The sequence below is a fragment of the Gopherus evgoodei genome, chromosome 7 (genome assembly GCF_007399415.2).
Source record: "Gopherus evgoodei ecotype Sinaloan lineage chromosome 7, rGopEvg1_v1.p, whole genome shotgun sequence".
NCBI lineage: Eukaryota > Metazoa > Chordata > Testudines > Testudinidae > Gopherus > Gopherus evgoodei.
Window position 1 is genome coordinate 34995034 of NC_044328.1, and position 124299 is coordinate 35119332.

The window sequence follows — 124299 nt, forward strand, 5'->3', positions numbered from 1 at the left end:
AACTGAAACCACTCAGAAAAAACCTAGGAGTCATTGTGGACATCTGAATGAAAATACTTGCTGAATGTGCAAAAGATCTGTGAAAAAGCAAACAAGATGTTAGGCTGTATTAAGAGATGGATAGAAAATGATACTGAAAACACTATTGTGTGTGTGCGCGCGCGCGCGCACGCGTTGTACCCCCTCTCCTGGTGTATGAGGTCAGATCTTTGGATGGCATTATCTGGGTAGGGTCATTTACTTCATTTACACCAGTTGATGAAGCCCACTAAATTCATTTGTAGTTATCCCATCTTGCAAAATACACAGCAGAAACAGAAAAAGTCTAGAGAATGAAGATGAAGATGTTTAGAGGTAAGGACAGATTTTATGAAGAGGAATTAGAATGATTAGGATTCTTTGATTTACAACAGAAACAAAAATAAGAGGTGACAGGAAAGATTTATATCAATTATAAAATGAAAGTGAGAGAAAGTGCTCCTATTTTCACTCTCGTAATAGAAAAGAGCTATCCAGTAAAATTAAAAGGCAAAAGATGTGAAGCTAATTAAAAGGGAAAGAAACCATCCCCAATGCAGGCAAGATTTGCAAGAGGAATGTATGGGTGAGTGCTGTAGCTAGTTGAATCTTTAGTTTGAGAGTCACAGCCCTGTGTGGCAGGACTCCAGTGTGGTGCATACATGCACACTATACCCTAAAACACTTAAGTCATACATGCTGAGAATGTGTCAAGATATCCATCAGATCTGGAAATATTGTGAAACATATTAAAAGCTCTTAAGAGGTTTGATTTATGTTTGAAAAATACCTTCTCCTGCACTATGTCCTTGCACTAGATTTTATTTCTAAATGAGAGGAAAAAAAGATAGAATTAAAGAAGTCATACAGTAAAGTAAGTGTTTCTCACCTTGCTTATTGTTTCCTGACTGTATGATGTAACAACACTAGTATGGCTAAATGATAAGTCCTCTTCAGTCAGTCAGGGAGTAGCCAATCTAGAAACAGGTTTTGCGCCGAGTTCCTCCTCCTCACAGCACACAGGGGAGACTTCACCAGTTGAGAACTTTCAGAGTTGGAAAAAGTTAGATGTACTCTACACTAGCTGGTCAATTTGGTCACTGGGCTAGGCCTGATTGTCCACTGGGTGTGTTGGAAGAGTATCCAAAATGCCTCTGTTGACAGGGAGGTAAGACAAATTAGATCTTCTGTGATGTGGCTGCCACTAGCATCTATCTAAGGTATTTATATGGCACTGTAGCATCTTGGTCTTTCATGTATTTTTATTCTCAACACCCACAAGGAAGGGCAGGGCTATTATCCCCTCTTTACAGATAGAAAACTGAGGCACAGAAAGGACTAAGTGACTTGCCCAAGCTCACAAATGAAATCTATGGCAGAGCAGAGAATTGAACACTGGTCTCTCAAGGGCTAGGCTTGTGCCCTAATCATGGGATTATCCTGCCTCTCTAATCACCCTGCTCATAATTTTCTGCCTCTCTTACAATTAGCATGAACAAATTGCTCTGACTAGCAGTTACCACATCCAAGAAGTGAAATAGTAATTATGCCAAAACTAAGATGAGTGAAGCTGAAGAACTGGAAGAGGAGAATAGCTTAGGGCAGAAGTGGTCAAATTACAGCCCGTGGGCCACATCTGGCCCATGGGACCGTCCTGCCCACCCCTGGCCCCTCTCCCGCAGCCTCAGCTCACTATGCCGCTGGCGCAATGCTCTGGATGGCAGGGCTGCGAGCTCTTGCCGAGTAGTGCAGCTGCAGAACCATGGCCTGACCTGGTGCTCTGTGCTGCATGGTGGTGCGGCTGGTGCAGCTGCCTGTCCTGGTGCTCTGGGTGGCATGGCTGTAGCGCTGTCTGCCACCGGTGCTCCAGGCAGCACCGTAAGGGGGCAGGGGAGTTTGCGGTGATGGTCAGGGGCGGGGATGTGGATGTGGTCAGGGTGGTCAGAGTGCGGGGAACAGGGGGGTTGAATGGGGACAGGGGTCTCGGGAGGGCAGTCAGGAATGAGAGGAGGGGTTGGATGGGGCGGCGGGGGACAGTCAGGGGCAACGGGTGGTCAGGGGACAGGGAGGGGTGGATGGGGCAGGGGTCCTGGGGGAGCCATCAGGTAGTGAGAAGGAGGGGGGTGGGGCCAGGCTATGCCTGGCTGTTTGGGGAGTTTCCCTGAGCTAATGCGATGGCTGCCTTTCATCCAGGACAGACAAGAACATGGAACAATGATGATGGTTTCATTTATGTTCAAACAGAGACTAATTGCTCTTCAGGAGAGCATGAAACTTAACAGGAGGTCTAAGGACAGAGATTGATTTAAAGAAAACTAGTTATGAGGCAGTGGAACTCCAGTGGCAACCCCTCCACCAGAAAGGAACTAATGGAGGCCTTTCTCAGTCTCATCCTGGAATAATTTAAGAATGAGAGAATAATGTATTTCCTGTCTGAGTTCCTGTAGGATCTGTGCCAAGACTAAAAGATAGATCACAGTGTAAAGAGAAAAACCATCTCCTTTCTTTTGAGAATGGGACAAACCTCAAGGACCTGGGCAAAGATTCCCACACAGTTCCATGAGGAGGAAAAAAGTCCTTTGTTTCTGATAGGTGGAAACTAAAATGTTGAAACAGCTGTAGGTATGTAAATTAGACCTGCTTTAACCAGTCAGGAGCTAGGAGAATCAAAACACAGATTCCCTTTTCTCTTCCTTCACAGCCTGCCATATCAGGGTAAATTGCATTTTCAGTGTATTATATTTTTCAATTAAAGATAGCAACAATAATTTAGAAAGTCACATTTTATGTTCAAGATCCCGGATTTTTAATATCTTCTCTCTAATGCTTACTGAAAGGTGTAAATCCTCTTGGACATCACATCTGATGTTTATTATGCCAATACAACAGAAGACAAAATAGTAACAAGGGAGAAAGAATTAGGGCAGTTATGTATATGAAAGTAGTAGTCACATTTGAAAGGCTGTAAGATTACAGTATGTAGCTTCAAAAATTAATCTGGCTGGTAAGTCTGAATGTTGCACTCTTCAGAGCTTAGTTACTGTTCTGATGGGCTAGCAATGATCTGAATGACAAGATGTTCCTTTCTCTGCTAGAATTTGAGAGGACACCTTCTGAAATATTGCCTACCTCTCATGTCTCAGGCTGAGAACAAGACACCAAAGCAGTTCCCTCATCAACTTATTTCTTCATCTGGTGAAGCTTTCCTCGAATTCTTCCACTGAGAAGGGAGGGGGAGGGGGATTTGATTCCCCACAATGTTGGCCAAGTATTCTACTCCTTAAGCCCAAGAAGCTTAGATGATCCACAGGCCATCCACATGAAGGCCTTTGTCTCTGCATTGCTATTGGCCTCCACAGCTACCCCCAAGGAAGGGGCTGGGAGTTTGCCAAACTGTGGAGGGATAAATAGGCAAGTCAACAGTAATTTACCAAATTACTCTCAGATTCAGGAGGATACACCACCTCTGCGGACATCCTCCAAATCCTAACCTGATCCTAACTGTGGATCAGCCAGAAGGATTTTCAAGGATTCAGGGAACAGGATATGGAGAATGCCACTTCTGTGGTATTTCCTCTTACATACATCCCCAGGTCAGCATCTGTTGAATCTCAGGCCCCTGACCTACAGATGAGCATATTAGCAATAAGACCCCACATTTGGAAGTCAAACTAGTGTCTCCTGCAGCACTGAACTTACCAGTAATTAACAAATTTTCTCTTGTTCAGCCACCGCTAATAGTTGGTTATAGATGGAGTACTACAAAGGTCTACAGAGGAGTACTACAAATACACACACATACAAACATATAGAGGGATTACATGGTTGAGTACCAGATATACTCCCTGTGTAACTTGTCTTTGCCAGAAGCTGGGAATGGGTGATTGGGAAAAGATTACTCGATGATTTTCTGTTCATTTCCTCTGAAGCATCTGGCATTGGTGACTGTTATAAGACAGGACATTGGGCTAGATGGACCATTGGTCTGACCCAGTGTGGCTGTTGTTATGTTCACTTAAGAATGGCATTCCTGGACCCTTTTTAAAAGACATCAAGTTATAAAACAAGTCATAGATGTAAAAACTTTTTTTGAACTACATTTCAGCTTTAATGGATTCACGATTTTATACAGTACTTCTGAAGGTTTAACACAAAAGAAAAACTATAGAGGCAGTGGGAGTATAATAAAGGAGCTACAATTTATTATATACAATCAACTGAAAATAATACAATAGAAATATGACATGATTAAGAATTATGTAAACATGTTTCTACATGACCGTTTATCTTGCTGTTTTTGACCGCAGTCGTCGCTTGATGATTAGATGATCACTTTCCTTTTCCTTTTCATCCATAACAATCTAAAAAGACATTTTGAAAGTTATTTTTGCTTTTCCTCAGATAAATGTTTAATATGGAATCGTATGTCAATGTCACTTGATAGATAATTCTAGATATCTATATACAGATGGCTGCATTCATGCAGTTAGCTGCATAAAACACCCACCAATTTTCTAGTGTCCCCCTGCGCTGTATTCATAATAAATTGCATAATATTGCTACTGAATTTTTTTTTTTAAAGGATCCATAGTAGTCTTAGGTCAATGTACAGAGCTCCACATACATTTAATGAAAAAACCAAAAATCCTTGCAAAGACTAGGAGGTGTCAGACTATGTTTGCATAGAAATTTATGTAAGAATACGTTATAAACCATAGAAACCATTCTGATTGGAAATAATTTCCATTCCTAAACTTCTAGTACTAACTCACCAAAATAAGAAAAAAAGTGAGATGAGGTGAGTGAAGTATTACCAACCACCCTGTCTCTCTAATATCTTGGGACTGACTTGGCTACATTACCACTGCATAAATATGTAAAACAAAACAAGAACAAAAGTTTAATCTTCCCTTGACCTTCCCTGGCTTGTCAAGCATCTTGGATCCTATGCAGTCTTGTTTCTGCGCCCCCTCGTCCCTCTAGACTGCTCTCACTAAAGTTAAATTTGCATAGGAATTTGTAGGATTGAGGCATAAGAATGAGATCCTCACTCCCTCTTCTGGCCCCTTCACAATGCGGTAAAGGACCAGAGCAGAACAGAGGGTTCTTAAAAGCCCTGCTTCCAGCTGGTGGAGCATCCCTCCAGTGCAAGAACTGCAGAGAGCCATACGGCTGTCCTCCAAAGACCCTCTTGCAAGCCTTGGCATATGGGACATGTCAGGGACTGCGCTAGGAGGGATGTATCAGTGTGGTGTCCCAGCATGCAAATCTGTGGAGCTTCTAGGTAATCAGAGGGCAGTCCAGGAGACTTCCATAGCTTAGACAGGCCTGTAGTCTTAGCAATGCAGCACAGAATCGCATCCTCAGAGTTTAAACCAAGTATTTTCCTTATTCATTAATTAGTTGTATACGTATCCATTTCCATTTATCATTTCCCTTTTACATTTAAATTGATGCAGTCAACTGAAAACAAAAATCACTTCTTGTTAACTACAATAGCTGAAAACATTTGTTGCCCCACACTAAAGCGATTATGACTAGAGAAAGGAATGGGTCAGTTTGTGCATTTGGCAGCACTTTCACTATATACCCTGTAGAGCAACTCAGCTTCTCCCATTCATACAGGTCTTACAAACAGCTGCAAAGAGAGGAGAGACAAGTGGAGAAAAAAGAAGAAGCAGCTGTAAAACCACAAAGATTGGCAAAGTGGAGTCAGGGGAACTGAAGTACATGTCACTATTTTTAACTTATTTTTGTAAACTGACTATATCTCAGGTTTACTTAACTTATCTCACTGCAGTGTGTGTGGAAAGTATGTCACTTACCACATCACCAGGAATGTCTAAAGGAAAGGAAATGTCAGTTGAGTACAGCTTTCGCTTAGTTCGTTTCGGCTTGAATTCCTTTGCTTTGTGAGTTTCCACTTCTGTCGATTTGGGGGAGCTTATTGTTGCAATCAGTTTCTTTGCTACAAGACATTTTATTTTAATATTTTATTATTTATAAAAATTAAAAGGAAACAAGGGAATATTTAAAAAGCTACAATAAATTCCTCTAAACACAGCTGAAAACGTTTTTGAAGAGGAAAGGGTTCAGATAAAACCTTGCTTTATTATACAGACACATTTGACTTTTAAAAGAGATTTAGAAAATATGGATCACAGCAAACCTGTGTCCCCCAAATAAATTAAGCCAAATTAAGAAATTAAGTAATTTTTTCACTTCCTAGGAAGGGACACATTTGGAGTTTGATTCCACTGTCAAGTGTACAGCAATCCCACTGACTTCCTTGAAATTACTCTTACCTATCCAGGTGAAATAAATTTCAGAATCATGTCCTATTATAAACTTAATTCAAAATAGTTAGCATTATTGTTTTGACAAATTAATGCACATGCATAATTCTTTTTTTCCCCAATGTAGACTATCAATTTTTAAAGTACTTAAAAAAATTCCCTCAGAAGACTCAGACAATAATGTAATGACATTAGACAGAGTACAAAAAGTTAAAAGTTTAACTGTTCAAATAGAAATTGTCAAGATCACACAAAATATAAACGAAGTAAATATCCTTAAAATCAAACTCTAAAAAGTTCTCAAGCTGCATTTTTCTTATTGTGTCTATCTGTAAATTTTGATTATCAGTAAAAGAAATATTTTGCCTGTTTGCGTGTGTACAGTGAAATCAATGTTTACTGACATTTTTCAATAAAAATCTAATCCTTCCAAGCCTAGTTATAATCTTGTCCTCCCACCCCAATGTTTACCTGTTACATTTTTACTGAATCTTAGATTGAGAGCTCCTTGGGGCAGAGACTGCCCTTTTCGTTTGCACAGTGCCTAATAAAATAGGTGCTGATCACAACCACTAAAGAATGGCAAATACTTTATTCATCTTACAATGTTTTACTGGACAGTAATTTTGTTTTTAAATTAGAAAAGCTAAGATAAAACAATAGCTGTGCTTTTCATTTACATCCAGCACAGCCAAACTTAGGATAGGCTGATAAAGTATGCTCAAGAGAACAGAAAATTTCCTACCAAAAGTTTCCTTTCTGCAAGCAGTGTCTCCCACAATTCTGGATGTCTGGGCTGCTCTTCTTTCTCTGCAGTTTACAGAGGAAGATCAGCATTCTGGCACTGCATGGTCTGGCCATGCCTTCTCTGCTCCTGTTTTGCTGCCAGATGAGTTATTCCCAAACTATAAAATTTGCATAACATTAACAAATATTCCAGAGATAAAACAACTATGTACATTAGACCAAAGAAGACGGTCATATGGTAACCCTTCCAATATCTCACCCTTGACTCATTAGCCGTCCAGGGTTGGGAGTATTGTGGGAGATGGTGCTAGCAGAATGGAAAATCATCAAGAAGAAGTTTGTTATTTTTCTCCCCAGCATCTCCCATGCTTCTGGATGTTTGGGGAGTAGCAAGCAGTGAAGAGATATAGGGAGGGTTATGAAACAAAAGTTGGTAGGAAAGAAATACTCCCCCTTTTGTCAGTTTATTCAAGAGTCTGTATTATTTCTGCGCCACCACCTGCAGTGCCTTCCTGACAAAGGAGGCCTCTGTAGAAGACAGAAGGTCTACCATGTAGTTCTTAATGCTGGAGAAGAAGTGGCAGCTTTCAAATTTCTGAAATGACACACTTGCTCATTCTGCTCTTGAGGTCGTTGAGGATCTTATGGAGTGTGCCTTGATCCTTGCTAGGACAGAAGCCTCTGGTGATTCGTAGGCTTCCACAATAGGACTTAGAATCCGAGTCCCTGGCATTTTGGATAGAAAGACACAAATAGGGAACCTGATTTTCTCATGGATTCTGTATACTTTAGATAGACTTTTGACATACTTCTGACATCTAAGGTGTGCCATGCCTTTTTCAGTTGGATATTGTGATTTTGGACACCACAACGGAAGCACAACTTCTTGAGAAGTGTGGATGGAGGAATTTACCTTTAGGAAGAAAGGATTCTGGTGTCCAAAGCACCACTTGTACTCACAGAACATGTGTATGATTCTTGTATAGATACGGCTGCTATCTTCAATACTTGCCTGGCAGACAGGACAGCTACTAAGAAACCAGCCTTAATGGATAAATTAAAGGCCTACACTGAAGTAAGAAACTTGAAGGGATGGCTTGTCAGGGCCCTCAAAGCTAGCAGAAGATCCAATTGCAGATCTGGCTACTTTGCTTGAAGGAATCTAGTTTGGAATCTGTGGACTGTTTGCCAGGGAGCCAGAGGATCCTGAAAATAACACATTACTAAGAGGAGATATTTGATGTGCAGTGGTACTGGGCTGAAGGTCTCTGTCTAGTCCTTCTTGGAGAATGTCAGAATGGTTGGAATTCCTGGATTTCTGGGATTTGCACTGTGCTCTTGGCACCAGTTGTTGAATCTGAGCCAGAGAGAAGAGTATGCTTTTCATGTGGATACTCTCCTAGACTAAAGCAATATCTTAATGACACTGAAGGACAGACTGAGACCTTCTAGCAGTTCCCTCTCAATAGCCAGGCTATTAGTTGAAATCATTTTGAGGCTGGGTAAAGAAGAGGACCTTATGAGAGGACATCTGATCTCCACAAAAGGTGGAGTTTCAGCTCCATCAGGTGTGAGAACCAAGATCTTTGACCAATGAGGAGTTATCAGTATTACCGTTGCCTGTTCTTGTTTTAATATTTGGACTTCCTTTCCCAGTAGTGGAAACAAGTGAAAATGTGTAAAGTATGCCTTGTGGTCAACTGTGTGGAAAGGCATCTGTCCCCGGATCTGGGATCTGCCTCCCTTGTGAAGTATTTTGGCCTCTTTGCATTTCACAGTTTGCGAACAGGTTGGGAAGGCCGAACATCTGAACGATTAAATTGAAAACCTCCTGATTCAGGCACCACTTGGAGTTGTAATCCTGGGCTGGCAGAGCCAGTCTGCCTTTTGGTTCAGGTTTCTTTGATGTGGATCACTTTGGAGGGAAAGGAGGAACTGTTCCACCCACCCCATTAATTTCCATTGTTGCTGCATGTAATCCTGGACTCCTTGTTCCTCCTTGGGTGTTTAAATAGGTGACCGTAGTCATACTGTCTGATTGAATCAGGTAATGGTTCTCCGCTAAGGTGGGCTGGAACCTTTGCAGAATTAGCTTAATTACTCTCAGCTCTAGGAAAAGACGGTTACTCACCTTTGTAACTGTTGTTCTTCGAGATGTGTTGCTCATATCCATTCCAGTTAGGTGTACGCGCCGCGCGTGCACATTCGTCGGAAAACTTTTACCCTAGCAACTCAGTGGGCCGGCAGGTCGCCCCCTAGAGTGGCGCCACCATGGCGCTTGATATATACTCCTGCCGGCCCACCCGCTCCTCAGTTCCTTCTTGCCGGCTACTCCGACAGTGGGGAAGGAGGGCGGGTGTGGAATGGATATGAGCAACACATCTCGAAGAACAACAGTTACAAAGGTGAGTAACCGTCTTTTCTTCTTCGAGTGATTGCTCATATCCATTCCAGTTAGGTGAATCCCAAGCCTTACAAAGGCGGTGGGGTCGGAGTGAAATGTGGCAGAATAAAACTGCTGAGCCAGAGGCTACAGCCTCTCTTGACTGCTGAACCAGGGCATACTGCGAAGCAAAGGTATGGACCGAGGACCAATGGAGCTTCGTGACAGATCTCGTGGGTAGAAACACGAGCCAGCAAGGCGGCAGATGAAGCCTGAGCCCTGGTAGAATGCACGGTGATGTGGCTTGGGGAAATATGAGCCAAATCATAACAAGTGGGGATGTCCGCCATCACCCCAGATGAGATCCTCTGAGAGGAAAACAAGCAAGCCCTCCCTTTGGCCCGCTACCGGGACAGAGCTGGGGCACCTTAGGAAATGGTTCTGTCAGCACAATATAATGCGAGCACTCCACAGATGTCCAAGGAGTGCAACGGTTGTGCCCATTGCGTTGAGCTGTGGGTAACATGAAAGGCCAAAACCACCTTAGGGAGGAAAGCCGGGTGCGGTCATAACTGCACCTTGTCTTTGTGAAACCTAATGCACGGCGGAACCCCCGTAAGAGCTCTGATCTCAGAGACCCGTCTGGCCAAGACTAGGTTGAGGTCCCAGGTCGGGGCTGGGCGGCGCACCCGAGGGTGCAAGCGCTCCAAGCCCTTGAGGGACCTCGAACCCATAGAGCGTGAGAACACTGAACGTCCATCTTAGCCTGCTGGAAGGTAGAGATGGCTGCTGAGTGTATCCTCAGCGATGATACTGCCAGGTCCTGCCGCTGAAGGCCAGAGGCAGGCCAAATAGAGGGGATCGAGACCTCAGCAGGAGCAAGATCGAGTGTATTGCAGCTGTAAAAGAAACGCTTCCACCTGGCCCAGTACGTTGACCAGGTGGAAGGCTGCCTGTCACCCCGACCCAGGTACGCAGCAGCCACCGTGAGGCGAAGAGGCTGCAGGTCCGAGTGACGAAGCCTGTCGTTGCCCTGAGTGATGAGGTCTGGGCTGACAGGCCGAGCAACGTGGTATGTCAGTGCTGCCTGGACCACTCTGGAGTGATCATGATGATGCGCGCTCTGCCCCTGCGGAGTTTGAGCAGGACCTAATGAACCAGTGGGAACAGTGGGAAGGCATAATGCAGTTGGCCTTTCCACGGCATCAGGAACGCGTCCAAGATCGATTCCGAGGAGAGACCTTGGAAGGAGCAGAACACCTGGCATTTTCTGCTCTCGCGGTGAGCGAACAGGTCTGTGTGAGGAAACATCTCCACTTCCGGAAAGCGAGACGCCTCACATGGGGCAGAGTGATCACTCGTAAGACAGGAAAGACCTGCTGAGTCAAAGAGTTAAGACGTTCCGAACGCCTGGGAGAAAGGACGTCGCCAGCTCCATCGAGTGGGCCATGCAAAAGACCCGGAAATGGATGGCCTCCTGACAAAAAAGGGGGGGGGAGGACTATGTCCCCCCTGAATACTTATGAAGCACCTGGCCGTTGCGTTGGCTGTAAACACCGAGATACAACGGCCTCGCAGCTGCCGCTGGAACCCCTTGCATGCCAGGCGGACTACTCTCATTTTTGGGGCATAGATGAGGAATGCCAGCTCCCTAGAAGACCAAAGGCCTTAAGCTCGGAGGTGACCATGAGCACTCGAGCAGAGAGATGATGCGTCCGCCGTCAGGGGCAGTGAGGGCTGGGGCGGATGAAACCGCATCCCTGTCCACACCAAGGAGGGAGTTATGTAGGTCTCCCTTCGGCCGCGGCTTCTGGCAGGCCGGGCCCATTTTAAAATCCGGTGAGCCATGCATGGGCTCCGGCACTGGGCTCATGGAAGGGGCTACTTCCTGAACCCCGCTAACTAAACTAATCATGTTAGCAAAGAAACACGTATAACTATACAAATATATATATAAAAAGGTTATAACTGCATAACTATATACGAGAAATACGAGTAGCTAGGGAAGTGGAGGTCAGCTAAGCCGCGCTCCACTGTTCCAACGACCGACACGGGCGGTAAGAAGGAACTGAGGAGCGGGTGGGCCGGCAGGAGTATATATCAAGCGCCATGGTGGCGCCACTCTAAGGGGCGACCTGCCGGCCCACTGAGTTGCTAGGGTAAAAGTTTTCCGACGAATGTGCACGCGCGGCGCGTACACCTAACTGGAATGGATATGAGCAATCACTCAAAGAAGAACTTTATGTTGTGAGCCTTTTCCTCCTCATTCTAGATGCCCCGGGCTGTTTGGGTCTCCAAACGAGCACCCCAGGCTTCCAGTTTGGCATTGGTTCCAAGGACTAAAGGGTCTGGAAGACAAATAGGCATGCTTTTGCAGTCACTGTTATAGGGCGACCAACATTATAAGGAGTCGAACATCTGTGTTAGAAACTGTACTTGATATTCTGGGGTGTGTTCCCACATCTTTAGAAGTTTTCAAGCATTCATACTACTGTGTGATTGTGCCCATGAAGTGATCCCTATGCACAACACCAGGACTCATAGCAGCTGGAGGAATAGTGCTATAGTAGGCCTCCTGCAGCCTGGGAATAAGAAAACAAATTCCTGGATGGAACCAGAGAACTTCTGTTGACATTGATGAAGCCATGCTCCTGGAAAATCCTCTGTGCTGCTGACTGATGAAGCTCAGATAGTGCAGTCATCGAGGGTACTGGTGAATTCCCTGAAACTTGAGTCTCGCTCCCCCCCCCTTTTTTTTTTTAAACCCTGGAGGAAGAACACTCCCACTTGGCCGTTACTCGGTACTGATAATATTTCCTGCTGCAGATAAACTTCAAAAATCTGTGGTTGCACAGTCTGATGGGGATATCGAGATATGCGTCAGTTAGATCTACTGAAGTCAAGAAGTGCTCCTGGGACAAAGAATGAGACCATAGCCGGGGTCTGCATCTGAAACTTTATTTTGAGGTTGAGAATGTCTCTGACACCTCCCCACCCCCTGTACTTCTGTACAATGAAGAAGATGGAGTAGAACCTGGGGAATCTTTCTTCTGAAGGAAAACTGTAACTCCCATATCCAGAAGCGGATACATTTTGTTCTGGATCAGATTGTGTTTACAGGGTCGTTGAAGCTGGGTGACTGCAAGAAAGAAAAGATGGAGTGGAGCCTGCAGCTCGATAGAGTATCCCTGGCTCACTATTTTCCTGACCCACTTGTCAGTGGTGTATGAAGACCATTTCCCTAGAAAATGGGAAATCCTGCCCCTTAGCTTCAGCTCTGCGAGGAAGCCTATGTGATTTGTCAAAGTGGATTTTGTGTGTGGCGGACATTCATCTGGACTTTCCCCTTGGACTGTGATTCCACTGTTGTCCCTTTGGGAATCTGTTGCCCCTTTGCTGGCACTTCTGTGCTGACAAGGGAAGGAGCTCCTCTGTTTGAAGGCTGGACTATAGTGCCTCCTGAGGGTGCTTCGTGGGGAGGGGGGAGATTGTCTGGATTTGCTGTATTGTTAACCACCACTGTATCCCAGCTTTTTTCCTAAAGGAGGGAGCCTGTAAACTTGGCCAAGCTTGGGACCTGCTTAGAGTGAATATCCACATTCTAAGGTTGAAGCCATAGGTGACACCTGGCTAACGAGGTGGAAGCCATGGCTCAGGCTGAGAACCTCATTGCATCCATTGAGGCTTCAGCTACAAATACTGTGGTTGCTAGAGAGACTCTCTCTAAAGCGGAGCTGATGTTAAGGACAAAGATCGCCCTAAGGCTTTGAGATCTTCTAGCCAGAAATGAGAAGCTTCTGCAAAGCAGGTTGCTGCCACGGACACTCAGGAGGATGGTGAAGGTGGCTTCAGAGCCCTTTTTGAGAGTGGGCTCCATGTTTCTATCCATGGGTTCCTTAAGATAGAACTCCCCTTCAGAGGGAATATTCACGTCCCTGGTGAGGGATGCTATAGGAGCATCAACCTGCAGTGTCTCAGCAACAGAGTTCTTTGGTTCTCAAATTTTATAGACCCTGAGATTGCTCTTGTTAATAGGTTTGCCTTTATCAGGCTTTTTCTTCGAAGGAGGAGTGAAGGGATACTGCAGCCTCAGGGGAGGATTTTGAGGGGAGAAATTTACACTGAGGCTTACAGAAGTCTGTTCAGATTTCTGAGCCAGGTAACTTGCCTTCCTCAGTAGAGGAGAGCGAGGAGTCAAAGGACTCATATCGCTGGATTATTTGGGTTTTTGCTTTCCCTTTTTAGCTGTTTGTTTGTTTTTTAATCTTATTTGTGTGCTTTGGGAATGCAGAAGGTCTCTGTGGCTTTGGTGAGGCCTTTTGTGGCTTACCTTCTTTAGGGCCTAGAGCCTTCTCAAGTGGTCTGTCTCAGAATCCTCCCCTGCTGGGAAGGGAGTGGGAATTCATTATCCAAGCCATCCTGGCTGACTTGGGAGGGAAGTTGATTAAAATACCTGTTTCTTTCCCCAGAATGCTCAGGACCCACTTTAAGATTTGAGGTGGGAGGGATTTGTGGCCCCACAAGCCTCCCCTCTTTATTCTGCAGGGGTCTACTGGGACTTACTTACTGAGATGATGCTCAGGGTCCTCTTTCACTTCTGGATCTGGAGTCTTTCCTTCCTCTGCACTAGTGTTCCTGGTCCATTTTTCCCCAGTTGGACTTGCGGCTGCCTTGGTGTGTATGGGACTCCACCTGCCTGCCTGCCTCACAGCCTGGGACCTAGCGGAGTTAGGGATGGAAGGTTGAGTGCAGGCTGGGCACATTTTGGCTTCTGCCAAGCCTGGGAAGGGTTCCTCACATACAGAGCACCACTAGGATTTAACCCAGTACTTTCTTGGCTCCTCTGCCACGCCTATGAGGGACAGAGGGGCCAGAAGGGAGACACTGCAGCAGAGGCTCAGGGAGGGTTAAACCCCTGAAGGGTTAACTGACCCAAAGAGAAGGAGGAACGTCAAGGAGGGAGAACAACTGCTCCCCACTGCCCAAAAATCTGGGCAGAAAAGTTAAATTAGAAGTAGTAAGGGCAGGAGCAAAAGAAACTGCCACTGTCCACTGCTGTGGCAGCAGAGAATCTGGCAGGAAGCAGGAGCAGAGGGTGTGTGGCCAGATCATGCCCAATCAACCTTTGTGAGCTGCACAGAGAGAGAAGAGTGGCCCAGATGTCCAGAATTGTGGAAGAACCTGGGCTGCAGAACAAACAGCCATACATTGCATTTGTGAAGCAGTTACTATGCCATATTTGCAAGCCAATATATTACTTTAGCCACCTGTCCTCTTTCTACATTTTCTAATAGGAATCACAGAAAAAGAGAGATCTTCTAGTTTGCGCTATACAAACCTTTGGAGTGAATAATTGTAGGAGAACTTTGAAAGAAATCTCCAAGCTTTTGTAGGGTTCCATCTTTTTTCTGAGTTGACTTTGTACTTGAAGTTGATACTTGTTTTCTTAAGGGGTATTCCTTTCTAAATGATTGTGTAGTGGCCATCTAAACAGAAATACTAGTTAATATTTTAAGTAGAGAACCACAATTTCACTTATCTTTTAGTCCGCAAATTAAGTTTGATAATCCGCTGGCTCATTTTTACTCTTTAACATTACATATGGACTGCCGTTATTAATTTATACCTAACTCTGTTCCCTTCCTCTGAGGACTAAGGACACTTGTGTATGTACTAATATGCATAGCAAAGTCAATCTGAATATTCAGGCTGCAACAGAGTTTAACAAAACCATGTTTTTCAGCAAAAAATCCACCAAAGTATAAATAACATTATAAAAACCAGGGGTCCTGGCCTCACTGAAATTGGTGGCAAAATTCCCATTGACTTCAAAGGGGCCAGGATTTCATTCCATGTACTGTGTGCATATTGATACTCTGTGAAAGCTTTAACACCACACAATTTTGTTGCACTTCAGAGGATTTCAAAGTACCTTCCAAACCATTTTTCGGACATACTGTACATGGATTGTTTCACTCTGATATCATGGGAAATGGTGGCAGTTTAATACCACTCAGCAACATTAAACAATCGTAAGGCAGAACTTTAAAAAAAAAAAAATCACACTTCTCTGGATATTTTTTTTTGCCTGCTCTATTATGACTGAAAGATTCAAGGAAGTTATTTTTCTGCTATTTTATTGTTATTGGGTATTAGGCAGCATTGTGTCTAGTTAGTTTCAGGGTTTCCCCTGAACAGAACATTCCTGTTTTCCCGTTTGTTGTTTTTTTACTTGATTTAGGCCCTGATTCTTCTATAGGATCCATTTAGGCACACCTGTGTGTCCATGGGGATCCCTTTTAAAATCAGTGGGGCTCTTGCTACATAGATATGAAGGTTGGTCTACACAAGTCCAGAACTAGGTGTGACTGTGTATAACGATGCCTTTGCACAGCCTCCACCTCAAATGCTCCTAGCTCAATGTGATTTGGACCTGTAGATGATATTTCATTACAAATACCATTTCTAATCTAGCCAACCAGTTTCCTCTGTTTGTGAGAGTTCTTAGCACAGTAACAGTGGAGAGAAACTTATTTTGTAAATAGAAAAAACTGATAGAAGAATCACAATTGTCAGAGGTACTCAGAGGCACGTGTCAGCTGGCTGGCCACAGGCAGTGCAAATTCACCCCTCTGTAAAGCCTGTAAGTGCTGCCTCGTGTCAAGGACACTGCTCAGATTTAAGCCAGATGTTTGCAGGACAGCTCTGCCATGCCTGAATGGAGGAGTCTGAAAAGGTGGTACTCCAGTTCTAGATCCAGGTGTTTGAAATCATTATGCTACTATTTACCCAATCCAGGGAAGGACGAGGAGGAGGAAGATTAAAGTCACAACTGCACAAAAATGAATAAAACCAAAGATTTTGAAACCAAGTGGCTGGGAAAAACTGAACCATCAACTTGTGCCATCACTGGAAGCAGAAAATCTGGAGGGGCCTGCGCTGAAGGGCAGAGCCTAGCCCTTCAGCAACAACAGTGGACCACCTTCAAGTTCCAGAGGTGAGGGGCATTAGCCCACAAGTAATGAATAAGGAGAGGAGCTGTGCAACAGAATCACCTACACCACTACCTGTAGCATTCAGGTATTCCTTAAAGGTCTCCCTGCCTAATATAGATTTACCATCTTTGACTCACTTGCAAAATCTAATGGGATGGCACCATAAGATGGTATGGGGATGCCAGACAAAAGTGGAACTACTGGTTAGTAAAACCAAGAAGCTCCTTTTCAAAGCCCCTTATTTATTTGCATAGATGTATATTTACATTAAAATGTTCAAACCAACTTGAAGAACAGAATAAAACAAACCATTTTCTTCTTGTTGATTTTAGCAGAACCGGACTTCATAGGTGAACTAACATTAGCTGTAGGTGTGGCATTTTTCTTGTTTTCACTTCTGACAAAATCCTAAGAAAATGAAGTATATGTAAGCTTCAAGTGCAGTTTGCATCTCAGCTTACAAAATTTCTTCTGGGAGAAGTAGCAGTGTTATGCGTATTAAAGAAGCAGCCAACATCTGAAGTGCTATAATCAGATATTAACGAGCTACTAGCCAGCATTTCCTGAGTGGTACATAACAGAGATATTTATTCACACCTAAATCAAAGTTTAAATCTTCTGAATTGAAGGCAACTGGAAATAATGGTAGCTATCCCATTCTGACATTTGCTATTTTTCTTTTCCATCATTTCATCTGTATGGGTGCTCTTTTGTCAAATATCTTAAAACTAAAGGTGGAAGTCACTCAATAAAATTAAAGTAAATTTAGCTTTCTGATGTAAATTCAGGTTGGTAGCATTTTACCATTGTTGAGCTGTCAGTGTAAGGCATCTTCTATTTTGGGACGTGATGTCACTTCCATGTATAAAACTTTTTTCCCCCATGATCTGTGTAAAGCCAAATTGCACACTGACAGTTCAACCAAAAGATATAATCAAATATATTAGTTGAAAATCCTGGCATGGGACTTTGATAACATTTGTGGCTGGGTTCTTTTAGGAAGACAGAACACATAGGAGTGATTTCAGGTACATGGTCTGTCAAGCAAACCTAATTGTGCAAGGAACAAAGGGCTAATAAGGTGAAGAACGAAGTTGCTGAATTAAACATGGAAGCCTGTGTAAAACTGTTAATTTGAAATCTTAAACCTGCTAAATAAGTCTCAAATAATACCAACCCTCACACATGCACTTTTTAGGTATTCTAGGAGTTTTTTCCTTCTCCTCGTCTAGGTCTTAGTGCTGAAAATATGTTACCACCGGTTATGCCTGACATTTATCCACTAATTTCAACCCTGTGTCTGTAAAATCATGATTTGGAAGTTTCAGAAAAATATAAATAAAATAATTCAGTACTTTTAACTTTGATATTCAGGGTTTTTTTTTTATGTTTTCCTATTTGGTCTGTGTCCAATTTAAAAAAAAATTGGGAGTATATTAGAATAGAAAATTGTCCAGACTAAAAAAAATTCAGTAATAATAAAATTCAAATAAGAAAACAGTCCTAGAAGGTACTAATTTTAGTTCAGTGATGTTGCAATGTTATTGTGACTTATCTAAATGCTAAATGGGATATGAAAAGGGAGTATTTCAGTATAAAAGTATCTCTAAAGTACTCATCTACAGCACAGACAACTGTATGTTAGATGAAACCTGCTCATCTATACCAGACAAAGAGGTTCAATACCTGACCATGGCCTTCAGAAGTACGCTTATTTCTACATCTGCTTTTCCAGCAGCTTGAAAGCATATTGCTCTTGAAGAAAATTGGTTGAAGAAACAAAAGTCATTTTAATAGACAATTGTGGATGTTCTCTTTCCCAAAATACTTTATAATGCAGAATTCCAGTTCAATGTTCAGTTATACAGTCTTCAACAGTTACTTTTTGCATTTAAGTTTTGAAAACAATAAAATATAGAAATTGTGATTTTTAATACCATTTCCAAGATCACTAAACTGAAGCCTCTACTTTCCTTATCTACTTCTCAGTGTGCTGAAACAAGCATTTTGAGATTCTTGGGTGAATGGTTCTAATGAAGGAAAAAGATTTCCCTTTTTTCAGGAAAAAAACCTGCTTCCACCCACAGCCATATTTTATGAGTGGTGCCCCTCCTGCCCACCAGCCAATCCCAGTACTCTTTAGAAGTGCTGAGAGAGACCTACATTAAACTCACAAGAAAGGGCTGCCACTGGCTGACAGGTACCATTATGTTGTCCCAGGGGTGTGAGGCCTGGCTTCATATTACAATCTGGCATTAGCTTTAACACACGGACTTTCCTTTGGCATTATTTCACAATTGCTTCTGACTAAAGTAGGAAAGGAAAAAGGCAGGTTGGTTTCAGGAAAGGAAAGGAAAGCCTGGTCAAGCCACAACAGTCAGGTCTTAAGTAAATGAAGACAGAGTCAAATACTTATAAAGGATATTTTTGTGTAGCTGATCTGCATAGCTGAAGAACATTTTTATATTTTGTTCCACTCTAAAAAATAAGCCACCACCAAGGATGCTCATCCAGAGCACTAGATACCCTTGACATATTTTTAAAGCCACAGTATAGGAGCTACAAAAAGTTTTCAACACTACACTTCCCCACCAGACATCCCACCCTCAACTACCTCAGCATAGCTAATATATGAGTTATACGGTACATAAAGATTTTTAACACCATGTTACATGCATGTAAAATCATGTTTTGGGCTAAATATATCAAAACATACAATTAGGAAGACTTTTAGCTGGCTCTAATATGAATCAGATACACAAGGGACAGCATGTTTCAATTTTAAGATAGGATTCCACTGCCAATACAGTAAGATACACAAACATCAATCACGGTAATAGATCTAATTATGTATTGTAAATTCTAAAAAGCTTGTGTTCAGTTTAGGACTTACCTCATCGAGCTCATTACTCTTCCTTTTCCTTCTTGTCTTGGGCATTTTAACAGTCACTGGTGAGGCACTGCCCTGGTGTTTCACTTCCATTTTATTGGGATGCAGAGGTGTGAACTGAATCTCCATCTCAGGTTTAGGAAACCTGCTACCTTTCCCATTTTCTGTAGATACTTCAGAAGAGTCCAGAACAGTGTCTGAATGGTCCTGAAGACACATGGGGTGAATTAAAGAGAACAAAAATATTGCTGAACAAGCTTTAAAATAATTTTGTGATATGAAAAATAAAAAGTTAAAATAGCACTTGAAAAAAATCCACACATTCAGTAGCTATTGGCATTTGGGAAACTTGTCATGGCACGTGAGGGAGCCTACATCTTCAACTGTTGTAAAATGTAGACTTTTTTCTTTCTTTTTATTTTTTAACAAAACCAATAAAAATTAAGTTTCTAGCCTTCATGGTTGCGAATATGGTTCCAAATGTGAACCCAATGCAGTGCTTTCTTACAGAGTCATCTCCTCAGGGATGCAGACAACTCCAGCTTTGCTCTATAGCTGCTTACTGCTTTCCAAAGCAACAGTAGAGAGGAAGCAATATGATTGGAAAGTTTGTGCCCCTGATGCTCAGAATCCTGTGGGCAGCAGCAAGCTCATTGGAATTACATCAATTTCACTCTACTGCTACTTGGAAATTAGCCAAGGACAGGAGCTATTTAGGGAGAGGACAAGCTGAAAACAGGCTAGAAAAGGGATAGAGTAGCAGACCTTTCCACACCTCTATGTTAGCAAAGATGGTAGAGGTGTAGGATACTGAGACCTTGTTTCCCCTCCAGCAGTGAGAAAGCTCAGAGGTTGAGGAAAAGGAGGAAGAAAGTTAAAACTCCTTCTTTCTAACAGCTCCCACTAGGGTTCCAAACTTACAGTGGATATAGAAAATGGAGCACACATCCAGGAACAGTATTCTAGTGAGAATCCCAGCATCTTCTCATTTCCAAAGCTAGGGGTGGATTCATAATGATATCACTCATTATGTAGGTATCATGTTAGTAAAGAGTTTGCAGTTTAAAGGGTCAAGTTAAATGAGAGTTGGGACTTTGCCCCACTTATAAACCTGCACATGGGAGCTCTGATCTGAAGAAGGCATATCAAACTTGCCTTAAGTGTAGCCCATTTAAAGTGCCTTAAAAAAAAAAAGTTTCATCTAAGACTCACTCATTTTGCAAACACAGTCAGTCCTTAATTAGATCCCATGAAGTAGATATTATACTTCTTTTATAGACATAGAAAGGGGTAACGGGATTCACCAAGTCAATGGCAGAGCGGGGAGACTGCCCACCACCACATCTCTCCCTCCCTTTAGCTCTTTTTATTGCTTTTTCCAGCACAGCAACAGACATTAGTGAAAAGCCTGGGTACCTCTGAAGCAGCTAGAAACAAAGAACAACCACCAAGTGACCTGTCAGTTCTCCACAAGCCACCAGGAAGAGGCCTGTGGACTACAGTTTGAGAACTGCTATCTTAAAACATTATACATATAATTCCTTTAGCTTTACTATGTGCATTAGACAAAAGCATTATCATCACATATCACCTAAAAGAAAGTTATATACCAACCTCTGTTTCATCTAATGAAGATACACTGCTTGGACATTTTGATAATAGATTGTCTTTAACTTCATTGCAGTTTATTGGGATACTTTGTCCAGCTATAGGATTATTCTCTCTCTGTTTTTCCTTAAACTGTAAAAGACTTAGAATGAGTCACAACAATGCTAGAGTGTAAGCTTCAAAATTATGTTTGAGCTATCTACATGTTCCAATATAAAAGCTCAATACATTTAAGTTCATGAATGTTTGTGCAGGAGGACAATATTAAACCATTTCAAAAGACCTATGCAGTTAATATCCAAAGGTACTTATTGTTTTTAACATTTCACTATTACTATATCATGAAAATATTCAGACCTGATAATTTTCTGTTAGCAGCTTCTCTCCTCATTCATAACAAATGGGTAATGAACCCGCCACCTGGGGAATTTGGAGGTAGTTATATGTTGTTGCTGGAAGGTCCAGGACTAAGTCCTGCTCTACAGCTCATGCCACCAGAAAAGTTCTTCCAAAAGGTGTAACAGCAACCAATTAATAGCAATAAGACAAAACCTGAAATTATTGAAACTAACTTTAGAGCAACTGTATGTGAGAGTCTCCATTCAGAGAAAAAAATTATTATTTTTACAAGTTTTATTACAGTCATTTACCAAACCACCAGATTGGGTTCAATGAACTAGAGAAGCTGCTAACAGAAAGAAAATAATCAGGTAAGAAATTTCTCATTCTGCTGCCCAGCTTCACTCTTCATTTACACCAAATGGACAGTAGCAAGCAGCAATGCACAGAAGTAGAGGGGGTTAGTGAGTGGAAGGATAAAGCAGAATTTAAACTCTTGTTGTTATGGTAGGCAGAAATAGGAAGGAACAGGAAGTTTCCATGATATAAAGCGAAAGCTTTGTAACTTGAAGAATTATTTGGGAACAAACCAGTTGCACCAAAGGATGCCTCTGGAGAGGTATGGAAACTACTTTGCAAATCTCCCGCAGGTAAGGCTCAGACACACAAAAACTGTACGGCACAGGGTGTGAGCTAGAGATACTTTCCATTTTCCAGATAGGGGTCCATAATCCCAAGGTTGTCAATCAACACTAATGCTCTGCAAGTTGCACACTCGTCCAGTAAATTTCTAGGTGGAATTTAAAGTACTGGCTTTAGCCTATAAATTCTGCATGCTTTGGAATCTAGTGATCTTTAGACCACGCCTCTCCCTGCGCCATACTGCTAGAGTTCAGACTGACAGAGCTTCTATTAGTTAACTATCTAGGTAGGTTCTGAAGCCCCACTTTTCTCACAGGCATTTACAGAGATAGGGTTTTCATAAGTGGTGGTGAAGTTGATATTTTATTGGCTAGAGAGTGTCTTTTACTTTATAGATTTTCCCACTAAAATCAAAGAATTTGTACGTAGAAATTTGGTTAATGAAAGTATATTTAAAAGAAAAAAAAGATTTTCTACTCGTGTTAAATGTAAGGAGGTATCAAGAGCCATTGGGATGGATGCCAGTGAAATTAGAAAATAAACTATTTGTAAGTAGTTTCTCATATTTATAGAAAGTGTCTGCTAAACACAAGGTTACCTGTTTACTATGGAGGTATTCATTCCCTTTATTTTCTCCTTCTTCAGCTAATGCAGTTACCCTTAAAGTTTTAAGATTTTCATGACAAGAAAGTTGTTTTAGCTTCTTTATAGTATCATCTTTTTCAGCCAACTGTCTCCTTAGTTCTTCTATTGCAGTTCCATAATCCTGTTTAACATGTTACAAATCTAACTATATACACTGAGAAAGGATTGACAAAATACAAAATTGACAGACATACTTACCAAAAAACAAAACAAAACAAAAAAAACAGTAAAGAAATGGGCTAGACTCACATGTTTAATAAATTAAATGATTTTTTAAAAAAGGCAACTTAATTCTCTGTATTAACTTGATAATCATAGAAAGTACCTGTGACCGACACCAGCTGACAAAGGGGCACAGAGGGCATACATAGAGATTACAGGGATCTCCCAAGCTTGGTATATACATTCTAGTTCACCAAAGAGGGTCATGTAAGGTCTCTAACAACAGCTTATGTGATACTAATTATGAATATCATAATCATATGTATGTACTGCTACTATGTAAAGAGTTATGTATATATAATGAAAATATGTTCTTATAGGTTTGCAATTAAGAGGCGAAAAACTGGTTTCCTGTCAGACCAGAAATGTTCATCCATCTGTTGAAATGTAAATTGAGTATTGTCTCATTAACAATCACCAGTCTGAGCTCAATACATATTGTGACATGGCAGACCAGGTACTAGCTCATGCCAAGGCCCATGGGCCTCATTGAACACTGACAAATGCATAGCTGGAAACCAGTCTGACTCACCTGTGAGTTAGTGTTGTCAAAATAGATATTAGAGTTATAAGAAAGTGTTTAGTGGTTACACTTATGAAATGCTTGTAGGATGCGGCACGTATTAATATTAGTTATAATATCTGTATCCCACATCATAAGGTAATATTTGTTTGATCTGTAACAAGCGAGAGGGACAGAGTCAGTCTCTCTCTCTCTCTCTCTCTCTCTCTCCCTCTGCTCCCCTCCCCCTCGCCGACAGCTTGACACAGATGAAGGATTGTAAGAAGGAAGAGAAAAACGGGACGGGGAAAAGAGTGTTATCTGGAAGTAACTTCAAATGTTTACTGGACTATAGTGGGGGGCAAGGAAAGCACCCTCTTAACCTGCACCTAGGGCCATGTGATTACATTCATGAAAACAGTATCACAATCAGCCTTGGTTGGAATGCTGCAAAAATGGTTTTTGGCAAGATACGCCTGCTTTAGACAGGAGGTTAGCTGTTAAATTAAGTTAAGCCTCCAGAAAGCAAGTGTTGATTTTGTTTCATATGTAACCCCCTGTTTCCATTTTCCTTACTCAGTATCTGTTAAATAGTATCAGAAATCAATAAATGTATGATTGTTTTAACTACAAATGTAACTCAGTGTTATAAGGAGCTGATCCTGAATTGACTCAAACAAGCTGGTGAATACCCTATTCCTTTGGGAACAGACCTGGTAGTACTGTGAGTGTTCAGAGGATAAAGGGGATTCTTCAAAGGGGCTTGGGAACCGGGGTGCATCTAATGTTAACCTGCAAGGAAAAGTAAGGGCTGGCATAGCCCAGAGGAAATTGTTTGGGTGGCTAACAGATTGGAGGTATGTCGAAGAGCAGACACCCAATTAAGCACATGCAAGTCGTCTTCTTGCTGGAGACAGGGATGGTTAACAAGGTGATTCAGTCCTGGGCACTCGAGAATTGTCACAGTACCAGAAAACACATACAGCATCGAAAAAAGCAGCCTCATCTTCCTCATGCTATTCTGCCTATGCACTCCAAACCTGATGAAGGTTTCCCCCTCTTGAGGTACAATGAGTTCAGTCCCTATACCCATTCATTCATAACCTCTCTGCCAGGACTGCCAATAAAGGTAATAGTTGTGTTGGTGGTTTTGACATGAATACCTGTCCTCAAGAAACTGGACTGAGACCTCATCTATTGATTTAATAAATCACCAAAACAGCCATCAAATGTTAACTAATTTAGTTCCCACATTTCATTTTTAAGACTCATGAATGCATTGTAAGAGGGTTTGTTCTGTTTCTGACACTGGCCAAAACAGGAAGTTGGGAAAGTGAAGGAAACAACAAAAATGTTTGGAAATTTTATTTTGAGTTTAATTTGAAAGTTGGGTTAACTCTTTCATTTGTTTTTTGCTTTTTTTCCTCCTCCCCGCCCCCTTGTCATGCCACTGTGCATCCTGGTCTTGGCCTGGAGCTGTGATGGAAATGAAAAGCCAACAAAGGCTATTTCTCATGGAATTTTCAGAGTGGCTAGTCCAAGAAAATACTAGAAGTTTCATAAGAAAGCTTGTTTGAGATTTCCAGTCCAGTTTCTTTATCACAGGGTTCAAATAAACTTCAGATGCTTTTCTGAACCACTGAACCTTTTGGAAGTTCGCCCACCACTAATGCCAGTTCATTTCCAAAGCAAGCTATGAGGCTGTTTTTATTTTTTAAATTTGCTCTTAATTGCTTTGAAATGTTGAAAATATTTGAAGCTTACACAGCTCTGAAACCAAGACTGCAACAATATGATAATGCTATGTAGAACTAATAGATAACAAATCAAAATGCACTGGAGGAGGATTAGCCTGACCTTTCCTGAACCCGTTAATGTGGTATGTTTCAGTTCCTCTATTTCTTTATCTTTTTGAATGTTGCTAGAAACCAAAGTACTGAGCTGTACTTCCAAAGCTGCTACCAGCTGATCTCTTTCTTTACGCCACTTTTGCAGGTCATTATCCTTTTCTGCCAGCTGTGCAGTAAGCTTCTCCTAAACAGAAAATGGAAAGTGATTAGAAAAGCCCTGAAACACCTTCTATTTGAACTGTCCCAACTATGTGGTTTCAAATGATTAACTATTATATTTATGCTTAAAAAGGAAGACCCTAGTAATTTAGGAAATTAAGCCAGTGTAAGTATTTTACACTTACACAAAGTGAGACAAGTAATTTAGTTTCATTTGCAACAATTTGATAGTGTATAAAAACACTAAAAAAAACAGTGTATAAAAATAATAAATCTTGTTCTCGCATTCTCTTTTCAAGGGCAGAATTCAGTAAAAAAAGCCCACTCCAACTACATAGATTCATTTCCTGTTATGCCTAAGATGTTTCTTAATAGTTATGTAAGTGTATGATCAGGGTGGATAAAAATCAATTATTTTAAATAAATAGATAATTCCTTTTTTTTTTAATTTAAATTGGATTTTTTTGATAAAATGCTTTTTGAGGAAAAAAATCTATCCAAAATATAGTTTTAATTAAGATACATTATAGCTCAAAGATATCGCATCATGGAATAGGGATTACAAATTCTAATTCTATAGTATGAGACAATATATTCATGTAATGTTTAAGAAAAGTTTTGTAAATGAATTCCAATAGTTCATGGATTAGGGATCCAATCTTATGGGGTTCCATAGGCTTCTGTATAGATTATTTAGGTTAATCTTTCTATCGACCCAATGGGACGCAGTGCTCAGTCTAGAAGATACCATCAGAGATGCTTAGTTTTGCAGTTCTCAGACTGTGGATTTGTGTGTCCAGAGGTAACACGCTTGTTAAACAGCAAAAATATTTTTAAATAAATAAATAATATATAGAGGTGAGAAATAATAGACCTCAACTCTATTGTCACTCTGCAAATTTGTGTACACAGTCAATCTCTTACCTCTCTCTAAAAGTGCAACATTTCAAAAAGTTCAATGAATAGATTGTTGGGGGCGGAATAGATCTGGACAAGGAGAAGCAGTATGGAGATAAATGTGAGAAGCAAGGGACATATGCTTGTTTTGTTAAAATATTATATGTTTGTGGTTGAAGAAAAAAATCCAGACTACTTAACACTGTTGTTTTAGTTAAATAAAACAATTTAAATGTCTATCTGGTGATGTTCTCTCCTCCGAATACAGCATGGCAAGAAAATCCTCCAAATATTAATGATTAACCTGTTGAACTGGAGATAGTTCACCTCCCAATGACTTCATAAATATCTGCTTCAATTACCTTTGGTAAGTGAAATAACCAAACAATCATTCATTTTCTGATATAGCCGTAAAACTAATCTGAAAAGTTTTCAAAATAAATCACTGTTTAAAAATGTACAGTGTGTACCTTCTAAAAATGAAACCTATATCTATCTCTGAGTTGTGAAGAATATGTATTAAGGTTATAACAACCAACAAGAATGCACTTTTATGGAGAAATCCATGATTAAATCGAGTCTTTCTGACTAGGGTGGATTTGTTTTAAAATCACTATGTATGATAAAGAACACCACAAACTGACCACCTTCCAGCCTGACTTTCCTGTAAAATGACAAAAGAAGAAAGAAGAACTCAGTCCTCTGAAGTTCCAAATACCCTTAACTTCCAAGAGGAGTTAGGATATCTCACAGGAAGCACTCTGCAGGATCAAGCCCTTTAATTTTCTTTGAATCCTGTTTAAAACATCATGAAAATTAGAACGGATGCTCTACTACTCACCACCTCTGTTTGCTGCTTTCCGTGACGTTCTCTATCTTCAGCAAATTTTCTCATCTCTCTGTTTCGGTGATTCTCAGCTTCTTTTACTTGGGTTATAAGCCCCATTTTTTCTTCCACCCATTTCTTTCTGTCAGTTCTACACTTTTCTTCAATTTCCTTTGTGATGTAATCAAAAATTTAAAAAGAGTCAGGTATAAATCTTTTCTTAGCCAGGGAGAAGGCTCCCCAAGGTTAGGCTGATGTTAAATTGACAATCTTTGCGTATTGTAGGGAGGACACCCAGTTACATTTTTTAGGACAAGACAGACAAACCTAATAGTAAAACAAAGATATATCAATCCACCAACTGGATACCAGCATATTCCTGAAATAAACTTTTTCTTTTATTTATAAAAATAGCACAAAGCTTCTAAAAAAGACTTTTGGAATGGTATTATGGGATAAACATTTGTGTTTTGATCTACAGCAGCGTACATAACTTAGTGTAATCACAGAATCATAAAAGGCTAGGATTGGAAGAGACCTTAGGAGGTCATCTAGTCCAACCCCCTGCTCAAAGCAGGACCAGCCCCAACTAAATCATCCCAGCCAGGGCTTTGTCAAGCCTGACCTTAAAAACCTCTTAAGAATAGAGATTCCACCACCTGCCTAGGTAACCCTTCCAGTGCTTCGCCACCCTCCTAATGAAATACTTTTTCCTATTCAGACCTCCCCCACTGCAACTTGAGACCATTGCTCTTTGTTCTGCATTTGTCACCACTGAGAACAGACGAGCTCCATCCTCTTTGGAACCCCTCCCTTCAGGTAGTTGAAGGCTGCTATCAAATCCCCAGTCTTCTTTTCTGCAGACTAAATAAGCCCAGTTCCCTCAGTTCATGAGGAGAGACTGAGGGAACTGGTTTTATTTAATCCCAGGTACCAATCAATTTGTGCTAAAAATTTTACCAGCAAGAACCCTTGTTCCTGTCCTCTCCTGTCCCTATCCCTTGAATTCCCTGCTCTGCTGCAGAATGAACTGCAGATGCATACTACTGCTCCCCCAGGGCAGAAGGGCAAAGAATATTACCCCATATGACTACAAAGGCAGAGGCACTGAGGGAAAGTGATGAACATGTTTCACTTGAAGAATATCACTTCAGCCAACATAAACTTTGCCTCCTTTACCCTAAGAAGCAAAATGACTGTCCACAAACCTCTTTGCAGGACATTCTCCCATATAACTCGTCAGCAACTGACAGGACTGAACCAGTAACCCAGGTACCTACAGAAACGCAGGTCCACTAATTTCTCAGAAAGTCACATAATGCTATTTCTATCTTCCCTGCCAGATATAATTTTCCTCAGAACTAAGGTATAAATTTCCTCAGAACTAAGGGTGCAAGCTGGATCCTATAGTAAGGCAACTAGTTGCATTTCTCAAGCATGCAGTATGGTTACCTGGCTGTCACAGCACAGCTAGCCTTTGAGGCACGGGAAGCCCAAGGCCCTGGCTCTTTTCTCATCACCCACCTGGTTTTGGCAATCCATTCCTCTGCTTTAATTTTTTTTTTTAAAGAAGTTTCCACTCCTGGCTCCTTGAGAAGACAGCACTGAAGATGTAAATCACATGAGCTGTAAGTCTATTACTGATTTTTTCTTCTGTCACAGATTTGTAGTCCCATGGTCTGGTCTTAAAGAACCTCTGAAATGGGAACTCCCAGTTTTGCAGACATGCCGAGATTAATTTACAGCTGTGGGAGATCATGGTGCCTGATCACCCTCAAGCTCCGTTGGCAGAACCAGCTCCTTTTCCCAAGGCGTCAAACATAGGTCACCACCATAAGGGGGTGGAGTTAAGGGTCAGAAGGCAAAGTTCATCATCGTAAGAGACAGTCTAATCTGATGAACTAAGCATGGGACAGAGCAGAGGTTCTAACTGCAGGTTTGGCATAAACACTTTCCATGGCCTTAAGCGTTTTTGCATCCCTGTCAGAATTGCACATTATTGTGAATGCTTCATATATGAAGTGTTAAATGTTACCATCTACTAAAAGGATAGATTTTGTATTTTCTAAATAGTTGTGGTTATTAGAAATGTTATGAATAGGATGTGGGCAAACTGACGGAAGAAAATGGCAGGCAGAAAAGTAAAGGAAGTGTTCAAATGATTTAGTGGTTTGGCCAGAGCCCAAAGAGAAACCAACTCTTTTGCGCAGAAAGAATAAGGATTGGTTAGACATGTCATATATGCTGCACAGTACGTAGCAGTTATGGAATGATACTTCATCTTTCAGAAGGAAGTTCCTTTACTAGTGAGACTCAGTTCGCTCACACACTTGTATAACATGCCCTACATGATATAGCTACTTGCCTGCTTTAAACTGAATTCTCTGTGTTTAAAGTTAAGTCACCAAATTTTACCTTAAGTCTTTCTTGCAGACTGATTAGTTCTCCACTAACTGCATCTATGTTTTTGTCCTCATGTTTGTTTATTTTTTGTTGCCACTCTCTATTACTTTTCTCCAGCTCTTTATATTTCTGCTTCCATTCTTCCAGTTCTAGTCAGAATACAAGAAGAAATAACGTGGTTTGCATCAATTTCAAACTTCTTACCACATTCACACCCTTCTTGTAGTACAGCTCCCATATTTATCAGTCACAACTACTGCCAGAGCGAAGATATGGCAGAAATGCCGCCATTGGGCCAAATTTAAACAAAACTCCAATGGTGTTATGGATTTGGTCCAATATAATAGCTACAAACTCAATGATGAAAATGGAGAATTGTTCCTAAGCATCTACAAAATATGTTTTTGCTCCTACTCTAGATAGATAGTTTACCAGAAACTAATCTCTCAGTCTCTTCTAATTTCGCCTCTAGCACTTGATCTTGTTCCAGCTGAGTCTGTTCCTGTTCTTCTAATGTCAGTCGCATGTCTTCAATTATTTTCTCTTTTGCACGCAGATCTGAAGATTTAAAAATAGATTTAAAAACGAGGCTCCTTTTTCTCCCTACCGTTCACCCCCAATTTAGTGTGCCCATTAAAAGCTCTGGATCCAAAGCTCTGTTACAAAGTTCAAGAACACATTTACACTCTGCTGGCCAGAATTCTCAAACTTGGGTATCCCCACCCACAAGAGTAACAAAAACTAAAATCCAATCCACTAGCAGCAAAGGGCTTATCCCAAAAAGAGATTTGGAGGAAGAGCATTTAGTCATTTGAAAGTTTCCTTGTGAGTGTCTTTTTCTAATACTATATGAGAGGGGAACCACTGTTCAACTGAGGTATAATTCATCAAGGCTGCAACACGTAACTATCATTAAGGCTAAGTTTTTGTCACGGATATTTTTAGAAAAAAGTCAGGGACAAGTCATGGGCAATAATGAAAAATTCACAGAAGCCTTGACCTGTCCATGACTTTTACTAAAAATACCCAAGACAAAATAGGTAGGCTGGGCAGCTGGGGTGTGGGGAGACTGGGAGCTCCAGGGTTCCCCGCTGTGGCTGGGGGCTGCCAGGTTCCCCCTACCATCCACAGCAGCCAGGAGCTTCGAGGGTCCCTCTTGCCTCCCACAGTGGTGGGGATCCCTCCTGCAGCTGGCAGTGGCTGGGAGTGGTGGGGCCTTCTTGCCACCTGTGGTGGCTGGGAGCTCTGTGGATCCCCCCTACTACCCACGGTGCATGGGAGCAGTGGGGATCCCACCTGCTGTGGGGTCCCCCCTGCTGCCCAGGGTGGCCGGGAGCGGCAGGAGAGCTGCGGGGCTCCCCCTGCCACCCGCAGTGGCCCAGAGCTGTGGGGATACCCCACAGCTCCCTGCCTCTGCAGGCAGCAGGGGATCCTGTGGCTTCCAGATGGCACTGGCTGAAATTGCAGCCTTAACTATCATTAACCAGTCTACATCTTAATCTTTGAGATTTTATTAAAATGGCAGCTCTCACACCTCCTCACACTTTTAAAACGTTATAAGTGTGACTACAGCAAACCCACAATCTCTCTCCAAAAATAAAATGAAAAAGGAGTTTGGGATTTATATCCTCTGCATCATCTTCTTGCTTTCTAATAGACCAACTGACATGGGCTAAACAAAACTGCAGCTCATTACCTGAAAGTTTCAAATACTAGGTTTGGAATTTGTTCTATCCAAACAATATTTTTAAAATGTGAATATATTAAAACCCTTTAAGCAAATTATTTACACAACAAGAACCCATTATGCTGCCATTTCATGACAGGATATGAACAAAAATGGCTATTGCTTACCTTTACATGCATTCTGGTATTGTTTTGAGATTTCTTCTATCTGCTCATTACCCAACAGTTCCTAAGTAGTACATCAAAAGGAAATTAGTACTAATACATTTGAAAAAGGACAGTTACAGGCAAGTCTCATCTTAGGCGGGGGTTCGGTTCCACGGTTATCACATAAAGCGAAAACTGCGTATAGCCAAAATTATATCCCCAAGCCCTTTAAACCCCGCCCACAGCTCCTGCAGCCGGGCCGAGGGGCATTTAAAGGGGTCCACCAGGCTCCCCGCTGCCCTTTAAATGCTGGCCCCAGCCCCGCCGCCAGAGCTGTGGGCGGGATTTAAAGGGCTGTGGTGGGGAGCCCGGTGGAGCCCTTTAAATGCCCACCCCCCGCCCTGCCGCCGGAGCTGCAAGTGGGATTTAAAGGGCTCCGCCGGGCTTCCTGCCACAGTGGGGAGCCCGGAGGAGCCCTTTCAATTCCACCTGCAGCTTTGGCAGCCGAGCTGGGGGCTGGCATTTAAAGGGCCCAGAGCTCCACAGTGGCTGAAGCCTAGGGCCCTTTAGTTCACTACAGGGGCTATCAGCCACCTCTGCAGCTGGGAGCTCCCCCTGGGTGATTTAAAGGCCCAGGGACTCCCAGCCACAGCTGGTGCCCCAGGACCTTTAAATCTTGAGGCCACGCCCCCCAACTCTGGCCGCACGCGTATAGTTGAAATCGCGCATGTTAAATGCGCGTAAGTTGCGAGGGACCTGTACCTGTTCCGTAATTGGTGTTCTTCGAGAGGGGTTGCTCATGTCTATTCCCCACTAGGTGTGCGTGCTCACCATGTGCACCGGTGCCGGAAGTTTTTCCCTTAGCAGTACCTGTGGGGGGAGCGTTGCTGCAACCCTTGGAGCAGTGCCTCTATAGTGCGCTATAAGGGGAGCCTCGCGCACCCCCCACCCTCAGTTCCTTCTTGCCAGACCAACTCCAACAGAGGGGAAGGAGGGCGGGACATGGAATAGAAATGAGCAACACACCTTGAAGAACACCAGTTATAGAACAGGTAACTGTCCTTTCTTCTTTGAGTGCTTGCTCATGTGTATTCCACAGTAGGTGATTGCAAGCTGTGTCTGATGGAGGTGGGTAGGAATTCACAGATCCCCTGGCTGAAGTACAGCTCTACCAAAGCCAGCATCATCCCTGGCGTGGGAGACAATCACATAGTGCAAGGTGAACGTGTGCACTGAGGACCAGATAGCGGCTCTACAGATGTCCTGGATAGGGACATAGGCCACAAAGGCAGCCAATGACACCTGAGCCTTTGTTGAGTGCGCCCTCATGATAGGTGGTGAGGGAACCCCTGCTAAGCCATAGCATGTGTGGATGCACGATGTAATCCACCGGGAAAGCCTCTGGGTGGAGATCGGTTGACCCTCCATGCGCTCGGCTGAAGCAACAAATAGTTGTGAAGACCTGCGGAATGGCTTAGTCTGGTCGGGGTAAAAAGCCAGTGCCCTGCACACATCAAGCATATGGAGCGGGCGTTCTTTGTTAGAGGCATAAGGTTTGGGGCAGAGGACAGGTAGGAAGATGTCCTGGCCCATGTGAAAAGCGGAGACCACCTAAGGGAAGAATGCAGGGTGTGAGCGGAGCTGCACCTTGCCCTTGTGAAAAACCGTGTGTGCGGGGGGGAGGGTTGCAGGTCAGGGCCCTGAGCGCCGAAACCCGCCAGGCTGACGTGAGAGCCACGAGGAAGGCTACCTTCCACGAAAGGTGAGACCATGAGCTTGTGGCTAGAGGCTCGAACAGGGGCCCTGTGAGGCGGGATAATACAAAATTTAGATCCCACTGAGGAACAGGGGGTCTAGCATAGGGAAAGGACAAGTCTAATCCTTTGAGGAAATGCCTGGTCATGGTATGGGAGAAAAATGAGCAGCCCTGGACTGGTGGATGGAATGCTGATATAGCTGCCAGGTGCACCCTGACGGAGGAAGGTGCCAGGCCCTGAGTTCTAAGGTGAAGGAAGTACTCAAGGATAAGTTGGAGTGGGGAAGACATTGGGGAAGGACCCCACTCACCTGGAGAACCTGGACCACTTAGCCAGGTAGGCCTGGCGTGTGGATGGCTTCTACTTTCTAGAAGGACACGCCTGACCCCTTCCGAACACCTTCTCTCCTCTGCATCCAGCCATTGAGCAGCCAGGTTTAAAGGATCTGCAGATCTTACAGTGGTCACTAATGATCTTATAATGGTCACTACAGATTCACCGAAGCAGCAGAGACAGTTGGTGTGTGGGTCACTTCTGGGCATTGAACGCCTGCAAGTTGCACAATTTAAACCCTGGGGCACAGGGCATGCCCTGGCCTGAACGCTAACTAACTGAACTGAAACTTGTTGAACTTACGAACACAGGTACCACTAACAACGAGTTCTGGAACGAACTGCAGCGAAGCGAAGTAGTAGTTCCGATATACCTTCACTGGCAGCAAGAAGGAACTGAGGGTGGGTGGAGCACGCAGCTCCCCTTATAGCACTATAGAGGCGCCACTCCAGGGGTTGTAGTAGTGCTCCCCTTGCTAAGGAAAAAACTTCCGGCACTGGTGCATGTGGCAAGCATGCACATCTATTGCGGAATACACATGAGCAATCACTCGAAGAACAACAAAGATGCACACTGGCATTTGGTAAGAGTCTAGAAAGTCTCACTCAGAGCTTTATGATGTAATGAGCTGATACTTAAGAGAGAAGAAATCTGGAATATGTAGCTTTTCCATCTACCAAAGAGGTGCATTCTCATAGCCAGTCTACTGATGAAAAAGAGAAGGTGTAAACTGACACTTCAACTATTTATCCAGAGGCTTCAAGCCAGTATAAGAACATTTGCAGATCAGGTCCTTGCACATTCATCTATATATGCACTGGACACTTAGTTCTATCAAAGGCAATTTGATGAGGCACTATTATGAGAAGGTCTTTAAAAATGTTCTTGTCCATTAAGTTAATTTTAGCATGGTTAGTTCTATTTTAGCCTATTTCCTGTGATTGCCTTACTGCTTGGAAACCTTCTTATATCATTAGAAACTGATAATTAGCAAATGACAAATGGAGGGCAAATCAAGTCATTTATAAAACTTAAGAAATTTTTAAAATACCTTTCTAAGTTGCTGGATTGTCCGCTGTTTCATATCTAGTTCCTCGGCAAACTGGTTTTTAGTTTTCTCATGTTCATTAACTTTGCTTTTCAGTAATTTCTCTTCTGAACGCATTGTGCACACCTGCAAAGCAGCCCGTGTCATAAAAGGATAAACAAAAGTCCACAATTAATTGTTCTATGTTTGTTTGGTTTTTAGATTTAGATGGCATAAATGGATTGTATTTACTAATAGTATTTAATATGTTTACATGACAAGCTTTCAAATAATTAGACAATTCTCCATTATTCTGAAAAATGCAGGTGCAATATACTACATTTTCATCTTAATTAAGAAAGAGGTCTGATCACTGAATGGGAAGATTTACTGTATTCAACAGATATCAATGCAGGTAGCTTTGTCAGCTATATAAAAATTTCAGCTATATGTATAAAACTAAGAAGCTAATCTTGTAATTTTAAATGGTAGAGTTTAAAAAAAAAATTTGGTTGACATTTGATCTCAGGCCTTTCCTGATGCTTCACAAGCGGTTCAGCATTAAATATTTAGGATGCTGGTTAGAAGAAGGACAAGAAGCGCTAGTATCCTGGGCAGACAGCAATACATGTAATTAACCACTACTGCAAGACTCCACACTTTAGCTTCTATTTAAAATGCAAAATGGATATTGCTTGCAGTAAGCATTCCACTTTAAATGATGCTACTGCTTGGTAGTTACATATTAGTCACTAAAACAACTAGAAGTTATTCTCTTTCATTTCCTTTCACAGATCAACGGAATTTGTAACCTTCATTTTTAACAAGCAAGAGAAACAAAATTAGCACTCTCCCTTTGCCTCCCCCCAAAAGGCCAATCAGTGTGTTATCTGCATAATGAGTCTGGTTCTCCATCAGTCTAAGAAACGGAAAGTCCGAAAGTTAGTCCTGTAAAACAACATATTCCACACTGACACATGATTAGATTAGTCTGGAAAGTTCTTCTCAGTAACCTGATTCGCCATTATTTTCAAGTAATCTTGAACCCACTGCAAACATACTACTAGCAAGAATGTTTTTTCTTTCAAAATATGAGTTACTGTAGTTTTCTCAGTAGCTTATGGGTTTTGTATCAATATTTTTCAGGTTCACTTTTACTCTAGGTTCAGAATTCTAAATCTAAAGACATTAAAAATATTGTTTGAATATTAAATGCTTTAACAATTCATATAACTGAAGATATTTGAGAGCAAATATTTGATTAGCAGAGCCCTACATTTAATCTGCAAAAGAAACAGGTTTTCTCTTATGATTACAGACCTCTTTCTGCACTTGCTCAATTTGTTTCTTAGCATCAGCTAGCTTTTCTTTCAGATCTGTATATGCCTCATCTTTCCTCTGACAATCCATTTCTAGACGCTGTATGAAGGCAGAATTCTCTGAGAGTTCTTTATTTAACCTGGGGGTGAAACGTGGGAAAGAGAAGGAAGGATTAAATATCATTAAGGAAGTTAAAATAAACTATTATAGAGGAAGAAGTTGTAAGCAGCAAAGCAATGTTTAATTGAAAATCTTCAGGGGGCTTTTTTTTTTTTTTTTTTTTTTTTTAAAAGGGCACATTTCTATTAGGTTTTACACCTTTTTTTTTTTTTTTTTTTTTTTTTTTTTTTTTAACTCAAAAAGCCCTGAACTTTGTTCCAAACTTCGGAACAAACTTAGAGAGTTCCTTTAATGTTCCATAAATATAAATGCAAACAAAAACATATAAAAATGGAACTTCTACCCCTGATTTAATTAGAGAAGAGGCCTTTCAGCATTTTATAAACTTAGGGCCCAATTCTGTCATAATTACAATAAGTAGTACTTTATACTTCATAAGCCCCTTTGAGTAGACTCAGACTTGAAGGCCAGACAGGACCATCATGATCACAGTCTGACTTTCAGTAGATTGCAAGTCACAGAACCTCACACACCCTCTCCTTTAATAGACCTCTAACTGCTGGCTGAGTTACTGAAGTCCTCAAATCACGATTTTAAAAGACATCAAGTTGGAGACACCACCATTTACTCTAGTTTAAACCTGCAAGTGACCAGTGCCCCAAGTGCAGCGGAAGGCAAAAAATCCCCAGGGTCTCTGCCAATCTGACCAAAAGGAAATTCCTTCCTGACCCCAAATATGGCAGTCAGTTGGACCATGAGCATTTCAGCAAGAACCAAAGGCCAAACATCTGGGAAAGACTTCTCTGCAATAACTCAGAGCCCACCCCATCCAGTGTCTCATCACCAGCCTTTAGGGATATTTGCTATTAGCTGTCGCAGATCAGCTACATGCCACTACAGGAAGTCTCATCATACCATCCCCTCCATAAATTTATCAAATTCAAGTCTTAAAGCCAGTTAGGTTTTTGCCCCCACTGCTCCCCTTGGAAGGCTGTTCCAGAACTTCACTCATCTGATGGTTAGAAACTTGTGTTTCATTTCAAGCCTAAACTTGTTGCTGGACAGTTTATATCTATTTGTTCTGTGGTCCACACTGGTGCTTCACTTAAATAACTTCTCTCTCTCCCTGGTATTTCTCCCTCTGATGTATTTATAGAGAGCAATCATATCTCACTTCAGCCTTCTTTTGGTAGGGCTAAACAAGCCAAGCTCTTTGAGTCTCCTCTCATAAAGGAGGTTTTCCTTTCCCCAAGTCATCCTAGTAGCCCTTCTCTGTTCCAATTTGAATTCATCTTTCTTAAACATGAGAGATCACAATTGTACATACTATTCCAGATGAGGTCTCATCAGCGCTTTATATAATGGTACTAACACTTCCCTGGCTCCATTGGAAATACCTGACCAGATGTGTCCTAGGATTGCATTAGCCTTTTTCACGGTTGCATCACATTGATGGCTCATAGTCATCCTGTGATCAACCAATACACTCAGGTCTCTCTCCTCCTCTGGAGCTTCCAACTGGTAAGTCCCAAGCTTATAGCAAAACATTTTGTTGGTAGTCCCTAGTGTAAGACTCCACACTTTGCACTATTAAATTTAATCCCATTTCTATTACTCCAGTTTTCAAGGTCATCCAGATCTTCTTGTATGATATTCTGGTCCTCCATATTGGCAAGACTTCCCACCTCTGTGTCATCTGCAAATTTTATTAGCACACTCCAACTTTTTGTGCCAAGGTCATTAATAAAACTGTTAAATAAGATTGGTTCCAAGACTGATCCCTAAGGAACTTCACTAGTAACCTCCCTCCAGCCTAACAGTTCACCTTTCAGTATGACTCATTGTAATCTCCCCTTTACAAGTTTCTTGTCCATCTTTCAATTCCCATATTGGTCCCCATTTTTTCCATTTCAATTAATAATTTCCCATTAGGAAATGTATCAAATGCCTTACTGAAGATTAGATTAGATTAGATTAATCCAGGTAGATTAGATCTACTGCATTCCCTCTGTCTAAAAACATCAGTTATCTTCTCAAAGAAAGATCAGGTTGGTCCAGCACTATCTTTTGTAAAACCATGTATTTTATCCCAATCACTGTTTATTTCTATGTCCTTAACAACTTTCTCTTTCAAAATTTGTTCCAAGATCTTGCATACATCTGAGGTCAAAGTAACAGGTCTGTAGTTTCCCAGATTACATTTTTTCCCTTTCTTAATAATAGGTACTCTATTAGCAATTCTCTAGTCACAGGGTATGACCCCCAAGTTTAAGGATTCATTAAAAATCCTTGATATTGGGTTTTCAATTTCATGTGCCAATTTCTTTAATATTCTTGGATGAAGATTATTCAGGCCCCCCAATTTGGTCCCATTAAAATGTTTGAGTTTGACTTCCATATCCTCATTTCTATTAGCCACCTTGCCACTCCCCTAAACTCCTCATTACCCTTATTAAAAACTGAAGCAAAGTATGTGTTTAGATTTTAGGCTACGACTAGGTTATCTTTAATCTCCAACCCATCCTCAGTGCTCAGCAGTCCCACTTCTTCTTTCCTTGTTTTCTTTTTATTTATATGACTATAGAACCTTTTACTATTGGTTGTAATGTCCTTTGCAAGGTCCAAATCTGCTTGGCTTTTGGCAGTTCTCACTTTTCCCCTTCACTGTCTGCCCTCCAAGAGGTAGTTTTCCTTGTTGAACCATCCCATCTTCCATTCCTTGTAGGTTTCTGCTTTCTTTTATTAACCTGTTTAAGATGCCTGCTCATCTAGCGTGGTCTGCAACCCTTCCCTACAAATATTTTCCCTTTGCTTGGGGATGCAGGCTTCAAATAGCTTCTGCAACTTTGACAGAATAATTCCAAGCCTCCTCCACTTTCAGATCCTTGAGTTCTTCTATTCCAGTCCACTTCCCTAATTCCCTTAATTTTTTAAAAAGTTTACCCTTTTGAAATCAGGACCTTGGTTGTAGATCTATTTTTGTTTATCCTCCTATTTAGTTTAAACTGAATTAGCTCATGTTCACTTGAACAAAGGTTGTCTCCTACAACCAGTTCTTCTATGAGGTCCTCACTACTCACCAATACCATATCTAAAATGGCATCAACTCTTGTTGGTTTGGCAACTATTTGGTAAAGAAATCAGTCAGCTATCACATCAAGGCAAATTTGGGCCCTACTATTATTAATAGCACTTTTTCTTGAATCTATATCTTGGAGGTTAAAAACTCTCCTAATCTCACAATTCCCAGGAGTATTTATTTCATGAAAAATATTTTAAAAACGGCTTTACTTATATCAAGATTGGATCCTGGGGGTCTGTACTATACTCCAAAAACTATCCCAGATGAGCCTCTGGTAGCCTTCTTCCCCAAACTCATTTTGATCCAAACAGACTCTTTTATGCATTCCATCACTTCTAATTTTTTTAGTGTACTTCATCATTAATATACAATGCTACTCCACCATCTTTACCATTATTTCTATCTTTCCTGAATAGCACCAACCCTTCAATACCTGTACTCCTGGCATGACTATTATTTCATTATGTTTCTATTATCTTTATAATATTTGGATTCATTTCCTGCACCAGTAGTTCTAGTTCCTCCATTTTGTTACCCAGGCTCCTTGAATTGGTTGTGTGTGCTTGGCTTTACCCAGATTCCTCATCTGATTAGGTAGGTATTCTACTGTCAGTATCACCTATCTGTTAGTTCCAGTTGAGCTATCTTTCCTCTTAATGTCCATTCTCCTACACACTGCTGTTCTTTTCTCCATTGCTATATTCTCTTTCTTGATTTTCCTTTCTTCAATATTAGAATCAGGTGTGGAAATTACATAAGCATCTCCCAACTACCTCCCCCAGATTCCTAATTTAAAACTCTTTTAATCAGTTGTGCTGACCTCCATTCCTGAAGTCTATTTCTCTCCCTACTCAGGTGGGAAAGAACTGTCCTTTGTCCGTGAAGGCCTCCCAGTGGTCAAACATTCCAAAGTCTTCCTTATAGCACCACTGCCTCAGTCATCTGAGAATCATCATAATCTTGTTTTACCTTTGTTCTCCTCCTCCAGGGTCAGGTAAAGGGGGTGCAATTGTGCCTCAGACTGGTTCAACTCTCCTACACTCATTTCCTGTTTAAGTTTTCATACCACATCCATCACCAAGTTATCCAAGTGTTAACAGCAGTTTTTGGTAATCATAACAATTGACAATATTTTAATATTTTGGACCTAAGTCAAGAGTTATCTGCTTTAAAAAATTGCCTTATATGAAGCTTCTGCTCCAACATCTGCACCTTCTACTCCAAAAAGCTTATTTAGTATCAGGATTTCTAACAGACAGGCTTATATAAAAGTTTTTCTTGCCTATGGTTTCCAAACAAGTAGATGGTAGATGAATATTAACAGAGCTCCAACTGCCGTGACCATTTTATAATACAAGAACTACTTTAGTACACAGAAAGAGATTGCACACAAGTGCAGTCTACAATAATTAGGTATACTCCACTGTACAGTCTTAAACTGATGCAGGTATTAAACATACCAGGCTCCTCTTATTCACATTCTGAGTGTGCCTTAAACACAAGCTCTTTTCTAGAAGACACTTGAATCCAGGGGATAAAGTAAATAAAATAAATACTCATGATTGTACCATATTTACTTAGCCTGAAAAATAATTAAGCATCTATGTCCATTTCACTAGTGAAGATATAATTTATAGTTAGAAATAATTGTTATAATTAGGGCAAAAAGATGAATCATCATAAAGTGCAAAAAACTTGATCAGACAGACAGATAGACAAGATATTCTACTGTGACTTTTAGAGGGGGAAAAGAACAACCCAAAACGCAATCCAAAAAAAAACAAAACAAAACCCCAACCCCCAAAACCTACTTTACTACACAAGGTAGGTACATTGTAGAAAATATGGAGAAGTTAGAAATAGTTCTCTATTGAAAATAAGTTAGTACACTTGGTATGGAGTATTGCCTTGTAAAATAGATTGCTTTTACTGCTAATTACAAGTTTAAATTGCAGTATCTACATTTGTACTCATGTTTCCTTCCATGTATTGGTGCTACAGGCAGGAATTTACTTCAAGAATTTTATACACTATCAAGACATAAAAGTAAATAAGGGAAAAAATAGCCAGTAATGTGTACAAATGATTTTCAAAGAGAAATTTTAGTATCTAAACCACTGCTTGGCAGTTTAATCTGGATAAGTACCTGAGTGTTATTTGGAACTGAGCGGGTGCACATTCAAACTAGATTTCATATCAAGTGTCTATTCAATGCTGTACTTACTGTTCTGTAACTTTTTTTAATTCTTCTTCTTCTCTCTCCTTTTCCTGAAGTGAATGTTTAATAGTTTTCAAGTTATTCTTCAATTGTATGATTTCCTCCTTCAGTTTTGTTTCCTGATCGCTTAAACCTTGGATTTTTATTTCTGAATTCATACATTTCTTTTCCAAGTCTCTTATATTGCTTTCCATCTTTAAAATGATAGAGTCTTTTTCCTTAAGTATTTGTTCTAACCTGGTTGCATGGTCATCTTTACCCCTATTAGATTCCAAGAGGCATTCAAGTTCTTTTATTTTCTCCTTGTGGCTGGCACTTTGTTTCTCAAGTTGGATAATTGCTCTTCTATCTTCAGCCCCACGTTTTTCAGACTCACACATTTTTTCCTGTAATTGTTCTTGTAACTGATTAACAAGGTTCTCCTTTTCCTTTATGGACAAATTACTTTGATTTGTAATGTCATCCAATTGTACTTTTAGTTGATTGTTCTCACTCTCTGCCTTACTGATGCTCTTTTGTAAATTTTCAACTTGTTGAAGGAGTTCTTGGATCTGATTACTTTTTTGGGAAGAGGCCTTAATGATTTGCTTGCACTCTTTCCAAATGCCTTCAATACTGCAATGGAAAGAGCTTTCTCGCCTGACATCTGCAATATTAGATGTTTGGCACTGTGTATTTAAAGAATGCATTTGAATTTTTTCTGGTTTATCTTTTTGAGAATCTTCCAAAAAATCCTTTAGATTGACCAGATCAACATCTACAGTACAAGATTCTAAATCAAGTTTATGCAACTCGTCTATCTTTGTCTGCATTGCTTTTATCTGTGACACTTTGACCATGATATTTTGACTAGAGGCTTCTACCTCTTTGGTCAGTTGTTTAATCTTCTCCTCTTGCTCTTTGTTTATAGCTTTTTGTGTGTCTAATTCAGAAGCTATTTTCCCATAACTAGCCTGACACTGCTGGAGTTCCTCACTTAAACCAGAAACCCTTTCTTTTGAAGAAGATAGCTCCAGGCACAAGTTTGCCATCTGTCTACTGAACCCTTCTTTTTCCCTTTTCTCATTTGTAAGTTCTTCTTTAAGCATAGCTAATTGACAGTCTAGGGATTCACTTCTTTCCTGTAATGTTAGTATTTCTGCCTCTTTTTCTAAAATGTTTTGTTGCATTTCTTCAGTTTTCTTTTGCTCTATTGCATCACCTTTACATGCACTTCTAATGGACCCTATAAAAAGAAAAATAAGTATCACTTTATTGCTCTTGAAAGCAAAAATTATATTAATAATTATACATACCAAGAAGTAATTTCCAAAACTTTGTGGGAGACTTTGGCTGGTTTAGTAAACCTTAATTATGCAATACTTTGAAGTTTGGCCTTTAAAAAGTGACCCCAAAACCTGGAGGCTACTTGTTTGAATGGTACTACAGATAGCATCTGCCTTAGACTTCCAGACAGGGTGTGCATTATCTAGATTTTCAGTAAGCCAGAATATGAATGGCTTGACACTGATTTGGGCTCTGTTCAGGTTCCCAATCTGCTGCAGTGATGGTAAAACTTTGTGATGTCTACTGCACAAAAAAAACCGACTCGACAGTCAACCATCCCCCATTTTCCACCTTAGCTGGTCCAACAATCTTACATCCTCCAGATACGCCCATCTGCCAGATGCAGGGAGAAACTAGGAGTTTGCTGGATTGTGTAAATGGTCCACAGCTCTGCCACAAGCAACAACTGTTTGCTGAATCTTTAAGTAAATGGCACCTAATGCCTTTCCATCATGTGCTGAAGGTTTGTCTTCCCAAATCGGCTTCTGATTTGACACAATGGCAGCTTAAAGGTTAGTAGAGAGGTATATTGGAAAGTCAAATTTGTGTGCAGATGGAAGTAGAGAAAGGAAGCCAAAATAGTAAAACAGATTTCTGCACTGCCTTCCTTACACACGTATAAAGAAATATTCCTGGAGACAAAATGTTGAGAGTTTTGAGACCTCAAAAAAACTTCAAGGGTACACACAGCTCTCAAAATACACAGAGACTGAGCTCCGCCTTGAAAATATTTTTGTTTTTATTACACTAGGACTGATTAACTCTAACAACAAGCAACTGCAACTCCCTTTGACATCAGTTAGAATCACTTTGGAAAAAATTGGGAAAATTTTCTAGTGCAACCACACATACTGCAGTGTTAGGGAGTAGTCTCCTGGTCAAATACATATGCTTATTGCAAATGCTAATTTAAAAGTGTGTGTTTACAGAATATAAAAACTGTGTAGAAAATAGTGCAGTTTGCAAACACAGTAAGTTGTAGGTAGACTGCACAAGAGAAAGTTACTCACCTTGCAGTAACTGAAGTTCTTCGAGATGTGTGTCCCTGTGGGTGCTCCACTCTAGTTCCTACTCTAGGTGACAGTGCGTCCCGGCGCTGTTGATCAGCAGCGCCGGGACGCACTGTCACCTAGAGTAGGAACTAGAGTGGAGCACCCACAGGGACAGCACTCGAAGAACTACCATTAGAGTACTTTGTAAATTTACAGCAGACAACCTTGAGGAGACACTTCTGAACTAGCATCAGTGTGTAGACACACATGTGGAAGTAACTTCCATGCACTAAGTTGAAGTAGCATTGATAAAGTGATGACTATTATGCATATCTACGGCAAATACTCCATTGACCCAAGACTGGTTTATTATAGAAGTCTTAATAAAACTTTAGTCAGCCACCTTAAAAGCTTCTGGGGATCTATTTCCTCCTTTCCCCCGTAGATTTAGAATCCACCCCACCAAGAATTACTCCTGCATGAGACAGGATAAGTAAGCATCAGAAGTGTCATGGCTTTAGAGTCAGACCTTGCAAGCCAGCAGTGGATAAAAACCAGCATTAGAAACACTGGAAAGGGAAATGGTCAGTTTCCCATTGAGACCCAGCCCTCTTTCCTTAAGTGGGCCCACAAAACAGACTTTTATATCATGTATTCTCTATATTAAGTTATGTAATAAAATTATACTACTGACACAGAGAAAGGTGTATGTGGCTTATATTCTGTGAATGGAATGGATAAAAGAAAAGGCATAGTCTGACACCCACAGTATTACTGTGACAGTTTTGTATGTTAGAGAAAGCCCTAGTATCAATTCCAAATATTTTAGATGTTTTATAATTGACAGCTAAGATCATTTGGGGAACTTTGTTTATATTGCTGTAAAAGGGTACATGACTTCCAACTTAGACAGCCAACCTGCATGAAGAGAATTTCTTAAGAATTTCTTATTTATTATAGCAAAGGCTGCAGGACAGTTAAAATTAAAATTTGTTTTTCACCTTAAGTCTTTATTACTAAATTCACATTCTCTGTGAAAAGGTGATTTTTAAGCAAAGTTTGAGGAAGATACATTTGGCCGTTGTTGAGTTACGTACTTAAGGGGAAGCAATAATTCCCCAAACACTTTGAGACAGTCAACCAACTGACATTTAAGATTTGACTGAGTGCTCTTTAAAGAGAGAATACCCAAGAGTTCTGTGTTTTGAAAAGTTTGCATTTCCTGACTGTACAACTGTAACAGTAGCATTAATGTACCACTTTGCATTCTATCTGGTTGTGTTCATGCTAAAAATTAGTATTTATAAACTCTCATCAGGCATGAATACCAAGATTAGAGCAGGTAACGGATACAGTTTGCTATAGCATGGGGTTTAGTGTTCACTCAATTTTGTCGTCACCTTCTCCCCTCTTGACATTTACATGGATTGCTCCATAAGGTGGTTCCACGCAGAGGCAAAGTTCGCCTTAACCAGCGTGTGAGGGTCTTCACAGGCATAGCAGTTCCTTCTCTTGTCAGAGAAAGCAGCATCAGCAGCTTGCTCACCTGCTATATGCTAGATCTATGGAACTCGCTATACCATTCCTTCTTTGTTCAACATGGCTCTGAAGGGAGTGCCCTTCAACAGCTGTTACTTCTCAGTTCCCTGGTGGGGGCTGGGCTACCTGCACCTCCATGTTTTGCTTCCCATTTTACCATCAGACAGCAGAGGCTAGGTAGCTCTAATCCATTTCCACATGTTAACTGGGGAAGCCTTTAGCTCCTTACTTGAGGGAAGGAAAGAGGAAAAGCCTCTAGGCTGCCCCATTGCCTCCTTTCCTTGATTCTTGTTTGGGTTAACGTATTCCTATCTGCAATCCCCACTGAGGTTGTGTAGATGCTACACCTGTTATTTGAGGCCCCATAGCTTCTGGGGAGGCACCTACATGATCCTTTACAGTCAGAGTCCAAGCAGGCTAGGGGAGCAGGGAGATTTCAAAGCTGCAGACCCTGAACAGCTATGTAGATATATGCCATACAGGAGTTGAATGCCTACTTAATGTAGTGTCCAGCAGCCAAGAGATGTTTATGGGAAACACTAGATCCCAAAATGAATTTGAGTTTTATCATTATCAGCTTTACATATTATATATGGATTTTTACGTTTCTATACACTAACCTAATGAAACACCTTGCACAGAAGTGGGTACATTACCCACATACTGTATGACAGAATAGATCATAGACCACATTGACACTTCAGTTTTTAAAAGAGCTTAGGCAGGAAAAAGCCACGGTTTAACAAGGTTAACAGCAAGCTTGGCAGAAAAACAGCAGTTAAACATGCCAGTTGTAGGTAAAGTCCACGCTAACAAATATCTTGACTACATCAGAATTAGCAAATGTATTTGCAGACATAGCAAAGGGGAAGTAAGACATCTAAAAGCAGTTTTTATTTTAAGAATTTAGAGGCAACACACAAGAAAATGAAAATAAACAGTTACTTCCATTTAGCATTTAATGTTGCTGACTTTCTTTTCCTCAGACGATAAAGTTTACGAATTGCGAATTTTTGCTTTTGTTCTGGCATTGGAATCACATTTTTTCGGAAGGCTCCCTGTTCGGCTGTGGTAGAAATGGTACCTTTCTTTGTAGGTGGCTCTTCCATTGGGGTAGGCTTACTTTCAAAACAGCGTTTTCTTCCTACATCCAACCCATGCTTCACACTTTCACTAGACTGAGTGCCTTCTATTGTCCCATCGCAGTTCTCCTTTGCCATTTGTCTTTTAATGGTAGTTACAGTGTTGTCCTATGTTTAAATAAAATTAGTTACCACCTGCCATTATACAAAACAAGCAGCCAACATGTTTCAAGCAATCAATAATCTCAATTTAATATGAAAACAAAAAATGAGACAAACAGCCATATAACTTTTCTACAAGGATTTTTGTTGAGAAAAAGTCAGCTATAGGTTGCCTTTGCTGTAGGTAATAAAGAGGCGTACAATGCTTTGGAGTACCGAACACAGCACAAAGGGGAAGAAAAGAAAAAAGCACCGATACAGATAATACATATGAATCAGAGGGATTATGTATTCCATCAACAGTATAGTAATGTGTCAAAAGCTACAGAAACTGTTAATTCCTTCAGAAAGCATTTGGGTGACTTTTACAAACTTTTTTACACTGTCATCTTCTTAAGTGAAAATTCTTAGTAACTGTCTTAACCCTTCCTCCAATCAACAGTACTCAATGTACTTTCTAATTAGGTTAGAAGTGCCTGTGATAAATATTAAGCCCAAAGGAAATGCTTTAATTTCTGCTATGTACTATAAATTTGACCAAATATTAAGACCAGGATGGCCAGAGAGCAGATATGTTGCCCTGTCTTATTTAAAAATGCATGTGGTTATAGCACTTCATCTTCACCCTATCATGTCATTAAATAAGACTGGTGGACAGAGTTACGGTTTTGGGTTTTTTTGTAGTTCTATACTTGTATATTGGTCAGGTGTGAAAGCATGGTACGGACAGTTTGCTTTGGGGAAATTAATTGGAGAATGAGGAGATGACAGGAGCCATATCTTGTGTAATCCTAAAACATTTTGGAGTATAGGTATAACCCTCAAAAGTGGTCGCACTACTGAAAAACTGAAGGGCAGGAATAAGATGAGTCAGTGTTAATTTGCATCCCCTAATGTCCTCTATGGAATAATTCAGAGCGTGGAACTTATAGAAAGTGTGGACGCATATAGATAATATAGCTGCAAACATAAGATCATTTTAACATGCAAATAGTATTTTTCCAGATTTGTTTCAGGCTAGTTGACACTTAGTGTGTGCATCAAAGTCCAGTAAGTCACTACCACCAATGTATTTACAGGCCCATACCATCCCAAAGGCTTTCAGTGCTTACCACCATTGTACATCACTATTAAGTCAGTCAATCATTTCAAAGGCAGGGAAGAAAAGAATGGTCTTGGCTACCCATTCCACACCACCAACCTCATTCGGTATCTGGGTGGAGGAATGATGATCAGGATACCTCTGGAACACCTGCTTTCTCTCCAAACATTTCTGACCTCTTCTCCTGCTTGCTCTACCTCCATGCCCTCACTGAAACTTGGCTCTCAGTGCAACAATGACTATTACTGCTCCTTCTCTTCCATATGGTAATAAAAAAAGAATGATGGTGATTGTGTTGGGGGCTGCTGCTTTCCCTCCATCTCCAACTCATTTCTTGTTACGTGCTTTCTCCTCTGAATTGCTAACCAGTCTCCTTTATATAATCTATTGCTCCTCCTCCCCCCAAAGTATGCCTCTTCATTCCAGTCTCTTATTTAGTCTGACTTTGATGTCATAACTCTAGCTTCCTGCCCATCACTTCTTTCCATCTTCAACTGTAGATTCATTCTCTCAAATAAAATGGCCACTTTGCAGATCTATCCCTTGGCCATCTTGGCTAATAGCCATTGATGGACCTAACCTCCATGAATTTATTTAATTATTTTTTGAAGCCAGTTATACTTTTGGCCTTCATAACATTCCCTGGCAACAAGTTACACAAGTTGAATGTAAGCTGTGTAAAGAAGTACTTCCTTTTATTTTAAGCTTATCACTTTCATAGGTTTGTGTGTTATGTGAAGGGGTAAATAACTTCACTACTCACTTTCTCCAAACCATTTGTGATTCTGTAGACCTCTATCATATTCCCTCTTTCTAAACTGAACAGTCCCAATCTTTTTAATCTCTCCTCATATGAAAGCTCTTCCATACCCCTAACCATTTTTGTTACATCTTTTTTAGGATTGGGCAACCAGAGCTGCACTCAGTAGTCAAGGTATGGGCATACTATGGATTTATATAATGGCATTAGGATATTTACCATTGTATCGATCCCTTTTCTAATGGCTCCTAAAATTGTCAGCTTTTTTGACTGCTGCTGCACATTGTGGATAATTCTTTGAGAACATCCGTTCAGTGACTCCAAGATCTCTTTCTTAAGTGGTAACAGCTAATTTAGACCCCATCATTTGTATGTGTAGTTAGGATTGTTTTCCAATGTGCATTACTTTGCATTTCTCAACATTGAATTTCACCTGCTATTTTGTTGCCCAATCACCCAGTTTTGTGAGAACCCGTTGTAAGTCGAAAGCAGACTGCGAAGGGTAAACTATCTTGATTAAAAAAAAAAAAAAAAAAAAAAAAAAGTCTGCAAACATTGCCACCTCACTGTTCTCCCCTTTCTCCAGACCTTTTATGAATATGTTGACTAGCACTAGTCCCACTACAGATCCTTGGGGGATACCACTATTTATCTCTCTCCATTGTGAGAGCTAATCAATTTATTCCTACTGTTTCCCATCTTTTAACCAGTTATTACAAGCATTAAAAAAAAAAAAAAGTAAAAATTAAGTTTTGTACATTAAGAAATGAAGAGCCAGAAACTTACGTAGTCTTTTACTGTAGTTTCTAAATGGGATATTAAGTCCTGTAGTCTACTTATAACATCATCTTTTTGCTCCACAATGTGCATTAGCTCTTGAATTCGTTTATTCTGTGTCGTCATTTTCTTGAAGAAGAGAAAAGTTACATTTTTACTAGGTTTTAGATAACAGGAGTCCATTGCAACTAGGGATGTCAATTAAAATCACAATTCAAAATTAATTGCAGTTTTTTATCACACCGTTAAACAATAGAATACCAGTTGAAATGTATTAAAAAGATTTTGGATGTTTTTCTACATTTTCATAAATATTGTATTCTGCACTGTAACTGAAATCAAAGTATATACTATTTTTATTACAAATATTTGCACTGTAAAAATAGCATTTTTCAATTCACCTCAAACAAGTACGATACTGCAATCTTTTTCGTGAAAGTGCAACTTAAAAATGTAGATTTTTTGTTACATTTGTTTTTTGAGTGCAGTTATGTAAAACCTCGGAGCCTACAAGTTCACTCAGCCCTACTTCTTCAGTCAATTGCTAAGACAAACAAGTTTGTTTAAATTTACAGGAGATAATGCTTCCCTCTTATTTACAATGTCGCCAGAAAGTGAGAACAGGCATTTGCATGGCACTTGTGTAGCTAGAATTGCAAGGTATGTGTGTGTCAGATACGCTAAACATTCATATGCCCCTTCATGTTTCGGCCACCATTCCAAAAGGACATGCTTCCTGATGCTTGTTAAAAATATAATGCGTTAATTAAATTTGTGACAACTCCTTGGGAGAGAATTGTAGGTCTCCAGCTCCATTTTCCCTGCCTTCTGTCATATATTTCATGTTATAGCAGTCTCGAATGATGACCCAGCACATGTTCAGTTTAAGAACACTTTCACTCTAGATGTCACAAAATGCAAAGAAGGTACCAATGTGCGATTTCTAAAGATAGCTAGAGCACTCGACCCAAGGTTTAAGAATCTGAACTGCCTCCCAAAATCTGAGAGGGACGAGGTGTGGAGCATGCTTTCAGAAGTCTTAAAAGAGTAACACTCCAATGCGGAAACTACAGAACCTGAACCACCAGAAAGAAAAATCAACATTCTGCTGGTGGCATCTGACTCAGATAATGAAAATGAACATGCGTCAATTCGCACTGCTTTGGATTGTTATCGAGCAGAACCAGTCATCAGCATGGATGCGTGTCCCCTGGAATGGTGGTTGAAGATTAATGGGACATATGAATCTTTAGCACATCTGGTACACAAATATTTTGTGACGCTAGCTACAACAGTGCCATGAGAACACCCGTTCTCATTTTCAGGTGACATTATAAACAAGAAGTGGACTGCATTATCTTCTGAAAATGTAAACAAATTTGTTTGAGTGATTGCCTGAACAAATAGTAGGACTGAGTGGCCCTGTAGGCTCTAAAATTTTAATGCAGTTTTTTTTGTACATAATTCTACATTTGTAAGCTCAACTTTCATGATAAAGAGATTGCACTACAGTACCTGTATTAGGTGAATTGAAAAATACTATTTCTTTTGCTTTTTTACAGCGCGAATACTTGTCATCAATACATATAAAGTGAGCACTGTACACTTTGTATTCTGTGTTGTAATTGAAATCAATATATTTGAAAATGTAGAAAACATCCAAAAATATTATATAAAAGTAGCATTCTATCATCTAAAGGTGCAATTATTTTTAGTTGCTTGATAGCCTTAATTGTAACATAACTCCAAATCTTTTGCACTCAAACATGCAATGAGAAACAAATCATAGTAGTGCTAGGTCTTTTCAGTTAAGCACACTATGAAATCAGACATTAAGCTATTGTAATTTTGTACGAATAATTAGAGCAGGTGTTAGTTTCAGTGAATTTTTTGGGTTTTTTTTTTTTCTGAGAAGAAAGAGTTACCTCAGTAGCTTCCTCAAGTTGTTGAGCAGATTCACTTAATTTAATCACTTGCATTTCAAGCTCTGTAATCAAATAGAGAAACTGGTTTGCATTACAAAGATTGCAAACTAGTAGTTCATTCAGTAAGTTGGAGAAGTCTTTCTATAATAAGGTTTTAGTCATTTGCCAATATTTGAGATACACAGACTATTCCCACCAGTTTGATTTACCAGTCTAAAATATTTTTTGATTTTCAAATAAATTTAAATAGTTTGGAAAAATAAATGCATGTATTTCAACCAAAACGATCCAATAATTGCACTTTAAGCAAAAGGGTGGCTTCTTCCTGTAAGCCTGCTCACCGAGTTCTGTTCAAAGCAATAAGTTCAATATTAGAGACCTTAATACATTAATGAGGATTGTGATTTTTTTCCACTCCCCAATATAGGAAAGCTACCCCTCCGCCATGAAAAAGACCACCAAACCCACAAGTGGTTAAGTGAATGAATCCAGATGTGTGTGTCTCTCTCTCTCTCTCACACACACACACACACAGAGCTTTCAGTTCTGGAAATAGGACACAATAATAGAGTCTGGAGGTCAGCTTAGATAAGCCCACTACTCATTTATGTGTATCCTGAGATACTGATTCGCTTGCTTATTTGTTTTTCCAGCCTCTAACCTGTTAGGAAAGTTTCAATAATTCCAAGTGTGCTGAAAATACATGACTAATGCTGGTGCAAGCTAGACAGGAATGGAGGTTGTTGTCCGCCCCCCTCCCCCCCCCCCTTTTTTTTTTTTTTAAAAAGGACAAAGTTATAGATTTCCTCTATTTTGATGCAACCAAGAAGAGAACAAGCTCCTTCACAGGCAGAGATTTTAGGGCATATCTGAATCCACGATTTTAAAAATGCTGTAAGAGAAAGAACCCCCTCAATATTAAAACCAACATCTTTTCTCCCTCTTCATCACAGTTCAGCTCTTCTGTCTTGATTGTTCAGGTTGACTGAACAGAAAGGTTTTTATAAAACTTCTCCAATCTCCTCCCTCTTTAGTGTGTTTCCATTTCTTTATGGAGTTTAAAGTGTAGGCTTTAACATTTAGTGTCTCTGCTGAGTGAGCCAATTGGAAAAAATGCTATTCTATGTTGATCAGAGTCCTCATGGAGCTCATTGCAAGACTTAGAATTTACAGCAGTTGCATGTAAATGTAGAAAGTCCTCCTGAAAGCGCTGAATGTTAGTGGGAAGATGAGTCATACATAAAAACTGACATGACGCTCCACATTCTTTATAGACACGTGTATTGTATGAATATGGCATATTTAAGATATATTTTATGGAAGACGGCTCATGTAAGGTATCATTGGAAAGGTTATGATTTACTGGATGTGATTCTCCTATTTGTATGTATGTATCATTTCTGTATCTGAAATCAGGAATATTGACTATATAACAATTACAACAGTGATTGTACTTGGAGGCGCCCACTAGACAGCAAGCAAAAACAGCCTTAACAGGCCATTAGGAAAAAGACAATGAATCTTCAAAGATGTGCAACCCCCATCTTCCAGGAGTTCTTTCCTGTGGACACTGCAAATACACCTGGTTTCATGGTTGCTTTGACACTGCATGGTCAGGTGATAATGTCACCTGGTAAATAGTACCACCTTGAACACTGCTGGTACTTTTCCACTGGAAACAAAGGCTTCCCGCCTTATGTAAATCCTATTTAAGGCTGAAGAGTAAGGCAAACAGGACTCTTCTCCATTGCTTTCCTGTTCAAGAAGAAAGACAGTTGGTAGTACTTGAACAAACAAAAGAACTGAGCTGAGGAAAAGGCAAGAGCTGAGTCCAGACTAAGACAGGAGTCTAGTCTGTAAAGAGAAGTAACTGGAACTTTAAGCTACAAAAATTCTGCAACTTGCCAAAAACATTTAGGGTGAGAAATTACATTTTGTAATCTGTTTCGTGAGTGTATTAAGCCTAGTTTGCATGTTTTGTTTTATTTGCTCAGTAATTTGTTCCGTTTGCTATCACTTAAAATCTACCTTTTATTGTTAATAAACTTGTTTTTGTTTGTTATAAAACCCAGTGAAATTTATAATGAGGGGGGTGCGCAAGAAGTTGTGCATATATTCCTTCACATTGAGGGAGGGGGCAAATTTATGAGCTTATGTTGTACAGATTTCTCTACAGCACAAGATAATTTTTTGGGGGTGTACTTTCTAGAGGGCAGCTGCACTTGAGTGCTGGGTGATTTCCTAGCTAAATCTTCCCATTAGAGAGCTGCTCAGAAACTCTGTGCAATTCTACAGCTGGTGCATCCCTACCTGTGTGTGTGCTGCTAGAGGCTGAAGAACCTGATTCAGCAAAACGGGGAGAGGGAGCCCAGGCTAGTGGAGCAAGCAGGCTCAGTGAAACCCCACTACATCAGCTGGACTGGGGGTCCATATGTAACCAACCTCCAGCCAACCAACCAAGAAACTGACTGTTGCATAAAAGTAAAAAACTGAAGTTCCACAAGATGCTTGAGGACTGTGTTAGTGTTACTTTAGCAAGTTTTAGATATGGTGCTGAACTGTCATCAGTCATCAATTTAGGATGATTGCACCTGCTCTGATTTTTCATGATTAGCTGTCTGAGCAAGTGGCAAAGTGCTAAGTACTTTATCTGTATCATGGATAGAATCTTCAGCAACTTTGACACAATATAAGACGGTTACTCACCTTTGTAACTGTTGTTCTTCGAGATGTGTTGCTCATATCCATTCCAGTTAGGTGTGCGCGCCGCGCGTGCACGTCTGCCGGAAACTTTTTACCCTAGCAACTCCAGTGGGCCGGCAGGTCGCCCCCTAGAGTGGCGCCACCATGACACCAGATATATACCCCTGCCGGCCCGCCCACTCCTCAGTTCCTTCTTGCCGGCTACTCCGACAGTGGGGAAGGAGGGCGGGTGGGGAATGGATATGAGCAACACATCTCGAAGAACAACAGTTACAAAGGTGAGTAACCGTCTTTTCTTCTTCGAGTGCTTGCTCATATCCATTCCAGTTAGGTGATTCCCAAGCCTTACCTAGCCGGTGGGGTCGGAGTGAGAGGTCGCGGCCTGGAGCACTGCAGATCCAAAAGCAGCAGCATCTCTGGACTGCTGGACCAGGGCATAATGCGAAGCAAATGTATGAACAGATGACCAGGTCGCTGCCCTACAGATTTCTTGAATGGGCACTCGGGCGAGGAAGGCCAGCGAGGATGCCTGTGCTCTGGTAGAGTGAGCAGTCACACGGCCCGACGGAAGTTGGGCCAAGTCGTAGCAGGTCCTGATGCAGGACGTAACCCATGACGATAACCTCTGAGAGGAGATCGGCAGCCCCTTGACCCTGTCTGCTTCTGCCACGAATAACTGAGGGGACCTGCGGAAGGGTTTTGTCCTGTCCATGTAAAAGGCTAGCGTCCGGACATCTAGCGAGTGGAGCTGCTGCTCCCTGCGGGACGAATGGGGCTTAGGGAAGAAAACTGGGAGGAAAATCTCTTGGTTGACATGGAAAGCTGAGACCACCTTAGGAAGGAAAGCAGGGTGCGGCCTCAGCTGTACCTTATCCTTGTGGAAGACCGTATACGGTGGGTCCACTGTGAGGGCCCTCAGCTCTGACACCCTTCTAGCTGAGGTAATGGCCACAAGGAAGGCGGTTTTCCATGAGAGGTAAAGCAGGGAGCAGGTAGCTAATGGCTCGAAAGGAGGGGCCATGAGCCGGGACAGGACCAGGTTGAGGTCCCATGAGGGGGCCGGAGGGCGAATTTGGGGATAGAGCCTCTCCAGCCCCTTCAGGAATCTCGCCACCATGGGGTGAGAGAAAACAGAACAGCCGTCCACGCCAGGATGAAAAGCGGAGATGGCAGCGAGGTGAACTCGTAGGGACAACAATGACAGCCCCTGGGTCTTAAGGGACCAGACGTAGTCCAGAAGAGTGGTGACGGGAACCTCCATAGGACGAAGAGCTTTCTCTGCACACCAGCAGGAGAAGTGCTTCCACTTGGCTGTTTAAGTCGCTCTGGTGGAAGGCTTTCTGCTGCCCAAGAGAAGCTCGCGGACCGGGGTGGAGCACCGCAACTCAGAGTCAGTCAACCATGGAGGAGCCACGCCGTGAGGTGGAGCGATGGAAGGTCCGGGTGACGGAGCCTGCCGTGGTCCTGCGTGATGAGATCCCGATGAAGAGGTAGGGTAACAGGGTTGGTCACTAAGAGGTCCAACAACACGGGGTACCAGTGCTGTCTGGCCCATGCCGGAGCTATGAGAATCAATTGGGCTTTGTCCCTGCGCACCTTGATTAGAACTCTGTGAATCAGGGGAATGGGCAGGAAAGCATAATGGAGGTGTGTTGTCCAAGGGATCAGGAATGCATCCGCGAGAGACCCGGGCTCCCGATCCTGGAAGGAGCAGAATGTTCGACACTTCCTGTTCACCCGGGATGCAAAGAGGTCTATCCGGGGACGACCCCACCTCTGGAAGAGTGAGAGGGCGACGTCCGGACGGAGGGACCACTCGTGTGAGAGGAAGGATCTGCTCAGCCGATCCGCGAGGGTATTCCGCACTCTGGGAAGGTAGGAGGCGGAGAGGTGAATAGAATGGGCTATGCAGAACTCCCAGAGACGTATCGCCTCCAGACAGAGGGGAGAGGACCTGGTGCCGCCCTGCTTGTTGATGTAGAACATGGTCGTCGTGTTGTCGGTGAATACCGCAACACAACGACCGTGGAGGAGATGGACAAATGCTTGACAAGCAAGGCGGACCACTCTCAACTCCCGTACGTTGATGTGGAGGTTGATCTCTTGCGGGGTCCACAAGCCCTGAGTTCTCTGAGTGCCGCAGTGAGCTCCCCAGCCCAGGTCGGAAGCGTCCGTGGTTAGGGATGCGGAAGGCTGGGGCGGATGGAATGGGAGCCCCGCACATACTACGGATCGGTCCAGCCACCAGTGTAGAGAGAGTCCAGCACCGCCTGAGGGACGGTGACGACTGTATCCAATGACCGTCTGGTCGGTCGATATTGAGTAACCAGCCATGTTTGAAGAGGTCTCATGCGGAGACGGGTGTGGGCTGTTACAAACGTGCAGGCCGCCATATGGCCTAAGAGGGCCAGACACGTTCGGATTGAGTACGACCGGCACCGTCTGGGCGACCGGTGCCAGGACTCCGAGCGGTGCCCCGAGCGTGAGCGGTCGCGCCTTCGGGGTGATCGGCGTCGGGACGCGGGAGAGGACGGACGAAGCATCGGCTTGCCCTTGGATACGATGCGTCCCGTAGGTGGCAGCTGTGGTTGAGTTGGCTCCGTGAGAGCAATCAAGTCCCGAGCCGAGGTGAAAGTCTCCGGCGTTGATGGGACCCTTAGCTTGACCCCTGATCGTATTGGGGAGCTAGGAGGAGCTGGACTCGACGGACCCGCTGGGCCCGGAGTCGACAGTCCTGCAGGCGGTGCCACGGCTAAGGTAGGAGCCAGGCGGTCCACTTGGGTCTGCCTGGGTGTGGAGACAGACGTTGAGGGACGTAGGTCTGTCCCTGGTGCCGGAGATGGTCGGTGCCGGGGAGTCTTGCCCGTGCCGGCGTGGTCCGGTGCCGGAGCCGAAGCGCTGGACTGCGCTGCTGGTGCCGGAGAGAGAGCCGCTTCCATGAGGAGGGCGCGGAGACGTTGGTCTCTCTCCTTTTTAGTGCGCGGCTTAAAGGCCTTACAAATGCGGCACTTGTCACTAATGTGCGATTCCCCTAGGCACTTCAGGCGCGCGTCGTGGGGGTCGCTTGTAGGCATCGGCTTCTTGCAAGTCGAGCACTGTTTAAACCCTGGCGAGCCAGGCATGGGCCCGGTGCCGGGTGCCGGGGAGGGCAACAGCCCACCCACAGGCAACGTTCAATAACTATTTACAAAACTTTAACTAACTACAACTATACTGAAAAGGTAACTATAACTAACTGAGAAAAAAGGTTTTAGAAGCTAAACGATGAGGAGAGCTAGGGACGTGGAGGTCAGTGAACCGCACTCCACAGTTCCAGCAACCGACACGGCGGTAAGAAGGAACTGAGGAGCGGGCGGGCCGGCAGGGGTATATATCTGGTGTCATGGTGGAGCCACTCTAGGGGGCGACCTGCCGGCCCACTGGAGTTGCTAGGGTAAAAAGTTTCCGGCAGACGTGCACACACAGCGCGCACACCTAACTGGAATGGATATGAGCAAGCACTCGAAGAAGAATCTATGTTTTTTTTCCAGACACAGAATTAATAAGGTGTGGTCTATTTGGTTCTTTGTGTTATGCTTGTAGCCATTATTATACTCCTGGGAGAATTCTGTGCTACTGCACATGCATAATTAATGACCCATGCATACTTTTAATTTTTGTGCAGAAAAAAACCTGCTGAAATGGGAGTGGAGAGACAGAGCCACAGAGGGGATGGCGGTATAGAGCTACAAAGGGATAGGAGAGTGGCTGGGTGAAGGCACAGAGACACATTGGGACCGGATATAGAGCCACATAGGGACAGGGAGGGGTGTGAGAGTGGGGGTGAAGGGACACATTGACAGAGGGTGCAAGGACACACAGGGACAGGGGCAGATGTGCCTGACTGGATGGGAGAGGCTAGGAGTCAGGCAAGGTCTGCATGGAGATGTTCCCTGAAAATCCCTCCCCGCCCCTCTCCTCGAAAAACCTGTTCCATACTTTTCCCCACTCATATCCACCAATCCATCAAGTTTGCAGCAAGACGCCTTCCCAGCAATTTACTTCCATCTCCCTCAGCTCCTCCATTAACTCCGACTCCCCCAAGACTTTGCACTGCTTCTGAGGGGTGTGGGAAATACGGTTCTGTATTATAGCTTAAATGAATTATTACTCATGAGTTCTGTATCAATATGCCTAGTAAGGAATCTATTTGTCAAAAAACATTTCCTGAATTTTTGTTGTCATCTGTATTATTACAGACTACTTGCTGACAGGTATTTTGAAATAAATGACCAAAAATAATTGAAACTGGTGTGATTAGATGGTTATTTCAACAACAAAAAAATGCAGAATTTTTAAATATCGTGTACAGAATTTTTAATTTTTTTGGCACAGAATTCCCCCAGGAGTAATTATATTCCTCATTTTCGTTCTTCCTTTAAAATTTTCATGTATTGCTTCCCTTTGCAACAATCAGCAATAGACCTGCAAGCTCAAATGTGTCTGCTTTGGCATACTTGGGGTGAAATGTTCTAAATTTCTCATGATGTGCCACACTGCAGCTGATAGCATAAACAAACAAAAAACAAAACAAATTACAACTTTAGTTCTCAACTTTGTGGCAATTCTTGATTGCTCTAGCCATTTTGGGAGCAAAGAGAATCAGATACTGCTTCTCAACAGGAGCTATGTTGAATGCTGGTGAAAAGCCCAGAACTGGGATGGAAAAATCAAACACTGCATCAACATTTCAATGACAAATTGTGGCGATGAGAAAATCTCTACCAAGTTCCAGTAAAGGACATATTGATCTTCAATCCAAAGTAATCTTTTTCTGTATTTTGTTCAGAGGATTTGTATCTTGTTGGCTAACAACTATTTGTTTCAATGTTTTATTTTGGAGAATTCTATTTGCACTGTTTGTGCTTACGTAATCACGTGTTTCCAATCACATTCAACTTTAGACATGCTGAATTAGTTCACACACGGATATCTAGTGATCATTAAATATTAATCATTTGTTTCCAGCATAACAGCTTTCATATTTACTAGTTACAATGAGAAAGCAGTGAATTCACACTAAGAACTAAGAAGATAAGCTAACTAACTAGATTTATAAATATATGCCCTAACATTCCAGAAGTTTCTAGAATTTAGCAAATCAATTCCCCTAACAGTTTATAAAATTCCCTGTTTTCAGCATTCAGTGAGTTGATTCCACCCACTAGCCAGTCACTCCACCCATTACTGTTTTTCCTCTAGAACTTTAGACAATTTTGTTTCCCAATGGCAGGCATGTACTCAAGCTTTTATTTTTTTTTTTTTTGGGGGGGGGGTGGGCGAAGACGGGGTGTTAAATTTTCTTCATTCCGGCTAAAAAGTAGACAAGACAAGACCACAACCTATTTGAAGGGATTTTTGTCAAGTAATTACTTCAATGACAAGTTAAAAAACAAAACAAAAAACCACAAAAAAAAACCTAACAAACAAACCTTAACATGATCAAATTAAAGTAACTAGATTTTCTGGAATAAAAAAAAAAAAAGTTTCCTAAACTGGATTCATACTCAGAATTCTACTATAGTTATAGTGCAGGGCACTAGTTCTCTTGTGAGATATCACTCCTCATTGAAAGGTAACTGAAATTACTGTATTTTATAGGTTTTTGGAATGTATGCTGTGCATGCTCTTAAAAATGTGAAATCAATAAGAGTCAATATTAAATTCATCCTACAGTTAGAAGACATTTTAAACTTGAATAAGGCTGCATCTTTTCAAATTAAGTAATAACTAAACTGTTCTATCATTTCTAAATAAGATTAATTTTAACAAAACAATGGTTTGGTTGAGCTTAAAATAATGTAATAAAAATAAAGGCAATATCCAATTTGATCAACTACAAAGATCACAATATGAACAGATGGTAACTAGCTTGTATTAAAAAGTGTAAATATTAAAAACTTAAGCAGGTTAAGATATCCAGTCCACTTAATTCATTAGAATTTAACACATCTTCCAAGTTTGCATTAGTTCAGAATCACCCTTATTTTATCCCACTTACCATTAGTTCTCTGTGTCAGCTCTTCTTTGGTTTTAGTTAGCTCAACAGTAATTTTTCCCAGTTTTTGTTCAAGCCAAGCAATAGCTTCCTGTGGGTCTTCTAAGGATATAATATACCTGTGAGCTTCTTCTGCCTGCTTCTTAATATCAGTGACATCATCTTGGAGAAAATTAATAATGCCCTCGAGATCAATACAGTTCTCCGGAGCTACATTATTGCCTCCTTCCTAGAAAGGAAGTGAAAAAAGTGTTCTATGGTTATTTAGCAATGGCCTAAAATTGCTAAATCAGCTTCTAATAGCTATAATAGAACCCTAGGTTCTCTTTGGACAAATCTTAGTATAGCCACCCTTCCTATGAACAGTTGAACAACTTCATGAATTCACCCATGAAAGAAAAAGGATAAAACCTAGGAATTCCCAGATTTTAATCTTGACTGATACCACCTTGCACTATGGGGATATCTGCCTTACTCTTTTTTTTTTTTTAAGAAAACAGAACTTAAAAGCAAGGGTAAAAATCTTCCTCTGTTATAAATCCAAGTAACAGCAGAATTTTGCCCATAAACCACAAAAAAAGTACTGAATCTTGAGTTGGGAGAATGTGGAATATAACACACCAAAGTGTCAATTTCTGAGTTGTTATTAACTAGTGTCTGGAAATCTTAATATATTTTTGTAAAAGGGTAAAATAGAAGAGAGTTAAAGATACAGCTTTTTAAAATTAAGATGAAAAACAAGGGTAAGTAGAGGTTAAAGTAAGATGACAAAGGTGCAATATCCTGTCTCATGCCAAAAACAAGCACCAGGACCTAATTATGCCTTAAATACATATGCTACTCCCATTGCTTGAGATGTGCACACAAAAACTCTTTTTTGAAAAGATATTTAGGCTCCTATAAACATATTCAGTGTGAGTAGCCTAAAGTCACCTGAAATTAAACAAAATTAAATTCATATTAGATTCTACTATAAGCTATAAACGCATCCATCTTTTTAGCATACAAAGCCCACATTTTAGAACCTGAACTACTTACTTGTCATCTTATAGTGCACATCTCTAAATTTTCATCCCCTGAAAAATCCCTAAAACAGATCTTGTTGAAAGTTCTTTTATGACAAGCTAAAAGGTACCAACTTCTAATTTAATAAGAAATAAGGTCTACGCTACTTGGAACAAGAATTCTTGAAGTCACCACTACATCCATTCCTTGGCATCTGGAGTCAGTTTACATTAATATCCCACCATGAGAAGTACTCATCCCTTAACCATAAGTTAGGTTCTAGTACAAAGCCAGATTCTTCAATATGTAGGGAAAAAAAATTACCAGCATTCCAGCTCTTTCATTACAATGGGAATCCTTCGTCTCCTGTTCTTCATCCAGGTTTTTGGCACATTCGTTTACCAAATCCTTGTAGATTTCCAAGCGTTGTTCAGAAGCTTCTTCTAGCAACTCTCGTTCATGAGAAAGGCATTGCCTGTATTTAAAGAGTTCTAATGCTCGAAATTACTTTTTATTATTATTATAAACAAAGAATGTTAACGGATCTCTGACACTACACTTTGACTGTCAGAACCTGAGTATTCGCCCATGCTTGTTCATTTTGTGAACTGGGTTAATTTTAAGTTACAGCTGCTCTTTCTAACAAAACTTCACAAGTGTATATTAATCTTGCGGTCAGAAACAGTCCAGTAACTACAAATTACAAAAAATATTTATATAGATCAAGGATTTCACAAGGTTTTCTGAATCGTGCATATTACTAGAGGTAAATTGTACACTAAAATTTGTGTATATTTTTCAGCCATTCAAGCAGCTTTTGAGCCTTACATACCACAATTTCTTATAGCATGGTAATGTGCTCTGCATGCCCTCCTCTTGCATGGGAGCATATCTGCAGTTGATACAGAGACTGGAATTTACAGATGTCCAAAGTCTATCCCGAATCATGTCAAAGTTTTATTACTTAGTTCAAGACATCTAGAATTAACACATTTTATTGTTCGTGAAAGCATTTATATTGGACCATCAACTAGAGTAGATTTGCAACTGGTTTTCTTCCTGTAATTTAGCAGACAGTGCAATAGGCAGTTATATAGCTAAAACTTTATGTCTAAAGCCACTGAAAACAATTAGATGACATCCCCCCAATTAGATGACATTCTTTTTTGCCTTGGTAGTGTGAGAGATCTTAGGACTTCAGAATTATCATTTGTCTTTCATTGTTCTCCCCTTTCAGTGGTTTAAAATCAGTCAATACAGGACGCTGGGTTTTTTAATTTTTGTTTAATGTAAAGTTTAGATACAATACATGTTGGTTTCACAGCAAGTGGTTAATGTCAACTTGGGTATGAGGTTTGAACTAGTTTTGGCAGGTAAAAGGACTTCAGAGTAAGAAAACTGAGGGGAAGATCAGAGCAGTCAAAAAGAATTTGTAGTTCTTTCCTTTTACAAAGAATCGTAACCAATGTAATTTCTAAAAGAGGTGGGGGGGGAGGAGAAGGAGAACTCAATTTTATTTGAGCAAGTTCACCCATTTGGTATAGTGAAAAAGCAAACAAATTGACATCATGAAACAGAAAGCTGTTAAGATATAGCCTTTTTATCTATTTATTATTAAATGAAGCCTTGTATATACAGGAAAGTTTGCTATAAGCAGAGGTGTGAATATGAACAGATACACAGTGGGCTATGCCTGTATAAGCACTTATTCTAATTAAAAGAGTAACTTCTTCAGTTTGACATGTTTTCTAAGAAAGGGTTTAAGCTAAACCAAAACGAGAATCACGTATATTGGACACTGGAATAAGAGTGTCCGCACAGGGTGGAGGTGCAGGAAGGGGAAGCTATGTTAAACTTTCTCAACGCTAAATATTTCATTTTTACTTGCAACTGTAAAAGATACAAATATTTACCACCTACAGGCTAAGATTAAAAGACTGAGTTACACAAGAGTGTAAACTATGTACAACTAGAAGAATATAAAGAAATCTAAGCAACCGTTAACTTACCTGAAATCTGTTTCCCGTTGAGCAAAATACTGAGTAAATTCTTGTGTGACTTCTTCACGAATTTTTAATTCAAGGAGTAACTTATCTTTTCTCTCATTGATCAACTTGCTTTTCAAGTCTTCTATTATATTTAGTAGCCTCTACAATGATCACAAATAATCTTTTAATGCTTTTATAAAGGAAATCTTTCTGAAAACTTATTTCTTAAATCACTGCTCCAAGAATAAAAGGTTCTTCAAATATGAGAATATTGGTTCAGATTTCTTTTTGAAATGTGAGCAACTGTTGTGTCTAATTCTGCTACCATTATCGGAAAACAGGAGGATGGGTAGATAGATTAAATGTTGGTAAATTGCTGTACCAGTGCAAACCATCAATATTGTATATATACGTACATAGAACATGCATGTTCAAGAATCCAAAGAACATTATAAAGTATTATCTCACCTTTTAGAAAAAGTTTTTCTAAGAAAGATTGGAACTATTTATCTGCTTGAAACAAGGTTAAAATTTGGAGTTTTAAACAGTATATTTTTAAAAATAGACATTGTTTCTCAGGGAGCATTAGTTGGAGAATATATCACAGCACAATACAACCCAAAGCAAGAGTGGTTTCTAAATTTAGTATTGTCCCAGATTAAACGGATGAGCATGCTGAAACACAGAAAAAACTTTGCTTCCAGAGATCTTGCATGCATAGAATATAGGTATAAAGGATTTTTTAATATTACTGAAGTCCACAGCTTGCCCATGCTGTAAAAGACAGTACACTGAGAAGATGTCTATTTACATAGACTTTTAGTAACGGGTGCAACCAAACTTAAAAAGCCATTTTTACACAGTTTTCCGCAACAGACAGCATGCTTCAGTCCCCCACAAATACATTATACTAAGGATACCACCTACCCATCAAAAGTTATATCATATTGACTCTGAAAGCATTCCAGGTACATACCAGATACTCTTCTTTTCCAATAATTATTTTATTTTCCTCCTCGTCATTTAGCATCTCTTTTGCCATATCATACTCCTCCTCTTCAATTGGCATTTCTTTTGCCATATCATGCTCCTCATGTGTCTCATTGTTATCCACAGTTAAATCATCGTCGTCATCTTCTATCACATCTTCCAGACTCCTGTCCCAAAGTACAGTGGCTCTTTTTCTTGCTACCTGCATTTTAGTATCCACATTATTTATGAGAGAGACTTCTCTTGCAGACTTCTGGACAAATGGCTGATCTTGGGGAGCATTAGAAGTGTCTAGAACACAAATCTGTTGAGGGAAAGAGGTTGTCAATTATGTGTTAGACACTGATTAAGAGAATACTAAGCACTTATGGAGGTAACTGATATTCATGGCTGCAGGCTAGCACGCAACTACTTCATTTTGTTGGCAATGCCCACTTGCAGTTACCACACCTGAAATTTTCTGTCACACTACAAAAAAGAGGAGTAATTTTGAATTGCAGAGAAGAGCAGGAATCATGCAGAAACTGCACTGTTTTGAGACCCAGCATTCTCCTGGAATGAAGCACTGGAGATTGGCTAGAGGGACAAAACCACCTCAGGAGTGGGGTTGCTAATTCCTTTGGCATAGAAGAACTGCTGCTATGTTATTTTGGCAAGAACATTGGGAGACTCTCTCAGGAGCCAAAGGCAGCTTGTCCCTTTCGCAGAGTCAGACTGCAGTTAGTGCTGGAGACTAAGTAACTCTCCCCAGAGACTGGAGGAATTAAAGGGGGAGGAAAAAACCTGATGTACTTCTCACCACATGCCTGCTGAGAATAAATAGCTTATAATCAATAAGAGAACAGGGAGACATGTTTGCATTAAAAATATGAATGTTTAAAATTTCTGTATCAGGTCAGAGATAGGACGAGCCACATGTGTGGAAGTTGGAATTTCTAGGGATTATGGTTCTCTAGCTGGCAGAGTTCAAGAGAGCATTGTAATCACAAAAGCTTTTTGTAAAAAGATTTTTTTTAAATGTTTCCTTCCCAAAACTATGAAGTATTTCAACCAGGAAATATTATAGAACATTAAATTTGATCATGAGGAGACTAATTTAGAGACAAAATTCAAAAAAATCACTGAAGTATAATATGCAAGGAATTTTAGAGACTTGCTTTAAGTGCAAGTATAACTTGTATCGATATGGAACTACTAAATTATCTTCATAATGCAACTTTGAAGATTTAAAAAAAAAATAAAAAGCTACAAAGTTATAGTGCACTTACTTTTTGGGCAATTGCTGAGAACTTTAGCACATTGAGGGTTTCATCATATGCACCAGCACACTGGCTGATGTTTACTATCATATATACCTTCCCTTTTCCACTGAAAAAGCCTTGAAGGAAGTGAGTTAGTTTACTTTCCCGAAATGGTATATGCAGCTGCAGCCTAAAAATAATACCAAAGTTAGATACATTCCAGTTCAGTAGGAAAAAAAGCCTCAGTCATAACATTTCAATCTGCAATTCCTGGATTATTTAACCCTATAAAAAACAGACCACATTAGGTCTTAGAAATTTAAGCATTAAAAATGTGTTAGTATGATAGTAAGCTATCACACTTCTAAAGATTCTACTTCTTATAGGTATTTTTAGTACCTCTCACATTACTGTAAAATTGGAGAAAGCTGCAGCAAACAAAGTACGTACTTGACAGCACTTTGTACTTAGCCAGTTTCACTATTTCTCCTGTGTAGTGGTTGTGTGGTTCTCCCATACAGTAATGGGGGTGAGCATGCAGAGAAAGAAGAGTTGCTGAATCACAAGACTGCAGGATTTCTAATTGATGATGTCTCCCTAATTTAATGCCACCCTGTGCAGAGCCAACACGAGCCTTATGAACCATTTACTCTAGTCTGAGGGCGTATGAGGAACTTAAGTGGTACATGGGCTTTATGCTAGCCCTTTAGAGAAAAGGGTAATGGATTGAGGTAAAACCATTGTGATGTGGTATGGTGTCCAGAGATATCTATTAATTATAGCCACAGTTGTCCAAGGGCAGCTACTCTCTGCACTGTCCTAAGATTGAAGATTCCTTTCCATATTTAGAATTTGACCTACTGCTAGATGCAGTCCTCCCCCGGCCCCCAATCCACCTTCTCTGCCGAGAACCTCTGGTGCTTCACCAGCCTGGCCTGTACCTTAATGCTGGTCCTGACTTCCAATAACCAAGCACAAGCAGACAAGTGTACAGCTCAGGAAGAGCGAAGGGGTTTCCTGCCACAAAGCTTGGTTTACAAATAAAGCAGTCACTAGTCATGGAAGACTAAGCAAATTTATTCAAATTCCTACAAATTTTGAATAATCAGAATGAATAGCAAAATGTCTAAAAAGTGTATTAACTGCTACATTTTCAAAAAACTACTCCTTAGTGTGTTTAATCAGACTTCCCAGAAATTTTGCACATTTGGGCTGAAGAGTGGAAAATTTATCAAACTGCTTTTTCCAACGTAACTACAGTTAACATTTGTGCTACATGTTGTAGAAAGAAAAAATTGTGGCTTTATAGAACAGCTAAAGGTATAGCACCTACTTTGACTGTTGACTGTTCTTGAGTGCATTGATGCATTTGCCTAAAATCAGTAGAGAGGTGTTAATATTTCCACTCTCTTTCAATCTATCACCTTCATTGCGTGTCTTGGTACATCTCTCTGAGCCAGCAAGATCACAGAGCGCCAATCTGAAAATACAGATTAATAGTTATTTTGCTTTTCAGACGTTTTGAAGTCAGCAAAATGTTAGCTTTGAAATAAACACACTTACTCACTGACTCGTGTTACATTAGGTGCTTCAGAATCTTCAATCTTTAACATTTTAACAGTGAATATGCTGTGACTAAAAGATAGATACAAATTTAAAAAAAGAAAAAACACTGGTCTAATTTCAACATTACTTAAAATCAAAACATTTTAGTCTCTATAATGCCTGTGTGGGGAGAATTTCATGATTGAAGATAGGGTGTTAAGGTAAATGTTCATGTTACAGCATGAGTGTGTGTATGAGAATATACACTTGAGACCTAAATGCAGCCTTTTTTTAATTGCTTGAACAGGCCAAGTAGCAGACTACCCCATACTCAACATTCTATTTATTATTAGAAGCCCAAGGACTTTTCAAACCCCAAATGAGACTGGAATATAAAGGCAAACAAACTTAACAGCTAAATGCCTTACCTTCAAGGAGGGCATTTCAGCAAAAAGGTGTTCAGTTCTTATGTAGGTCAATCTTATTGCAAGATTTGAGCAAAAATTGCAGTTTTTGTTCACCATTAAAGTAGGCCAAATGCGGAAGCTAAAAGGTCTGGACTCTCTCATCAACACAAGCTCCACAGAGATTTTAAAAATTGGTCAGTGTGGTTTGTGTATTCTACTACCCTATATTGAACAATACCAACAACAGTTCTCTCACCTTCTACTGGAGTAAGTATTCAGTTTTGTGCAAGCAATACTCTGGTGCTTCAACCCGAGCTTCAGAAGTTTAAAAGCTTCTTTTGAATCAGAAACCTGAATCCACTGCAGATCTTGAAAGGAAATACCAAGATTTCATGGGCCATACATTATTTAATACATATATCTTGATTAGCACTAGAATAATACTTTCATTTAGACTGCGTTTTTGCTTTAGCATGCCCTCTTGTGAAAATGGCAATCACACTTGACAACTCTTTGCAATCAATGGAATCAATCTTACTGAAAAAAGTCATTGATCAGTATTTTGAGTCTACAAAATAGTGAAACCCATATTGATAAACGCAACAGTGCTTGTACCTGAAACCACCACAAGAGAACTTCAAGCAATATTAAGATGGTAACTTCTGTTAACTAAAAACACGGGAAAAATACAGTAAAATTAGCCAGCAATAGCTCTCAAAGTAATACTGGACTGTGACAAAAATCAAAAGTTAAATCAAATTTTGTTTCTTGTTTAGTTTATGCAGCCTTGTATTCTTGAGTTGATGTAGCCCTCAGTGTAATGGTATGTACTAAGACATGGCTGTAAGACCTTTTCTGATCCTGTATAAAATGCATGTTTAGAATCTCTGTAGACAGGAAGTGGCATGTACACCAGTTTAACTTTTTAGGGTAGGTCTACACTGCAATTAGGCACCTGCAGCTTGCACAGGCCAGCTGACTTGGGCTTGGGCTAAGAGGTTGTTTAACTGCAGCGTAGATGTTTGGACAGACCCTCCTACCTCGCAGGGACCTAGAGCCCAGGTTCCAGCCCGAGCCCAAAACATCTACACTGCAGTTAAAACAGCCCCTTAGCCTGAGTCAGCTGACATGGACTTATCCATGGGTTTTTAATTGTAGAATAGATGTACTGTTAGGGGCTGAAGCTATACTTTCCAAAGGGGGTGGAAAAAAAAAGCTCACACCACCATCATGCCCAACACGCACAAATAAACCCTTATTGGGCCTTCTAAACTGCACCTGGTTAGGTCTCTCTGCCTGCCTGGGGTGCAAGCAGGCAAGTCAGCCCTTGCAGAATTTCCATGAATAATTCAACTTAGTTGTGATCAGTGTAGCCTGAGAGATTTGAAGACAGCTCCTTTCTTGAGGGAAGCCTATTATAATTGTGTGGCTGAGCTTTCACCAGACAGAGATATTACATGGCATGAGACTCTTCCTACACTTAGTTCTGCTTTTTGATGTCTCTGGAATTCTTTTGTTAAAAACAAAAAAGATACTATGTAAAATCAAACAAACAGCTTTCTTCAGTTTTGTTTCTAACATTTATGGTATTAGGAAAAAATAGACTTCGGGAAAAGAATTTTCTACAGAGAAAGTTATGAAATGGGATACAGGACCCTAGGAAGTGCACTCTGGAAATTAGGGGAACATTGTGGAAAACCTCCTAATAAAGTGCATGCACATATGTACACATACACAAGCACTTTAAATTTGGGGGAGTGAAAACTTGGAAACATTGCCATTTTCAGAAAGGATTACTCACGCTTGATACACAAAGTAAAGACATTCCTTATCCTACTACAAAGTTAATTCACATTCTTCAATGCTGGCACCAGGATGAATACACCTGAAATTCAAACAAGTTACCACTTATTATGCTGGTTATGATATGTCAGTTACCTTTTACATAAGAGCAGCCTTTGATGTCTTGAGCAAGACGTAGCACCTTTCTTTTCTTGTCATTTGACACTGGGAGTAGCAAGTCATAAATGCACTCATTGTAAATCTCACAAAAGGAAACCCAAACAGAAAATTTCATGTAGCTTGCCACACTCGTGTTAGGTTGTTCAGGTTCTTTTAGGAGTTCTTCCAAGTCTGCCAAAACATTTATTCAGTTACACAAATGCCCTGCTCAAATGAAGCCTTTAAAGCAATATGATAATTAACTTTTAGCTCAAGTTATATCTCAGCACAGAATTGACTAAATTAGATATTACAAAATATGAACTTGGATCAGATCAGACTACTTTACAACAGTAAGAAGCAATTGTGATCAATAAGCAAAAAAACATTTTTTGGTCAACTGTGAATCTCTACCTACCTACATTACATTTTATCATGACAATCACTGAAGCTCACCTGTTCTTATTCAGTGGCAATAATTGGTTTAATACCAAGTTTTATTATATACTTGAACTAACATCTTCAGAACATACTTGTTTAAATTAACACTACTTTTAAATCTTTCCTTTTAAAAAAAACATAGATATATCAAATAATATTGTCAATCTATAGGGCTTATTTTTGGATTTCCCCACCCTCATAGAATAAATTTAATTATAAGTAAGTGCTTATAAGAGTTGCTATGATGACAGCACTAGAAATACCACCATTACCAGCAGGACAGGTTTCCCCTCTACCCCAGCCACATCCTACTCTGCAGTCTGCCTTAATTCAGACCTAGATGAGTACTGCAGTCTTCTTATCAACTTTATCTTTGGTCTCTGACAAGTCTAACAATTGGAGTGGTTTGTGTCATGAGACCCATCCACAAGAAACTATATATAGACCAATTTGTTTCACACAGCGCAATTGCTGTCAAATGACAAAACACTTTCATCTACCAGAAACCTGGGCTCCAAGTGAATCACTGATCTAGAGAATGGCCCTCAGCCTCTTAAATAAAAGAAGGGGGCAGGGGAATTAAATGGTTTTAATATAGAACATACCTTCAGATGATTCTGAAGTTTTGCTGTGATTGTTTATGGTATTTTGAGAGTCTACCTATAAAACAAGTACAAAAGAAGGAACAAAGATCGATTTTAAAATAATTTTGTCCTTATGTCACGGTCAATAAAATAATATTAGGTATTTAAATCCATTAATTTTGCAACATAGTACTACGGCTCCACTGAAGGCCAATCAATTTTAGCAACGATACGCCAATAGAAGTTTACTGGCCACATGAAGTTTCCAGTGGTTGCTAATGTCACAAGACTAGAGAACCGCACCTCCAAATTTCTAATGGGCTGCATTCAGACTAACAAACTTGGAACAGCAACAAAAAACTAGAATGCTCACTTGAAGAGCTTAGCTAAATGATTGTATCACCACATATCCTGTTAAGAGACCATGCTAAAGTCTGTTTCAAGCTGAAATTAAAAAAAATTAGATTCCAACGACTATGAGGTACCATTTTTTGCTAAACTTATACTTGTAAAATCAAAGGAAGAGGAATTCCTACTGCTAATACTTAAGTTTATGTATACTTCCAATATCCAGTTTTGTAATGGTAACACACACAGTATGGCTGCCAATAGCAGAAATTGAATTCATCTACCAAGAACTATAAATGCAAGTACAGTGAACCTTCAAAAGAAAAACAACATGGATCAAAAGTGAGGTTCTTTATATCCCCATGATAAGCTGATATCCCATCAACTGATTCATGCAACAGCCACAAAAGCCAAGTGGTTATATTACTAAAACATCAAAGAGGATTTTTAACTTTATACACACAGGCACAATCCTGGCCCCACTGACATAAAATGGCAGTTTTTCCACTGATTTCAGTGGGGCCACGATTTCAACCACCAAGCATAGGTTACAAGACATCTCTCCCCAGTCTATTCTACTTTCTCACCTTCACCAACCTGTGTCTGGTACTTTCCTCTACCCTTTTAACTGCTCCGGCACCCAGATTCAAAAACATAAGCAAAAACACACATCTACTTTTCTGATGTCTTTAAAATGTGTTAGGTGCTGACTGAAATATAAGAATCCATATGTTGGAACTTTGTTTTAACTTAAGATTTTTGCCTGTAATCTCCCAAATCGATGTTTTAGTTTTAAAAAAATCTTTGATATTTTCTGTGCTCTCTTTATACAAGTTTGTAATCACATTTAAGAGATTTTACTGGAAAGCTTTGCTTTTAAACTTTGCTTTTAAAGATCACACAATAAATGTGCTCCATCTCACCAAAAGTACCACCACTAGAATATCCAGAGGACAGCCTGGCATTTATTTGGGTTAATTTTCAATCTGCCTTTATAAAGAAAGGGCAACTCTCTCCAGGTAGTCCCAACTTCCCACCTCCTGTTCATTTTTGTTTGTGATGTTTCATGCACTTTAGAATTTTGTTTCTATATCATGGTAGATGCCATTTACATTTCAAGTCACTCAGCTAGTTGATGTTTATGTTAACAGAAGACTAGGCCACTCTGGAACGTCAGCATTCCAGATAACTTTTTTCTTACCACAACCCAAGAATACAGTGCTGCTTCACTATACTCCAGGGCAGAACAGCAGCAAAGGTAGGAATAACTGGGTGAAGCTCCATCAGAAAACCCATTTCAATCCACTCCTTATACTAAATCCCATCTTCCTGTTCCAAAAAAGTCTTCCTTTTCATTTCTACAAAGTTTCCATATCCAAACTTTTAGCCACATCCATGTTTGACTGCTGCCTCACCTTACTGTCACGAAAAGATCAATCTTACAAACTCAGTTGCGTGTGTATACACATATGATCTGTGTGCACGCGCGCCATACAAAAAGTTTTGCCATACCTCTTTCGTTAGACGAAGTATTGAATTTTTAACAGCAATTTCTTCTCTCACTTGATCTTTAGTCAGCCTTATATAATCTCTACATCGAAGGGGTTTGAAATCCATATCTGGATACAGTTTGCCATGAATGCTTTTAAACAACATATCCATAGCTCTTGGCAGAATACCAATGTCAGCTTCTGTCCCTGTAATCAAAATACAAGAGTTATATCAAGGCCCTATAGGCTCTTGGAAAGCAAGACATTGGTGAAAAAGTTAGAACTCAACTTTCCCTTCAGGCAGTAAAAAGGAAGTAGAGGTCTTTTCCCCCTCATATGCCATCATAGTTACAAGGCAAGCTGCACCTTAAATACCTTTGTAGTCCCTCAAGTGCACCCTTCAGGCAACAGGCTTCACTTCTCTCAAGTGTAGAAGCCCACAGTTCAATCTTGGTTGGACTGACTATCTGGGTTGCTGCCCCTCTTGTTTCCAACTGTGTTAACCCAACAGGTCCAATTGTATTTGGCACCTGCAAGAAACTTCTGTACAGTAGACTCTGACCAGTGACTGATTAAAGCAACTCAAACAGCTTCATGGATGTTTATCCATCCAAAGAGAAAAGGGTTAAGACAACAAAAGCTATTACACATCTGGTCTTACCTACACTTTATCCTTTCCTTGAAAGTTTATGAAGGTTCCACTTAACCCGGATTCTCTCCCTCCTACCTGCAATCCCATCCTTTACCTCAGGCAGAGACAGACGGCCCTCCTGCATTCTCCGCCTGTGTCTGTCACTAGCAGCATCTAAGCTCCAACAGCAGCTGGCAACTCCCCTCCCTCAGAATTAACTATTTATGGTCCTTTTGATCTCTAGGCTCTGGCACTGATAATACAACTGTGTAATTTTTTGTTGGTGCCCGAAAGGAACCTCTTCCCACTTGGTTGCCCACCCATTATTCCTTAGCAATTGTTTACCCTGAGAGATCTTCTAACTATTTTTTGTTCCTGCTTGCTCTTCCTAACCATGCCTTTTAATTCACTTTTTAGTCAGACAGAATCGAGCAGGTAAACCAAATTATATATCAATACAGATATTTCCCTTGTTCTCCCCATATGCCCTTTGGCATGAGCGTTCAGTGATTAGAAGGGATGGTCATGTAAGCCAATTAGCAGAATTAGACCAAAAGTGAGAAATTATATTGATAATACTTGAAGGGGGGAAATAAGACCATGGCATTAACTATCAAACTCAGAACAGCAGCTCAGGTCACAGTACCTTTTATTTTCTTACTTGACCAAGGAGGGAGGTTTACTCACTACCACCTCTCTCCAAGTACACTTGATAAGTGTAACGTACAAGATGGAGTATCCTGCCTTCAGACAGGAAGATACATAACTTAAACAAGTGATCTCATTTATCTCTCTGGTGGCAATTTGCCTAAGTCTCAAAACCGTAACACTGTGTGACAGTGTGATTAACAGAGTTTTTGCTCAGGAGAGTCTGACTAGAGCAGAAGGCAAGAATACATGTGTGCGGGCAAAGCAATCTGGAAGGCATTTTACTCCACTTACCTGCACTATGGTTTCACACCCCTTCTCTTTCACAAGCACCTTGCATTCGTGACCAGTGACTAAAAGGCACTTTGTAGTGTTAGAATTCTTTTAACTGACAGGATCTCTGGGGTGCAGCCTAGGACTGTGGGACCGCTTAACCTCTCTCCAGCCTGGGCTGTCTCACAGTGCTTTACTAGTGACCAGCAGCAAGCCCTTTCAGGCACTGTAGTCAGCGCAACAGCATGTGGAGCCCCACACACCCAGCTACATTGCATGAATGCTCCCAGAGCCACTCATGAATCACACAGAGAAAGCACTAAAGCCAAATCCCCCCAACTCTGTACCTCAGGAATATACCATCTTGCGCTTCTCATGATGGGCAGTGCAGATTTATTAATTGGTTCACCACTTCAGCAATGGAAAGTGGATATACACTAGCCTTTGCAAACCCTGACAGATTTGCCACAAACTTACTGGTAAAGATAAACAGTTAAACCACTGCATTTACTATAAAACGAGATTTTAAGTGATAGGCAAAAAGTCAGAGTTAGTTACCAAAAGAAATAAAAAGATAAGCACACAGTCTAAACTCTCAACTCTGTTAGACTGGGAAACATCTAGATTAAGCAGCTTCTCCCCCTACTGGATATTGCAGTCCTTAATATACAGATTTGTTCTTTAAACCTGGGCCATTCTCCTCTGTTGGAGTCTTGTTTTTTCAGTGTCAATGGGCTAGTGCTTCAATGAGGCTTGAGTGGTTGCAGTGCTCTGAAGGAATAACAAAAAAACCCACCCCCACGAGGGGTGTAGCTGGTGCACTGTCTACACTGCCATTTTACAGTACTGAAACTTACTGCGCTCAGGGGGGTGTTTTTTCACACTTCTGAGTGAGAAAGTTGCAGCGCTGTAAATTGCCAGTGTAGACAAGCCCTTAGTAGTTTGCATCATACGTAGGGGCAGGAGAAGGGCCCAATATGTGTCTGCTTTTTGTGCTTGGAAAAACACAAGTCCAGGCACGTCTAGGGGCACTGCTGAGTCTCCACACAAGGCTGAGCAACTTCCATGGTGTGGCCTCATGCAGGTGAGTCACTCAATTGTAGCTTCCTTGCTGGACAATTGTTGTGAATGGGTTGTTTGAAACCCCACCCGGGGGTTGGTTACTTTCCTTTCTGTTGCCTCTGGGGAGCGAATATCTGGCTGATTCCTCAACTTACAACATGTTTTAGTGACAACCATACAGCACAATTCTCATAACTTCATATGTATTAATATATATATATGGAGAGAGAGAAATTACCTTCAGCAGATCATAACCTTGCCCCAGATACATATAAAGCAGGCCTCATAAGGTAAGATTACGATTATATATTAAAAAAAAAAAAAAAAAAAAAAAAAAAAAAAGAGGAATATGGGGGTTACAAGATGCTCCCCCGAGGTATACTATATCACATTGTCCATTTTAAATACACTTTTTTAAAAGCATAAAGTGCAGCACTACCCTAGCACCCTGTGTCTCTGGTGCTGGCAGCTGTACTAAATATAAAGAAGTAGTGGTGATACCAAGAGGCTATGTTGCGGCTACTGCTCATTGGGACATTGTAAGGGAGTGGTTTCAGATATCATTAACTTGAAATCTAGCCAGTTTGAAAGAATTTCAGTGTCATATCTGCCCCCCTTCTCCAACCCACCTCCAGCACTGTGTTTTTACAGGTTTTTTTTTTTTTTTTAATAAGATATAATTGTCCCCCTGTTGCTGTTGGAAAGACCCTCACAAAACACCAGTAGAAGCTGGCTAACTCCATTGAGGGAAGCCATTAAGCCGACTATACAGAAAGTACTATCAAATGCACTATCTATACAGTTCAAAACGAAAAAGGCTTTTTCTCCAGTTCTGTTATTTGTAATACTAGGAAGTTAAAAAAAAGTGATTTCAATATATTAAATTTGGTGTACTTTTCATATTCTCTGCCAGTCTCATACATTTTACTATTTTGAACTGAGAGCTTTGCTATATTTTGCAGCTTTTCAGAAACACCACAATACATAACACTCTGCAGAGTGTTAAGATAACACTGCTAAACTTTTTGCAACTTTCAGGTTATCTATTTGAGATCAGAAATCAATTCTTACATATTTGAGCAAGAGCAATTCCTGAGATTAATGACCATCTGGAAGAGTTGCCAGTGCTCATTAACCATAACCTATCACCTGTTCTTCAGGAAGTAATCTGTAAAAAGATTACTACTGCTAATAAAGCAATTGTTTAATTGTTTCAATAAAAAGCAATCAGAATAGTGCTGTCAATCTACCTGGTATTTCTAGATAATTAACACCTAATACAGCAGCCACAGCTGTTTTGTTAATTATGATCTATGATTGAATTCACACAAGACTAGGTATGTCCTATTTTCCTTCCTTTTACAGGAAAATTTCTGGAACTAAAGGAAGGATGACATCTGCTGGTCTGCAATGATGATGATTGTTAACAGTACAAAAATATTGCACTATTGGAGCAGCATAGATTGATTTAAATCGAAGTACTTTAAATCAAGTGGAAAGAGTCAATTTAAATAATCAATTGTAATCAGCTTTTCCATTTGTACTTCAGGTATTTTCTAAAAAAAGAAGTGCACTTTTATTGGTTATTATAACCATTAAACATGTTGATTCACAAGTAAATTGTGCCTTTACATGAGATTTGGTACATCTTTTTGCTACCTAGGCTGGTAAACTATATACACATTTAATAAGAATTTGAAAATATTAGGCTTTATAATTACTTAATTGTACATTTTAGTATGTTAGAAAATAGTGAATGCTATATTGCTTATTTACCTAATACACCTTTACCTTGATTTAACATGACCCAATATAAACACAAATTCGGATATAAATGTGGTAAAGCAGTGCTTCAAGGGGACGGGGCTGCATGCTCTGGTGAAGCAAAGCAAGTTTGGTTTCACCTATAAACATAGTAAGATTTTTTGGCTCCCAAGGACAGCGTTATATCAAGGTAGAGGTATAAATGTTTTACACATTTGTGTCAAGCCACATTAGGATGGCAAACAGAATTTAATCAAACAAAACAGCATATAAATTTTTATTAAACAAAACCTAAAATGTTTTACATACAAACTTCTCTTATCAAGACAAGTTCCACAATATGACTAAATGATGTATTAAAGATTTATCAGTAGAGGGATTAACTGTAGTCAGTGAATTAAATTGTCAGGTCAGCCTGGGAAATTTTTCAAATATGCTTAAGTGAAAGTGACTGGAGCTAAAGTTACTAGTTGTCTAGGTCTCTTGAAAATGACCCATCTAAGCTACTTAGGCTATCTTTCAAATTTTTAAAAACTAATACAGCTCATCCCCTCCTTTCTTGTATTCATTCATCAACTGGAAGAACAAGACGAGTTTTCCTGCTTTTTCAATTCCCCATCAATATCTCAACTTTGGATGAATTAGTCCAAATAATGAACATATTCCCTGTGCCTGCAGAAGAGGCTACTGTTTTCAAAAGCTGGATTAGCAATTAAATGCTGGTTCCAGGACTTCAGCTAGGACTTCCTTCAATTCAGTGGTGTGACTTACAAGCACGTACTGCTTGAATGGTTCACCTCCAGTCCTGAAATTTGTTATGGTTGGCATGACCAATAGGTGATTATTAGATACGCATGTCATAACAGCATCTTCTTCAGCAGTTAGGCTTCTACCCCAGTATACTGGGTTGAGACTATTAGCAAGAAAATGGAGGTAGAGCAAGTGCTTGATACATCTGCTTCTTTACTGCCTGCAATTTCCTTTCTTCAGTGTCTCCTTTAGTTCCTTCCAAAACTCGACTGCATCGGTGATACAGTAGTCATCTTTCTGCAGTTTGTCCAAAGCTAAGGAAATATACTGAAACCTATCTTCCACAATTCTCTTTAGTCTGATGTTGACTGTGATAGTTCCATCAATTTGTGAAGAAAAATCGTGACAAAATAATAGAGTAAGCCAGTTCTTAAGATGCAGCTCAAAATAGTTAGACACTGAATTCCATCATACAGCCTGAGGAAAAATTAGTTTTGATTCTCCTTCTCTGGTCAGAGAAGCTGAAGCAAAGTGATTGTTATGGAAGTATTGTGCAGTTTCAACATTTTCCTTTATTCCCGAGTAGTACTGAAGTCTTTGGCAAAGAAAACTACCCCATCAAATAAGCACTGCACTCATAATACATTTCTCATCATTGTCTCTTAGATTTGTTTCCTGGATTTTTTTCCTCATCTTTCTTACATTTGCAGCATTATCTACAACCAACCTACACACTTGATTTTTGTTTGTTATAGCTTTTGCTGCTACTACTTCTAATTATTCTGCTGTATGGGCATTTCTTGATGTATTAATCATTTCTGTAAGATGGACAACCCCATCTTGTCATCACACAATCACATATTACTGGATCATTGTGTACATTGCTATACCCATCAAGACTCTGATTAACTAAAAATTCCATCAATGTTTTCTGCACACTGTTCAGAATTCCTTCTCATACACTGTATCCAGCAACCTTTTAGAGATGTCTGGTTTTCTGGGTGGAGTGTAGCCTGGTCGTAATGACTGAACCATGTCAATGAAATAGTTGTGTTGAACAAGATGAAACGAAGAATTTCTTGTATACATGAATTAAGCAATCTTTTCATCTACAGAATATTGCTGGAATTTGCTGGTCTTGATTATGAACTCATCCATGGTTTTACTTGAAGAAATTTTTTTGGTTAAAGATAAATAAATACAGGTAGTTACTGTCTCATGTATTTTTAGTTGCAGCACTATTGGTGGTATCAGTAGATGACTCTGAAGTTGTAGTTGTTACAGATAATGGATGTTCATAACCCCTTATGAATTAACTGGACCTGAAACAAAAATGATAAAGAAAAAAAGTTACTCTCACTCACTGAGTACTAAATGCACTGTATTATTTTATTTAGATTGTAAGTGAAAGATTCCTCCTCAAAGCTGTTTCTATCACAATTTATTTTAAATCCAATTTTATAGCAAAATAAGGATTATCTAAATCTATTTAGAACCTTATCTGGAGTAACGCCAAACTGCTTGAAAAGAGTTTTAAATGCTAAAATTCATAAATGCCTAATACAACTTCACTTTTAAACAGGAAATCTTCACTTAGGATGTTTGATTATATTGAGCAATTTAAAAAATTGTGTTTCAGAAGCCCATCAGTAACAATTTAAAAAAAGGTAATTGATAAACATCTTTTGAATTCACAAATAATTCACCCAAATATACATTTTCATACATTTGTGCTTATCATTTACTAGCACAGTAAGACATGGTAAACAGCTCATAAAATGGTGCAAAAATATATGTTCACTAACCAATTGATCCAGATTGTTCAGATTTGTCTACATCATCATCTTCATCTTCAGTCATTGCCTTCTGAGGAGTATTTTCATAATGTTGTTTCATTCTGACAATCATGCTTTGTATCTCTTTGCTGCACTATTTACATTTGGCACATGTTCCTTCCTTCCAGTGGTACAGGAATTTCTTGAGAATAATCTGAAAACCGTCTTTTTTTTACGAACTGCAGCCATGGCAGTTTTTCCTCCTCCAGTCCCTGGGTGCTGAAATCAACACTATAGGCTGCACTCTGAAGAACCTTGTCCCTTCTTCCCACAATATACTGCTTTGACACTAGTGTTGCTCCTTCCTGGTTCCACACACTGTTCATTCTCCCTTGTTACATTACTCCCTGAACCACCCCATCCCAGGAAAAACAAAAAACCAAAACCAATCCATGACTTCAGCTGGTATAACCCATTTTAACACTGCAGCATTTTATTTCTTTAGAAACTGAGGCAGACATTTGAGAACAAGGACATTTCTTGAAGTACCCAGAACCATGGGCTGGTATGGCAGATCAATGTTTTACCATGAGCTGGAGAGTAAGTTTCCATGTTGGGCTGGAATCAAATATTCCGATTCAAATGAGCCAATCAGAGCTCAGGTAAGGAGATACTATAAAATAGGAGTAAGACCACCCAGGTGGGCTCAGTGGTTGATCCTTATGAGATAGATGGTGTCTCTTGGAGTCAGAGGCCAGGTCCCAATGCTTGTGATGACTTTACCAGTCTCTTGCACCCCGTAGCCCTGAGACCTCACAGGATCAAGCCATTAATACAGAACATGACCTACTGCAGGGGTGCTGAATCAAACTGCAAACCATGTATATGACAGAAATCACTTCAAGCCAGAGTGCAGCAGCACCTCTAAACAACTCTAGTTCCAACACCTATGCCCTATTGAGCCAGATTTACAAAAATTCACCTCAAAAGTTAGAATTGAGGGGGGGGAGGAGGGAGGGGAAGAGGGAGAAAAGAGAAAAATCTTTTTTATATAGAAAAGCAGCCTTTAATTAAAAAAAATGTTGATAGTCTCATGGATTCAGCATATTTTTTTTTGTATTTAAAATGTATTGAGCTAATAAATTTGGGCCTTTACATATTTTGTATTAAATTCAGATTTTTAAATAAGCTTTTTTCTTTCTAAAAAGAAACCTATCATTTAAGTGCAAACAAATTTCAGAACACATCTGTTTTCTGCCCATTATGATCGATTTCTACTACTCTCTATTTGAAGCCAATGGTCACTTTCAGCAGATAGTTACTACTTGACCTTATGAGGAGGTACACCACTCACAGTTTAACTTGTGTATAGTCTGTTTATATTTTGAATTATATACGTGTGCTTCTCCATTACAAAGAGGTGTTTTTGTTGATACCACCAGTTTTTAGTTGTTTTATTGTACATTCATGGAGAGTTGCAAAGTCCAAATAAATGTATAATGTGGTAGAGCTTATATACAGGCCAAAAATAAATTAAAAAAAAAAACAAAAAAACACACACACACACACACACACACCACACACACACACACCCCCCCCACACCTCTGGCACTTGAATAATATTTGCCTAATTCAGAAGCCTGCACACAGATTTTTGTAATTTCATGGTTCAAGAAAATGTTAATAGTACCTTGGAATGTATAGGTTTTTCCAGCATTTGTCACACCATAAGTGAAAATAAGACGATTGTGTCCCTCCAAGAAGTCTTGTACTGGTTGTTTCACAGTACCGTCAAAGAACTCTTCCTGAGTTGTTTCAGGTCCAAATACCTAAGCATTAGCAAGAGGCAATTGCAGTTGTTTTAAGAAGGACCATTTGGGGGGTGGGGAAGAAAGAGCAGTTTACATCTAAGCACTTTTCATCAGTTAAATGTATATAAAATGTTCCCAGTTTTAAAAGAATTAAAAAAAAACAAAACAAAAAAACCACAAAATAAACTCATTTAGAGCAAGAGTCAACAAGCTTCCACATTACAAAAATGAAGCTTACTCGTGAAAAAGTGAATTTCTGCACCATCTGCCCTACATTTTTTTCACTCAGCCGACAGATCATGGAATTCTTAGGGCCCTTCAATATAATGCTAGTTGAGTCTTGAACAGAAACACAGTCCTGTAAAAAGGAAAAAAAATGATTTTTAAGCTCAGGAGAAAAATTGTACATATGCATCTTAGCTAAAAAAAAGTTTTGTAAAAAAGAACATTGAGTTTTATGTAGAAAGAGTCATACCTGAGATTCATTTTCTTTTTCAGTTGCTGTGAAAGGCCTAATACGAAGGCAAACTTGTATATGTTCCTTGGAATCCAAACTGTTCCTCTTAAAATAAAAATAAAAAAAATTACCTTCAATTAATAGCATTGCTATTTAGTTTGAATGCCTAATCTGAAAATTAGCATGATAAGACATTAAATACTAGTTATTTTAGGTCCCTTCTCCCCTACGTAATTCATTCATTTATTGCTGCAAGTACTTTGGTCCTTCTATAAAAGCAGCAAAGAATCCTGTGGCACCTTATAGACTAACACACGTTTTGGAGCATGAGCTTTCGTGGATGAATACCCACTTCCTCAGATGCATGTAATGGAAATTTCCAGGAGCAGGTATATATATATGCTAGCAAGCAAGCTAGAGATAACGAGGTCAGCTCAATCAGGGAGGATGAGGCCCTGTTCTAGCAGTTGAGGTGCGAAAACCAAGAGAGGAGAAACTGGTTCTGTAGTTGGCAAGCCATTCACAGTCTTTGTTCAATCCTGAGCTGATGGTGTCAAATTTGCGATGAACTGAAGCTCAGCAGTTTCTCTTTGAAGTCTGGTCCTGAAGTTTTTTTGCTGCAGGATGGCCACCTTAAGGTCTGCTATAGTGTGGCCAGGGAGGTTGAAGTGCTGTCCTACAGGTTTTTGTATATTGCCATTCCTAATGTCTGATTTGTGTCCATTTATCCTTTTCCGTAGAGACTGTCCAGTTTGGCCGATGTACATAGCAGAGGGGCATTGCTGGCATATGATGGCGTATATTACATTGGTGGATGTGCAGGTGAATGAACCAGTGATGGTGTGGCTGATCTGGTTAGGTCCTGTGATGGTGTCGCTGGTGTAGATATGTGGGCAGAGTTGGCATCGAGGTTTGTTGCATGGATTGGTTCCTGAGCTAGAGTTATTATGGTGCGGTGTGCAGTTACTGGTGAGAATATGTTTCAGGGTGGCAGGTTGTCTGTGGGCAAGGACTGGCCTGCCACCCAAGGCCTGTGAAAGTGTGGGATCATTGTCCAGGATGGGTTGTAGATCCTTGATGATGCGTTGGAGGGGTTTTAGCTGGGTGCTGTATGTGATGGCCAGTGGAGTCCTGTTGGTTTCTTTCTTGGGTTTGTCTTGCAGTAGGAGGCTTCTGGGTACACGTCTGGCTCTGTTGATCTGTTTCCTTATTTCCTCGTGCGGGTACTGTAGTTTTGAGAATGCTTGGTGGAGATTTTGTAGGTGTTGGTCTCTGTCTGAGGGGTTAGAGCAGATGCGGTTGTACCTCAGCACTGACCAACACCTACAAAATCTCCACCAAGCATTCTCAAAACTACAGTACCCGCACGAGGAAATAAGGAAACAGATCAACAGAGCCAGACGTGTACCCAGAAGCCTCCTACTGCAAGACAAACCCAAGAAAGAAACCAACAGGACTCCACTGGCCATCACATACAGCACCCAGCTAAAACCCCTCCAACGCATCATCAAGGATCTACAACCCATCCTGGACAATGATCCCACACTTTCACAGGCCTTGGGTGGCAGGCCAGTCCTTGCCCACAGACAACCTGCCACCCTGAAACATATTCTCACCAGTAACTGCACACCGCACCATAATAACTCTAGCTCAGGAACCAATCCATGCAACAAACCTCGATGCCAACTCTGCCCACATATCTACACCAGCGACACCATCACAGGACCTAACCAGATCAGCCACACCATCACTGGTTCATTCACCTGCACATCCACCAATGTAATATACGCCATCATATGCCAGCAATGCCCCTCTGCTATGTACATCGGCCAAACTGGACAGTCTCTACGGAAAAGGATAAATGGACACAAATCAGACATTAGGAATGGCAATATACAAAAACCTGTAGGACAGCACTTCAACCTCCCTGGCCACACTATAGCAGACCTTAAGGTGGCCATCCTGCAGCAAAAAAACTTCAGGACCAGACTTCAAAGAGAAACTGCTGAGATTCAGTTCATCTGCAAATTTGACACCATCAGCTCAGGATTGAACAAAGACTGTGAATGGCTTGCCAACTACAGAACCAGTTTCTCCTCTCTTGGTTTTTGCACCTCAACTGCTAGAACAGGGCCTCATCCTCCCTGATTGAGCTGACCTCGTTATCTCTAGCTTGCTTGCTAGCATATATATACCTGCTCCTGGAAATTTCCATTACATGCATCTGAGGAAGTGGGTATTCATCCACGAAAGCTCATGCTCCAAAACGTCTGTTAGTCTATAAGGTGCCACAGGATTCTTTGCTGCTTTTACAGATCCAGACTAACACGGCTACCCCTCTGATACTTGGTCCTTCTAGAAATTCACCTTAACCTTATGAAATATTTTAAATGACTTCTTGTGGCATAGAAAAATATGCATACAAAAATATTCTATGCAGTTTAGGCCAAGTAGTAATTGAAAATAAAAGCCACCAGCATACCCCATATTATCCTTTGTATCTGGTAATTAATTTCTGCATTACTAGGGCAGGACAGGAAGCAATTATAGATTTTACCAACATTTCCTGCAAGTTATTGTTTATAATCATCACTTCGTGTGTTGGTATCAAAAGTACCCAGCAAAAAGATTAACTTCAAAATATGATGAAAACAGACAGGCCAGTCAATATACGTGAACAAATAACATCTGAATTTTTCTGCCTCTGATGTCAGAATTTAACCTCTTATAATTAGGGGATCTTTTTTTGATTAACACAAAACAAACTACACAACGACAGGACTATCAAGGCACAAATACAGGAATTCATTACTATAGCATCTAATTTAAAATGTTTCCCTTTTATTTATACAGAAGTATGGATATGGTTGTTGCTTTATCATTAAAGCAACAGGATATATAAATGCTTCACAATTTAAGTAATTTCATTTTTTAAATTAACAAAGTAGACTGTTTAACATTCTCACCTGGCTTATATCCAAGTTTGAAGAAACTAGGGAAAATTCATCTGAGAGGTCTGCTTTAAGGTCCTCAACATTTACTGGTCCATTTCTTGGAGATAGCTCAATACTAGCAATATAGGATGGTCTTATAATTGTTGCTTTATCCAAAACTGGTTCCATGCTGCAAAAATAAAGCCAACTATTTAAATAGCATGGTAAGCCTGAAGACATGAGAAGCCATCATAATACAAGTTTATATTTCTATATGTATTTTATTTATTTTCAAACTTTCAACATAAATACAGTTTCCAACAACAGGCTGGGGCAAAAAGAGAAAAAAACATCCCCAAGAAGTGCACACAAACTTTCAGATGTTAGCTAAAGAGGAGCTACAGCCTGGAAGGATGAAGGGAGAGCATTCAAAAGAATACAGACTATTGACAACAATGCTACCACCCACCATCAAGTATAAATAGGCAGGCCAAAAAAGAATTTGAAAAGCAACTAGCAAAAGACACAGAAACTAACAGCAAAAATAATTTTAAATACAGCAGCAGCAGGAACAATCAGTGGACCCACAGGATGATGGAGGTGCTAAAGGAGCACTTAAGAAAGTGAAGACTATTGTGAAGAAGCTAAATTAATTCTTTGCAGCACTCTTCACTGCTGAGGATGTGAGGGAGATTCCCACATCTGAGACATTCTTTTCAGATGATAAGCCTGAGGAACTGTCCCAGACTGAGGCATCAATAGAGGTGATTTTGGAACAAATTGATAAATTAAACAGTAATAAGGCACAAAACCAGATGGGACTCATCCTACAGTTCTGAAGGAATTCAAAAGTAGGATTGCAGAACTCCTAGCTACAGTATGTAACCCATCACTTAAATCAGCTTCTGTACCAGATGACTGGAGAATAGCTAACGTAACACCAATTTAAATAATCAAAAAACCACCACCAAAACACACACTTTTCAGAGGTGATCCTTGCAATTACAAGCCAGTAAGCCTAACTTCAGTACCAGGCAAATTGGCTGAAACTACAGTAAAGAACAGAATTACCAGATACATAAATGAATATGATTTGTGGGGGAAAGAGTCAACGTAGCTTTCATAAAGGAAAATCATGCCTCACTAATCTATCAGAATTCTTCGAGGAGGGGGCAAACAAACATGTGGACAAAGGTGATCCAGCGGCTACTGTACTTGGACTTTCACAAAGCCTTTGACAAGGTCCTGCAAAAAAAAAAGTCACTTAAGCAAGGTAAGCACTCATGGGATAAGAAGGAAGATCCTCTTGTGGACCAGTAACTGGTTAAAAAAAATAGTAAACCAAGGGAAGGAATAAATGGTCAGTTCTCAGGATGGAGACAGGTAAATAGCAGTGGCCCACATGGATCTATAGTAGAACCAGTGCAGTTCAATATATTCATAAATGATCTGGAGAAAGGAGCAAACAGTGAGGTGGCAAAATTTGCAGATGATACAAAATTACTCAAGATAGTTAAGTCCAAAGCTGATGGTGAAGAGTTACCAAAGAATCTCAAAACTGGGTGACTGGGCAACAAAATGGCAGATTAAATTCAATGTGGACAAATGCAAAGTAACACACACTGGAAAAACATGACCCCAGATATATATACAAAATGACGGGGTCTAAATGAGCTGTTATCACTCAATAAAGATCCTGGAGTCACCATGGCAAGTTCTCAGAAAACATCTGCTCAATGTGCTGCAGCAGTAAAAAAAAGTTAAATGTTAGGAACCATTAGGAAAGGGATAGCTATTAAAAAACAGTAAATATAATGCCACTATATGGTACACCAACACCTTGAATATGTTGTGCAGCTCAGATTACCCCATCTCAAAAAAGATATTCAAATTAGAACACAAGAACGGCCATACTGCATCAGACCAAAGGTCCATCTAGCCCAGTATCCTGTCTTCCAACAGTGGCCAATGCCAAGCGCCCCAGAGGAAATGAATAGGTAATCATCAAGTGATCCATTCCCTGTCTCCCATTCCCAATTGGAAAAGGTACAGAGATGGTCAACAAAAATGATTAGGGGTATGGAACAGCTTCCAGATGGGGAGAGATTTAAAAGACTAGGACTATTAAGCTTAGTCATCACATTTCCAAGGGAAGATATAGAGGTACTCCTGGAGGAATTTTTTGCCACTCTGCATGCGCAGAATTTATGTCCCCCACAGATTTTTTGCTTCCTCACAAAAAAAAACAAAACAAACAAACAAACAACTTTCTGACCCTCCCCAGCACTATGTTTTGTGGGCTCAGGGCAAGTAAGAGAAGTAAATCACTGTGGGGGAGGAGGCAGGACTGGGGAAGACCCAACCAGTGCCTCTTTCCCCTGCACCAGGCTCAACTGCTAGTCCCAGCTGGGCTGGTGAGGATGGGACTTCCTCTTCCCATGGACAGCATCTGGGGCCAGGTCAGACCTACTCCCAGATTTGTCCCTCAGCTGAAGGAAGCTCTGCAGACTCCTCCTCCCCATTCCCCCTCTTCCTGATCCGATTGCAGCTGAAGGGGGAGGGAATTTTCAACTCTACAGTCAATTGTGGAATCAAGTGGACACAACTTTGGCCTAGTCGACACTTCAGGTCCTGATTTTTTACCCAAAACTGTGCGCTCTGTAATGTCCACCCATCTCCTGGACAGCTCAAAGAAATAATAAGGTTTGTTTGTTCCTCTGAGACACCAAAACCTACTAGCCTGCCACATTAAATGGAATTAACATTCACTTTAATTCCAACAGTACCAGTGCTTGACTTTAAACATCAAATATCATTAAGTACCCATTTTTCCCCAGATGTATGTATTAACACTATTTCACAATTATATTAATCACTATATGTCATTAGCTTTCAGAAAAGACATCACTTTATGCACTTTCAAAATACAGTAATATTGCACACTGATTCAAATCACTAAGGTTCAGCCCTGTCTTTGTAGATCAGTAAACCTTTAAAATATATTCTTCTGGGGGTTACCCCTCAAAGTAAAGTTTACTGAACGTGAGAGAAAGACAACATGGGAGTCTGGGGGTGAAGGAAGCTCTGTGCTCCTTTTTCCTCATCTGGTGTTTGCTGAAATGCAAATTGTTCTGTTTCTTGCCATCACCTCCCCCTGCTGTCTTGATGGTCCTGTTTACCTCAATTTACATATAAGCTGTCAACACCCACTTTATTGATAGACCTATTTAACAACTCTGTCTGACATGCTTGGTTTAAACACACTTTAGTCATAATTCTAGCATATCCATAACTCAATACCTACAGTGTACATAAATCACAAAAATATTAATGATCAGTGAATTCGTTTTTAAATAATAACTCACCTAACAAGGCATATTCTGTAATAATCTTTGTACAATAGTGTGTAGGGTGTGGACTTCAGAGAGATAGATTATCTACATTGAGAGGAAAAAACCCTTCCATCCATGTAGGAAGTATCTACATTATGGCACTACGGTGGCCTAGCTGCAGCCTGCAACTGTATTGCCCGTAGCATTGACATAGACTGATGAATCACAGGCTGTTCACCTAGAACCGTGGTCCCCAACCTTTTTGTGGCCAGTAGCACATTCATGTTTTCAGAAGAGTGTGGTGGTTGCCAACACTTTTTCAAGGCTTATTTTGTATTTGTACATTAAATATGCAAAACATCATATTTAATGTAACATAATATATGAATCCAGAGAGAAGAGAAGCCGGAGAGAAGCTGCAAGGGCAGAGAACACCAGCACCCGCAGCCTGCAGCCCCGGAGTTCTCTGTCCCCGTCAGGTGTGGGGCCGCAGCTTGTCTCACCTGCTGGGCAGTAGGTGGGCCCTGTGCCTGCTGGGAACAGAGAACACTGTGCTTTCAGTCTGAGTTCTTTGTCCTCGTCAGGTGGGGAGCCATGGCTTCTCTTCCTTGCTGGGCACTAGGTGGGCACACATAAATGCCCCGGTGGGCGCCACGTTGAGAACCACTGACCTAAAAGACTCAGACTTTAAAGCCAGAAGTAACCATCATGATCATTTAGTCTGACCTTCCGTACACATTGCAGGCCACAGAACCTCACCCACCGACTTCTGCAATAGGCCCATAATCTCTGACTGAGATACTCAAGTCCTCAGATCTTGAATTAGAGACTTCAACTTACAGAGAATCCACCATTTTCTCTAGTTCAAATCAGCAATCTGACCAGGGGAAAATACCTTCTTGACCCCAAATATGAAAAGTTACCCACATGATCAGGGTTGAGACTCACCAACCATACTCCTGGGAAAGAATTCTCTGTAGTAACTAAGAGCCCTCCCCATCTAGTGTCTCATCTCCATCCACTGGGGATATTTGCTATTAACAGTCACAGATATTTCCTACAATGGTACGTGGCCTCTCATCACACCACCCTCTTCATAAAACTTATCAAACTCAGTCTTGAAACCAGCTAGGTTTCTTGCCCACACTGATCCCCTTGGAAGGCTGTTCCAGAACTTCACTCTTCTGATGGTTAGAAACTGTCATCTAATTTCAAACCTAAACTTGCTGATGGCCAGTTTGTATCTATTTCTTCTCATGCCCAGCACTGGTGCTTCACTTAAACAATTCCTCTCCCTCAATGGGATTTATCCCACTGATGTATTTATAGACAGCAATCACCTCTCTCCTCAGCCTTCATTTGGCCAGGCTAAACAAGTCAAGCTCCTTAAGTTCCCTTTTGCAATGCAGGTTCTCCATTCCTTATATCATCCTAGCAGCCCTTCTCTGCACTGTTCCAGTATTTACTGTGGTATTTCATGTTCATAGGACCCTCCTTCTGTCAGTGGTGCACATCCTTACCAGGAGTGCTTACACTGATTTAAGAAGGGCAGAGTAAGGGGCTGAGAGCCCAAATGGCAGCTGGGCTCCCAGCATGGAACTGAGAGCCCAGATGTGAGACCTCCTCTGCCCTGGGTTGACAACCTGAGCTGTAAGCCTGGTGCAGGGTTCACAGCACAAAGTCTACCTGCCTTTCTTGTCAATTTCACGATTACCTCAGGCTCAAAAGGGGGCTCACAGCTAAATCTGTGAAATTGACAAGAAAGGCTGATAGGCTCCCTGCTGTGGGATCAGAGCTGGGGCTGTCACCCCAGGGTGGGGGGCAGGAGTTCCAGCTGTGGGCCCTATGCCCAGCTAAGAGCTGGGGGACATGAGGGGGGCTGGAGCTCTGAGCCAGATGCTGGCCTCAATTTCATAATAGATTGGTAGGCTTCCTTTCTTGTCAATTTCACAGCTCCAGTTGTGAGCCTAGCCTGCCAAAGAAAGCAGACCTATGAAACTGACAAGAATGACAGCCAACATCAGTAATGCAGTGTCTACATCAGTAGTTCTCAACCTATTTAGCATTGTGGGCCATTATCTGGGCTGCAGGTAGAGAACCACACATTACCCCCATCCACAACCATTCTCAGACCCTCTAAACCCAGCACCCCCACTTAGAATCCCCTCCACAAAGTGAGGCCAGAAGCAGATCCCCAGACCCCACCGGATGAGCTGAGCAGCCTTCACCACACAGCTGGGCTGCAGCTGTGTGCTAATTGGGCCCCATGTGGCTCAATGGTTGAATACCACCAGTCTACATGGACACTGCGTTGCCCTAACTACACCAACATAAGTGCTACGCCACTCATGTTTTATGTCGGTGTAGTACGGCACTTACATTAGCAAGAATAAGGCTATAGTGTAGACATTGACATAATCAGGTCGATGTAAGATGCCTTACGTGGCCCTAACTCTGTAGTGTAGACCAAGCCTCAGTCTTCCGCATCCACCAGCCTGTAAAATACAGATGACATTTGGCCAGCTTTACAAAGTGTTTCAAGAGCTACAGAGGTGAGCTATGCAGGAGTAACAGTCAACTTCTGCCCCAATTTCTACCCTATTCAGTTCCACCTATGTGGGGATGGGGTTGCATGGATGAAAGTCTGGGCAGAATTTGGCCCAAAGTATTATCAGGGCTTCAATAACAGTACACAGCACCTATTAACGTGAAAACTAAACCTACTATTGGAGTGAAATACCTGTGCTGTGATAGTCTCAAAGCCACGTCCACTGTAATTATAAAGATAAAGAGTGCACAACTGTTTTATTCAAGTACTCTATTTAATTGGTAGGTATTCATCAGTAATACCTATTGACCAGTTATCTGATGTTAATTTTAAAAGAGCTTTCGGTGTCTCAGAGTAAGCTCTCACATTCCCTACATTTGTTAATTAGTACATAAACAAGTGTGCCTTAAATTCTATTAATAGATCAAGATAGGAACTCTCTGTGGGCATGACCATAGGGCAGGGGCAGAAAAAGAAGCCTTTTTCTTTCAGAGCCCTCTCCACACTGAAAAAACTCCACAGCAAAACTCCCCCCCCACCACCACCACCAAACACACAGCTGTTTTTCTGCATATAAAATCCAGGGCTAGCATTAGGGGGTAGCAAGTAGTGCAATTGCCTGTGGCCCCATGCCACAGGGAGCCCCACAAAACTCTTGGCTGGGCTTCAGTCCCACCACAGCTGGCCTCAGGCTTTGGCTTTCTCCCCTGGGCCCCCATGAGTTTAAAGCCAGCTCTGCTTCACAGAACATTCTGAAACCTCCTCATGGCCCTCCAAGGAGCCAGAGACGCCTGGTTGAGAACCAATGCTATAGGGGACACTCAGGAGACTTAAGGCAAATCAGTTAAAGGCGTGAAGTTAATGACAAGAACCCATGAAGTACAAGTCCCTTGCATAGACAAGGAAACTTAGAATTTGCACCAGTGACCTTTCCCCCTAGTAAGAACCTCTGGTGCACTGCTATTTTTTCATTGACAGAAGGGTTTCCAATAGAGCAGCCTCACTAATATCTGAAACCAGGCCTATGCTCTCTCTCCCTCTCCCTTTTCACGCTGAGTCGGAAGTTGTCCTTACTAATTATGATGGTTCCTTTTTGCAAATACAAGCCTGAAGCCTGCAGAAGGTATGGCACTTAGTCTGTAGATTCCCACTTGCTATGGACAAGTGGGTTTTCCTAAGTTCCCATGGCAATACCCAGCCCAGGCACACACGAAGAGAAGTCCGTCACCCCCCTTACCGGAAGATTTAAAAATCACGCTGGTTAACATGTCACTCACTCAACCAACAACAAGAACTCGGCCCTAGATAAGCCTGGTGTAGCTCAGCCAGGCTATTGCCGCCGCAACTCACTGTATTCCTGCCTCGGGAAACGCCTCAGCCCGAGCAGTCACCCCTGACGTTGGTACAGCGCCCAGCCGGGCCGCACCAGCTGCGCCCCCGAGCCCGGCCTGCCAGAGCCCCAAGGGCGCTGGGAGCCAGGGCAGGCGGCCCCAAGCTGCCTATGCCGGGGCACGACTCCCACCCCGCACCACACGGTCCCCCGCGCACCAACGGGAAGAGCCGAGGCAGCGCCCAGGCAGGGAGAGGAAGCGAAGCCGAAGCGACCTCCGGGGTGCGGCTCTGGCCCGGAGCCCGGCAGCCCCTCAGCCCGCGCTCACCTGCGGAGGACGCGAGACCTCTCCACCAGCAGCGCCGCCAGACTCGCCGCGGTCCCTTTTCAAATCCACCCAATGGCGGCGCGCTGTGCCGCACAGCACCATGGGAGGCGAGGGGCGGGCTGGACGCCAACGTCTCCGCACAGGGCAGGCTGGGAGTGGTGTGGGCGGAGGCGCGTGCGGCTGGGTTGGGATCGCGGCGGGGCAGGAATCTAGCCTGGTTCGCCGCTGGAGGGGCGGGGGTGCTGCCTCGTGTGGGGCAGGGAGAGGGGAGGGTCCCTCTGCCGGAGGGCGCTGTGCGAGGGAGCCGCGGAAGCTGGCTTGGTGCGGGGGAGGGAGAGCCCTGTGGCAGGGTGCGGGTCACTGTGGTGGCGCTAAGGTGACCATGTTTCCCAAAGTGTGGCTGCCTCGCTTCCGCCTTGTGGAGCAGATTCTGCCCGGTGTCGGGTTGCCTGGTGTAGGAAAGGGGAGTGATGGGTAGGACGGGAAGTCAGGTTGGTTGGAATTAGGGTACGAGTTACATGCATGGTTTCATTCAGCTGTGTGAGCGGGCCTGAGCCACACGTGGGAAGCCGCACCTTGCTACAAAACAGCCGCCACAAGGCAAGCCCAAAGGTACATGAGCATCTCAGGCTGAACCAGCTAGTTTGCTGATCAGGTTGTTTCTGCCAGTTCTTTGGGCTTAAAATAATCCTGTGCAGTGTCAATAAGCAGTTCAAATGGAATTGTGAACACAGGGTCAGATTAGGGAAAAAAGGGGTGGTGGTGATAGGTTTCCAAATGCTTACCCACAAAATAAGCCCTACCCACATGAGAGGCTACTCAGTAGATTGTACAGATGTTAAACATGTATCAAGGTTCTCAAACTTCACTACACCCTGACCCCCTTCTGATGACAAAAATGACTCCAGGAGGGGGGACTGAAACCTGAGCCCACCTGAGCACCTCCACCCCAGGCAGGAGGGGCAAAGCCAAAACCTCATCTCCATCACCCACGGCTGGAGCCCTTGGGCTTTGGCCCCAGGCAGTGAGATTAGAACTTTGGCTTTGTCCCTGGGCCCCAGCCAATCTAATGTCAGCCCTGGTGACCCCATTACAATGGGGTTGCTACCCACTTTGAGATCCTGACCCACAATTTGAGAACTTCTGGCATACATGATCACTTGTTTTCTAGGCTCCTTGTACCCTCTGGGCAGTCTGAATACACCAGTGGGCTCTACTTAGCTACTTGGTCTTGGATTTTCTTGACTGAGAAGGGACCTGGCATTCTTCTCCCCAACCCGTTCGCATGTGCTAAAATGAGCTGTTAGTCACCCTAGATGTTGCAGATCTTTATAATGTGATCCTCCTCCTTTCTTACATGTTTTGATGAGCAGAAAAAATTATAAATTATTTATTCTTTCTCTTCCTCAGTTCCTCAGCTGTGAAATTGGGATACTAGCCATAATAACCCAATAGACTATTGTAAGGAAAAACTTATGAATGTGTCTGCGGTGCTCAAATATTAGTTATAGTTACGTTTAGAAAAGCATATAACTATCAAGGCCCCAATCCTGAAATATATAATGATTGATTTGTGAGTTCTTCAGTGGTACTACTCACATGTTTGCAGTTAAGCAAATGTAAAAATGTTTGCAAAATCAGGGCATAAATAAAATAATATTTACCACATTCTCGTGAGATAGATATTATAATCACTATTTACATTGCAGAGATAAAGGGAGAGGGAGGCATGTGTTAGGACCCTAATTGAGCTCTGAGGTGATCACTACTTCCCACCACTCAACGCAGATGTAATGAGGTTGAGCAGTGCTCATATAAGAAAAATTAAAACTACTGATTATTCCTCAAAAAAGGTTTTTTATGACTTTTGACTATAAATGCAACACAAACAAAAAAGCAAGATTAAAGACCAGCACTGAATAAGGATTAATATAAATGGCAAGTTTTACTGAAGACAAGCACAAGTACATGTAAAAGTATTAGTCATTAGCTATTCACTACTGTCTTAACATATAGTATCGCTACAACTTGAGATCAATTCTGCCTGAGCAGCCAGACTTCTTTACTCCATAACCTTACCCTGCATTCCCCCGAAAATATGTTACTCTTCAGTTGGCCATTTTCTGCACTGGCCAGGTACAGATGGTCGTGAAGGCCACGTCCCTTTGGTTCAGGGGGTGTGGGTCAGGTTTCCCTTATGACCGAAACACACACAATCCTGTGCTTTCGTACTTTTTATCTGATCTGTCAGCCGTGTTTTAAAACAGACCAACCAGTTAGGGTCAGCCAAATGTTTATTGTGGTTAGCGTTGTTGCCTTGGCTGTATAATGTATGCTTACTTATCTTCTTGTGTCACTTTGACCATATAATTTATACTTATTTTCTTGTAACCAGCAAAGAATCCTGTGGCACCTTATAGACTAACAGACGTTTTGGAGCATGAGCTTTCGTGGGTGAATACCCACTTCCTCAGATGCATGCATCAATCTACCATCAATCAAACGTTAACCCTGCCCCTTGACTCCTTAAGCACTGCCCACCTGTCACTAGAAGTCCAGCCCCGTGGGAGTATTATTTCCAGACACACGACTGGAAGCAAGGTGTATCATATGACCCCTCTAAGAACTCCTCCCACTGCCCTATACCAATCAGGATGGGTTTCACCCGCATAGGACTGCCCCGAGAGCAGATTTGACCAAAATAGGGCAGATTCTGGGATAGGATGGACCGCCCAGAAGAGGTTCGTGTGACCCCTCTAAGAACTCCTCCCTCTGCCAATCAGAGCACAGCATCATCACCCCATAAGTCCCAGCGCCAGTCAGAGGAGGCCATCTCTTACTAAGAACGCGTGTTTTAGAAATCGTGGAAAGGCTGAGAGGAAACATGGACTCCTTCACCACCCCCGTGAGATCTTCGGACTTTGTTTTAGCCCCAAGAGCCTTCAACTGTCTGTGGAGAAATCACTACATCAGTGACAGTTCCAAGGAGAAGGAGGTGGGAGTGGCTGAGGGGAGCCCTTTGGCCCAGCCATTGATGGATATGTCGGAACCCGAATCTGAAACCTAACTGCTCGTGAGACATCCCGATGAGCATGATGGCCTCTCATCGTCCATCCCGTGGAGGAGGAAGGTGAACGCAGCTCAGGGGAGTCACCAGCAGACAAGGTGAACGGAAAAGACATCGCTCAGGTAAATGAATGATTAAGAAGTGATGGTCGATGATGGGGTGTAATGGGGCTAGGAACCAAGGTTGTATAAATCTAAAAACAAGCAGTGGAAACTTAACGCTTGTTTCTTTTCTGAAAATCTCTGAGCTCAAGGATGCCTGCACAGCGTTGCATCAGACAGTGAAGCTGAACCGGACCTGCCTTCTTTTTGCTCAACGCTGATTCAGATTGTTGTAGAGGACTCCGAGGGTAACAGCTATGAGGAGTTTAGGAGAAGGCTTGACATGGAACTAACAGAGCCAGTGCCACATCCTGAGCGTAAAAAAGTCATGCAGACTATTTTACGCGTTGCTGTTTATGCTGTCCTTAATCACTGTCTTAGGGGAAAGTTTTAGAAGGTTGTGAGGGCTGTGTCATAGACGCACCAGCCTAACAGCACCATGATTGTGTGACTTGGACTTCAATGGATATAAACTGCAAGCTCCAGGGCCTGTGTGCTGAGCTGTGTTTGGAAAGCTTATTAAACACTGTTATTGCCATAGGTTATGCTACGCAATGTCTGTGCCTAACCCAAGAACATTTAGTGCAAGGGGTGACCTTGATAAATGCTATGCAATTCAGTGTTTTAAAGAAAATGACCAAACTGGAAGATGCCGGCTTACAGCATTATATTGGCCATCTGGTCCACACAAAAAGTTACAGAACTCTGCTTAAGAAAAAGACTATTTGTAAGAAATCTAAAAGAATTAATTTAGAGAATGGTGAAGAGACAAACAAACAATACAAAACTTAGTAGCTGTAAATAAATAAATAAATAAATAAATATATTGAAAAGGGCTTTGTGACTATCTGTCTTTCTGTTAGAAGGTCTCTGTGGCCCTTAAGTGAGTTAAAAGTTTTAATGGAGCATGTTGGTTTGTTTTCAAGGAGCTGTATGTCTTTTAAATTAAAAAAAAATGTTTGTGAGAACCTAGCTCTTGCGTCTTTGTGTACAAGAGACCCATTTACAGCAAAAAGCTGAAATGTATGTTGTAGAATCTTGTGGGAGGGGAAGAATCTTAAAAATATTTTTACAATTAAAAAAAACAAAAAAACAGGGATGGTTCAGACATATGTTTGAGTATAATAGAGCTGACTGACTCATCCTGCTGAACTGAATGGTTTTAAGCACACCCCCACTGAATAGCCAGGGCGACTGAGATTACTCACTCTTTTTGCCATCAGGGTTAATGTGCTGTTGATCGGTTATTAAATTTGGTGAGTGTGCACCCACAGTAAGGGAAGTGGGTGGGTGAGGATGGTGAGTTCTGATTAATATGAAATGAAATAAAACCTTGGGAATTCACAGATGCTATTGGACAATTTAAATATAACCCCTGGAGTTGGCAGAACTCTATTGGACAGTTTAAATATAACCCAGGAGTTGGTTGAATGATATGGGTCACTCTTTCTAGCAACTCAAAGTCATTAAAAATTTAATATATTTACCGAAAAATAAACAAGGGTCTAACCCAAAACTGAAAAGTTTCAAGGGTTCACAAACCTCCACCATACTTTATAACAAGCATTTGCTCTAAAGACAATCAAACATTTAAAAGCTATGGGTATTTGTAGGGTGCTAAATATGGTTGCGATACACCCATTTTATTTCAAAAATAACCCCCGAACTTTAAGCATGAAAGAAACATATTTAAAAAACAAGCCACAAAATATTCATTGATATCTACAGAGGGCCCCCACTTGGAAATGGGTACAGTTACATTAAGGATTGGTGATTCACCATTTAATACTATAGGAAGGCCCTACAGAAAAATGTATTTTAACTAAAAGAAAAAAAAAGTAGCCAAAAGCAGCCCAGTTGTGCAGACAACTTAATTCCCTTACCCCAGATCAGAAAAGGGAATGTTACGGGTGGGATGCCTAAAGTCCTTAATTATCTATTATTTCAGAGTTGTGGGAATCGAATCAACCTGCTAACTATAGACTTTTGAAGTCTGTTTGAAACAAAGAGGATGATATAAAAACCTTATGTATTTTGGAGACTGTCCTCTTTCAACAGAAACTCTTAAATTGCTGCTGGACTGCAATGTTACCCAGGGTTCTTTTAACCCAAAGCTTTTACTCTGTGCGAGGTGGTGTCAGGAAATAAATCAGGGGAGACACTGCTGTCTGACTGATAGATGGCTGGCACAAACAGGACAACACAGGAGTGCTTTCATTTAAAGCTAAACTTTACTTAGTCTCAAGCACTTACAGACGTCTGCAACAGGTTAGTAAAACCCTTGATAATTACCAAAGCTGACTGAGTGTGGCTCTTGAGTGACACAGTGGCAGGCTTCCAGTGGCCAAATCTTCTGTCTGCTAATGGGGACCACAAGATGTATCCAGAGGAGAGTCCAAAAAGAGTCCAACTATCTCATACTTTTCCCCCTTATTTATACATTAGTAATAGAATGACATGTCCCTTAAAGAAAACTTGTTAAGTAAGCAGTTTCAGTGGTCAAGCAAGAGGTTCCTTCTGATTATTGATTAACCAGGTATCAGTTTTTCCAGAGTTTGCAGGCTTGAGACCCCAATAGACATTCCTGGGGCACATCCTGCTCTCCTAAAATGCATGTATCAGCAACTTCAACACAATTCTTATCAGGAAGGACTCGGGGTCAAGCTGCCCTTTCTGTGGCACCTAAAAGCCCCCCTCCCCTCGTGCCTTGGTCAAGCTGAGACTGCTGAATAGGCTGCTTTTAACAATAAGCCTTATGGTTTCAGGCACTTTACTGATTTGCTAAAATGTCTCCGTACAGCAAGAGGAGGTATGCTCCCTGTTTTTAACTCTGAAAATATATAGTATATAATGTCACTCATTGGCCATGCTGTCCTTACTAAATAATGGTACATGTCTTTATTGCAGTGTGATCTGTTTAGCATGGAACCAGTAACTTTAAGCTGCATTTTGTCACCAGGCCAAGGTAAAAACCATTTTTAACTATAGTTGTGCTTAATACTGTTAAATTAAAAAAAAAACAAAAAACACTTCAGGTATTACACAGGTTGCATAGGGATCTGGAGATGATACTAACTAAAATTTTGGTTGGTCTTTAACCCAAAGGCTCAAACAGACATGGGGGGAAACAGAACAACCATATGCCTGCAATCCTTTATACTGTGGTAGAAGGTAACTTTCTGCAATTGGCTTTTAAATGCATGTCGGTTTATTTAAAAGTATTTTGTTGCAAACTGTTGGTTTGGTGTTTTAAACTACATGTGTGTGTGAGAGTTCCAGTGACAGGTGGGTGGAGTGGGTGGCTTGGTCCCTCTCCAGTGCTCCAGTTGGGGTGCTGGGTCGGGTGCCACACCACATGGCTTGGCCCCGTTCTGGCCGGGGCACTGGAGAGGGGGCTGCACCAGCAGCTCAGCCCCGCTCCAGGGCTCTGGTGGGGGCACAGGGTTGGGGGCTGGACCACGCGACTCAGTCCCATTCCAACTCTTATGCCCTCCAATAGGAGCTGCAGGGGCGGTGCCTGCAGATGGGGCAATGTGCAGAGCCGCCTGGCTGTGCCTCCATGTAGGAGCTGGAGAAGGGACATGCCATTGCTTCCTGGAGCCGCTTGAGGTAAGCGCCGCTCAAAGCCTGCACCCCTGAGCCTTTCCCCATGCCCCAACCCTCTGCCCCAGCCCTGATCCCCCTTCCGCCCTCCTAACTCCTTAATCCCAGCCCCAATTTTATGAGCCTTCACAGCCCACCATACAATTTCTATTCCCCGATGTGGCCCCCAGGCCAAAAAGTTTGCCCACCCCTGATCTAGATCCTAGATTTTAGAGTTGTTTGTGTTTGCTATCTTGAACAGAAGGGTCTTTAAAGTTTTGCTGTCCCTGTTAAATAAGTTAAAATAGAAGTTAAACCACATCAGTAAGGAAATATAACCTGTTATCTCTCAGATTTTGGGATCAGTGGGTCTGCAAATTTTGTTTTATGCAGACCACTTCAAGACAGTCTCAATGGGTAGAGAAGGTGTGGTTTTTAAATAGATTTGCTTCAGAGGACTGAAAAACCCTCTTAATGCTTATTAATGTGCAGGTTAATATTCTGAAGCTGCCAGTTACATCTGGCCGTGTGAGCCTGTGTCTCACTGAGGGTTGAGAAGGCTTTTCAGTCCTGCAAAAATAATTCAAAATTACATAATTTTTGCATGTCAAGAGATGGTCAGAGAAAGCCTATCATAGAGTGGGAGGAATCAGCTCCTATTGAAACACCACTGAGGGGAGGAAAACTCTGAGGTTCATCTCATGGCATGTTTACACTCTGGGTGCTATGTCAGCATAACCCTGCAGTGCAGACACAGTCTTTGCCAACGGAAGGCTGTTTCCATCACTGTAAGAACACTATCTCCCTGAATAATGGTAGCTATGTCAACAGAAGCATTCTTCCATCAGCCTAGTTGTACTTATACTGGCCATTCAGACAGCATAACTACGTCGATCAGGGGTGTGGATTTTTCACAGCCCTAATAGACAGCTATATCAACTGACATTTTAAGCACTGAAGAGGCCTTAGACTATTTTCCAGACTGTTGTCAAAAAAGATGACGTTTACCTTTTGCAGAAAATTATGCCTTGCAGGGATCTGGTGTAGCAATTTTATATCTCAAATAAAATTGTTTTTTGTATGAGCATGGTATTATACTAATGAAATGAAGGGGAAATACTGACACACCCTTTCTCACTTACAACAGCATCGGGATCAAATGTGGCATAAAGAAAGCTCAAACGTTGTTAAAAATAAAAGACATAGAAGTAGTAAGTTCAGTCATAGAAAATACTGTGCTCTCAACGAACAGATGTCTAAAAGCAAACTAAAAGTGTACCAAATGCTCCTAGCATTTTCATAATAGAAATGATGAGAAAGGAAAGATTAAGCCATTGGAATTAAACCACTCCGTTGAGTGAGAGGTAACGAAATTCCATACTCAAATAATCTTTGTAGCTTTTTATCAAGATGTTTCTCTTAAATGGTTTGTTTTAGAGGCAGCCCCTTAAAATAAAATGAGCAGCTGCCACAATCACGAAAGCAAATATTTGGCTGAAATTTGATTTCCTACTTTTTCAAAATCACCACAGCTTATGGAACTATTTTTATTCATCAGGTAAGACAAGACCTGCTGACTGGGGTGCACCGCCAAACACTTCCTCCTCTGGAAAATTATGTTCCTTGTATTAGGAGTTGCACTTGTTACTCCTGGCAGGTGGGAGCCACAAAAGTTGTGGATATTCCTATCCATCTGAGTGAGCAGGGACTGCATTAGGAGGAGGCATAGCCTGGCTACTCTTCACACGATTCTCAGTCGGGACCCAGTTTTAGTACTACTATGGCTCAGCCCAACCTTCTTCAACATATGGACCAACCTGAGCTACAGCCCACATAGCCAACTGAGGAAGGCCAGATTAGTTCCACTTGCAGCGGGACACGTCTCTTTCACCCTTCTCTTCCAGGGGATGTTAAGCACCTTGCCCTCAAAGCTGAAAAGAGAGAGAGAGAAGCAAGGAAGGAAAAAGAAAGAACTTTCTCCCAGTAAGCAGCTGACCCGCCAGGAAATGTCTGTACCTACTGCAGGCGGATCTATGGTTCCAGGATCGGACTCCTGCGTTATCTCAGGACCCATATGTCAATCTGCGGTAGAGATCATTCTCAAATCAAGGGATCACAGATGATCATGGTGTATAAATACTTAAATGTGCACTAGTCTAGCGAGTGTATGAAAATGACTCCAGAGCCCAGTGGGAGACCCAGAGTCCAAGCTCCTTGCTTCAATGCATATTTAATTATTTATACACAATGGAGCAGCTCCAAGAAGAGCGACTGAAAGACCCACACCAGCATCTCCCGTAGGCCAATAGTTAGGGCTCTCTCCCTTCTCCATGTAATTACTGCGGTGCTGCATGTCTACGCTATCCTATTTGGGTCAGTAGTGTGCATCCTCACCAGGAGTGCTTCCACCAACCTAAAAGGGGCAGTGTGGGGAATTGACAGCCCCATCTCTCAACTCCGCTGGCAGCTCCCTGCCAAGAGCCTGGCTGCCCCACAGGCTCCTGGGCTCTCAGCAGGCTTCTGTCCTCCCCCGCCCCCATTCCCAGCAGGGAGCAGGGGAAGCTCCCTGGGGCTTCTCTTGTACCCATTCCCAGCTGGGAGTGAGGGGAAGCCATCCCAGGCTTTCTTTCCCCTCCCCTCTCATTCCCTGCTAGGAGTGCGGGGAAGACACCCAGGGCTTCTCGTCTCCTTGTTCCCTGCTGGGAGTGGGGCAAAGGAAGTTGTCCAGGGCTTTCTCGCCCCCCTGTCCCCCACTTGCAGGGAGCAGGCCGGGGGCCGCTCAGGCTTCTGGCCCCAGCTCCCAGCAAGGAGCTGAATCCAATCACTTAGCTTTCCAGGGGAGTTGGGCTTTCTTGTCAGTTTCCCAATTCCTGCCATGAAATTGACAGTCAATGTCTCCACAGACATTGTGTCACCCTAACTATGCAGACGTAAGTTTTATGCCTCTCTTGGAGGTGATGGTGTAGTAGGGCCAGGAGTGCTGCCAGCTTTTTTGGCGCCCTAGGCCATATTACTAGTGCTTTAAGGTGAAAAGATGGGAGAGTCTCGCTGGGGCGCAGCAGCAGGGTGAGGAGGCGAACAGCAAGCCAGCTGCATGGCAGGTGGAGGGGGTCTTGTGGCAGGAAGGAGGATCTGGCAGGTGGTGAGGAGGCGAGCAGCAGATAGGCAAGCAGCAAGGGGGACGGGGAGGAGGTAAGCAATGGGAGGACCTCACGGGGGGGGTGTGAACAGAGGAGCAGTGAGTCAGTGGTGGGCAGAGGTGGGTCCAGGGGTGGAGTGTGGGCGAGGCTGTGGCGGAAGAGGTGGGACAAGGAGCTAGCCTCTCCCAGTGGAAGTTTCACTCAACACCCATGTAATAAGATATTGACATAATTAGGTCGACATAAACTGCCTAAAACTGGGTGACTGGGCAACAAAATGGCAGATGAAATTCAATGTTGATAAATGCAAAAGTAACGCACCTTGGAAAACATAATCCCAACTACACATATAAAATGGCGGAGTCTAAATTAGCTGTTACCACTCAAGAAAGAGATCTCGAAGTTATTGTGGATAGTTCTCTGAAAACCTCCACTCAATATGCAGTGGCAGTCAAAAAAGTGAACAGAATGTTGGGAATCATTAACAGAGGGATAAATAATAAGACAGAAAATGTCATATTGCTTCTATATAAATCCGTGGTACGCTCACATCTTGAATACTGTGTGCGGATGTGGTTGCCCCATCTCAAAAAAGATATATTGGAATTGGAAAAGGTTCAGAAAAGGGCAACAAAAATTATTAGGGGTATGGAACAGCTTCCGTATGAGGAGAGATTAATAAGACTGGGACTTTTCAGCTTGGAAAAGAGATGACTAAGAGGGGATATGATTGAGGTCTATAGAATCATGACTGGTATGAAGAAAGTAAATAAGCAAGTGTTATTTACTCCTTCGCATAACACAAAAACTAGCAGTCCCCAAATGAAATTAATAGGCAGTAGATTTAAAAACAAACAAAGGAAGTATTTCTTCACACAGTGCATGGTCACTGTGGAACTCTTTGCCAGAGGAAGTTGTGAAGGCCAAAAATATAACAGGGTTCAAAAAAGAACTAGGTAAGTTCATGGAGGATAGGCCATCAATGGCTATTAGCCAGGATGGGCAGGGATGGTGTCCCTAGCCTCTGTGTGCCAGAAGCTGAGAATGGGCAACAGGGGATGGATCACTTGATGATTACCTGTTCTGTTCATTCCCTTTGGGGCACTTGGTATTGGCCACTGTCAGAAGACAGGATACTGGGCAAGATGGACCTTTGGTCTGATCCAGTATGGCCACTCTTATGTTCTTATATGGACCTAACTTTTTTTTAAATGAAAGCTGAGATTCTTGCATAGCCACTTGACTCCAGGAGCTGATGCTTTTTAAGAAAAACACCAAATATATTGTGACTCTCACAATAAAATAGAAATCACTATGGCTAACATCTCTCTTTTCATCCCCTTATGCTTCTCTAACTCCCTCTTATTCTTGGGCATGGAGAAGCTCAGCTGGACTGCCCCCTGTGTGCAGGGAGAGGGAACAATAGCTGCATGATCTACAATTACATGATAGGTCTGTCCTCAATTTTTTACACTTTGACAGCGCTGATAAGCGTGGAGGGCTAACACAGCTAGACTTACTGAATAGAATACTGAAGATGTAGTTAGTTCCCGGTGCCGACTTTATTGTGGGAGCTAATGGGACTGGGACTTCATTTCCCAGGGTCCTTTGGGCAGGAAAGCAAGTTTTTTCCTATGCCGCTGTATTCATAACCTCTTTCCTAGCCCAGGCAGTCCCGGGAAATGGAGTCCGAACCCTATGAGCTGCCAACACGGAAACGAGACAGGGCACTACGAATCCCAGTTGTCTTCACACACCTCCCCTGCCGCTAAGAGCAGAGGCTGAAGGCATGTGATGATATACAGTGCGACAGAAATCCGGGAGTGTTGCGAACATGCATTTCCTGTGCCTATTGAGAGCTGCAGCAACTTCCCTGGCCCATGCAAAGGTGCAAGCGAACTGGGTCTGTTCTGCCAGGAAGGATCCCTCTCCAGCCATGCACCTCTGTGGTGAATGCAGCATGTCACTAGCACTTATCAGTTAGGGAGCAGTAGCGGGCCCCTGGTTTTTTGGAGCTGCCTGGGCGGAGGGCATAACCCTGCGGGTTTAGTGGGCAGCATACGGTATCAGGCTGGGGGCTGCCTTGCGGGGAGGATTAGGTGTAGCTGGAGGGGCGATGGCAGGAGGGGTGGTCCTGGTGCAGGGAGCCAACAGGGGACTCAGCCTGCACTTCTGCAAACACATTTTATCTGCATGCAAAGAGGCAAGAGTGATCGCTACCTGCAGGAGCCCCGAGGCAGCCAGTGCCTTACAAGCGCTGCAAAGGCTGTGTCCCCAGAAGCTCACTGTGCTGCGGCTGGATGCCTCTTGGGAGGCAGAGATCCGAGAGGCAGCGGAAGCCATGGTGAAGGAGCATGGCTGGCTGGACCTACTCATCAACTCTGGGGCAATGTTGCACCCCAGCGCCGGAGGAGAGACGAGCCTGCAGGAGGTCTCAGCAGAGGTGGGCCAGATACTGTGGAGAGTAGGGTGTGTGTGTGTCCTTGTTAATAGAAAGAGATCTGAAGGAGAGGGTGATTTTTTTTATTGAAGGTGGCTTGGTAACTGTGAAGCCATTGCTTGAGGACATCTGGTTGCAGCTGATGTACTTCAGTAAATATATCACTAGACACCTGAAAGTGCATAATGGCTTTAAAAGCATGTCCGTTTTTTAAATAGGTGACTAGTGGCCTGAGAAGAAAAGATATGCCACCTGCTGGGCCTCATCTAATGCCAGGAGAAAGGAGTTTTAATGGCAACAGAAACAGGTCTAGTGGGCTTTTTCTGCAGCCGGCCATTCCCGTTGTTGCATGCTCATCAATGCACAGTGCACTCTGGAGTGCAAAGCTCCAGGATGCATGAAATTTGAACTGAATGTGTTTATGTAATTAAAAATAACAACCAATGAGAAAAGAAAAAAGGGACATGCAAGGTGCCCAAATTTAGAGGGCCTGTTTGGACACTTGTTCTTCAGCATGCATGCTTCCAGATAGATGGAGTGTGCCCATCTGGAACTGTGCAGGTATATTTCAGTTATGAAAATGCACCATGTATGTTCAAGATGTAATTTTCGGGCCTTCAGAACTTTCTTTCAAAACTAGCATGGTCTAAACATATAGCACATTGAGGAGTAATTATGTTTGCATTATGCAACTGCAAAGAATGTTTGAAAAATATGTTGAATAAAATGTATTTTGGCCAGTTAGCACAGCTCAAAAATAACTTAACAGACCTTAGTGAAGGTAAAAAAAGGAAAAAAGGCAATAGCACACTTTTCAGAGAGCTATGAAATAACAAAAAGCAATCCCATCTCTCATCTCCCCAAACATACATCCTTACATCATGTTCCACAAAAATATCAGTGGAAGTAAAATTATTTTCCACTGGTTTCACAGTAGACCAACTAGCCAGGGCTCCACTGCGCTTAGGGAGCCTGGGGCAAAACCTGACATTGAGGGCCTCCACTCTTCCAAAGAAATTACCACTGAGGGGGAGGGGCTGCAGGGAGAAGAATTAGAGGGGAAGCCCACACTGCACTCACCTGACCCTGCAATGGGGCTCAGCTCCAGTCACGTAGGTCTGGGCCTGGGCCCCTTTCAGTATGTTGCAACCTGGCCTCAGGGGTCACAGTGCAGTGCAACTCAGGTTTGGCTATGCATCCCTGCAGCTAGTCAGCATTTCTAATTAAGGACGGGTTTTCAGTGGGTGCTTTTGAGAATCCCACCGTGTCTTCCTTGGCTCCCTAACCTTGTGTAATAACAATATAATGGTTTGGAGGTTTATGTGTTCGTTTTGTCTCTTTCTGAACACGAAATGAGTTCACTAAGCAAAACTGTCTGCTAAGTGGGCTATTCCTTTTTCCCTGTTTTTCTGTAGGCTGAGACTACACTACAGACCTTAGAGTGGCACAGTTGTACGGCAGTTGCTGTGCTGCTGTAAAGTCTCCCATGTAGCCACTCTATGCCAGCGGGAGAGAGTTCTCCTGTTGGCATAACGAAACCACCCCCAACAAGTGTTGGTAACTAAATTGGCGGGAGAGAGTCTCCCACCAACATAGCTCTGTCCACATTTGTGCTTTTGTCGGTGAAGCTATGTCCAGTCAGGAGTATGTTTTTTCACACACCTGATCAACAGAAAGTTTTACGGACAAAAGCTTTAGTGTAGACATAACCTTAGTTACAGAAGTTGCCTGTTCCATCCCTTCATCTTGTGTTGTGTGTTAAGTAACTCTTGTTTCTTTTCTTAATTTAATTCATCTTGTTGGTTTCCTGGGCTGAGACTTAAGTTTGAGATTTTTTAGAAAATTCTTAGAAAAGAAAAAGAAATGTATTAGCCTTGATGCTGTAAAGAACTCAGTGGAGTCCTCACATGCTTAAAGTTAAGCACATGCATAAATCTTTGCAGTATTGGAGCCTTAGAATGGAATGGCCTTCGTGACCTTCACTCTAGTATTCCTAGTTAATCATTTAACTCCAAAGTATACATAAATTGACTGTAATTATAGTTTGAAATTCTGATGACCTGAATAGATAATTTGAGCTACGATCTTGTTTAAACCTGTATGTTCCTGTGACTAAACAACATGTTTTAGTACCAGTTGTTTATTTGCAGATACTCAGTGACCAATGTTTCAAAGTTCAAACAATATCAGCAAAATCAGAAAGAGCTTAAGTAGTTTAATTCGTAGTTTAATTGTCAGTGGACAATAAAAAATATATATATATATGCTACATCATGTTTTAGGTTAAATCATTTTAATTTAACTAGCCCAACAGACTCTTCAATAAGGGCATGTTACAAAATGCTACAAAGCAGCAATGCTCCATCTTGACTCTAACTAAACAATAATGAATTACCAGTAATAATTTATTTGACAAAGAAGAAGAAATGGAATTAATAAGGCATGTGCACATGACTTTGCTTGCATGGTTTCTCCCACCTTTTATCTTTTGTCTTTTTAAAAAAGAATGCTCCTCAGGACAGATAATACCTTCTGATGCATAATGGGACTCTGATCCTCACTGGATTTTTGAGCATCACCGCTATGTAAACCATACTAATATGGATTTGTCAACACTTCTGGAAGGGTCACCCCTTACATTACAGTATACTATGGCCAGCATTTCAGATGGGCCAAGTCAGGACCCAGTTTGTTAGTGATAATGATATCACACTGAGATGATGAGAGATGATGAGATGATTTTTTATTTTTTTTAGCACAAAACGAAACTTTAAGACTGGCATTTGCTGGCTGTAGGCTATTTACCTTCGCAGTTTCTACTTCTTCTTCTTCTTCTTTTTTTTTCTATGTTCTAGGGTCTTCCCATAACATTGGCAACAAATACCATAGGGTTCCTAGTGATCTCTAAATATTTTGCCCCTCTGTTGCGGAAAGGAACTGGAGTGTTTGGACATCAGTTTGCTGACCAGGCCAAACAGCATAGGGCCATACTGGTGAACCTGACAGCTAAAGTAGGCTCCATAGGAGACAATGATAAGTACTGTTTGACATGAATGTTATGCAGTAACCTAATTATTTTTCATATAAGAAGATAAATGATTGATATAGTAATGTTTTATAACATCCAGCTGGTGTGGGCCCACGTAGCTAATAACAATGTAGAAGATCATTATAATTTTCTAAGCATTACTGCATCTTAATTTAATTTTTCCTGAAAAAATGATTTGTGCAGTAAAAAGAATAACTCTGCTTAAATTGTACTGATATGTTGGCTAACGAATATATATTTAATTATCTCGCTGCTAAAAGTAATGATGGTGGTGTATGCTGCAGCAATTTTTTAATTTTAAATTTTGTATATTCCTGTTTGTTCAGGTGCATGTGGTGAATGACATATTTATTTATCAAACATTCAAGACAATATGTGCACTGTGAATATTGAAAGAGTATTTGAAAAATCCATTCCAAAAAGTTTTTGTAAACATTTCTTATAATTTAAGTAGAAGGTTTCATTTTATCCCTCATAATTTGTAAGATCAGTGTTTGGATAGGTAAGTCTCTTTAATATAAACTTTAGAGATATTAAATGCAATTTCTGGGTCTGTTGTGACTTTTAGCTATACCGTTTGGGGATGTGATTTTGTCAAATCTCATAAATTAAGCAGTGTTGGGCTGGGCCAGTCATTGAATTGGATACCTAGAGTGAGAACTCACAAACTTCAGGAATTGATATTGGTATGGGTTCATAGTGTGGCATTTTCTCCTTTGATTCAATATTGAGCTGATGTCCCAAGCATGATGCAAGGGGTTATTCTGATGCTGAAGATGATGAGTGAAATCATGGCTCAATTAAAGTCAATGAGAATTTTGCCAGTGATTTCAACAGAACCAGGATTTCACATGATGCTTTTTGTGTGAGATGTGAAACTCAGGCTTCAGCCATAAAAGATCAAATAACACTTGTAACAAGAGTAAAAGGCCTCAGGGCTGGTATACACTACACAGGTAGGTCAACATAAAGCAGCTTATGTTGACCTAATTATGTCAATGTCTACACTTCAGCCTTCCTCCCACGGATGTAAGTGCCCTACTACACTGAGGCCTTGTCTACACTGGAAAGTTTCTGTGCAGTAAAGCAGCTTTCTGTGCTGTAACTCCTGAGGTGTACATACTGCCAAGCCACTTGGTGCGCAGAAACTGTGCAGTTGCAGCGCTGGAAAAAAACTACCCCTACGAGAGGTGTACAGTTTTCTGCGCCGGGGTTACAGCGCTACAGTGCCAGTGTAGATACCCAGGTTGATTACAGCGCAGTGATTGGCCTCGGGAGTGTGTCCCACAATGCCTTTTCTTGCCTCACTAGTCATTGGTTTGAACTCTACTGCCTTGCCCTCATGTGACCAACCATCATTCCCACCTGTAAATTCCTTGGGAATTTTGAAAGTCCCTTTCCTGTTGGCGCGGTGATGCGTGCAGTGGTCTCAGCGCATCTTTCCAGATGACCATGCCTGCTCCACGCACCAGGAGATCCCCCACTTAAAACAATGCAGAGCTGCTGGACCTCATCCCCCTCAAGGGGAGAGGAGTCCGTCCAGTCCCAGCTGTGCTCCAGTCGTTAGAATTATGATACCTATGGACAGATTTCACGATGCATGACAGAAAGGGGCCATGACCAGGACACATTGCAGTGCAGGGTCACAGTAACGGAGCTGTGGAACGCCTACCACAAGGCGTGGGAGGCTAACTGCCACTCCGGTGCTGCACCCATGAGCTGCCGGTTCTACAAAGAGCTGGACGCGATACTCGGTGGCAACCCTACCTCCACTGCAAAGGTTGCTGTGGATACTTCGGTGGCTCACGTGCCAGTCGAGAATGGACCGAGCCAGGAGGAGGAAATCTTGGATGGGGGGGGGGACCCGCAGAGGCAGAGGATGACCTGGAGGTTAGAAATGCACGCAGCTTGGAGCTCTTATCTACCCCGGAGTAGGCTAGCCAGTCACAGCTGTTGGAGCTTGGTGAAGTGCAAACAGGAGAGGAGGCTCCTGGTAAGTGGACTGATTTTGGGAATTGATAAAGCAAGTTTTTGGAGGCAAGAGGCTTGTAGAAAGCAGGCATGGGTCTATATGATATGCGTACCATATGATATGCATACCACCGAATGTCTGAGTGGTGGAACAGGGCATTGATTGACTCCCTCACTTCATGGGAATCTGCCTCAGAGGTCTCCAGGAAACTCTCATGGAGATACTCGGCAATCCACTGCCGCAGGTTCTTTGGCAGAGCTGCTTTGTTTCTTGCTCCATTAAGGATAACTTTTCTGTGCCACTCTGCCATCACTGGGTGGCATTGCTGCACATAGGTGAGTCACATAAGGGACAGGGTGAAGTCGCAGTCTTGGAGAAGACCCTCCCTTGATTCCCTGCTTACCCTCAATGGCGAGATATCTTCCATAGTGAACAGAGCCTGTGGAAAATGTGGGGACAGGAATGATTGTCAGGCCCCTGCTACAATGCTGGCTCTCCCCTGAGAGCCACGTGGCCATTGTACAGTACAGTCCTGGAACACTGATCTCCCCTGTCCCTGCAATTACTCACCATTTTGGGGTCTTATGGCCTGGGGTCAGCCAGTTAGTGACAGGTGTGTGAATAGTGGCTGAGTTTTAAATCTGTGCCTGTTGTTGAACCTCTCCTTGCTACTTTCAAGGTTCCACATGTATGGCTTCATAAGCCATAGCATTAAGGGGTAGGCAGGGTCTCCCAGGATCATAATGGGCATTTCGACTTCTCCTACAGTGATCTTCTGGTCTGGGAAGAAAGTCCCTGCTTGCAGCTTCCTGAACAGGCCAGTGTTCCAAAAGATGCATGTGTCATGCACCTTTCCGGACTAGCCTGTGTTAATATCCATGAAACGTCCACAGTGATCCACAAGTGCCTGGAGAACCACTGAGAAATACCCTTTCCAATTAATGTACTCGGAGGCTAGATGGTCTGGTGCCAGAATTGGAATATGTGTGCCATCTATCACCCCTCCACAGTTAGGGAAGTCCATTTGTGCAAAGCCATCCACAATGTCACTCACGTTGCCCAGAGTCATGGTCTTTCTGCACAGGATGCGATTAATGGCCCTGCACACTTCAATCAACACAAGTCCAACGGTTGACTTTCCCACTCTGAACTGGTTAGCGATCAATCGGTAGCAGTCTGGAGTAGCCAGCATCCACAGTGCAATTGCCACACAGTTTTTGAACAACAGGGCAGCTCTCATTCTTGTGTCTTTGTGCTGCAGAGCCCATGAATGTGGCTTTCCTCATCCAAAGGTTCTGCAGCCACTGCTTGTCATCCCAGGCTTGCATCACGATGGGATCCCATCACGACGTGATCCCACCACTCAGTGCTTGTTTCCTGAACCCAAAAGCAGCATTCCACTGTGGTCAGCACCTTCGTGAATGCCACAAGCAATCTCATGTTGAAGCTACTATGCATGGCGAGATCAATGTCGCACTCCTCTTGCCATTGTAGTTTAAGGAATAACTCTACTGCCATTCGTGATAAGCAACATATTGGTCAACAGTAGGGATCCATTCCTGCAGACTGAAGAGGCACAGTGTGCAGTACATAAACCGTTGAAAGATGACACCAAATGCAGACGGAAGCACAAGGATTGCTGGGATGTGAAGCAATGCATCATGGGGCATTGGGACAGGACCCACGATGCCCTGTGACCCCCTCCACCGTCCCACAACTCAATGGCAGAAGAGGAAGAGCTGCTCTGTGGGATAGCTGCCCAGAATGCACCGCTCTGAATACCGCTGCAAGTGTGAACATGCTATTGTGCAGGCAGCTGACAGTATGAACACACAACAGCGGATTCCCTTCAATGCCCTCTAAGCAGCACTGTAACTGCTGGTGCTGTAACTCCGCTAGTGTAGGGGTTCCCTGACATCATAACTCCACCTCCATGAGAGGCGTAGGGCCTATTTCAGCATAGTTAGGGGGAGGCAGTGTCTACACTACATCGGCTGTCTTGTCAATTTCATGGCAGGAACTGTGAAATTGACAAGAAAACCCCTGCTCCCCTGGAGAGCTGGTTGGCTGGATCCTGCTCCTGGCTGGTAACTCTGCTTGAGCTAGAGCACCAAAAATAGCAGTGTTGCCAAAGGGGTTCAGGCTAGCTGCCTGAGTACAATCCTAACCAGCTCCCTGAGTATGTATTTGGGCAGCTAGCCCAAGCCACTGCTTGTGCTGCTGCAGTCACACTGCTATTTTTAGTGCTGCTAGCTAGCTCCAGCAGAGCCAGCATGTGTATGTCTGTTCAAGCTGGGAATCATACCTGGCTGCTGCTGTATAAATATACCCTTAGTCTGTAAGTTCCAGAGTATGGACTGTGGGTGAAATACTGGCACCGTCAAAGCCAATGGCAAAACATGTATTTCACCCTGCGTCTCATGTGTTCAGTAAAGTGCCGTAAACATTTATATGGCTGTATGAATATTAACAGAAATAATTGAATTTGAAAGGAAAATGTCAAGACTGATAGTCCTAACATGTAGAACAGTTTAAGAAGTTTTATTTAAACTCTGAGTTCTGACTTCTACATTTACAAATACCTTTTAGAGAGGCTCGTGTGACTTTGATGAAGTGCTTTGTTTTAATCATAAATGATTGGTGAGTATATTTACAATTTACCTGGACAAGAGACGTAAAACTCTTTTAAACAGACATGTTTATAATTTCTCCAGATAGTCATTGATGATCCTGCTTTCTCTGCAACACAATACTTTAAATAAGGGATTTGACTGTGCAGGTAATGGAGGATTTGATTCTTTGGGATGGTTTCTTTCCACATGGGAGAGTACTGACTGTTTCTTCTTTTGCAGGTTTGCATAAAATATACAATGTAAATGCCTTTGTGTGTTCTCAACTATCCAGAATAGGAGTCTTCAGAACAGCCGCAGCAATTTTTTTTCAAAATGTGAAAGAGAGAGCCTGAGCCAATAAAAAGTGAGCTGGAAAGAAAGGGGCTCAATTGCATCAGTTTATTACATTCACACTTTAAGCCAACTTGTGATTCTTATCATATCAGTAGAAGCTTAACAGGAACAAATCTCAAAATAAATTGGAAAATGAACTCAATGAATATTTTGACTATTGTCAATTTGGATGGCTTTACTGTTGGTCTAGTAAGCAGTAACCATAACATCGGATGCTTCTGTGCCTTGAAAAGGGTAAGGTTTGGGGCTGGTAAGCCTAATACACTTCAAGTTATGAATAAGAAGGAAGAATCATAGGAACAGGATTGTTACAAACTGGCCCTCTGCCCCACTTCATGGTCAGTCTGTTGTGAGTGGATCCAATCACTGGGTCCCATGTGCTTCTGAGTCAATAGGGTCTGGGCAGAGTCTAGTTAATGTTTCTAGTTCTGAGACTAGGTCACATTCCCAGGCCTGCAACTCTTCTCTGATGCCCTTGTTTGGGATGTGTAGGTGCTGCAGTCCAGTTTCCCCAAATGTTGAAACCAGTGTCTCAGGTCTCCTGGACCTTCCGCTCACTTACACATGCTTTCACTTAGGCTCTGGGCTATCTGGGCTTTGAGTTTAAACCCTTCAGTGACAATGTGGCAGGAAAACACTGGCTTAGCAATGGAATTTCTTAATCATAGTAGTTTTTACTCTTAATAGACTCAAGAGTTACTATGACACTCCCCTGGGGTACCCAGGGTTGTGAGACACCTCACCACCACTTGCCCTTATGCATGAGGCAACCTTCTTGGTGCCTGCTGTGAATCAGTTCCCTGAATCTACTAGCCTCTGGCAACACACCAAGCACTTCCTTCAGGGCCTGTTCAGGCTCTCACTCCTTCTGTGCAGGTTAGTGAATGGCCCACACCAACTCCTGAACCCTCTCAGAGCATTCCCTATATTGTCAGCTCCTTATCCACTGAACACCCCTAGAACTATCAAGCAGGCTGTTCCCAAGGGAACAATGGTAGACACACTAGCTTGTAAGAGTCAGCTCAGGATCAGCACTTTGCTTAACGCCACAGCACTTAGATATATTTATAGTCTGGAGAAGAGAAGACTGAGAGGGGACTGGATAATAGTTTTTAAGTACATAAAGGTTGGTTACAAGGAGGAGGGAGAAAAATTGTTCTTCTTAACCTTGAAGGATAGGACAAGAAGCAATGGGCTTAAATTGCTGCAAGGGAGGTTTAGATTGGACATTAGGAAAAAATTCCTAACTGTCAGAGTGGTTAAGCATGGGAATAAATAAATGGAATCTCCATCACTGGGGATTTTTAAGAGCAGGTTGGAGGAACACCCGTCAAGGATGGTCTAGATAATACTTAGTCTGCCTTGAGTGCAAGAGACTGGACTAGAAGACCTCTTGAGGTCCCTTATAGTTCTATGATTCTGTAGTGAAAACAAGAATGAGTTTACTATCAGGAATCCAAGATTCAGGCAATAATGAGCAAGGATATTGGAAAGAAATGGTTACATATAAAACAAAATCATAACTTGCTTTCTAGAGACTAAATGTAACAGGTTAATTCCTATCTAATGAAGTTTTATGGAAAGTTTCTCTTCAGCATTTTCAACCAAGGTTGGCTCAGACACCATTTTCGTGAATATAAATGTGCTGTCTGTTTACTTCCTAGGCTCAGAATCCCAACGTGTCTTCTTTGTCTTCCAGAAATTCCCCCCAAAGTTCATTGTCTGTACTCTTAGACTGGAAAGAACCCGTGACTTGTTTTTTTTCCCAGTATGCTCTTTCTGTGTTGACTTCACATCTCCTTGTTAACATTTGACTTCCTATGTAAATGGGCATCCATTGTATTAGCTTACAATGCTTAATTTACATCTTGTCTGGAGGCAAACCTGTTTTTCACCTTTGCTGGTGACACTACCTTGATACAGACTTTAAAAACATTGTGTTTCAGTGTGTGTGTGTGTGTGTGTGTGTGTGTGTGTGTGTGTGTGTGTGTGTGTGTGTGTGTGTGTTTATTTATATATATATAAAAAACTCCTTACATAGTATCTGTACATACATTTTACAATTATACTAATGACCACTGTGACAATGGCTTTTATTCGAGATCACGTGGCATTCTTTAGTGAACTAGAACGTATACACAAGACTCATGAGATTTCTATAAACCCTGTACATGCCCTGGCCAATTGGCATTAAAAGGTTCTTGGGTCACAGTTACAGATCTTTTGAAAATAACAAAAGTCCTCAGATGCCCCTAGTCTTAGCTCACCCCTTCTGAGAGTCAGCGGTTCATCAGCATTTCAAGCTGGTCAGTATCTCTCCTGCACGTCTTTCTTATGGTTGACAATGGTCAGCCCCCTGCACAGAACAGAACCTCCCTTTTAAATAGGGTCTCTGTCTTTGTGATGTGACTGAGAAACACCAGATCCACCAGCCATAGTTGTTCATCCTCCCACATTGTGAACCCCTGTGTAGAAAAAACATTGTTCTGTGGAGGTAGGGCCAGAAGTTGAGAGACAATCAAAGTCAGTGGCCCCAGATTGCAGTCTTGATGGCTTCTTGGTGATATCCCTGCAGTGAGGTGCAAAACACCTTGCCCAGGCAGGGCAACTGTCTGGATTGCAGCCTAATAAGAGGTTGTCCCCTGGGCAAGTTCAGATTTATGCTGTCACATAGGTACCGTTTTCACACAGTAGAACATAGAGTTCATAATTTGATCCTGTCATATCCCACTCTGTTACAAGTTGCAGTCAGTTTTCCCAATGAAACAGCGGTTCTGAAACATATCAGGATTCTTTGTTCAGATTTTGCTTGCAGCTATTATAGAATGAAATTATGAAAGGCATGATACAAAATGATAGTGTGTTATAAAGCACCAAAGAACCTGACCACTTATGGTAACTGAAGATTCTAAGGCCTTTTTTTCAAGAATAGGATGTTAATGCTGGTGTCTTGGCAAAATTCCATTTTGAGTTATTCCTTTTTGTTTCTCTAAACTTCCTCCTGCTGTTTAAATTAGATATATCTTTCACTTCCAGTTGTATTTTGTTGTATAGTACTGCTATGCACTAACTTATACATTGCATGTTTCACCTCATATATGTGTGAATTTAGGGAGTGCGGAAGTCATTTCTTTATACACCTTTTATATATCATTTGTAAAACACTGTGGATTTTTCTGGATAAACAGCTTTATAAAAAGTTGAGATTTATTCTAACAGTGAATTTAAAAAATCCTTTACATAAAGCTGCATTTCTGAGACTTTATAAAAAGGATTAATTACGTGCTAAAGCAGGGGTGGTCAAACTACAGCCTGCAGGCCACATCCGCCCCGCGGGACCATCCTGATGGCCTGGGAGGGTAGCCCTTGGTCCCTCCCTTGCTGTTCCCTCTCCCCCGCAGCCTAAGCTCGCTCGCTCCGCTGCCGGCGCAATGCTCTGGGCGGTGGGCCTGTGAGCTCCTGGGGCAGCACATCTGCAGAGCCCGGCCTGACCCAGTGCTCTGAGCTGTCTAGTGATGGTGGCAGCACAGCTGAGCAGCGCAGCTGCAGCGCTGCCAGCCATCGGTGCTCCAGGCAGCACGGTAAGGGGATGGGGAGGTTGGATAGAGGGCAGAGGAGTTTGGGGTGATGATCAGGGGGCAGGGTGTGGATAGGGGGTGGGGCGGTCGGAGGAGGAAACGGGAAGTTGAATGGGGGCAGGGGTCCCAGGGGGCAGCTGGTGGCAGGGGGGTTGGATGGGGTCGCAGAGGGCAGTCAGGGAACAGGGAGAAGGGGTAGCTGAATGGGGTGGAAGTCCTTGGTAGGCCATTAGGGAAAGGGGTGGAGTTGGATGGGGCAGGAGTCCAGGGGGGCAGATAGGAGGTGGGGTCCAGTCCAGGAGCCCCTCCCCTAACCGGCCCTCCATACAATTTATGAAACCTGATGTGGCCCTCAGGGCAAAAAGTTTGCCTGCCCCTGTGCTAAAGTAAGAAGGAAAAGTGAAGAAGGAAAAAAAACTTTTCTTTTATGTATAATATTAGTATAAAATTAGAGAGTGTAACTCATTTCTGGCTAGGTGACTCATACTCTCACGGAATTAATTATCCAACACAAGTAATTCTAAAATAGACACTATAATATTTTTTTTTAATCAGATGGCTACTGCTAGCATTGAATAGGTAAACGTGAACTTTGAATTCAGTGTAACTAGTAGATTGAGTAGAGAACTGGGAGAATGAACGTCCTGAAAACTTGCCTCAGTTCTGCCATTGACTTCCTATCTGTCTGTGGGCAAATAAACATGGAGAGGTAAATGTAAAAATACTACGTAACTGAATTTAGAAGGAAACTAAGGGGTAAATAGTAAGAGTCTGCTGTTCTTTTCTCTATAATTACTTATTTTGTTGTGTTTTTCAGATTTTAAGGCCAGAAGAACCATTAGGATAATCTATGTTCACTTTTTGCATAACACAGACCACAGAATGTTATGCAGTGGTTCTTGCATCAAATTCATAACATCTGGTTGAGCAAGGAACTTACCTTTTAGAAAGACAAGCAAGATAATGATGATTCCGTTGGTTTTGCTAGATCTTTTTCATGAAAGAAATACAGCCTTCCACATGGCTAAAAACTATGGGATAATGCTATATGTACCAGCAAATGACCAAAGGGATATTCACTAATATATTATTCTGAAATCTGCCAAATATATTAACATGCTACAACTGTGACACAATGCTGCTTGTGGCTTTGCAGAACTTGCTTACCTGACATATTGCTTTTAGCCTTAGGTGGATGGTATAGCTACAGAATGTCTAAAGCAGCTTTGAACATGGCTACCAAGAATCTCAGTATTGAACTTGAAAGAGGGAAAACTAAGGTGGTGTGTGTTTCTTTGCATCTAGGAACTGTGACTACTGACTTATCAAAGCCTTATCACAGGAATGTTCCCAAGGACAAACTGTTCACCCCAGAATATTCAGTTAATTGTCTAATGAATATTATTGAGAACCTTGATATGGGGAAAACAGGAAAGTTCTTTGCTTGGGATGGATCTGCACTACCTTGGTAAAGACTTGTTTTAATGGAGGCACCCGGGTACCGTGGAGATGAGAGCAACATAAATACCTAGCTAGATTAATGCTTTAGTAAACCTTTTGTTGTGGTGTATGATGAGAGCATCCAAAAGATATTAGATTTTAATCCCAGTTCTGTCACTGACTTGCTGTTTGACTTTGAGCAAATCTTAAACTTCTCTGTGCCTCTAATTCATTATGTGGTAAATGGGGATAATACTTACCAACCTCAGGGCTCTTGAAGCTAAATTTGTGGCACCTTATAGACTAACAGAGGTTTTGGAGCTTTTGTAGGTGAATACCTACTTCGTCAGTTGCATCTGACGAAGTAGGTATTCACCTATGAAAGCTCATGCTCCAAAACCTCTGTTAGTCTATAAGGTGCCACAGGATTCTTTGCTGCTTTTACAGATCCAGACTAACACGGCTACCCCTCTGATACTTGAAGCTAAATTTGTTGATGTTTGTAAAAGGTTTTGAGAGTCCCTATGAAAGGTGCAATAAAGTATAGGGTATAGTTATGATTTTATTAATGATAATAAAAGCATACTACTAATTATTTGCTGCAAGGATTTGTGTTTGTTTATTCAGATACCATGCCTTGGTTTCTGTAAATTGGGTGAGGTTAGAGAGAAAAGGGATTACATAGCAGTGAGTGACAAGTCATTTCAAAAGGTGGTTGCCTGTAACCGTCTCTCTTTGTTTTTTATGCTATCAGTTTGAAAGGTGATACAACAGTGCAGGACTGATCTGATCAAATCAAATCTAATGGTGACGTCTGATAGTGATGGAAACAGAACTCAGTGTGCAAAGCTGTGAACATTGTCTCCATTTTGGGCAAGTCTACTGCAGACCTTTTCTTTCTCCCCACCTTTCTTTTCTCCTCTCTTTTATTGACAAATGCCACATTTAAAGGATACTGGCTGCAGGGAACCCCCACCCTCTGCATACAAACAGACACACCTCCCTTAAAAACTCAAGTGCTAACTGCATTTGAAGTATTTACCATACAATGAGAGCACAAATAAGATTCTGATTACAATTTTGTCATAGTTGCTCTGGCTTATTTTCACGTGTTATACCAAAGAAGAAAATTGGCAAGTTTCAGTGACATGTTCATGTTGTTCAAATGTAACTCTCAGTACACCTCTGCCTCGATACAACACTGTCCTTGGGAGCCAAAAAATCTTACCATGTTATAGGTGAAACCGTGTTATAATGAACTCGCTTTGATCCAGCAGAGTGCGCAGCGCCCCCTCTCCCCCGGAGCACTGCTTTACCACGTTATATCCAAATTCGTGTTATATAGGGTGGCGTTATATCGAGGTAGTGGTGTACTTGGACTGGACAATGTCATCACAGATTCATATTCATTGGAGGCACAGGTACGTACTTATTCTAAAAATCAGGCCATTTACAGACTTACGTGAAATTGTTGCTGCACAGTACACATGAGATTGACTTAATGAGACAAGAGAATGACTGACAAATCTGTTATACAGATCACTGAGCAGTACCCTTTGCCCTGTGAACTTTGTCCAACTCCAGGAGAGGTACTAGAAAGCAGAAAATCAAACAACTGGTGACGCGGGGAAGATCACAGAAACTACGCCAGGCATACTGTTTACAGTCCTTGTGTTTTGTTGTTCACAACCTGACTACTCAGAACTTTGATCATGCTGGTGACAGCTAAATCACATCACACTTGTGTATATGCAAAATAAAGTTACGAAGATCTTCGTGGGGTATTAAAAACAGGACAACAAAACATTGATGAAAAATTGTTGAGGGGTTTCAGTGTGGTAGGCTCAGGGTGTCAGAACAAAAGAAAGTAACACAAATGAGAGACAGCCGGCAGAAATGAGAGACACACATAAATCCTTGTTTCTGTTATAGAATGCAAAGCGGGAGAAGTTTACAAGGGCCCATGTCATGAACATACTGTATGTGACATGGAAGGTAGCATAGTCTGAAGAAATGAAAGCATTTGGTTGATAGGCAGTCCTGAGCTTTAGGCCCAGCTCTGCTATTGACTTTTTTTTGTTCATTTCACCATTGCTTCAGTTTCCCCATCTGTAACATGAAAATAATGATGATTTTTCATTTTTATAAAACGTTTTGAGATCTATGGACACAAAGTGCTATATCAGTATTAAGCATTATTTATTAAAAAGTCAGTAGGATATTATACACTCCTCATATTGCCCATGAAGGCCACATGTACGCTATGATTGGAACCAAGCTAGGTATAACCAGGTTTACACTTGGTTGGTAGGAGGATTACAGCATGGATTCTCTGAGCAGCAGAAACAAGGATTCTAGCTTGGTTTCTCTGATAAGGGAAAAGCTTTTTCTGAAAAATGTTTTATAAAACTACACTAGATTACCTAGGAACCTAATCTCCAGTATTGTTTAGCCTACATGATTGTCAGAAAACAGTGTTTTCTCTCCTTGATCTAGGAATCTAACCCCCTACTAGCAATAGTGTTGTTTTAAAACCAGTGTTATTTTCATTTGTTCTGATATGCAGGAGGTAGTCCACTCCAAAAATTTATTTGTTGGTATGTGTTCATTTTGTTTAAGTGACCAGAGGGTAGGGACCATAGGTGCTGGGACTACAGGTGTGGGGATGTTTCCGGATACCCTGGCTTGAACTGGTGTCCATCATATACAGGGTTTACAGTTTGGTTCAATGTCTCTCAGCACCCCCACTATACAAATTGTTCCAGCAACAATGGTACAGACATGAGGAATGAAGACTGGCATAGTTAAAATGTAGAGGCCATAAAACCAACAATAGCTCTTCTTGATTGGCTTAGGATTTCATAGCCACCATATCCATTGTGGTCCTATTTCCTTCTGCTGCCTTTATACATGCAGGTGGGCACATTCTGGATCTTGTGTTTAGGCTGGATTGCATGATTAAAGAGGTGAAGACCACACTTTGTTATGGTCAGAGCTTCCTCAAATAGAGATCAGAACTTGCCATTTCTTCCTTCAGGGAAAAGGTCATCAACAGAGAATGAACGATGCAGCTAAGTTTCTTATTTCTCTAAGGGAAAATGTTGTGCATCTGATGGTTTATTCATAATGCCTAGTAAGACGTGATCATCTGTTACTCTTAATCATTAATATAGTGGTCAGTAACCTCCAATCATTTTCCCAAACCTTTATATGAAGGGACTGGTATTTATTTTTTCTCTCTCTCTTTTTTATTTCCTCATTAAAATGAGATGATGTATTTAAAAAAACAACTGTGTTCCTTGAAACCTTGGTACTGGGAATATTTTATAAATGGGCCAGAAAAATAAAAATAAATTGATGCCCAATATCCCTAGACAGAACAACCATCCAGAAGAATGTATTATTGTGATTAATTAGAGCTTGTGATGGGATAGGACAATAAAATCTATTTTCAGTGGGCACAGAGAGAACTTTAAAACAATAAATTCTATTCTTCTTCACGTGCTTGCTCATATCAATTCCAGTTAGGTATGTGCATGTGCCACATGCACGGATGTCGAAAACTTTTCCCTAGCAGCTACCTCTCAGGCTGGCTGAGGAGCCCCCTGGAGTGGCACCAATATGGTGCTCTATATAGGACCCTGCCGGCCCCCCTCAGTTCCTTCTCACTGCCCTTGACTATTATTGGAAAAGTAGTCTCGTTATCAAGTGCTCCACTACTCTCTAGCTTTCTCTTATCTTTGTACATAGTTACCTTTGTTAGTTAATCATTAGTAATTATCTTAGTGTTAAGTGTCGCATAGCAGTTGTGGGGTTCCTTCCCTCCAAGGAGCACCCTGCAGGGCTCCAAGGCATGCCGTCCCAGGGCTTCTTGTGGCAAGCCCATGCCCACAGGCGATCCCCATGACTCCTGCCTTAGGTGTCTGGGCGAGGTCCATCAGGCAGACAGGTGTAAAATCTGTAAAGCCTTTAAGCCTCATACAAGAAAGGAGAGAGAAATCTGCCTCAAGCAACTCCTCATGGAGTCTGCACTGCATCCCTCTCAGGATGCAGGCCCAAGTGCCTCAGTGCACAATGCTCCCCCAGCAGTACCGTCCACAGTGCCGCAGAAGGACCTGGCTTGCCCTCCTAAGGACCAATGATCTCCTCGGCACCACTCCCGTTCTCCGGTCACTCATAAAAAGCAAGCCTTGGGAGGACCTTCCAATGGGTCCAAAGCAGACACTGCAGGCCCGACTGAGCAAAACTCAGACCAGGCCTCTAAGTCTGACACAACCACTGGGCCTCTGTCTGCTCAAACCAGCCCCGCGCCATAAGGACCCCTGCAAGTGGAAGAGGATACATTGCCCTCCACTGCAGACGCCATCAAGGCTGCTAGAGGGCCCATCGAAATGATGGCACGGTGTCCCCGATCCCAGGACCACTGACCCGAGCCCTGGTACCGTCAAAGGGTAAACTGGCAATGTTCGGACTGTCTGCTCCCAGACCAGCATCTCGACACCACTCTCAGTCACGGCATCGTTCAGAGTCCTGGCATCGCACCAGTCTGACTCACAACATCCATCAGACTCGCGGCGCTGGTCTTGCAGCCCCGATCCTCAGAGCCGTTCACGCTCAAGGTCGTCGCTGGCTGTCAGGACATGGTCCTGCTCGAGTCAAGTAAACCATTTCCTGTCCAGCTCTGCTTATTTAATAAATTTGCACATTATATTTCAATAGCAGATGAGAGGAAGCTAATGAGGAGCCAACATTAAGCACCATGACGGGGCAGATTTGGGGGACTACTTTGACTTCTGAGATTCAAATATGCCTTTGAAGGAGAGACAAAGAATTGATATGTCTTATTCTAGGCACTCATCTCGCAAAGACTTTCATACCTGCTTAACTTTATGCACTTGACTAGTCCTGTTAGTTTCAATGGGACTACCCAAATATGTAAGTCTTTGGAATGGTGGTCAAAGCATGAAGGGACATACAAATGCTTAGCATATCAGGCACATAAAAACCTTGCAACGCGGGCTACAACAGTGCCATGTGAATGCCTATTCTCACTTTCAGGTGACATTGTAAATAAGCGGGCAGCATTATCTCCTGTAAATGTAAAACTTGTTTATCTTAGCGATTGGCTGAACAAATAGTAGGACTGAGTGGATAAGTGCATAAACTTGTATGCTCTAAAGTTTTACACAGTTTTGTTTTTGAGTGCAGTTACATAAAACAAAATTCTACATTTCTAAGTTGTGCTTTCATGATAAAGAGATTGCCCTATAGTGTTTGTATGAGGTAAATTGAAAAATACTATTTTTTATCTTTTTTGAAGTGCAAATGTGTAATAAAAATAATAATATAAAGTGGGCACTCTACACTTTGTATTCTGTGTTGTAACTGAAATCAATATATCTGAAAATGTGGAAAAACATCCAAAAACATTTAGACTACCTATTTGCATTTATTATATTATTGCTTATCAGTGTGATTAAAACTGATTGTGACTAATTTCTTTAATCTAGTTAATTTGTTTTGCAATTAATTGACAGCCCTAGTATAAAGCCTAACTCAAAACTTTCACACATGAAAAAGTGAGTCTATTCCTCCACACTATTAGGCACTTAAATCACATCTGTTAATCATATTAATGAGTCAGCCAGATAATCTGACATCCTACCCTTCTCTTTGTCTCAGGGCACTTTCTGCATTTTGGAATAGTATTTTTTGTTTTGTTTACAGTTGTAGTTTTTGTTATCTAGACTCATCTATACTTTAATAGCAAGGACCACATCTTACAGACAGTTTTTCATGGACCCATTTCTGATATTCAAAACTACAGAGTCTACTGCTCTTCATGTGCAATTGTGTAGCACTTCTGTAGCACCTGCAGCAATTTACATGGGGAAAATAATATTAGGAAAATATTTAATGTACCTTAGCTTTCTATAACATGGATTAGCAGATGGAATCAAGAAGAAAAGCCAGCACACTAAAAAGCCAACTCTCCACGGATCACATGTGGTCTGATAGTCACCAAATCACAATTCAAGATGCAGTGGTCTGGCTTTTAGTTTAGCTACAACATAATAAGGCAGAGATTCTCAAATTATCATAGTGCTGACCAGATCTTAATCCAGGAATTGTTTTACAGACCCCATCCCTTCCCAATTTGTTAATAGTAGTCCTGTTTATGACTGCACAACATCCCTATTGCAAGTACTGCAATTGCTTATGTGGTAAAATATCACAAACGTATGTAGGTACTTTAATCTTCTTTAAAATGGTATGTGCTCAGTGTATTTCCCCCCCCAAAGTACTGTCATCTTTTGAACTTAATCTCGCATTCTCAATTATATTGTTCCTTTCTCCCCTACTCTGCCCTGTTGCACAAGGTTTGCTGTAGCCTAGTCCTCTATTCCCCTGAACGTAATTCCCTGGCCATTCATTCTGGCTTCCGATGGTGTGAGAAAGGAGCTGTGTAATCTGTTTTCTGTTCTCTGCTGGAGCAAGAACCCCTACTGGAGGCAACTAGTCTCTCTCTCCTTTCATTCCCAGTGCTTGACAAGAACCTGGAAACTTGTAATAGCAGCTGGATATAGGGAGCCATCACCAAGTGACCCACCAGCACCCTATGAGACAATCAGTAATATATCTGCAGTTTGAAAATCACATTTAGGAAGGAATGAACCAGTACCCAGAACATGCTTGTTGTAAAGTGTTTAGTTATGATTTTCAAATACCCAATAGTAGGTACCATGCAGTTCATTTCGTTACATTAATGCACTTTGTCATTTAATAACATTTTATTCAGTAAATGGGTTTTTTGCACTTGGACTGTATAGAGGTCAGATAAAATATCTGATTCACAAAAGGATTGTCAAAGACTTGTAGTGAAAGCCAGCAAACCAAAAAGGCATGAGGTCACATGCACTGAAGGCCTGAGTAGTCACTGTTGACAATCATGTAACAGCATAGATAAAAATAACGAAACAGGTCATGCATGCAGATACATAACTCTCCATGAAGCACAAAGCATGCACAGAAATCCTGAGTTTACAGACATGCAGAGGCAGTGGACGCATTTTCACAGAACCCCCTATCCAAGCCACTCACATAGGTTTGTACATATATATGCTACACCATAGGCGGCAAGTTATATGGGCCCATGCTTCACCAGTATTTAGGAACCTGGTCCCGGCTACACCAATGTTTGGACTTACCACGATTTGGGGGGTACACTTCAGGGGGATGCAGGGTCCAGAGTGGCCTGGGGGGTTAATGGGAGGCCTGGCACCAGCAGCGAGCGACCTGGTCCCAGTCAATCCCGCTGTGCGCCACTAGCATCGCTCAGGGGAGGGGGCAGAATCCGGAAAGAGATGGGTGGGGAGTGGAATGGGGGCGGAGAGGGGGCCAGGTGGCTTGTTGCTGCCAGCACCAGGCCCCCCTGCTAACACTCCAGGCCACCCTGAACCCTGCAACCCCCTGAATCACAGGCCCCCAAAGTGCGGGGCTGTGGGTCCAGGGCAGCTTGCTGGTTGGGGGAGGGGGCACCTGGTGCCGGTGTAGCAGCACAAACAGCAGTGAGTGACCTGGCCCCAGCCTACTCCTATTCCACCCTTTCCCTCAAGCCTTCCTGGTTTCTGCCTCCTCCCCCGAGCACCGCTGGGAGGTGACAAGGTGGAGTGGGGCAGGCTGGGGCTAGGGCAGGCTGGGGCCAGATCGCTCAGCGTGAGGCCCCCTGCTAACCCTCCAGGCCATCCTGGACCCCCCATCCCCCAGAAGCATGGGGCCTGGGCAGTTGCCCTGGTCAGGAGCGGCACCAGGGTTTTTGGAGCCC

General features: G+C 41.7%; 1 protein-coding gene and 1 pseudogene across 2 annotated transcripts; one reads left to right on the top strand and one right to left on the bottom strand.

Annotated features, from left to right (window-relative positions):
• Nucleotides 1-4199: 4199 nt before the first annotated feature.
• Nucleotides 4200-91208, bottom strand: KIF20B (kinesin family member 20B). Of its 2 annotated transcripts, none has more exons than XM_030569885.1 (34): nucleotides 91140-91208; nucleotides 83635-83791; nucleotides 80687-80773; nucleotides 80450-80569; nucleotides 80091-80229; nucleotides 71520-71704; nucleotides 69681-69735; nucleotides 68632-68826; nucleotides 66950-67061; nucleotides 66305-66376; nucleotides 66075-66221; nucleotides 64769-64931; nucleotides 63487-63804; nucleotides 62532-62671; nucleotides 60847-60997; nucleotides 59521-59746; nucleotides 50778-50839; nucleotides 48862-48981; nucleotides 46093-46219; nucleotides 41119-42337; nucleotides 35693-35831; nucleotides 34397-34519; nucleotides 31277-31337; nucleotides 29855-29980; nucleotides 29435-29571; nucleotides 27035-27190; nucleotides 25145-25321; nucleotides 22517-22684; nucleotides 20944-21069; nucleotides 19333-19536; nucleotides 16749-16847; nucleotides 14783-14930; nucleotides 5844-5986; nucleotides 4200-4379 (listed from the first exon to the last, which is right to left on the bottom strand). In XM_030569885.1, the coding sequence occupies exons 2-34, from the start codon at nucleotides 83788-83790 to the stop codon at nucleotides 4302-4304; spliced, it is 5679 nt and encodes a 1892-aa protein (XP_030425745.1). In that variant the 5' UTR covers nucleotide 83791; nucleotides 91140-91208; the 3' UTR covers nucleotides 4200-4301. The 2 variants fall into 2 exon arrangements, with proteins under 2 accessions (XP_030425745.1, XP_030425744.1); XM_030569884.1 differs by having other exon boundaries at nucleotides 46054-46219.
• Nucleotides 91209-102810: 11602 nt separating this feature from the next.
• On the top strand, nucleotides 102811-117292 carry LOC115654957 (annotated as a pseudogene).
• The last annotated feature ends 7007 nt before the right edge of the window (nucleotides 117293-124299 follow it).

Bases quoted from the DNA above. Each gene is read 5' to 3' on its own strand.
- KIF20B (XM_030569884.1), bottom strand. From the start codon at position 83,790: ATGGAACCAGTTTTGGATAAAGCAACAATTATAAGACCATCCTATATT. The intron at 46,220-48,861 runs GTAAGTTTCTGG...ATTTAAACATAG, and splicing joins AAACTACAGTAAAAGACTAC to GACAACACTGTAACTACCAT. The intron at 34,520-35,692 runs GTCTGTAATCAT...GCTGCTTTGCAG, and splicing joins TTGAGCAAGTGCAGAAAGAG to GTGTGCACAATGCGTTCAGA.